This window comes from Sus scrofa, chromosome 2 (assembly GCF_054392235.1).
Source record: "Sus scrofa isolate SSC_HxYL_T2T_F1_AM1 chromosome 2, Sscrofa_HxYL_maternal_Yorkshire_Landrace_v2.0, whole genome shotgun sequence".
NCBI classification, from domain to species: Eukaryota; Metazoa; Chordata; class Mammalia; order Artiodactyla; family Suidae; genus Sus; species Sus scrofa.
This window is the reverse complement of record NC_139384.1, coordinates 65,557,947-65,702,125: the sequence shown is the minus strand read 5'-3', so window position 1 is coordinate 65,702,125 and position 144,179 is coordinate 65,557,947. Positions and strand designations below refer to the sequence as shown.

Sequence of the window (144,179 nt, the reverse complement as noted above, 5' to 3'; positions counted from 1 at the left end):
AAGTCAGAAAGAGAAAGACAAATACCATATGATATCACTTATACCTGGGATATAATATATGACACAAATGAACCTTTCCACAGAAAAGAAAATCATGGACTTGGAGAATAGACTTGTGGTTACTAAGGGGGAGGGGGTGGGTTGGGAGCTTTGAGTTAATAGATGCAGTCTATTGCCTTTGGAATGAATTAGCAATGAGATCCTCCTGTATTGTACTGGGAACTCTGTCTAGTCACTTATGATGGAACTGATAATATAAGAACATAGAATGTGTACATGTATGGGTAACTAGGTCACCATGCTGTACAGTAGAAAAAAAATTATATTGGGAAAATAACAATTACAAAAATAAAAAATAAAAAAGAAAGGAATTTATTGTTATTATGTTTATGTCAATACAAGAGATTTACTTTGCAATAATTGATGATTACAGGAATTCCCATCATGGTGCAAGCAAAAACGAATCCAACTACGAACCATAATGTTGGGGGTTTGATTCCTGGCTTTGCTCTGTTTGTTAAGGATCTGGAGTTACTGTGAGCTGTGGTGTAGGTCGCAGGCATGGCTTGGTCTGGCATTTCTGTGGCTGTGGTATAGGCTGGCAGCTGTATCTTGGCTTGTGAACTTCCATATGCTGTGGGTGAAGCTCTGAAAAGGAAAAAAATGGTAATTACAGAACAATGGAGGAAAAATTATCGAGGCTATGTCATAAACATTAATATATACTATGTTCAAAGTGTTCTCTAAGTGTGAAAAAATTATGAGCTACATGAATTCATTACTTAGGTACACACACATCAGACTAGCCATCAGGTTTTAAATGTGCCTTCTTGAAACATTGCATCACAAAATGCATTTGACTTGTCAAATAAGTCCAAACAATTCAAAAGATTGTATAGAAAGTCTAATTTTAACTTTTCTATTAGTAAGTTTGACTAATTTTCTAAAAGTAAATGGGCACTTAAGATGAATTTTTATACATACAGGCTAAATAACTAATTACTGGATAGTCTGATTTGCCCAATTTTATGAGTTGTTGGAATTGTTGTCAGAAATTTAGCCCCAGGGAAATCTAACCTATCCATGCTGACTGGTCTAATGTCTGGGAATAAAAAATAGCCCACATTCTGGGATTGCAAATGTTTGGTCCTCAAGTGAGTTTGATACCAGAGTTTAAATAATAAAAGGTACTAATATAAAAAACTGGTGGATAGTTTAATTATTCACATTGTTATTATGTACAAAAGAAATTCTCACAGTAAATCCTATAGCATTCAGATAATTGGGAAGAATCCTTGTGCAATCATCCAAGATGATAGTCTACCAGCATCAGAAGTTTATGAGTGAGTTAGTATTGGAACTGCTTTCATATAGAATGTCTTTGCTCATAGCTCTGGCTCATGCCTTTTACTTCTGTTTATAATTAATGTTTATCTTTGGAAATTCTTACATGATCCATATAACCATCTTTTTTCAGTTCAAATTTCTATTTTTGTCCCATCTTTATTTTATTCTCATCATTCCTTTATCTGGCTTTATCTACATGATAAATAATTGTAATGATTAACCATCAAAATAAACTACCCAGGTAGTACACTCTTATTCATTTTAATGTATGAATTTTTATATTTAAGTCTTGGTCAATCATCTCTGGAGTGATTGTTGATATGTTATGAGGAAGACCATTTAAACCGTTGTTTCTACAGATACTTATATAGTGGAAACATGAAATTATGTAATCAAAAGATCATTTATGCAATTTTAACAAATCATGGCAATTTAAATCGTTTCTTAATTCTTTATCCACCACAGATTATACAAATGCTAATTTCATTAATGTGTGTCATTTACAATTCCATCTCCATAACCCTGAATCTTTCCTCCACCTGGAAACTGGAAATTTTCATTTACTCAAACTCCTTCCCATTCTTCATATTGTAATTTAAAATTTTACTTAACCAACAACTCAGAAAGTTTTCCCTGGTGCCTAGATTTCTTTAATACCTATACCACACAATGATATCTGCTACATAGATAAATAAAGAGATAGATGTATCTTAGTCATTTCTGAATTTCAAACTTCACATATATTTCAAAAGTGTATATATAATAATTGATACATACTATAAATTGTAATTGTAAATAATTATATATGTATCTTCAAATTTCATTTTACGTAGTGTCCTTACTATATATAACATTTGGTATTAATAATCGGATACATTTTATGTAATACTTTATACATCTTTAAAATACATTATGGACACTTGAAAGGCAGAAATTATAATGTATTTATTTTTATAGTCCAATGATTTTTTTTTTTTTTTGCTTTTTTTAGGGCCAAACCCATAACATATGAGAATTCCCAGGCTAGGAGTAGAATCAGAGCTGCATCTACTGGCTGCAGCCACAGCCACAGCAACTTATGGTCCAAGCCACATATGTAACCTACACCACAGTTGACAGCAACACTGGATCCTTAACCCATTTAACGAGACCAGGTATTGAATCCCCATCCTCATGGATACTAGTCTGGTTTGTTGCCACTGAGCCACAACAGAAACTCCACCAATGATATTTTAAACATTCAATTTTTGTTAAATGAGGTAAAAAGAAAAAAGGTGCTATGTTCTTGCAGACATTTTTGTTGTTCATATTTGACCTCATGGATAACACTTTCTTCATAAAAAGACAGCATAAAAACAGATACTATAGATAAAATAAATAGGGAGGAATGGATTAGAAGTGAGAAGGATTATAAAAAAATCCAAAAATAATTCCTGGCAAAAAGAAAGTGCAAAGTAAGTAGCTGTGTAGAAAAGAGTCAATGAAAAATTCTATTCTTCATTCATAATTATAAATTTCTCTTTGTGGTGGAATACGTGTCTCTGTGTTTTTACTATCTTTTATATGTTGTCTTACCTGTTTATTGTATGTTCGTTAAAGAGAAATGGTAATATTATAGATTTATTTGTTAGATGTATTTATTACTTTATGTCCATTATCTAATTGAGCTTCTCATAATAAACAATGGGGGCAAGGAATATACTTATTTTTGCCTCATAGGTGAAGGAATTAACAGAAAGGTAATAAGGCCTGCTAAAAAAGAAAACTGCTGTAAGTATAGAACAACTGCTATCTCTATTACCAGTGTGTGCATTGGATTGTTTGCTGATTCTAATATGGTTTGCAAAGCTCACCAGCTTATTTCTTTGAATTCAACAAGCACTAAGATCAAAGTAGACATGATAAAATTCTACATTTAATATTTTGAGAAATAATGTATTTAAACATGATTTAATACATGTGTATGAAAGCCATGTGCTCTCTGCTAACATGCATGTAATGAAAAAGCCACCATTTTAGTTTTATGCAACCACAAGGACTCATCAAATTAACAAAGAACCTCCTTGTCAGGAATAAATTCATCTTATCCTTAAACCATAATTTACACCCATGCATTAATGCTCAATGACTAGAATAAAGGTAAACATATTTCACTGATAAGAAAACATTCAGTTTTAAATCCACACATCACTAGCAGAAATAATATTCTATTGTATTGAGATCTGAGTGATTGGCATCAGGTATCTATCAACTTATGGAAAGATGATGTGAAGGAGGGAGTGAGCCAGGCAGAGATCCATGGAGGAAGGAGTCAGCTCCAGCAGAGAGCACAATGGAGGCAACTGAAAGTGCAGAAGTGAAGTTTTCTGTTTTCTTGTGGCCACTCTTGGACATTCTGCTTGACTCTGAGGCTGTTATGTCAGAATGGGATCCCAAAGTCATTGTGTCCAAACTCCTTCTTTAGGCCAGTGAGGAAACAGTGAGCTTGATCCACAGAGTTTCACTAACTCTCAAGACAAACTTAAGACATAAATATACTTTCCTTAATTTAAATTTTTAAGACATTATGCTTAGAATTTAAGTAATTTAACTATTATTAGCTAAGCTTGAAATCAGGTCACCCTGAGGCCACCATTCTATGACATTCAAAACATATTCTTTCAATCCCTCTCGTTGACTGGATATTAGAGTAAATCAGGAAAAGATTACTCTTACTCTGGGCAAATGTTATAGAAAAGGTGACTCAATTCATGCTTGATGGCAGATAAAAGTTAATCTGAATTTAGCAGTCTTCTCTGTCTCTGAGAAACAGTGTTATTGCCAGGCAGATCAGATTGTCCTCCCTCCAGATCTTGTCTTTCTAGATGAGTAGTTTTTGGACATGACAGTCTTCCACAAAGATAACTTGTAATGTGCTTTTTTTCTTACTGACCATTATAGGTTGAGTTTTATCTTCTCTAAAATTCACATCTTGAAATCCAAGCCCAGTACCTCAAAATGTGACTTAGTTTAAAGATAAGGCTTTCAATGAGGTTTTTAAGTTAAAATGAGGTTTTTGTGCTGAGCTTCAATCTCATATGACTTCTGTTCTCATAAGAAGAGGAAATTTTAATGTAAAAACACCCAGAAGAAAGTCCATGGGAAGATATATATAGAGAGAAAACATTCATCTACAGAACAAGGAGAGAGACATCAAGGAAATTAACCCTGCCAATACTTTCATGTAGGACTTATGGCTTCCAGAACTGTGAAACACTACATTTCTCATGTTTAAGTTATCCATATATATTACTTTGTTATAACAGCCCCTCCAAAATTCACATATTTCTCCTTTATAGCTTTATCAAAATATTAGAACTATAAAACTCAAGTTAGTTCTTGCAATAATTTTGATAATATTTTATTTTTTTAAAAATACCAGTAGGTACTCATTCTAACTTTTGGAAACTATTGTTATCCCATTTCCATTCCCAAAGATAAACACAATGATATTTCATATATGAATTTCAGAGTTTCTAGACCATAAAAATCCTTTATAATAAGTGATAAATTAATTTTCATGTTTTAAAAATCTATTTATTTAGAATAACACAAAAGGTATAATATGAACAGTAAAAGTTGTAGAGGTAACAAATTCATCCAAAACAAATTTTAAGTCAGTATTTTACAAAATCAAATTTAAATAGGTCCCAAGTTGTTTTTATTGCACTATTGTTGGTTAAGACTGATTTCAGAATAACACCTTCCTTTCATTTGAATTATGTAGGTCAGCTGACTTGCTCATCCTGAAATCAGAGCCTTTTGCTCTACACTCACATTCCTGTTCTCAAAATGTTAGGTCCTGTGAGGGTTCTTTTTTTTTTTTTTTTTTTTTTTTTTTAAATTTTATTTTCCCACTGTACAGCAAGGGGGTCAGGTTATCCTTACATGTATACATTACAATTACAGTTTTTCCCCCACCCTTTCTTCTGTTGCAACATGAGTATCTAGACATAGTTCTCAATGCTATTCAGCGGGATCTCCTTGTAAATCTATTCTAGGTTGTGACTGATAACCCCAAGCTCCCAATCCCTCCCACTCCCTCCCCCTCCCATCAGGCAACCACAAGTCTCTTCTCCAAGTCCATGATTTTCTTTTCTGAGGAGATGTTCATTTGTGCTGGATATTAGATTCCAGTTATAAGTGATATCATATGGTATTTGTCTTTGTCTTTCTGGCTCATTTCACTCAGGATGAGATTCTCTAGTTCCATCCATGTTGCTGCAAATGGCATGATGTCATCCTTTTTTATGGCTGAGTAGTATTCCATTGTGTATATATACCACATCTTCCGAATCCAATCCTCTGTCGATGGACATTTGGATTGTTTCCATGTCCTGGCTATTGTGAATAGTGCTGCAATGAACATGCGGGTGCATGTGTCTCTTTTAAGTAGAGCTTTGTCCGGATAGATGCCCAAGAGTGGGATTGCAGGGTCATATGGAAGGTCTATGTATAGATTTCTAAGGTATCTCCAAACTGTTCTCCATAGTGGCTGTACCAGTTTACATTCCCACCAGCAGTGCAGGAGGGTTCCCTTTTCTCCACAGCCCCTCCAGCACTTGTTATTTGTGGACTTATTAATGATGGCCATTCTGACTGGTGTGAGGTGGTATCTCATGGTAGTTTTGATTTGCATTTCTCTTATAATCAGTGATGTGGAGCATTTTTTCATGTGTTTGTTGGCCATCTGTATATCTTCTTTGGAGAAATGTCTATTCAGGTCTTTTGCCCATTTTTCCATTGGTTGAGTGGCTTTTTTGCTGTTGAGTTGTATAAGTTGCTTATATATTCTAGAGATTAAGCCCTTGTCAGTTGCATCATTTGAAACTATTTTCTCCCATTCTGTAAGTTGTCTTTTTGTTTTCTTTTGGGTTTCCTTTGCTGTGCAAAAGCTTTTCAGTTTGATGAGGTCCCATGGGTTTATTTTTGCTCTAATTTCTATTGCTTTGGGAGACTGACCTGAGAAAATATTCATGATGTTGATGTCAGAGAGTGTTTTGCCTATGTTTTCTTCTAGGCGTTTGATGGTGTCCTGTCGTATATTTAAGTCTTTCAGCCATTTGGAGTTTATTTTTGTGCATGGTGTGAGGGTGTGTTAGACTTAATTGATATCTTCAGGACACTACATCCAAAAAAAGCAGAATACACATTCTTCTCAAATGCTCATGGAACATTCTCAAGAATCGACCACATATTGGGACACAAAGCGAATCTCAATAAATTTAGGAGCATAGAAATTATCTCAAGTATCTTCTCTGACCACAATGCCATGAAATTAGAAATCAACCATGGGAAAAGCAAAGAGAAAAAACCTACTCCATGGAGACTAAACAACATGCTACTAAAAAACCAATGGGTCAATGAGGAAATCAAGAAGGAAATTAAAAACTACCTTGAAACAAATGATAATGAAGACACAACCTCTCAAAATCTATGGGATGCTGCGAAAACAGTGCTCAGAGGGAAATTTATAGCAATCCAGGCCTTTCTCAAAAAAGAAGAAAGATCCCAAATTGACAACTTAACCCTCCACCTAAATGAATTAGAAAAAGAAGAACAAAAAAGTCCTAAAGTCAGCAGAAGGAAGGAAATTATAAAGATCAAAGAAGAAATCAATAAAATAGAGACTCAAAAAACAATAGAGAAAATTAATAAAACCAAGAGCTGGTTCTTTGAAAAGGTGAACAAAATTGATAAACCCCTGGCCAGACTCACTAAAAAGAGGAGAGAAAGAACCCAAATCACCAAAATTATAAATGAAAAAGGAGAAATCACAACGGATACAGCAGAAATACAAAAAACCATAAGAGAATACTATGAACAACTATATGGCAATAAGTTTGACAATCTGGAAGAAATGGACAATTTTCTAGAATCTTACAGCCTGCCAAAACTGAATCAAGCAGAAACAGACCAACTGAACAGACCGATCACTAGAAATGAAATTGAAGAGGTCATAAAATCACTCCCTACAAATAAAAGTCCAGGACCAGATGGCTTCACAGGTGAATTCTATCAAACATATAAAGAGGAATTGGTGCCCATCCTCCTTAAACTCTTTCAAAAGGTTGAAGAAGAAGGAATACATAAGACATTCTATGATGCCACCATCACCCTCATTCCAAAACCAGGCAGAGATACCACCAAAAAAGAAAACTATCGCCCAATATCATTGATGAATATAGATGCAAAAATTCTCAACAAAATCTTAGCCAACCGAATCCAACAACATATCAAAAAAATTATACACCATGACCAGGTTGGGTTCATCCCAGGTTCACAAGGATGGTTCAACATACGCAAATCAATCAACATCATACACCACATTAACAAAAAAAAAGTCAAAAATCATATGATCATCTCAATAGATGCAGAAAAAGCATTTGACAAAGTTCAACATCCATTCATGATCAAGACCCTCGCCAAAGTGGGTATAGAGGGAACATTCCTGAATATAATCAAAGCCATTTATGAGAAACCCACAGCAAATATAATCCTCAATGGGGAAAAACTGAAAGCCTTCTCACTCAAATCTGGAACAAGACAGGGATGCCCACTCTCACCACTGCTCTTCAACATCGTTTTGGAAGTCTTAGCCACAGCAATTAGACAAACAAAAGAAATCAAAGGCATCCATATAGGAAGAGAAGAGATCAAACTGTCACTGTATGCAGATGACATGATTCTATACCTAGAAAACCCTAAGGACTCAACCCCAAAACTCCTTGAACTGATTAATAAATTCATCAAAGTGGCAGGATATAAGATTAACATTCAGAAGTCAGTTGCATTTCTGTATACCAGCAATGAAACATTAGAAAAGGAATACAAAAATAAGATACCTTTTAAAATTGTACCACACAAAATCAAATACCTCGGAATACACCTGACCAAAGAGGTAAAGGACCTATATGCCGAGAACTATAAAACCTTAATCAAAGAAATCAAAGAAGATGTAAAGAAATGGAAAGATATTCCATGTTCCTGGATTGGAAAAATCAATATTGTGAAAATGGCCATCCTACCCAAAGCAATCTACAGATTCAATGCAATCCCTATCAAATTACCCATGACATTGTTCACAGAACTAGAACAAACAATCCAAACATTTATATGGAACAACAAAAGACCCAGAATCGCCAAAGCAATCCTGAGAAACAAAAACCAAGCAGGAGGCATAACTCTCCCAGACTTGAAGAAATACTACAAAGCCACAGTCATCAAAACAGTGTGGTACTGGTATCAAAACAGACAGACAGACCAATGGAACAGAATAGAGAATCCGGAAATTAACCCTGACACCTATGGTCAATTAATCTTTGACAAGGGAGGCAAGAACATCAAATGGGAAAAGGAAAGTCTATTCAGCAAGCATTGCTGGGAAACCTGGACAGCTGCATGCAAAGCAATGAAACCTGTGAGGGTTCTTATGGCTCTTTCAAGGTGCAGTGAGAGTGATGAACCAGCCACCACTCAAGTGCCACAGGTGGAGGCAATCTTTACTACTGGTGGTTGCTGAAACAGGACAGTCATGTGCCAGTATTTCAGGTCACTATCCACATGCTGTTCATGGAAAAAGACCCATAACTGTGGTTTTCAAGATCATAGTCTAGCAAGATTTCTACTGTAAGAGAAAACCCATGGACTGTGTATAGTCATGCATGAAGCAGGCATGACTAGGTCAAATTCAGTCTGCAGTTGTTATGTTTGGAAATTAGGAAAAGTTATGCTAAAATCACATATATTTTTACTAAAAAACATGTGATGATTTGACTTTAGAGTAACTGAAAACTCATAGAGAAACCCTTAGTAATCCCATTACTACCAGCTCTTGTAAGCATTTGTGTTATAGCCATTTCAGCTCCCCCCACCACATCTGACAATCTCTACCTAACGTAGTAAATGTAACACTTTTTAAGTGGATATTTAGTGAATGAATAAGTTGATTTTTTTATAGTTTTGAAAAAATAAACATTTTATTGAGGTATAATTGATTTATAATTTTGTGATAATTTCTGCTGTACAACAGTGTAACACACATCCATTCTTTTTCAGATTCTTTTCCCATATAGACCATCACAGACTATTGGGTTGAGTTCCCTATGCTATACGACAAGTCCCTGTTAGCCAATCATTATAATGATTTCATCTTTTGCATAATTAACGTCATTTCAAAGCTTGTTTTTTATCATGCATACATATAACCATAGTATCTTAAGAAATACATATCTGTTTCATTTATTTTTAATTTCTTATTGCTCAGACTTAGCAATGAAAGAGCAAGAGAGAAAAAATAAGAGTAAATGGAACTCATGAACCATGCTGAGAACAATTTATTTTTGACCACCTCCATGGACTAATTTGTGAGTGTGTGTTTTGTACTAAATATGACAAAGACCACATCCATCTTGAATATTATTTGATTCTTTCTTGCCATGACTTGGAAAGGAAATGACAAATGAGACCACTGTGACTGAATTTATTCTGAAGGGCTTCTCAGACATGCCTGAACTGAAGCTTATTAGCACCATATTTTTCCTTTTCATCTATCTCTTTGCCTTCCTGGGGAACATCTCCGTTATAGCAGCTGTGACCAGAGACAGCCACCTCCACATTCCCATGTACTTCTTCCTGAAGAATTTGTCCTTCTTGGATGTGTGCTACACCACAGTCATCATCCCTAAGGCAATGATCAATTCACTCAAGGGTTCCGAAGTCATTTCCTTTTGGGAATGTGTAGTTCAGCTCTTCTTATTTGTAATGATGTGTGCTGCTGAGTGCTTCTTGCTTACATCCATGGCATATGACCGCTGCTTAGCTATCCACAAGCCTCTCCTCTATGGGGTCATTATGAGCAGAAAGATGTGTATGGAGCTTGTTATTGTGGCCTGGTTTAGCGGGGCTCTCTATGCTATCTTTCACACCATCAACACTTTCTCCCTCTGGTACTGTGGGCCCAATGTGATTGACCACTTTTTCTGTGACAGCTCCCCAATCATGAGACTCTCCTGCAGTGATTCCCACACCAATGAGGAAGTTGGATTTGCAGTGGGTGGGTGTATTATTCTTGGTGCCTTTGCCCTCACCATAATCTCCTATGTTCTTATCATCTCTACCATCGCTCAGATCCACTGTGCTGGTGGCCGCTGGAATGCCTTCTCGACTTGCTCCTCTCATCTTACTGCTGTCATTCTGTTTTATGTCACTGGGAGCATAGCTTATCTAAGACCTACTTCTCATTACTCTCCCCTTCAAGGACGGCTAGTGTCTGTGTTTTACTCCATTCTAACACCCAGTCTTAATCCTGTTGTTTACTGTCTGAGAAACAAAGACATGCAGGTGGCTCTGAAAAAACTATTTGTCTCATCCAAATAGATTATCTCTCTTTTATTAAGCATATGTCTCTGAATATTAAGCTAGATGACATGGATATATTTCTAGAAACACATAACCTAGTAAAACTGATTAATTAAGAAATAGAAAATGTGAACATGTTACTAACAAGTAAGGAGATTAAAGTGGTAAAAAAATAAAAACACCACTTCCAACAAAGACAAGCCTTGTACCAGATGGAGTCACTGGTGAATTGTACCAAACATTTAAAGAAGAATGAATGCCAACACTTCTAAAACACTTCCAGAAAATTGACCAGGGGATACCTCCAAAATCATTTTATGAGGCCAGAATTATCCTGATACCAGAGCCAAAGACACTATGGGAAAATAAAACTACAGTAATAATTGTATGAACATAGTTGAAAAAATCCTCAACAAAATACTAGCAAACCTAACTCAGCAACACATTAAAAAGATCATACACTGTGACCAAGTGAGATTTTTCTTGGGATATCATTCAGCATATATGCAAATTAATAAATATATCACACTGCATTAACAGAAGTAAGGGTAAAAACTATATGATCACACAAACAGATATAGGAAAAGCATTTGACAAAATTCAACATGCTTTCATGATAAAAACTATCAATAAATTGGGTATAGAGGGAAAATACCTCAACATAGTAAAGAACATATAAGGCAAGCCCAAAGCTAATATAATATTCAATAATGAATACCTGAAACCTTTGTTTCTATGGTAAGGAGCTATGGTTAAATGTGCCCATCCATTTTCAACACTCTCAGTCTTATGAAAATTAGTGCTAGAATTATAGCCAGAGTAATTAGGAGAGAAAAATAAATATTTAGTGTATATTTCACTATAATAAAAAAAGTTCCATGGAGAAAAAAAGAATTACATCTTTGAATGGAATGGTAATAATGTTGGAATAATTATGATATCAGAATAATCAATAGTTTCTGCTTCTCAATAAATAATTTAAGCCATATAAGAATATGAAATGTTAATTATACATCCCCTTCTCCTCATCTGAAACTCTGTAAAAGAAGGAACTAAGCAAATGGGTGAATCAGGTTTAGATGAGAAATAGTTTTGAGAATTGTGGTATAACTTTGATTTATTTCACTGTAATGAAATAAACATTTGCAATCACTTCTTTCCATTTGGCTCTATGATGTGGCATTATAAAAAACTTTTATTTCTAACACTGGCACATGGTTGTAGATGTTGCTCCAACTTCTGAATGTAGGTATATGTCAAAAATACTTATTACCAATAATGAGATGGAAAGTTTATGTATTAACTAAAATAACAAAAGCAGTTCAGGAACATATAATAAACTTTAAAAATGTGAAATATTTGATCAAGAAAACTAATTCTGTAAAGCTAATGACTCGAATATGCACTTAACCATAATCAAATAATTTTTTGAAATAATGAGAATTAGAAACAACTTATATGCTCATCCATACAAGTTTAAACACATTATAGTTCATCTATATTGTGTAATACATCTGTATGAACTTAGGAGATTTTGAGACATTTTAAATTAAAAATGCAACCTGAAATGCATGCCCATCACACACTAAAAACGCCACATGCATGGACACATAGAGATATATATCATTGAATAAAAGGCCTTTCAAATGTTTAATCATTTATTTATGAAGAAGACAGGATAGTAATCAATAAGCAGATGGAAATTCTTTTGCATACTCCACATTATTTTTGCTGTACTTATTTTTTTTCAGTTTAATGTATTTATATGATTTCGGTGGAATTAACAAAAGTAGATTTCTGGATCATATGGTAGTTCTATATTTAGCTTTTTAAGGAACTCTCCAGAATGGTTGCACATACTCCTGGGCATATCTCCAGAGAAAACTTTAAGTGGAAAGATACATGCACTCCAATATTCATTGCAATAGTATTTACAATAGGCAAGACTTGGATATAACCTAAATATCTGTCAACAGATGAATCAATAAGGAATATGTGGTATGGAATATTACTCAGGCACAAAATATAACAAAATAATGCCTCTTGCAGCAATATGGATGGGTCCAGAGATTATCATATTGGGTGCAGTAAGTCAGAGAGAGAAAGCCAAATGTCATATGGATCACTAATATGTCAATCTAGTACAATACTATACAAAAGAACATACAAAACAGAGATAGACTCATGAAATAGAAACCAAACTAATGGCTACCAGAGGGGAAACAATGAGAGGAGGGATAAATTAGGGGTTTGTGATTAACATATATACACTGCTATATGCAAAATAAATAAGTAACAAGGACCTACTGTATAACACGGAAGTTAACTCAATACTGTGTGATAACTTATGCGGGAAAAGAATATGAAATGGAATGGATATAAGTATGTGTGTAACTGATTCACTTTTCTGTATACCTGAAACTAACACAACATTGTAAGTCAATTATACTGCAATAATTCTTTTAAAAAAGCATAGAGACTTCTAGGTCGTCAGAACTATGGTAATGTACATTTGGAAAGAAGAAAGGCTTATATAAATTGATATGAAATGAGGTTTTTCTCTTGTGGATAAGGTGTCTTCATATTATGTGTGGAAGTTGGCTATCTCTCTTTAGTATTTGCACTGATCAATTCAGGTTGAAGTGAACACTGAACATTTCCTTGAAGAAGACTTTGAGTTAAAAAGCCTGTATACTTTCTAAGAGTTGCCTATGGAAATTTGACTTTGCAGTGTCATATTCAAATATGTAATGATCAAATAAATTTCCCCACTTAAAGCAATACAGTTTAAATCTTCACAGCCTACTAGATACCTTATTTAACTGTTGCCAGGAAGAGTATCTAAACTTTTCCTCCCAACAGGTGCTTCATCTTATTTGAAAAATCCCATAGAAAGCACAGTGAGTAACATTATGGTAAGAATTCAGATGAGATTGCCATTTGCCTGGTGAAAAAAAGACTAGTAATAAACATGGGGAAGTTTTCTCCTATTGTAGGTGACAAAAGAAATAGAAAAAAATAGGTAAAACTTGGTTTTGTACAAATAAGGGGACCCAATTTTGAATACTCTAGATACTCAAATATAAAAAAAATTAATATGAGTTATAACTGTATATAAAACCAATCAGTTTACATCATGTTTTAGAATTCTGGCAAATCCATGTTTCATGATATTTTGTAATTATAAGTGTTTTATACAGTAATATTTATATGCTCAGAGAACATTTTTTAAATTGGTGATGAATACAACAGTAGATGTTTTAAATTTGGAATGATACATGGACCACGGTTTCCTTTGGTGCCTTGTATATTGTTATAATAATATGTAAATCTTTAGTAAGTATATTCCATAAAGGCTGATGCTCTGAAAGTATAATTTAGGTTTTCTAAAAGTTCTTGCCTTTTTGCCAAGGTGTAATTGCATGCTAAGTAATCTCATTACTGTTGATTCAATTCTTTTGAAAATATATTTATGAAGGAAATAAGAATAACATATATATATTTCATAAATGGATAAATGAGGATGATATACTTTTAATAAAATAAGAAATACAAAATTTAAGTTGTAGTATTATCATAAAATAAGGCCACATGAATGGTCTTATCCAGTTCATTCCGTACGAACAAAAGTGATGCAAATACTATTATTCCAGGGCCAGTGTTTCTAGTTATGATGGAAAAGAGATTTTTTTTTCATTTTTTTATTACTCAAATGAATTTATCACATCTGTAGTGGTATAATGATCATAACAATCTGATTTCACAGGAGTTCCAACCCACAGCCCAGGCACATCCCCCCACCCCACAAACTGTCTCCTCCAGACACCGTAAGTTTTTCAAAGTCTGTGAGTCAGCATTTATTCTGCAAAGAAGTTCCGTCTGTCCTTTTTTCAGATTCCACATGTCAGTGAAAGCATTTGATGTTGGTGTCTCGTTGTATGGCTGACTTCACTTAGCATGATAGTTTCTAGGTCCATCCATGTTGCAAGAAATGCTGGTATTTAGTTCTTTTTAATGGCTGAGTAATATTCCATTGTGTATATGTACCACATCTTCTTTAGTCACTCCTCTATTGATGGACATTTAGGTTGTTTCCATGTCTTGGCTATTGCAAATAGTGCTCCAATGAACATTGGAGTATATGTGACTTTGCAAGTCGTGGTTTTCTCTGGGTAGATGCACAGGAGTGGGATTGCTGGATCAAATGGTAGTTCTATGTTTAGTTTTCTGAGGAATCTCTATACTGCTTTCCACAGTGGTTTTACCAATTTACAATCCCACCGACACTGTACTAGGGTTCCTTTTTCTCCACACCCTCTCCAACACTTTTTGTTTGTAGACTTTTGGATGCTGGCCATTCTAGCTGGTGTAAGGTGGTACCTCATAGTGGTTTTGATTTGCATGTCTCTAATAATGAGTGATGTTGAACATCTTTTCATGTGTTTCTTGGCCATCTGTATGTCTTCTTTGGAGAACTGTCTGTTTAGATCTTCTGCTCATGTTTTGATGGGGTTGTTTGGTTTTTTGGTATGGAGCTGCAGAAGGTGTTTGTAAATTTGGAGATGAATCCCTTGTCAGTCGATTCACTTGCAAAGATTTTCCTCCCATTCTGTGGGTTGTCTTTTTGTGTTGTTTAGGGTTTCCTTTGCTGTGCAGAAACTTTTCAGTTTGATTAGGTCCGATTTGTTTATTTTTGTTTTTATTGTCAATACTCTGATAGGTGGATCTGAGAAGATGTTGCTGTCGTTTATGTCAGAGAGTGTTTGGCCTCTGTTTTCCTCTAGGAGTTTGATAGTGTCTGGTCTTCTATCTAGGTCTTTAATCCATTTTGAGCTTATTTTTATGTATGGTAGTAGGGAGTGTTCTAATTTCATTCTTTTCCATGGGGCTGTCCAGTTTTCCCAGAACCACTTATTGAACAAGCTGTTCTTTCTCCACTGTACATCCTTGCCTCCTTTGTCATAGATGAGTTGGCTGTAGTTGCATGGGTTTAATTCTGGGCTTCTATCCTGTTCCACGAATCTGTATTTCTGTCTTTGTGCCAGTACCGTATGGTTTTGACGATTGTTGCTTTGTAGTATAGTCTGACATCTGGGAGCCTGATTCCTCCAGCTCCATTTTTTTTTTCAGGATGTCTTTGGCTATTCTGGGTGTTTTGTGCTTCCAAACAAACTTTAAAATATTTTGTTTGAGTTCTGTGAAAAATGTCCTTGGTAATTTGATACGGATTGCATTGAATCTGTAGATTGCCTTGGGTAGTATAGTCATTTTGATAATATTAACTCTTCCAATCCATGAGCATGGTATATCTTTCCATCTATTTGTGTCATCTTTGATTTCTTTCATCAGTGTCTTGTAGTTTCCAGAGTACATGTCTTTTGTTTCTTAAGGTAGGTTTACTCCTAGGTATTTTATTCTTTTCGATGCAATAGTAAACGGGATAGCTTCCCTAATTTCCTTTTCTGCTTTTTTCATGGTTAGTATATAGAAATGCAGTCAATTTCTGTGTATTGATTTTGTATCCTGCAACTTTGCCGAATTCGTGGATAAGCTCTAACAGTTTTCTGGTAGAGTCTTTAGGATTCTCTAGGTATAGTATCATGTCATCTGCAAATAGAGATAGTTTTACTTCTTCCTTTCCAATTTGGATTCCTTTTATTTCTTTTACTTCTCTGATTGCTGTGGCTGGGACTTCCAGAACTATGTTGAAGAGTAGTGGTGAGAGTGGACATCCTTGTCTTGTTCCTGATCTCAGTGGTAATTCCTTCAGCTTTTCACCATTGAGAATGATGTTTGCTGTGGGTTTGTCATATATGGCCTTTATAATGTTGAGGTAGATTCCCGTTATGCCCACTTTCTGAAGGGTTTTGATCAGAAATGGGTGTTGGATTTTGTCAAAGTCTTTTTCCACGTCTATTGAGAGGATCATATGGTTTTTATTCTTCAGTTTGTTAATGTGGTGTATCACACTGACAGATTTGTGGATATTGAAGAACCCTTGCATCCATGGGATAAATCCCAGTTGATCATGATGCACAATCCTTTTAATGTATTGGTGGATGCGGTTTGCTAGTATTTTGCTGAGGATTTTTGCATTGATGTTCATCAGTGAAATTGGCCTGTAGTTTTCTTTTTTTGTGGAGTCTTTGTCTGGTTTTGGTACAAGGGTGATGGTGGCCTCATAGAATGAGTTTGGGAGTATCCCTTCCTCTGCAATTTTTTGAAATAGTTTCAGAAGAAGAGGTGTTAGCTCTCCTCTAAATGTTTGATAGAATTCCCCTGTGAAGCCATCTGGTCCTGGACTTTTGTTGGTTGGAAGTTTTTTAATCACAGTTTCAATTTCAGTTCTTGTGATGGGTCCATTCACCTTTTCTATTTCATCTTGGTTTAGTCTTGGAAGATTGTACTTTTCTAAGAATTTTTCCATTTCTTTTAGGTTTTCCATTTTATGGGCATATAGTTGCATATAGTAGTCCCTTATGATCCTTTGTATTTCTGTGATGTCTGTTGTTTCTTCTTTTTCATTTCTAATTTTATTGATTTGAGTCCCCTCTCTTTTTTGCTTGATATGTCTGGCTAGGGGTTTATCAATTTTGTTGATCTTTTCAAGGAACCAGCTTTTCGTTTCATTGATCTTTTCTATGGTTTTCTTTGTTTCTATTTCATTGATTTCTGCTCTGATCTTTATGATTTCTTTCCTTCTATGAACTTTAGGTCCTGTCTGTTCTTCTCTCTCCAGCTGCTTGAGATATAAAGTTAGCTTGTTCATTTGAGCTTTTCCTTGTTTCCTGAGGTGGGCTTGTATTGCTATAAACTTTCCTCTTAGAATGGCTTTTGCTGCATCCCATAGGTTTTGGAGTGTTGTATCTTCATTGTCATTTGCTGCTAGGCGTTTTTTAATTTCCTCTTTGATTTCTTCAGTGATCCCTTGGTTGTTTAGTAGCATATTTTTGAGTCTCCACGTGTTTGTGTTTTTTGCAGTTTTTTTCTTGGTGTTGATTTCCAGTTGTATAGCATTGTGGTCGCAAAAGATGCTTGATATGACCTCAATTTTCTTAAAGTTACTGAGGTTGGATTTGTAGCCCAGGATATGACCTATCTTAGAGAATGTTCCATGTGCACTTGTGACGAATGTTTATTCTGTTGCTTTTGGATGGAATGTCCTAAAAATATCTATTAACTCCATCTGGTTTAATGCTTTATTCAGGGCCTGTGTTTCCTTATTGATTTTCTGTTTGGTTGATCTGTCCATTGCTGTAAGTGGGGTGTTAACGTCCCCCACTATGATTTTGTCACTGTTGATTTGTCCTTTTAAGGTTGTTAGCAGTTGCCTTATATATTGTGTTGAAACTGTGTTGGTTGAGTAGATATTTAAAATTGTTATATCATCTTCTTGGATTGATCCTTTGATCATTAGGTAATGTCCTTCTTTGTCCCTGAAAATATTCTTCATTTTAAAGTCTATTGTGTCTGATATGAGTACTGCTACTCCAGCTTTCTTTTGATCCCCGTTTGCATGAAATATTTTTTTCCATCCTCTCACTTCAAATTTGTATGTGTCCCTAGAAGTGAAGTGGGTCTCTTGAAGACAGCATATATATGGGTCTTGTTTTTGTATCCATTCAGCCAGTCTATGTCTTTTGGTTTGGGCGTTTAGTCCATTCACCTTTAAGGTAATTATTGATATGTATGTTCTTATTGCCAAGTATTAATTTGGTTTTGTTTTTGCTGTTCTTTTTCCTTTCCTTCTTCTTTTGTTCTTTTAGCATTTGTTGTAAGGCTGGTTTAGTGTTGCTGAATTCTCTCAGCTCTTGTTTATCTGTGAAGGTTTTGATTTCTCCTTCAAATCTGAATGAGAGTCTTGCTGGGTAGAGTAATTTTGGTTGGAGGTTTTTTTCCTTTCATCATGTTGAGTATATCTTGCCACTCCCTTCTGGCCTGCAGAGTTTCTGTTGAAAAATCTGCTGATAATCTTATTGGGGTTCCCTTGTATGTTACTTGTTTCTTTTCCCTAGCTGCTTTCAAGGTTTTCTCTTTGTCTTTAATTTTGGTCAGTTTGATTAGTATGTGTCTTGGGGTGTTCCTCCTTGGGTTTATTTTGTATGGTACTCGTTGTGCTTCCTGTATTCGAGTGAGTGATTCCTTCTCCATATTAGGGAAATTTTTGGCTATTATCTCTTGGAATATTTTCTGTCTCCTCTCTCTCTTCTCCTTCTGGCACCCCTATAATATGGATGTTGGTGCATTTCACGTTGTCCCAGAGTTCTCTGAGGCCCTCTTCATTTGTTTTCAATCTTTTTTCTCTTTTCTGTTCTGCATCCGTAATTTCCACTAATCTGTCCTCTACCTCGCTTATTCGTTCTTCTGCCTCTTGTATTCTGCTGTTAGCTGCTTCCAGTGAATGTTTTATTTCCGTTATTGTATTTTGCATCTCTTCTTGTTTAAGTTTTATATCCTGTATCTCTTTGGTCAGTGTTTCCTGTAAGTTATCCATCTTTGCCTCCAGTGTATTCCCAATGTCTTGCATCATCTTCAGCATCCACAGTCCAAAGTCTTTTTCCTGGAGTCTGAGACTCTCCTCATGGCTTAGCTGTTTTTCTGGGGTTTTTCCTTTCTCCCTCATCTGAATTATAGTTCTCTCTCTTTTCATTTTGATAGGTTTTTGGTGGTGACCTTCTTACAGATAATAGAGTTGTAGCCTCTCTTACTTCTGATGTCTGCCCCACTGTGGCTGAAGTCAGTATGGGGCTTGGTGTAGGCTTCCTGATGGGAGGGGCTGATGCCTGCCCCCTGGTAGGAGGAGCCGATTTTAATCCCTCTGGTGGGTGGGGCTTAGTCTCTGGATGGGATTAGAGGCAGCTGTGTGCCTGAGGGGTCTTTAGGTAGCCTGTTTACTGAGGGGTGGGGCTGTGATCCCACCTGTGTTGTTGTTTTCTCTGGGGCTTCTCAGCAGCTGGCTGATGGTTGGGGTCAGATTTTCCCAAAATGGCCCCCTCCAGAGAAAGGCAGGCTGCTGAATATTCCCGAGAGCTTTGCCTTCAATGTCCTTCCCTCACAGCAAGCCACTTTCACCCCTGTTTTCCAAGAACTGCAGTCAGGTTTGACCCAGATTCCCTTGGAGACTTTGCTTTGCCCTGGGACCCAGTGCACGTGAAAGTCTGTGTGAGCCTTTTAAGAATGGGGTCTCCATTTCCCCCAGTCCCATGGAGCTCTTGTGCACAAGCCCCACTGGCCTTCAATGCCAGATGCTCCAGGGGCTCTTTCTCCCTATGCCAGATCCCCACACGTGAGAGTTTGATGTGTGGCTCAGAACTCTCACTCCTATAGGTGAGTCTATGTGAACAAGTTAGTTTCCAGTCTGTGGAGCTTCCCACCCAGGAGGTATGAGGTTGTTTATATCGCGAGATCACCCCTCCTACCTCTTGATGTGGCCTCCTCTTTTTCTTTTGGAGTAGCATATCTTTTTTAAGGTTTCCAGTCCATTTTGATGAAGCATGCTCAGTCTTTAGTTGTGAATTTTGTTGTTTTTAGGAGAGAAGTTGAGCTCCAGTCCTTCTATTCCACCATCTTAATCCTGTGGAAAAGAGATGTTTGGACAAAAAACTCACATATTCATAATTTTTAGCACCTGTTGTGTGTGTATCATTTAAGTAGCTCCCCCTGGAGTATTCCTAAATGGCTTCCTATTTTCTATACTATCTGTGGTATCTTTCAAAATTAATCAAATATAATGTAGTTCAATTTATCATTTTTAGCTTAAGAAATCTTTTCTAAACACAAGGACATGAAGATATTTTCCTATGTTATCTTCTAGATGGTATTGGTTTTTACAGTTCAGTATTCTTTCATTATTGGCTTCCTTTTGAGCATGGTAAAGGATAAAGCTAATAATTGCTCTTTATTAACATCAGATTGGTCTGTCATCCTTTCTCAGAAGCATGATATTTTGACCTTGTCTCTGTAGTACATTTGTCATACATTACTTGTCTTTCTTTGAGCATGTCAATTTTTGAACTCTGTTCAGTTGATCATATCTATCTATCCTTTATTCAACACTGTAATTGTCTATGTATATATAATTCTTGACACCTTGATTTATATAAATATCCCAGCTTTTTCTTTGATTGCAACATCAGTTTTTTTCTTGCATTCAGAACAATACCAAGTATTAATTCATATTTATGTATGAAGTTTTATGTTTGTTTTTATAGTTACACTGTACCACAATAAAGATGGTCCAAGCATTCCTATTTTGCTGGTTTTTTTTTAATAATTAGGAATAATTGTTGAATTTTATCAAATTATTTTTTGATTCTGTAAAGATTTTTATGCTCTTAAATGTTTGGTAGAATTAAAGCAATATAATATTTAGTTTTTTCTTAGTTGGAAAGCTCTCTTAAAAATAAATTATAGTAGATTTACGTTATTATATTAGATTCAGGTGTACTGCAAAGTGGTTCAGTCTTTTTATATATTATATTCCATTTAAAGTTATTATAAAATATTAGCTATTATGCCTTGTGCTGTGCAAAATATCTTTGCAACTTATCGTTTTCATATAGAGTACAGAGTAATTTGTATCTCTTAATTCCCAACCCCTATCTTGACCCTCTATCCACTGGTGACCACAGGTAACCCACAGGTAACCAGTTTATTCTCTATGTCTGTGAGTCAGCTTCTGTTTTCTATATACATTTATTTGTTTTATTTTTTAGATTCCACATATAAGTGAAAAAAAAAGTTATTTGTCATCCTCTGTCTGACTTGAACTAAGAATAATAACCTCCACGTCCACCCAGGTTGTTAAAAATGGCAAAATTGTATTCTTTTTTATGGCTGAATAAAATTTCCTTATATTTATATAGACATGTATATTATATGTATACATACATATATAGTATTCTGTGGGAGTTCCCATTGTGGTGCAGTGGAAGCAAATCCAACTAGGAACTGTGAGGTTGCAGGTTCAATTCCTGGCCTTGCTCAGTGAGTTAAGGATCTGGGATTGCAGTGAGCTGTAGTTTTGGTTGCAGACACAACTCGGATCTTGCATTGCTATGGCTGTGGTGAAGGCCAGCAGCTGTAGCTCTGACTCAACCCCTAGCCTGGGAACCTCCATATGCCATGGGTGAAGCCCTAAAATAAATGAATACATAAATAAATAAATAAATAAATATATATATATATGTATATATATATATATTCTGCATAAAATGTTGCTGACATGTGCAGTGCTCCAGAGACCCCTGACTCTTATGCTGATGTATAAAACCACAGCACCTGTCCACAGGTTTCTTTGTTCATGATCTCATAGTGCAGTGGATGACAGATAGCCACATAATGGTCATAGGATATTACCTGAGAATGGCCAGTCAGCAGAACAAAACACACACACACACAGAAACACTCACATGTGCACACAAAACACATGGAAAACACACTCAGGAAATGATATAGTGTTCCTTTTAATATTTTATATAGGATATTGTGTTCCTTTTTATAAGGGAATTGAGAACAAATTTAGCAACAATCACAGAAACATAGCAGAGATCTATGAATGACAAATTCTTCAGAAAGAAACACATGGGTATGTGAAATTGAGAATCACAAGTAATGAGGTGATGATGAGCCATTTCCTAACACTTTTTTTAAGTAAGCCATGGGGAACAGGAGACCATGTATGGTTTGTGTACTTGAGTCAGCATAAAATCCCAGAAGAAAGAACTTGTTCCTCTACAGTAAACTGTGTTCTGTATCAAATACATAGGAATAAAGAGAATTTGTTCCCACATGTGCTAATGGATATGTTTATTAGCTTATCTGTGGTTATTATTTCCAAGAGTGTGTGTTTATGTATATATGTATATGTATAACTATCAAGTTGTACTTTAAAAGAAATATTTATTGGAGTATTGTCGACTTATAATATTGTACTAGTTTCAGGAACACAGTGAAATGATTCAGTTATACATATACATATACATACACATATATTCATTCTTTTTCAGATTATTTTCCCATTTAGCTTGTTCCAGAATATTGAGTAGATTTCCCTGTGCTATATAGTAGGCCCTTATTGGTTATCTATTTAATATACAGAAGTATGTATATGTTAATCCCAAACTCCTAATTTATCCCTCCCCCAATGTTCTCCCTTCAGTTCTACCTTAACAAATCCTAAATTTGTTTTTGAAATTTCTGAGTCTATTTCTGTTTTACAGATAAGTTCATTTGTATCATTTTTATTAGATTGAACACATAAGCAATATGATGTGATATTTGTCTTTGAATTACTTCACTTGGTATGATAATACCTATGTCAATCCATTTTGCTGCAAATAGTATTTCATTCATTTTAATGGCTGAATAATACTCCATTGTATACATGTAGCACATAATTTTATCTTTTAAAAATTTTTATTATGATTGATTTACAATGTTCTGTAAATTTCTGCTGTACAGCAAAATGACCCAGTGATACATATATATATATATATATATATATATATATATATATATATACATTCTTTTTCTCACATAATCCTCCATCATGTTCCACTGCAAGTGATTAGATATATAGTTCCCTGTGCTATACAGCAGGATCTCATTGCCCATCCACTCCAAATGCAAAAGTTTTCAACTACTAACCCCAGATTTGCAATCCATCCCACTCCCTCACACTCCTCCCTGGAAAACATGAATCTGTTCTACATGTACATGATCTTTTCTATTTTGTATATAGATCATTTGTGCCATATTTTAGGCTATACAAATAAGTGATATCATATGGTGCCTATCTTTCTCTTTCTGACATACTTCACTCAGTGCCAGAGTAGTTCCAACTGTGTTGCTGCAAAAAGCATTATCTTGTCCTTTTTTATGGCTGAGTATTATTCCACTGTATACATGTACCACTTCTTCCTAACCCATTTATCCGTGGATGGGCATATGTGGTTTCCACGTCTTGCCTATTGTGAACAGTGCTGCTGTATACTTCCTCTTAGGTATTGAGGGATTTTTTTTTTGTATATTCTTAACACAAGCCCATTGTAAAAAGGTGCCATGCAAATCCTTTCTTCCAAAGTATCATGTACTTTGTCTTATTGTTTTTTCACAAACATCTATTTATCACTTATTTGTATTTGATTTACAGCAGTCAGTAATAAGTTCACAGAAAAATAGAGGGAGAATTATAAAGACTCCTCTTATACACCCTATCCCTATTATCAACATGCCTAAACTACCCCATTATCAACATCCTCAACCAGAGTAGTATATTCATTACTATGGATAAACCTATATTATAATAATCATAAGTATGTATTTTACTTCTGGTTCACTGCTGCTGTTGTATTGATCATCTCTGTATCATATAGAATAATTTCACCACCCTAAAAATCTGTTTATTCAGTCCTACCTATGTACCCTGCTCTGACAGCCCTGACATCCACTGATTTTTTGCTGTCTCTGCAGTTCTGCCTTTGGCAGAATCTCATATAATTGGAATCACATAGTTTGTAGCCTTTATAAATTGGCTTCTCTTGCCTACTGACTTGCCCTTAGGGCACTTCTTGATTTTCAAGTCTTGATAGTTCATTTCTTTTAGCACCAAGTAATAGTCCATTGTCTAGATATACCACAGTTCACCAACTAAAAGTTTAGAAAGGGTTAGTTGCTTCCAAGTCTTGGCATTTATGAATAAAGCCTCTGTGAACATTTGCTTGTAGGTATTGTGCAAATCCAATTTCAAATCCTCTTGGCAAAGACAAAAAAAAAAAATCATGGCTGCTGGATTGTATGTTTAGAGTGAATTTAGTGTTGTGTAAGAAGTCACAAGACTGTCTACCAAAGAGACTGTACCATTTTAAATTCTTAAGAGTAATGAATGAGCTCCACATCCTTGCCAACATTTGGTGTTAACAGCATTCTAACTTTTGTCATTCTACTAGGTTGGTATTAGTATCTCATTATTGTTAATTTATATTTCCATAACAATATATGATGTGGAATATCTTTTCATATGCTTATTTGTCATCTTTATACCTTATTTGGTATATTTTGTTAGATCTTTTGGATTTTTTAAGTGAATAGTTTGTTTGCTTATTGTTGAGTTTTAATATTAAAAAATATTTTTGGATAACATTCCCTTATCAGACATATCTTTTGTAAACATTTTCTCCAAGACCATGGCTTGTTTCTCCCCTTTTGACATTGTATTTTGCAGAGGAGAGGTTTTACATTTTAAAGTCCTGCTTGTTGGTTAATTATATGAATAATCATCACAGATTTTGTCATTAGTCTTTTTTTTTAATTTATTTCAAAAGTAGACATTTATTTTCCAAAATTTCTTCCATCTCCCCTCATTAGTGTTTTTAGGCAACAGATTTTTATTTTGATAAAGTCCAATTATCTCTTCCTTTTATAGAGTGTGCTTTTGGTGTCATGCCTAAGACCTCTAACCAGATTTTCTTTGTGCTTCTTTCTCCAAGTATTATAAATTTATGATTTCTTTTCACAGGTCATATTTTATAGAGTATGAGGATTAAGTCAAATTTCCTACCACATATAGATGTCTGAATGTACTAACACCAATTTCAAAATATCATCTTTCTTCACTTAATTGCTTTTATATGTATATTTGTTAAAAATCAATGGCCACATTAGTATGGGTCAATTTTTTTGACTTTTCTACTTTTGTTTATTGATCTATTTGTCTGTCCCTTAATTAACACCACAAAGTCTTAATGATTCTACTCTCACAGTCTGTCTTGAGATTGAATAAACTGATTCATCCAAATAGTTATTTTCAAAGTTGTTTGGTCTAATAGTTTCTTAGCATAGTCTACATAAATTTTACAATCAGCTTGTGTAGATCTATAAAAACCCAGTGGTATTTTGACTGGAATCTTGCTAAAGTTATAAATAAATATAGTAATGTTTGATAATTTTATTATGCTGTTTCTTATAATCTACAAACATGGAATACCATTTCACTTAACTTGTAATTTGATATCTTTCATCAATATTTTAAAGTTTGCATTGTACATATTGTGTACATACGCTATTTAGATATTTACATAATATTTAATTTATTTATGGTGTTAATTGTATTTGTTCTTTTCTGTGTTGTATTCCAAATTTTCAACACTATATGTGAGATATACAGTGCATTTTTACTTTCCTCATGCACCCTATGATCTTGCTTCACTGACTTATTAAATAAACAGAGAATGTTTTGTTTTAGCACATTTTTATACTGGACATTTGATATTTTAATTTTAGTATATACACTTGATTAAATTCTGATCATATTGATGTCAATATTTTTATATTAAAAATTATGTCTTCTGGAAATAGAAACATGTTAAGGACTATTTTTCATCTCTATGACTTTTATTACATTTCCTGTCTTATTGCAATGGTGAAATCTTTAGGATAATGTTGAATAGGACTGTGGGGATTGAGATAACTGCCTTTTTCCCTAAGATTATTTTAGCAAGAAATCATGCTTATCATGTATGACATTAACTCTAAGTTTTATATAGATGATATTTCTTAGCCGATAGAATCGATTGGCTAATATTTTGTTGAGCATATTCATCCCCAAGTTTATGAAAGTTTTGTTTGTTTATTTAATTTATGGTACACATTGGTGTTGGTTTGGGATTCAAAGTCAGGAACAGAGTGTCAAATAAATGTCACATTTTACATCTTTCTGACTTACTCTTCTGCCATCAGTACGAGAAAGCGCTCTGTTTTTAAGACTTCAAGTGATTCCATAGGACCCACATGGATAATCCAGGATAATCTTCTGCTTTTAAGGTCAACCTTGCCACATGAGATTACAAAATAATGAGAATGATTTCTTATCATATTCACAGGTTCCAAGGAGTAGGACATGTAAACCTGGAGCAGTGTTAGACATTTTCCAAACACAATTAGACATATTAATTTTTCAGAGAATACTTTGGGTCAATATTTTTCCATTTTAAGTAGAGTGTAGAATTTTATCACCATATAGATCCTTTTAACTCTCCCTCTTGATGTGTTTTTGTCTGTTATGTTTTGACATCTCCAAACATTATACAGCTCATGACACAAATTACACCTATCATAGTCTATCAACCAACATTTTTAAGGAATTCAAGCAAGAATAATTGATTAGCATTGTTTGACCCTTCATTCCTGCTGATTCCAAATTTCTATCTGGTCCCATTTCTCATCTGTCTAAAGAATATTTATTTAAATAAATTTTAACAAATTTGAAGGCAACAAATATTCTTAGTTTTCATTTAGCTGAGATTTTTTAATCGCATTTTTATCCTGAAGTATATTTTCATTAGGCAGAGAATTCTGGATTAGCTATTATTTTTTAGTACTAGAAACATTGTTCTAATTCCTTCTGTTCTCCATGGTTACAGATTAGAATGTGTACTCATTTGGCTTATTACTTACCTTATATAATATATCATTTTTCTGATTTCTATCAAGGTTTATCTTTGAGTTTAATTTTTATCAGGTTTGATTATATTGTGAGTATGCAAATACATGTCTGAATTTATTCTAATTAAGACTTCTTTAACTTCTGGAATCTATAAATTTGTGTTCTTTTCCAAATTTGGAATATTTTCATCTATAATTTCTCACAGTGTTTTTTTTAGCATGAACTCTTTATCATTTCCTTTTGGGACCCCAGTAAGAAGAATGACATATTTTTGTATTTTGTAAAGTTACCTGACGCTTTATCCTTTCAATCTGCAAACTTTGATGTCAATATTACTCAGCTTGAAAAATTTCTAACAAAGTATCACAATATTTTCTGATTCTTTCCTCTATGATCTTCACTCTGAGTTCATCTACTAGCATGGTGTCTGTTTTTTCCTCTAAAATTTCTGTTTTTGTTTTGTTTTGTTTATTATTTTTACAAACATTTGTATTTTTAAGTACACTTTGTATAATTTAAACATTTTTGTAGATAATTTTTAATCAAAATATTAGTTGATTAAATCAGAGATGTGTTAATTTCAAGAGTAGAGTAGTAATTAAGTTACACACACAAAAAATATTGAATATAGTTTCTTGTGCTATAGAGTAAGCCCTTGTTGAAGTAATGTATATCAATATATAAGTACACTACTATATAGATATCTATGTGTATGTGTTAATACCTAACTCCTAAATTATCCCTCCTTCCCCCACTGTTAACCTTGGTAGCCATAAGTTTATTTTCTATGTCTGTGTGTCTATTTCTGTTTTGAAAACAAATTCATTTTTATCGTTTTTAAGATTCCACATGTAAGTGATATTATATGATGTTTGTCTTTGTCTGTATCTCTTACTTCACTCAGTATAAAAATATCTAGGACCATTCATGTTGCTGCACATGGAATGGTTTCATTCTTATGGCTGAGTAATATTCCATGGTGTAAATATACTACATCCCAGAGTTTCCAATGGGGCTCAGAGGTAACAAATCTGAATAGTATCCATGAGGATGTGGGTTCAATCCCTGGCACTGCTCAGTGGGTTAAGGATCCAACACTGCTATGAGCTGTGGAATAGATCTCAGATGCAGCTCAGATCTGTCATTGCTGTGGCTGTGGCATATGCTGGCAGCTGTAGCTCTAATTCAACCCTTATCCGGGAACTCCCATATGCCATGGGTGTGGCCCTAAAAATAGATAAATAGATAAATAAAAAAATAAATAAATAAATAAATCATATCCTATTTATTCAATCCTTGGTTAATGGAGATTTACGTTGTTTCCATGTCTCAGCATTTGGAAATAGCGCTGCAATGAACATTGTGGTGGTTGTAATTTTTGAATTATGTTTTCTCCTGATATTTGCCCAGGAGTGGGATTACTGGATCATATGGTAGTTCTATTTTTAATTTTTTCTGTAACCTACATATTGTTCTCTGTAGTGGTTGTAACAATTCACATTGCCATCAACAGTGTATCAAGTTTGCCTTTTCCAACATCCTCTCCGATATTAATTATTATTATTATTATTTTAATTTTTGAACTTTATTTTATTTTTTTCCCACTGTACAGCAAGGGGTCAAGTTATACTTACATGTATACATTACAATTATATTTTTCCCCACCCTTTCTTCTGTTGCAACATGAGTATCTAGACAAAGTTCTCAATGCTACTCAGCAGGATCTCCTTGTAAATCTATTCTAAGTTGTGTCTGATAAGCCCAAGCTCCCGATCCCTCCCACTCCCTCCCCTTCCCATCAGGCAGCCACAAGTCTTTTCTCCAAGTCCATGAATTTCTTTTCTGAGGAGATGTTCATTTGTGCTGGATATTAGATTCCAGTTATAAGTGATATCATATGGTATTTGTCTTTGTCTTTCTGGCTCATTTCACTCAGGATGAGATTCTCTAGTTCCATCCATGTTGCTGCAAATGGCATTAGGTCATTCTTTTTTATGGCTGAGGAGTATTCCATTGTGTATATATATACCGCTTCTTCTGAATCCAGTCATCTGTTGATCGACATTTGGGTTGTTTCCATGTCCTGGCTATCGTGAATAGTGCTGCAATGAACATGCGGGTGCATGTGTCTCTTCTAAGTAGAGTTTTGTCTGGATAGTTGCCCAAGAGTGGGATTGTGGGGTCATATGGAAGTTCTATGTATAGATTTCTAAGGTATCTCCAAACTGTTCTCCATAGTGGCTGTACCAGTTTACATTCCCACCAGCAGTGCAGGAGGGTTCCCTTTTCTCCACAGCCCCTCCAGCACTTGTTATTTGTGGACTTATTAATGATGGCCATTCTGACTGGTGTGAGGTGGTATCTCATGGTTGTTTTGATTTGTATTTCTCTTATGATCAGTGATGTTGAGCATTTTTTCATGTGTTTGCTGGCCATCTGTATATCTTCCTTGGAGAACAGTCTATTCAGGTCTTTTGCCCATTTTTCCATTGGTTGAGTGGCTTTTTTGCTGTTGAGCTGTATAAATTGCTTGTATAGTCTAGAGATTAGGGCCTTGTCAGTTGCATCATTTGAAACTGTTTTCTCCCATTCTGTAAGTTGTCTTTTTGTTTTCTTTTGGGTTTCCTTTGCTGTGCAAAAGCTTTTCAGTTTGATTAGGCCCCATGGGTTTATTTTTGCTCTAATTTCTATTGCTTTGGGAGACTGATCTGAGAAAATATTCATGAGGTTGTTGCCAGAGAGTGTTTTGCCTATGTTCTCTTCTAGGAGTTTGATGGTGTCCTGTTGTATATTGAAGTCTTTCAGCCCTTTGGAGTTTATTTTTGTGCATGGTGTGAGGGTGTGTTCTAGTTTCATTGCTTTGCATGCAGCTGCCCAGGTTTCCCAGCAATGCTTGCTGAATAGACTGTCTTTTTCTGATTTTATGTTCTTGCCTCCCTTGTCAAAGATTAATTGACCATAAGTGTCAGGGTTTATTTCCGGGTTCTCTATTCTGTTCCATTGGTCTGTCTGTCTGTTTTGATACCAGTACCACACTGTTTTGATGACTGTGGCTTTGTAGTATTTGTAGTATTTCTTGAAGTCTGGGAGAGTTTTTCTTTCTCAGGATTGCTTTGGCAATTCTGGGTCTTTTGCTGTTCCATAGAAATGTTTGGATTGTCTGTTCTAGTTCTGTGAAAAATGTCCTGGGTAATTTGATAGGGATTGCATTGAATCTGTAGATTGCTTTGGGTAGGATGGCCATTTTTACAATGTTGTTGATTTTTCCAATCCAGGAACATGGAATATCTTTCCATTTCTTTACATCTTCTTTGATTTCTTTGATTAAAGTTTTATAGTTCTCGGCATAGAGGTCCTTGACCTCTTTGGTCAGGTGTATTCCGAGGTATTTGATTTTGTGAGGTGCAATTTTGAAAGGTATTGTATTTTTGTGTTCCTTTTCTAATATTTCATTGCTGGTATACAGAAATGTGACTGACTTCTGAATGTTAATCTTCTACCCTGCTGCTTTGGTGAATTTATTAATCAGTTCAAGGAGCTTTTGGGTTGAGTCCTTAGGGTTTTCTATGTATAGTATCATGTCATCTGCATACAGTGACATTTTTACCTCTGCTCTTCCTATTTGGACGCCTTTTATTGCTTTGGTTTGTCTAATTGCTGTGGCTGCCTTTTATTGCTTTGGTTTGTCTAATTGCTGTGGCTAGGACTTCCAAAACCATGTTGAAGATCAGTGGTGAGAATGGGCATCCCTGTCTTGTTCCAGATTTGAGTGAGAAGGCTTTCAGTTTTTCCCCATTGAGGATTATATTTGCTGTGGGTTTCTCATAAATGGCTTTGATGATGTTCAGGAATGTTCCCTCTATACCCACTTTGGCGAGGGTCTTGATCATGAATGGATGTTGAACTTTGTCCAATGCTTTTTCTGCGTCTATTGAGATGATCATATGATTTTCGACTTTTCTTTTGTTAATGTGGTGTATGATGCTGATTGATTTGCGTATGTTGAACCATCCTTGTGAACCTGGGATGAACCCAACCTGGTCATGGTGTATAATTTTTTTGATATGTTGTTGGATTCGGTTGGCTAAGATTTTGTTGAGAATTTTTGCATCTATATTCATCAGTGATTTTGGGCGATAATTTCCTTTTTTGGTGGTATCTCTGCCTGGTTTTGGAATGAGGGTGATGGTGGCATCATAGAATGTCTTTAGGTGTCTTCCTTCTTCTTCTTCAACCTTTTGAAAGAGTTTAAGGAGGATGGGCACCAGATCCTCTTTATAGGTTTGGTAGAGTTCGCCTGTGAAGCCATCTGGTCCTGGACTTTTATTTGTAGGGAGTGATTTTATGACCTCTTCAATTTCATTTCTAGCGATGGGTCTGTTCAGTTGGTCTGTTTCTTCTTGTTTCAGTTTTGGCAGGCTGAAAGATTCTAGAAAATTGTCCATTTCTTCCAGATTGTCAAACTTGTTGCCATATAGTTGTTCATAGTATTCTCTTATGGTTTTTTTTTATTTCTGCTGTATCCGTTGTGATTTCTCCTTTTTCATTTATACTTTTGGTGATTTGGGTTCTTTCTCGCCTCTTTTTAGTGAGTCTGGCCAGGGGTTTGTCAATTTTGTTTACCTTTTCAAAGAACCAGCTCTTGGTTTTATTCATTTTCTCTATTGTGTTCTGAATCTCTATTTTATTGATGTCTTCTTTGATCCTTTTAATTTCCTTCCTTCTGCTGACTTTAGGTCTTTTTTGTTCTTCTTTGTCTAGTTCATTTAGGTGGAGGGTTAAGTGGTCAATTTGGGATCTTTCTTCTTTTTTGAGAAAGGCCTGTGTCTCTATAAATTTCCCTCTGAGCACTGCTTTTGCAGCATCCCAGAGATTTTGAGAGGTTGTGTCTTAATTATCATTTGTTTCAAGGTAGTTTTTAATTTCCTTCTTGATTTCCTCATTGACCCATTGTTTTTTTTAGTAGCATGTTGTTTAGTGTCCATGTAGTAGGTTATTTCTCTTTCCTTTTCCCGTGGTTGATTTCTAATTTCATGGCATTGTGGCCAGAGAATGTACTTGAGATAATTTCTATGCTCCTAAATTTATTGAGGTTAGCTTTGTGTCCCAACATGTGGTCGATTCTTGAGAATGTTCCATGAGCATTTGAGAAGGATGTGTATTCTGATTTTTTTGGATGTAGGGTCCTGAAGATGTCAACTAAGTCTAACTTTTCTATTGTTTCCTTTAGGATCTCTGTTGCTTTATTGGTTTTCTGTCTGGAGGATCTGTCCATTGATGTGAGGGGGGTATTAAAGTCTCATACTATGTATTCCCATTGATTTCTCTCTTAATGTCTGTTAATATTTGTTGTATGTATCTAGGTGCTCCTATATTTGGGGCATATATGTTGACGATAATAACATCCTCTCCTTGGATGGATCCCTTAATCATTAAGTAGTGTCCTTCTTTGTCTTTCTTTGTGTCTTTTGTTTTAAAGTCTATTTTGTCTGACATGAGTGTTGCGACTCCTGCTTTTCTGTCATGTCTATTGGCGTGAAATATTTTTCCCCACCCTTTCACTTTCAATCTATATGTATCCTTTGTCCTAAGGTGAGTTTCTTGTAGGCAGCATATTGAAGGTTTTTGCCTTTTTATCCACTCAGCCACTCTGTGTCTTTTGATTGGGGCATTCAGTCCATTGACATTTAAGGTGATAATTGACAGATGATTATTTATTGCCATTTTGAATCTCGTGTTCCAGTTGATTTTATGGTTCTCCATTCTTCCTTTCTTTCTTTCTTTTTTTTTCTTTTGGTTGGATGGTCTCTCGTTATTATCTGTTTGAATGGTTTTTTTTGTTTGTTTTTTTTTTTCATTTTTTTGCAAATGCAATGTTTGGTTTTGGCTTGTGGTTGCCCTGTTTTTTAAGTATGCTAACCCCTTCCCATAATTGTGTGTTTTAGCCTGATGTTACTGTAGGTTCAAACACTTCATTACCATATTAAAATTAAGTAGAGAAACGTACAAACAAACAAAAAGGGTCTATGTATTTCCGAACATCCCTTGCCCACATTTTATGATTTTCATGATTCTTTTTTTTAATTTTATTTTGTTTGAAGCATGTTCATGAGTAAATCTGTATGCTGGCTTATTTGAGTGACTGCTCTCTGATTGCGGTTTCCTAAGTCCTAGTTCTTCCTCTTCTTCTTCTTCTTCTTCTGTTTCTTTTTTTTTTCTTTTTTCTTCCCTTTTCTTTCCTTTCTTTTTGGTTTAGAGAAGCCCTTTCAGTATTTCTTTTAGCCTGGGTTTTGTGTTGCTGTATTTTTTTAGTTTTTGTTTGTTGGAAAAAAATTTTATTTCCTCTTCTATTTTAAATGATATTCTTGCTGGATAGAGTATTCTAGGTTGCATATTTTTTCCTTTTAGCACTTTAAATATCTCTTGCCATTCCCTTCTGGCCTGTAGAGTTTCTGTAGAGAAATCAGCTGATAATCTCATGGGGGTTCCCTTGTAGGTAACATTCTGCTTTTCTCTTGCTGCCTTTAGGATCCTCTCTTTATCACTAACTCTTGCCATTTTTATTATGATATGTCTTGGTGTGGGTCTGTTTGGGTTCAATTTGTTTGGAGCCCTCTGTGCTTCCTGTATCTTGAACTCAGTGTCCTTTAGATTTGGGAAGTTTCCAGTGATAATTTCTTCAAATATATTTTCCATTCCCTTATCTTTTTCTACTCCTTCTGGAATTCCCATTATGTGTAGATTGGCCCACTTTATGTCATCCCACAGGTCTCCTATATTGCTTTCCTGTTTTTTGATTTGGTTTTCTGTCTGCTGACCTGATTGGGTGATTTCCATTATTCTGTTTTCCACATTATTGATTCGTTCCTCTGCATTATTCATTCTGGTTTTTACTGTCCTTAGTTCTGTTTGTATCTCTGCCAATGAATTTTCTAGTTTTTCTTGGCTCCTCCTTATATTTTCTAGTTCCTTTCTGAGGGTGTCTGCATTACTGTTCATATCTTCTCTTGAATTCCTTCAGGATTTTCACTATTTCTCTTTTGAACTCCAGGTCTGTCAGACTGCAGAGGTCTGTTTCATTGTTGACTGTTTTAGGTGAGTTCTCCTGTTGGTTTGACTGGGGGTCGTTTCTCAGCTTCTTCATCTTGCTTGTAGTTTTCTTTTTCCTGGTGGAGTTGTACTCTCCGTGACCAGGCAGTGTTTGCCTTGTCACTGCTGTGGAATATTTCCTGAGGGCTGGCGTTGTTGGTCAGTCTTTTTTGAGGCAGTGTGGCTTTTCTGGAGTGTTGGCAGAGCTAACAGTGTCTCTCTAAAGCAAAGGAGGACTTCCTGAAGGCAGACAGGACTGGGAGGGCCACACCACAATGGTAGCAGATTTCACTCAGTCAGGCAGAGCTTTCTCTGGTGTTTTTAGGCTGTGGGGTTCTTGCAGGGGGTTGGCGGTGTTGGGCAGCTGTTCCTCAGGAGTGCAGCATCCCCTGAGGGCTGGAGCAGCTATCTTGGTCACTGAGAACCCACGAGGCTCTTCCCTAGATCAGCCCAACTCAGAAGGACTGTCTGAAAATGTAGGCAGATCTTTTCACGGCCTGGCCAGTCTTGTTGTAGCTTTTCTGGTCTGCAGGGGGTCCTGCAGAGAGCTGGCCGTCATATGCAGCTGTTCTGCAAGATTGTGGTTCCCCCCGAGGGCTGGAGCATGTAGCTGGGCCACTGAAACCCCAAGAGGCTCTTCCCCATGGCAGCCCGACTCAGAAGGACTGTCCAAGAATTAGGCAGATATTTTCACGGCCCAGCCAGGCTTGTTGTAGCTCTTCTGGGCTGCAGTGGGTCCTTCCTGGAGCTGGCAGTCTTATGCAGCTGTTCCCTGAGAGTTCAGCTCCCTCTGAGGGCTTGGGCAGCTAACTCGCCACTGCAAGCCCACTAGGCTCCTTTCAAGGGCAGCCCGACTCAGAAAGACTGTCTGAGAATTAGGCAGATGTTTTTAAGGCCTGGCCAGGCCTGTTGTAGCTTTTCTGGGGTGCAGGTGGTCCTGCTCGGTGCTGTCAGTCCTGTGCCATTGTTCTGCAGAAGTGCGGATCCTCCCAAGAGCTGGAGCAGCTTGCCGGGCTGCTGCGAACCCAGGAGGCTCCTCCCCAGGGCAGCCCAACTCAGACAGACCTTCCAAGAATTTGGCAGATCTTTTCCTTGCCCAGCCAGGTTTGTTGTAGCTTTTCTGGGCTGCAGGGGGAACTGCCTGGAGCTGGCAGTCCTATGCAGCTGATCTGCAAGAGCTCAGCACCCTCTGAGGGCTTGGGCGTCTAGCTGGGCCACTGCAAACCCAAGAGGCTCCTCCCCAGGGCAGCCTGACTCAGAAACACTGTCCAAGAATTAGGCATATCTTTTCACAGCCCAGCCAGACTTGTTTTAGCTTTTCTGGGGTGTGGGGGGTCCTGCCGGTAGCTGTCAGTCCTGTTCTGTTGTTCTGCAGAAGTGCAGCTCCTTCCGAGAGCTGGAGTGGCTAGCTGTGCCACTGAGACCCAAGAGGCTCTTCCCCAGGGCAGGTCGACTTGGAAAGTCTGTCCGAGAATTAGGCAGATCTTTTCATGGCTTGGCCAGGCTTGTTCTAGCTTTTCTGTGCTGCAGGCCTTTTCTCGAGGGCTGGTGGTGTTTGGTGCTGCTCTGCGGGTGTGTAGCCCCTCCAAAGGGCAAGCAGGACAGGGCAGGGACAGCCTCTGCAGTGGTAGGCTTCAGGCAATTGTTGAGGCCAGCCCTCCCATATGGCAGGCAGCCACAGGTCCAGCGAGTGCATAGGGGGTGGCAGAGGTGGTGGGAGGGGATGCAATGGGAAGCACAGCTTTCTGCTAGCTAGCAGGCCAGTAAGCTTGCTGTGGCGTGGGGAGTATTCTATGGGGACCCACCCCTTCTTCTCTCCCCTCCCCAGCATGGGCACAGACCAGGCTCTTCTTCCAGGTTCCCTCTGATGTGACTTTCCACTTCCCCACCCCTAGAATATTGCTCCCTTCCTCTGCGACAGCTTTGTTTTCTAGTCTCCCTGGCAGTCTCTGCCCCATCAAACTTGACAGACCAGTTTCTAGACCTCCCAAGCAGTCTCTGCTCCACCCTTCCCCCCCAGCCATTTCTTGGGGACTAACCTCCTGAGCTGAGGTCTCGGTGCCCAGCCCCCACCCAGGTGTCTCAATTTTTGGTGACTGTGCCCATAGTTCAGATGATCTATTCGGTTCTTGATCTGCTTTTCAGAACTCCAACTTACTGCTACACTCTTCTCTGCATCTGGAGATTCCTCCGGTTCTGTTGATCTTTCCATCGAGTAGGTGACTTTCCAGGGTGCAGGATCCCTTTCTCCTCCACAGTTCCCTTTCAGGAGTGTCCGTCCAGCTCAGATTCACCTTCTCTCACTCTCCTCTTTTCTCTCATTTTACCTAGTAATGTCACGAAATTCTTGCCATTATTGGAGTTTAGGTTCTTCTGCCAGCGATTGGTTGCTATTCTGTGTGAGTCATTTATCCTGTAGATGTGTTTTTTTGTGTGTGTGTTTGTGGGAGAGGGTGAGCGTGTCCCCCTACTCTTCTGCCATTTTGTCTCCCCAATATTTATTATTGGTAGAAGTTTTGATGATGACCACTGTGACTGGTATGAGGTGATACCTCATTGATGTGTTTGTCTCTAATAATTGATGATGTTGAGCATCTTTTCATATTTTTGTGGTTTTTTTTTTCCATCTGTATCAATTGGAGAAATGTATTTTAGAACATCTGCCCATGTTTGTTTTTGTACTATTGAGTTGTATGAGTTGGTTGTAAATTTCTGAGTGTAATCCCTTGTCAGTTACATCATTTGCATAGATTTTTCTCCCATGTTGTAGGTTGTCTTTTACCTATTTTTAAATCAATGTTATGATTCAATCATTTTTATACTTCTTTCCCTTATTTTATTGATTGTTTTATGTTATTTTTACTTAATGTTTTCATTATACTCTTCCTCATCTTCAAATTTAGCTACCACTTATTCTCTATTTCACTCTTTCTCTCCCTTTTCCTATTACACTTTTAATTCTCAGTTCTGCCTGTCCCTATAAGGAGTGCATCTCTGATTTAGATATCTAATTTATCTCATTATGCTATCAGCATCTTAGCCTTTACATGGACAAAACTGACAGCATCATTATTTAATTTACACCACACCTTACACAGAAACCCATACACACACCTTCTAATCAGCTACCTTGTGTTGTTTTAATCAATTTTCTCCCACTATGCAAAATAAAAATCATGACACCAGACTGCTTTGCATTGAAGCCCAGCACTTCCATTCAATTTGCACTGAGAGCTATAATTTCTGACTGGATGAAATCATCATTCCATTCACTTTTCTTGTCACATTAGAGTTAGGAATATTTTCTCAGCTTTGCTGTTTTAAGTCAGAAATCATGTATAATTTTCCCTACTTTTTACATCTTTACATCTTGATTACTTTCAAAATTTACCTTCCAGTCTTGTGATCACTAACAACATATCCCCACTCTGCATTTCTTACTCTCTCATCACTCTCTGCCATTTGGTTATCTTCTTCCTCCAATCTACATTCTGTCTTTCTTTTATCACTAAGTGATGGAATAACATCATTGTGAGGTATTCTGATGTTATTCAAAAACACCCTGTCACTTCCTCCTCTGGATTGCCATAGATTTCTTAATCATTTTCAGAATTTTACCAAATGAAAGCTTGATAATATGTATTCTGCCATGTGAGATAGAGTATAAACACCTTGAGAGGCCATGCTTTGGGATTAATTACATTTTCAGTAAAAGTTAAGCAGTGACCTAATATACCTCTTCCACAACATACAGGGTTGTTCCTAGGTGTGGAAAGTGAACCAACTTAATTTTAGAAAGAGTGGGAAAATCCTTGTATATGTGAAAAAAATGAAGTAATAGCATTAACATTATAAATTTTAGATTTGTCTTACTTTTTACTTCTCATTTTATTCTCTATCTCCAAGTTTGAATGCGGTTTGAAACAATCAATCCTCATCATATTAAGACAGAATACATGAGATATGTTAATGCAACTGCATTGTAAAATTGAATAAAATATTATTTTGACCAATTGTTAATTTTATATACCAGATATGAAAATATTTATTTTATATTTCAGCATTTATTTGAATGTAGCATTCTTAAAGATATTGGAGTCATATCTGTGTTAGAAAACTACCTTGGAATCTATGGAGTTCCTGTCATGGCACAGTAGAAATGAATCTAACCAGGAACCCTGAGATTGTTGGTTCAAGCCCTGGCCTCACTCAGTGGGTTAAAAATCTGGAATTGTCATGAGTTGTGGTGTAGGCCACAGGTGTGGCTTGAATCTGTCATTGCTGTGGCTGTGGCATAGGCTGGCAGTTTCAGCTCCAATTAACCTCTTAGCCTCTAATTCCCCATAAGATTGTTAGCTGATTTTTTCATCAGAAACACTGCACACCAGAAGAGAGTGGAACTATGTATTTAAAGTGATAATAAGGAAAAACTCTAATGAATAAACTCTACCAAATAAGGCTCTCATTCAGGTTGGGGGGAGAAATCAAAAGCTATACACTCATGTAAGAGCTGCACCAAACCAGCTTTACAAAAAATGCTAAAGGATTTGCTCTAGATGATAAAAAAAAGCTACAACTAGAAATAATAAGTTCATGAATGGGAATGCTCACCAATAAAAGCAAACACACAGGAAAAGTAGGAAATCATCCACACACAATTTTGATTAAAAAATCACCAAAACATGAGAAGAGAATACAAATTCAGGATATAGAAAATTAACTTGAAATTAAGAAGTTCAGCAACTCAAGACAATCTTTTATATAGCTAGCTAGCTAGGTAGATATAGATACAGATATATAGATTGCTATATCAAAACTTCATGAGAAAAGACAGTCTTTTCAATAAGCGGTATTGGAAAAACAGGACAGTTACATGTAAAAAATGAAATTAGAACATTCTATAACATTGTACACAAGAATAAACTCAAAATATCTTAAAGACATAAACATAATGTAGACACTATAAAATTCTTAGAGGAAAACATAGGGATAATACTCAGACAGAAATCCCAATAATATCTTTTCAGATTCACCTCCTAGAGTAATGAAAGAGTAAGAAAACAAAAATAAGCATATGGGACCTAAATAAACTTAAAAATTTTCTTAACAGCAAAAGAGCCAAGAACCCAATAGAAAAATGGGCAAAAGACCAGAATAGACATTTCTCCAAAGAAGATACACAGATGGCCAACAAGCACATGAAAAAATGCTCAACATCTCTGATTATTAGAGAAATGCAAATCAAAACTACCATGAGATACCACCTCACACCTGTCAGAATGGCCATCATTAATAACTCCACAAATAACAAATGCTGGAGGGGGTGTGGAGAAAGGGGAACCCTCCTGTACTGTTGGTGGGAAAGTAAGCTGGTACAACCACTATGGAGAACAGTATGGAGGTACCTCAAAAATCTATACATAGCACTACCATGTGACCCTGCAACCCTACTCTTGGGCATATATCTGGACAAAACTTTCCTTTAAAAAGACACATGAGGAGTTCCCGTTGTGGCGCAGTGGTTGGCGAATCCGACTAGGAACCATGAGGTTGCGGGTTTGGTCCCTGCCCTTGCTCAGTGGGTTAATGATCCAGCGTTGCCGTGAGCTGTGGTGTAGTTTGCAGACGCGGCTCGGATCCCGCATTGCTGTGGCTCTGGCGTAGGCCAGTGGCTGCAGCTCTGATTCGACCCCTAGCCTGGGAACCTCCATACGCCGCAGGAGCGGCCCAAAGAAATAGCAAAAAGACAAAAAAAATAAAAAAAATAAATAAAAAGACACATGAACCTGCATGTCCATTGCAGCTCTATTCACAATAGCCAAGACAGGGAAACAAAGCAAATGTCCATTGACAGATGATTGGATTAGGAAGGAGTGGTGTATATACGCAATGGAATACTACTCAGCCATAAAAAGAATGAAATAAAAGAATTTGCAGCAACATGGATGGAACTAGAGACTCTCATCCTGAGTGAAGTAAGTCAGAAAGAGAAAGACAAATACCATATGATATCACTTATATCTGGAATCTAATATAGGGCACAAATGAAACTTTCCGCAGAAAAGAAAATCATGGACTTCAAGAATAGACCTGTGGTTGCCAAGAAGCAGTGGGAGGGAGTGGGATGGATTGGGAGCTTGTGGTTAATAGTTGCAAATTATTGCTTTTAGAATTGATTAACAATGAGATCCTGCTGTGTAACACTGGGAACTATGTCTAGTCACTTATGATGGAGCATGAGAGTATGAGAAAATAGTATGTATACATGTATGTGTAACTGGGTCACCATGCTGTACAGAAGAAAAAAAATTGTTTTGGGGAAATAGAAATTAAAAAAATTTCTTCACAGCAAAGGATACCACTGGCAAAATGAAAATGCAACCTAGAAAATGGAAGAAAATCTTTACAAACGAAGCAACTGGCAAGGGATTAATCTCCAACACATACAAAAACATTCAACTCACTTAAAATAATTTAATCAAAAATTGGGCAGAATATGTAGACATTTCTCCCAAGAAGTTATTCAGATGGCCAAAAAAAACCCCCAAAATGTTCAACATCATTAATTTAGAGACATGTAAATCAAAACTTCAGGCGGTATCAGCTCACACCAATCGGAAAGGTCATCATCAAAAAACTACCAACAGGGGTTCCCTTATGGCTCAGAGGGTTAAGCACCAAGTGTTTTTCACTGCTGTGGCTCTGGTTACAGATGTGGCACAAATTTGATTCCTGGCCTAGGAACTTCCTTGCCACAGGCACAGCCAAAAAGAAAGAAAAGTCTACAAACAATAAATTCTGGTGAGGGAATGGGGAAAATGAGACCTTCCTATCTGCTGGTGGGAATGAAAATTAGTACAACCACTATGGATAACAGTATGGAGGTTTCTGCAAAAACTAAAAATACAACTACCATGGGATCCAGCAATCCCACTCCTGGTAATATATTGGGAGGAATCCATAATTCGAAAATATACATGCACTCCACTGATCAGAGAATTACTATTTATTTATTTATGTATTTTTTTGGTCTTTTTAGGGCCACAGCCATGGCATATAGAGGTTTCCAGGCTAGGGGTCTAATTGGAGTTGTAGCCACCAGCCTATGCCAGAGCCACATCAATACCAGATACGAGCCATGTCTGTGACCTACACCACAGCTCACAGCAATGCTCAATCCTTACTTAACCCACTGAGTGAGGCCAGGGATCATACCCACAACCTCATGGTTCCTAGTCAGATTCGTTTCTTCTGCATCATGATGGGAACTCCAGAATTACTATTGATAATAGCAAAGACATGGAAGCAAACTAAATGCCCACTGACAGATGAGTGGATAAATCAGATATGGCACATATTTACTTTGGATTATTACTCAGACATAAAAAAGAATGAAATTATGGCATTTGCAACAATATAGATGGTTCCAGAGATAATAATACTAAGTAAAGTAAGTTAGGCAATTAATATCATATGATATTATGTATATGTGAAATTAAAAAAAACGGTGCAAAAGAGAAATAGACTCACAGGCACAGAAAACAAACTTACAGTTATCAAAGGGATAAGGAAGTGAGGGAGGGACAAATTAGATTTTGGAAATAGCATATACAACTACTATACATGAAATTGATAACTGATAAGGACCTACTGTATAGCGCAGGGAAATGTATTCAATATTTTGTAATAACCTATAAGGGAAAAGAAACTGAAAAAAAAAGAAATGTGTATGTATACCTGAATCATTTTGCTATAATCCTGAAACTAATATAATGTTGTAATGAATTATTCTTAAAAGAAAAAAATAATTTTGAAAAATAAAAACAAATTCTGAGAAAATCATTTGGCTAATATATGGATATGGATATGTCCATAGATCTAAGTTAATTTAATTGTATATACATGCAATTGTTAACAGTTCTCTGCCTACCCTTGAAATATCAAATTTTGGATGACAAACTTAAATTTTCTAGTTTGTAAAGATAGAGATATACACATATAGATAAATATAACTAATGTTATATACATATATGGGTGTGTAAAAATTTCTATGTATCAGTTTGTATTTCATAAATTCCTACATGAATTGAAAATTATCCTATGAATTATTTACATGGATTCATCCTAAACTGAGCATTGAGTAATTTGCTTTTAAAATTACACTTGCAGTAAATATGTTCTATGACATAAGACCCTTCTGACTGCTCCTTTCACCTCTGTGTTTCTCAGGCTGTAGATCATGGGGTTTAACATTGGGGTAACAATTCCATATAACATGGAGATAAGTCTGTCTATTCCTGGGGAGTGTTGACTGGAATATGGTCGTACATAAGTAAATATCATTGTGCCACCAAACAAACAGATCACTAGAAGATGGGAAGCATATGTGGAAAAGGCTTTACACTTCCCTTTCATTGACTGGATCTTCAGGACGGTAGATATGATGTAGAAATAAGAGATAAAGGTGACCAGGAAGGCACTGATTCCCAAGATACCTGCTTCCACCAAAATAAGCATTTCTGCCACATAGGTGGATGAGCAGGAGAGGGCCACCACTGGTGGGATGTCACAATAGTACTGGTTAACTAGATTGTACTTACAGAAAGAAAGGCAGAACGTGGACACAGTATGAAGGAGGGAATTGAGAAACCCTGCTGTCCAGGTCCCAACAGTGAGCTGAACACAGCAGACCTTGGTAATAATTAGGGTGCAACGAAGAGGGAAACAGATGGCCACATAACGGTCATAAGCCATGACAGAAAGAAGGAAGACCTCAGTCCCCACCAGGGCCACCAGAAAATAAAGCTGTAGAGCACACCCAACGAAGGAAATACTGGGTTCTCAGTCAAGAGGTTCTCCAGCATTTTAGGGACAGTGGTTGAAGGGCAGAATATGTCTAAGAGGGCCAGATTTGCCAAGAAGTAATACATGGGTGTGTGCAGTTTTTTCTCAGTCCCAATGGCCAAGAGAATGGCCCCATTTCCCACCAAGGTGACTTGATAGATGATGGGGATGTACTATGTTTAGGATTGAAATTAAACAATTTATAACCATTATAAAGAACTATTCTAAAATATTTTAAATTTCTCATTTTATCTCACTATCTCACTATCTAGCATCTAGTTTTAACTTTTGGGTTTTTTTTTTTTTAATGCTGCACTTGTGGCATATGAAATTTCCCAGGCTGGCGGTCAAATCAGAACTTCAGCAGCCAGCATATACCACAGCCACAGCAAGGTGGGATCTGAGCCATGCCTACACACCACAGCTCACAGCTACGCTGGTTTCTTAACCCCTTGAGTGAGGCCAGGAATTGAACCCATGTGCTCATGTATGCTAGTTGGGTTCATTACTGCTGAGCCACAATGGGAACTACCTAACATGTTTTTTAATGTGTGCCTTTTCTCACCATGTTAATATCTTTACAAAATCCAGTTATTTATATTAGCTTAAAAGTCTAGACTTTAACAATTTTCTAACCTTTTTCAGTTTCAGAGGACTCACTGTAAATACAAACATTGACTAAGAAGAAAATAAAGTGACCCATCCCCCAAAACTCAGCTACTCAGTTCTATACAAGGCGCATATTGCAATTTATTCTAGGCTTTATATTATGCCCACTTTTCCCTTAGAGAGAATAAAAACAATAATAAAGACAATGGTGAGTACATACTTCTTAATAATCTAAATTACTGGAGCTCCAGTAATAATAATAAATAAATTATAACCTACCTATTTATTATATAAATAATAAATATTATTTATATAAATAATAAATTATAACCTACCTAACAATGGACATCTATTAACAATAACAGACACATTAATAATAATAGGCACTTAATGCATTGTTAACAAATTTAATGTAAGTTAAAAAAGCTAACATATAGAAAAATGAACAGTTTGTTTTTTTGTAACTGTCTAGAGTACAATTAAACAAAATATTTTTCAGGAATATATTGCCAGATAAAAGTGAGGAAAAAGTGAGGATAAGTTGATGTTAATGATATTTTCCTGCAACCAGGGTAATTATTTTAAAAAAATAAATAATGATTTCATGTAAAAATAATTTATATCTATAAATTTCAAAAATATGCATGTTTAGTGAATCCAGTTGTAGTGTACGTAGATGTTCATTATACATTTTCAATTTTTCTATAACTTTATAAATGTTCAAAATGAAGTGTCATGGAAAAATCAGACATGAACATAAAAAATGACAAGTGGAAACATCAGTGTTGCAATCTACTACCATGCTCCCAGGCCTATTAAACCATTCCATTATTGTGAAAGTAACAAATACTTTTAACTCCATGCTGTGTTTTCTTTTGGAAAGATTCTATTCCCATTTACTCAGAGTAATTTAGCTATTTGGGCTTCTCTGTTTGCCTTTTTCATTTTTAAAAACTTGTTTAGTGGAAATTTGGAAGATTTGGAATTTCTTTTTAGATCTTTGCATGGTTTATGTTCTACTTTACAAGACAGATTTTAACCTCAACTGCTTCATATGATACCTCAGCCTTTTAGGCTTCGGTCAATACAGATGGATACTCTGTTAAGAAATAATGTGGAAATGCCTATAAATTTCTTCCAAACCCTTTCAAATCCTCTTTTTCTTCCCTCTGCTAGAAGTTGGATGATTATGTTTGTGTTGGAAATCATGATACCCTTGAATCAGAGAGTACCCTTCAAGAATACTCTTTAAGAAAAATTAGGGTTTTTTATTATTATTTTTTTCCATGCTAAAGAAATATGGAAGTGAAATGCCACCTCTAACCATCATCAGGAACCTGGGCTCCATTAAGTTTCCCTTCAGCATTCCAACTCTATGGCTCTAATTCTCAGGAATCAAAGTCATCATGATAGCTCCACCCACTTTAGCTTCAAACACCCGTGCGCTTTGTCTGCTGCATCTCCGATTATTCCATTAGGGTCCTAATAGTTGAAAAGAAGGAAGTAAATATAAGCTGAGTTGAGCCCTTGGAAGAAACTTTCCTGAAAGCAGTTCTACTAAATTCCAGTAACTCTGTATTTGAAAGGGTTAAATTATCTGACCACTTTCAGATGCCAGGAAGTCCTGGATACATTGTTATTATTTGAGGCAGCTCTTAGAAAAGCAATAAGAAATATCAAGTATTGCCTATATTTTAAATTCTTATTTCCTTCAATTATATATATTCTGATATGTAATATATATACTTGCATAGTATTTTGATATACATATCTTTAAACTGCATATGTTCTTACCCAGGCTGAAGTATTTGACAATTATCAGGTTTATGTTACATTCCAAACTCCTCTAATTCAGAATTTTCTTTTGTTACCTTGGTAAACTATGAGGTGGACACTAATATTTTTTCTCTTTTTTAAGATGGGAGTGGGGCTAGAGACATAGAACTCTCCATCTAAAAGTTATCAGCAAGCATGTCTTTCAGACTAATGGTTATAATTTCCAGACTCTCTTTTAGCTAGAAGGAACAATCTAATGAAGTCCAAGTTAATGAGCAATTAGTAAATTTTATGTATGTATGGTCCATGTCATAATTTTTAAAAGTTGGTAATTGACCTCTATACTCCTATTCTTAATACCCTTAATATTTCCATATTATCAAATTAATTGCATTTATATTATGACAATTTAAATTTTAACATTCATACATAGTCCCTTTAATTATTAATTCATATTTTGACATATAGTCATGTTCCTCTGGATTTCTCTCCCCAGGCAGGGTGCATAAGTGTTATAATTCCTGCTAGTTATTATTATGTCCATTATTATCATTATTAAAATTCATATTGGAGTAAAAACCCATTAAGATCATATATATATAACAAGGACTTTCTCATTTTTTTTTTGTCTTTTTGCCTCTTCCAGGGCCACTTCCTGTGGCATATGGAGGTTCCCACACTAGGGGTCAAATCGGAGCTGTAGTCTCCTGCCTACACCTCAGCCACAACAACACCAGATCTGAGCCGTGTCTGCAACCTACACCACAGCTCACGGCAACGCCAGATCCTTAACCCACTGAGCAAGGCCAGGGATCGAACCTGCAACCTCATGATTCCTAGTCGGATTCATTAACCACTGCGCCATGATGGGAACTCTTCATTATTTTTAATTAATCATTTTATACTAATATTGCATAAAATTGACACCTCTTTTGGTATACAGTTTTAGGAATTTTATCTCATGTGTAAATTCCTGTATCTACCATTAAAATCAGAATACTCAACAATTCCTCCCCCCAACCCTCTGATATCCCTTCATAGTTACACCCTCATTCAATCCCTAACCCCTAGCAATTATTTGTCTCTTCATCTCCGCAGTTTTGCCATTTGGGAAATGTCATACACCAAGAATCTACCATATGCAACCTTCTGAGACTGCTTCTTTTACTCAACATAGTCCTGAGATTCATCCAAGTTGTTTCACATATTCTAAAGTTCATCTATTGCTAAGTAGTATTTCTTTTTATGGCTGTATCACAGATTGTTTATCTAATCCTCACTTAAGGACATGTAAACATTTGAATTTTCTTCCCAGTTTGGGTGATTATGTTTAGAGTGGCTGTAAATATTCATAAATAAATTTTGCTATAAATGGAAGATTTCATTTTTCTCAAATACCTAGGAGTGCGATTTCTTGGTCATGTGATTAATATATGTTTAACTATATGATAAACTGAATTTTTCATAATAGCCATACCACTGTACATGGCCACTAGCAATATGTGAAACTTCCATTTATCATACACCCTCACTATAATTGGCATTGTTGAAAGATCTTATTTTAATAATAGCCTCTCATATTACCTTAAATTTGTATTTTCAGAGTGGCTATTGGTATTGAATATGTTTATGTGTTTGTTTATCGTTTGCTTCTCCTATTAGTGAAGCATCCATTTTTAATTGTTTATTTCCTTTAGTAGTGAGTGATTTTTATATGTTATCAACATAAGAGCCTTGCTAAACTGTGTGTTGGGAGGTGGGATCAAGATGGTGGAGGAGAAAGACATGGCACTCACCTTCTCCCACAAACACATCAAAAAAACCCAAAAAACAAAAACAAAAAAACTTAATGTAGAATGATTCACATAGAACAACTACTGAATGCTGGCAGAACCTCCAAAAGGGGCCAAACACTCTCCATATACCTGAGTATAACAAAAGAAAAAAAGAGAGAGAGAAAAGAGAAAAACAAAAAGGAAACTGGATGGGACCAGCACTCCTGAGATGGACATGTGAAAGAGGAAAGGAATCTGCACCCTGGAAGGCCACCCAACTGACAGAGAGATCAGCAGGAAATGGAGAGGCAACCTCAAAGCCTCAGACGAAGGCTGGACTGAGGAGGGCAAAGCAGAGAGAGCCTCAGAGATCATAGGTACCACTGCCACCAGACACAACACCATGAGAGGCTGAGACAGGGGCTAGGCACTGAGACTCAAGCTCCAGAGGTCAATTCCAGGGAAAGGACCATGGTTTGCTATGTGGAGACAGCTTGAGGGGGATAGGGAGTAGTGCATCACAGGCTAAGGAGCTGAACACCATAGCTGAGGGAATCTAGGAGGAGGCCTGTGTCTGCAGGATAATAAGGCAATGTTTTGGGGGAGGGTGAGAGGAGGAGAGGCAGGACTGCCATAGGAATATCTTTCTCTGAATAGGTGTGGGTTCTCAGACAGTGGGGTGCCTCTTGTGTAGGCTATGGGTGGCAGGGGAAAACCACCACAGCCATCTCAGACTCCAGAATTAAGAGAGTCCCCCCCACCACTATCAGTCTGTGAAGAGACACCAACTGTGGCCCCAGTCAACTCAGGGGTCATGGCAGAGAAGGGTTCTTCAACTGAGCACCACCCATTGTTGCTGTCACTCACCTGGAAACCCACACACTACTGCTGCCACTTCCAAATGTTCTGTGTGCTGCCTACACTGGCCTGAGGGTCACTGTCACTTCCTACAACCAGGAACAGCCTGCACAATCCCCAAGTAGATCCTCACCAATATCAAAGGCCCAGAAACCAGACACTGGCAACTAGCCCTGACCATTGCCTCCATCTCCCTGGAATAAGACACAGGTTGTACACCCACAGATCCCCTATCAAGGGGATAACAGCCTGCACACAATGAGGAAAGTGCAGCAAACATCCAAACTAAAAACAGCCCTCATGCATGCACGCGCGCACACACACACACACACACACACACACACACACACACACACACAGTCCTCACAAACTACCCAGGGGCACGCTTGCATTTAAACAACCCTCCTGGACTATAGCAGTGGTTTCCCCTAAACTCACAGAATAAGAATAAGAAAAACAAAGAAGCTCAGGAACAATTCCCAGTTAAAAGAGCAGGAGAATTCCCATGAAGGAGAAAAGCATTGAACAGACCTCTGAAGTCTAACAGACATTGAGTTAAAAAAAGGAGATTTTAAAAATACTGAAGGAATTAAGAGTGAATATGAAGGAATTAAGAGCACGTATGAATAATAATGCAGATTATTTTAGAAAGGAGAGACAGAGAAAACACAGAAGGCCTCAAACAAGTTGAACGCACGGAAGACATATTATAATAAAATGGAAAACATTAAAGATAAAGAGAGGATTCTAAAGGCAGAGGATTCTAAAGGCAGCAAGAGAAAAACAAAGTTAATTATAAGGGAACCCTCATAAAGCTATCAGCTGATTTCACTACAGAAACACTATAGGCCAGAAGAGATTGGAAAGATAAAACTAAAATGCTAATAGGGGAAATTTGCAGCCTAGAGTACACTACCCAACAAGAATATTATGTAAAATATGAGCAGAAATAAATAATTTTTCCAACAAACAAAAACCAAAAGAATATAGCAATACTAAACCCATTCTAGAAGAAATACTGAAAGATATCCTCTAAATAGGAAATGAGTAAGAATATATAGGATGGAAGGCATCACAAATGGGAGGTAATCACTTAAATAAGCCATTATACAGCCCTAAAAGAAAAAAAAACTATTCATAAAAGAGATGATAAACAAAAGGAAGAGCAAAATGTTAAACATGAACATGTAAGAAAGGACATCAAAAATCGTAAAATGTGGAGGAGGAAAGTAAGAAAATCTAGACTCTTTTATTTTAGAATGTTTTGGAGCCTATATGATTATCGGGCTAAAGCAAGCAGATATAGGAAAGGTTCAACATACTTGAAAAAGAGGGCAACCACAAATCAAAACCAAACAATATATTAACAACAACAACAAAAAAAGAGGACACTGGCATGAAATAAAAGGAAATCAATCCCCAAACATAAAGGAACCAAGGAGAAACATACAATCAACATGAAAACAAGGTTTAAAATGGCAATGAATACATGTTCATCAATAATTACCTTAAATGTTAATGGACTGAATACTTCAATTAAAAGACATAGAGTGGCAGACTGGATTAAAAAAAAAGAGCCTACAATAGCCTACATAATACTGCCTCCAAGAGACTCATCTTAGGACACATATAAGTTAAAAGTGAGGGTATGGAAAATGATATTTCTTGTGAATGGAAAAGACAGGAGAACATGAGTTGCAATACTCATATCAGACAAAATAGACTTTAAATAAAGGCTATAAACAAAGACAAAGAAGGACACTATTTAATGATGAAAGGATTAATTCAAGAAGAGAATATTACACTCAACAATATATATGCCCTTAACATAGGAACACCAAAATACATGCAACAAGTACTAGAAGACACAAAAGGAGATTGTTGGCTAGATGATAAGAGTAGACTTTAACACCCCATTTACATCAATGGACAGATTCTCTAGACAGAAATAAATAAGGCAAGAGAGACTCTAAAAGACAAAATAGAATAGTTATACCTAAATACTATTTTATAGGACATTACACCCCCCCAAAAAAAAACAGAAAATACAATTCTTTTCAAGTACATACACATGGAACATTCTCAAGGATTGACCACATACTGGGGCACAAAACTAACCTCAACAAATTTAAGAATATAGAAACTATTTCAAGCATCCTCTCTCAGCACAATAGCATAAAACTAGAAGTTAATGACAGAAAAATAAATTAAAAAAACTGACTATATGGAGACTAAACTACATGATACTAAAAAAACAATGGGTCAATTAGTAAATAAAAAACACCTCAAGACAGGGAGTTCCCATTTTGGCTCAGCCGTAAAGCACCTGACTAGTATTCATGATAACTCAGGTTCAATCCTGCCCCTGCCCCCAGTGGATTAAGGATCAAGCATTGCCCTGAGCTGGGGTATAGCTCACAGATGTTACTTGGACCTGGCATTGCTGCAGCTTGGATTCTACCCCTAGCCTGGGAACTTCCATAGGCTGCAGTTTTGGCCCTAGAAAGCAAATACAAAACAAAACAAAACAAAACAAAACAAAAACACTTCAAGACAAATGATAATGAAAACACAACCATTCAAAACCAATGGGATGCCACAAAAGCAGTTATTAGAGAGAAGTTCATAGTGACAGAGGACTTCCTCAAAAAATAAGAAAAATCTGAAATCAACTACAGAACTTATCACTTAAAATAATTAATAAAAGAAGAACAAACAAAATCTAAAGTCATTGGAAGGAGGGTAATCATAAAGATTAAAGAGGAAATTGATAAATTGGAGATTCAAAAAACAAGAGAAAATTCAAAAATAAATAAAACCAAGAACTAGTTCTTGGAAAGGGTGAACAAAATTGACAAACCTCTGGACATACTCACCAAGAAGAAGAGAGAAAGAACCCAAAAAAGTAAGAAATGAAAAAGGAGAAGTTTCACTGGGTACTGCAGAAATACATAAAAAATGATATTAATAATAAGAAATAAGAAAATACTATGAACAATTATACGCCAACAATTTTTACAACCTAGAAGAAACTGACAATTTTCTAGAGACAGCCCACGAAAACTGAATTAAGAAGCAACAGATCACTTGAACAGACCAGTCACGAGAAATAAAATTGTAAATGTAATAAAAACACTCCCTACAAACAAAAGGCCAAGACCAGATAACTTCACAGGTGAATTATATCAAACATACAAAGAACTTATACACATCCCTCTTAAAAACTTTTACAAATTTTGAAGAATGAACACTCCCAAGGACATTCTACGAAGCCACCATAACCCTAATAACAAAACCATAGATACAACCAAAAAAGAAAATGATAGGCCAATATCCTTGATAAAAATAGACGCAAAAATTTTCTACAAAATTTAGCCAACCAAATCCAACAACACATAAAAAAGATCATACACAACGACGAAGAGAAATTCACTGCAGGTTCGCAACAATGGTTTAACATATGTAACTCAATCAATCAACGTCATACACCACATTAACAAAAGAAAAGTCAAAAAACACACAAGCATCTCAATAAATGCAGAAAAGGCATTTGACAAAATTCAACTTCCACTTCCCTCTATACCTTCCAAAAGGGTATAGAGGGAAGATAACATAATCAAGCCATTTATGACAAACCTACAGCCACTATAATGCTTAATGGAGAGAAGATGAAAGCCTTCCCACTTCTATGTAGGTGGCATAATACTATATATAGAAAACTCTAAGGACTCCACACAAAAACTACTCAACGTGATCAATGAATTGAGCAAAGTAGCAGGATGCAAGACTAACATTCAGAAATCAGTTGCATTTCTGTAAACTAACAGTAAAATACTAGAAAAGGAATGTAAGAAAAAATACATTTTAAAATTGAAACCAAAATTTACATTCCTAGGAACAAACCTGACCAAGGAGGTGAAAGACTATCTACTGAGAACTATAAAATATTAATCAAGGAACTTGAAGAGGATTCACAAAAATAGAATGATATTCCATGCCCCTGGATTAGATTAAATAATATTTTTTAAATGGCCATACTACACAAAGCAATCTACAGATTTAATGTGATCACTATCAAATTACCCATGACACTTTTAAAAGAAGTGGAACTAACAATGCAAAAATGTATATGGAAACATAAAAAGTCCCAGAATTGCCAAAGGAATCCTGAGGGAAAAAAAAGCAGGAGGCATAACTCTCCCTGACTTCGGACAATATCATAAAGCTAGAGTAATCAAGACAGGGTAACTGGTACCAAAATAGACAGACAGACCAATGGAACAGAATAGAGAATGCATAAATAAACTCCAGACACCTATGTTTGACAAAGGAGGCAGGAATATAAAATAAGAAAAAGTCTTCTCAGCACGTGGTTCTGGCAAAACTAGGCAGCTTCATGTAAATCAATGAAACTAGAACACAGCCTAACACCATGCACAAAAATAAACTCTAAACGTAAGAGAAGTCACCATAAAACTCATAGAAGAGAAAATAGGCAAAACTTTCTCTAACATCAACTTTACAAATTTTTTTTAGGTCAGTCACCCACGGAAACAGAAATAAAAACAAAAATAAACCAATGGGACCTAATCAAAGTTGCAAGCTTTTGTACAGCAAAGGAAGCCATAAAGAAAAGACAACCCACGGAATGGGAGAAAGTGGTTTCAAATGATGCAACCAACAAGGACTTAATCTCCAAAATATACAAATGTTTCATACAACTCAACAACAAAAGCAGCAAGAAACAACTCAGTTGAAAAATGGGCAAAAGACCTGAATAGACATTTTTCCAAAGGAGATATACAGATGGACAACAGACAAATGAAAAAAAAAATGCTCAACATCACTAATTATTAGAGAAAAGAAAATCAAAATTCACACCAGTCAGAATGTCCATCATTAATAATTCTACAGATAACAAATGCTTGAGAGGGTGTTGAGAAAAGGGAATACTTCTAAATTTGTGGTGGGAATGCCAATTGGTATGACCGCTATGTAAAACAGTATGGAGGTACCTCAGGAAATTAAATATAGAACTACTATATGATCAAGCAATAAAATCCTTGGGCATATATCCAGACAAAGCATTCATTGGAAAAGATAACAATGAACCCCTAGGTTCATTGCAGCACTATTCACAATAGCCAAGTCATGGAAACCACCTAAATGTCTATCAAAAGATAAATGGATTAAGATGTGGTGTATATACACGAGGGAATACTACTCAGCCATAAAAAAGAAACAAAATAATATAATTTGCAACAATCTGAATGGAACTAGTGACTCAGTGAAGTAAGTCAGAAGAAGAAAGACAAATACCATATGATATCACTTACTATCTAGAATCTAATATAAGGCACAAATGAACCTATTTACAGAAGAGAAACAAACTCATGGACGTGGAGAACAGACTTATGGTTGCCAAGAAGGATGGTATGGACTGGGAGTTTGGGGTTAGTAGAAGCAAACTATTGCTTTTGGAATGGATAAGCAATGAGATTCTGCTGCATAGCCCAGGGAACTCTATCTGATCACTTGTGATGGACACGATGGAAGATAATGTGAAAAAAAATGTATATATATGTATTAATGGGTCACTTTGCTGTACAGCATAAATTGACAGAACTTTGTAAATCAACCAAAATAATTTTTAAATGTTAAAAATAATCTTAATTTCCTTATCAGTAAATTATCCTGGGTAATTATCACAGTTTGTGTTTTTAGTGTTCTTAAATAATCAATTTCAAATTTTGATAAAGTTCATAGTTTTATTTATTTATTTATTTATTTTTCCCTTTTTTCTGGCTGTGCTTTTGGTGTCTTTTCTAAGTACACTAATTTCAAATTATTGAAATTTTCCCTATGCTTTTTTCTAAAAGTATTACAAATTTACAAAAGTATTATGAAATACCTTTTCTATGCAGTTTAATGGTTAAGTCAAATATTATTTCTCATACAGGGATTCCTGAATTGTCTAATACAAATTTCAAAATACTATCCTTCAACATTTAGTTGCTTTCATATATATCTGTCAAAAATCAAACGGCCACACATGTTTGAGTCTAGTTTTAGACTCTACATTTACCCACTGACCTATTCATCCATTCCTTTATAAATGCCACAAAGTCCTGATTATTGTACTCTTATAATTTTGTGAGATTAGATAGCCTAATCACCTATTTTTTTTTCTCAAAATTACTATATCTATAATAATTTCTTCTCCTAGTCTGTATAATTTTAGAATTAACTTATATATATCTATAAAACTTCAGTGGTATTTTCACTGAAACTCTGCTAAACATATAGATAAATGTGATAAGAATTGAAAAACTTTATTATGTTCTTTCTTGTAGTCTATAAACATGGAATACTTATTAAATTAGTCATTTTATGTTTCATTAAGATATAGTATATTTATATTTATTAAATATATAATATTATATTAAATATAAATATACTATTAAACATACTTTCATGGTATATTTTTGTTTTGATTCTGTAATCTTTCACCTTGCTGAACTGACTTATTAATTACAAGGGGTTTTGTTTTGATGTAGTTTTTGTGTAGTTTTTTAAAAAATCATTTTATAATGAAAATCATGCTTTCTGTGATGAGAACATTTTAAGTTCTTTATTTGTATTTTTATTGATTTTATTACATGTCTGGTCTTATTACAATGTCTGAGGCTTTAGTACAATGTTAAACAGGAGTAGTGGGAATTAAGACTAGTATCTATGAGGATGCAGGTTTGAGCCCTGGCCTTGCTCATTTGTTTAAGGATCTGGTGGTTGCTGTGGCCTGGGAACTTCCATATGCCACAGGTGTGGCCCTAAAAAAAACAAAAAAAGGAAAAAAAAAGTGGGGGCACATGCTTTGTTATCTATTCTAAAGAGAATGTATTGAATTTTCCATTAAGAAATAAGATAATAACTTAAAATTCTTGTGAATGATATTTATCAGCTCGTATATTTGATTTTCTAATATTTTATTGAGGATATTGAGGATATTTTATCTCTTTGTTCATGAAAGCCATTGTCTGTTAGTTTACTTTTATTGTACTTTGTGGGGTACAAATACAGGATGTCAAACCAATCTCACATTTCACATCTTTCTGACTTACTCTTCTGCCACTAGTATAAGAAATTCTGTTTTTAAGGCCACATATTATTCCAGTACACCCACACAGATAATCCAGAATAATCATTCTATCTTAAGGTCAATTGTTCCATACAGTATTACAAAATAATGGAATTAATGTTACATCATATTCACAGGTTCCAGATAGTAGGAGACACAAACTTGGGGAAACATTGTTAGACTTTTTTCTCAACACAACTAGATATGCTAACTCTTTAAAAAAAATTATTGGAATATAGTTGACTCACTAAATTGGCTTAATCTCAGATGTACAGCAAAGTAAATCAGTATACATATACATTTACCCATTCCTTTTCAGGTTCTTTTCCAAAACAAGCTACCACACAATACTGAGTCATTCTCCCTTTGCCATGTAATATATCCCCATTATTAAAAAAGATACAAGTATCCCAATGTTCACTACAGCACTGTTTCAATAGCCAAGATGTTGAAGAAACCTAAATGTCCATCAACAGAGGAATGTATTAAGATGGTGTGGTACATATACATATATAATGGAATGCTACTCAGCCATAAAGAAAAGAATGAAATTATGCCTTTTGCAGCAACATGGGTATAACCAGAGATTCTCGTACTAAGTAAAGTAAGTCAGAAAGAGAACGACATAGAATGTATGGTATCATTAATGTGTGGAATCTAATAGAAATTATACAATAGAACTTGCAAAACAGAAGCAGACTCAAAGATTTCAAAACCTACTTTTACCAAAGGGGAAATGTGGGGAAGTGTAGATAAATTACAAGCTTGGGATTGCTATACACACATTAACATTTCACAGTCTGCTTAGAGTCAATATTTTTCCATTTTAAGTAGAATGTAGAATTGTATCACCACATACGTCCTTTTACCTTCCTCCCCTTATGTGTATTTGTCTGTATATTTTGACATCTCCAACCACTTTATACTTAAAGGGACAAATTATACTTACTGTATTTTACCATCAAGTATATTTCAAACCATTCAAACAATAATCATTTATTTAGCTTTTCAGTTACACTTCGCTCTTCCTGGTATTTAAAATTTCTTTCTTTCACATCGGACTGCAAAACTTTTTTCTAAGGGAATTGCTTTTAACAAGCCTGAAGGCAATTAATAGTCTTAGTTTTCCCCTATCTTGGATTTTCTTTCATCTCCTGAAGGATATTTTAATTTGGTAAATATTTCGGGGTTAACTAATTTTTTTCAGCGTTACAAATATTTTGTACTACTTCCTTCTGTGTTACATGGTTATAGATGAGAATCCATAATCATTTGAATCATTGTTTTCCCCTATGAAATATTCATATTAATTTTCTCTGACTTCTTTCAAGTTTTTTGTTTGACTTTTTTATTGCTTTGATTATTATGTGATTAGGCAAATATATGTTTGGGTTTATTCTAGTTAAACCTTCTTTAATTTCTGGAATCTATAAATTTATGTTGTTTTCCAAATTTGGGATGTTTTCAGCTTTAATTTCATCTAATGCTTTTTCTGCTTTACTCTTTGTCATCTTCTTTTCAGATCCTAGTGATAAAAATGCCAGATATTTTCTTTGTTGTATGCCCTAAAGTTTCCTGAGATTCTGTGCTTTTACATTTTATATCAATATTGATCACTTTAAAAATTACTATTAAACTCTTACAGTTTTCTGATTCTTTCCTCTGTGATCTTGTTTGAGATCATCTAATTAACATAGTATTTCATTTTTATAGTTTAAAATTTCTATATATTGTCTTTTTAAAATGTGTGTATTTATTTATGCATTCTAAATCTGTTAAATATTAATTATGTATGTCAACTGAAAAAAAATCATGTCCTAAAAGTTGAGAATTATGTTTGATTCTGTGGATTTTCTGAGGCATTCAATGTTAGATGCTTAACCCACTGAGCAAAGCCAAGGACTGAACCCAAATCCTCATGGATACTAATTGGGTTCTTAACCTGCTGAGCCACAATGGGAACATCTCATATTATCTGCTATCATATTCTATCACTAGTGATTGGATATATTTACCTGTGCTACACATCAGGACCTCATTGCTTACCAATTCTGAATGTAATAGTTTGCATGTACTCCCAACCTACAAATCTACACCACTCTGTCCACCTCCCCTTTGGAAACCACAAGTCTGTTTTCCATGTCAGTGAGTCTGTTTTTGTTCTGTGGATAGATACATCTGTGCCATATTTTAGATTTCACATACAAGTGATATAATATGGCATTTGCCCTTCTCTTTCTGACTTATTTCACTTAGAATGAGAATCTCTAGCTACATCTGTGTTGCTGCTAAGGCATTATTTTGTTCTTCTATATGGCTGAGTAATATTCGATCATGCATATGTACCACATCTTCTTCATTCATCTACTGATGGACATTTAGATCATTCCAATATCTTGAATGTGAATAGTGCTGCAATAAACATAAGGGTGCATGTATCTTTTTGAATGAAAGTTTGTCTGGAAATGTGCTCTAGAGAAGAACTGCTGGATCATATGGTAGTACTATATTTAGTTTTCTGAGGTACTACCATACTGTTTTCCATAGTGGTTGTACCAATTTAAATTCCCAACAATAGAGTAGGAGGGTTGCCTTTTCTCCACACCCTCTCCAATGTTTGTTATTTGTAGACTTACTAATAGCCATTCTACTGGTGAGAGGTGGTACCTCATTGTAGTTTTGATTGGCATTTCTGTAATAATTAGCAATGTTGAGCATTTTTTCATGTGCATCTTGGCCATATATGTCCTTTTCAAAAAAATGTCTAGTTAGGTATTCTGCACATTTTTCAATTGGGTTTTTTGGTTTTTTTTTTGTTGTTGTTGTTCTTGAATTGCATGAGTTGTTTGTATATTTTGGAGATTAAGTCCTTGTTGGTTGCATTGTTTCCAACTATTTTCTCCCATTCCACAGGCTGTCATTTCATTTAGGTTTCCTTTACTGTGCGAAAGCTTTGATTAGGTTTGTTTAGGTCCCATTGGTTTATTTTTATTTCTATTTCCTTGGGAGAATGACCTAATAAAATATTTGTATGGTTGATGTCAGAGAATGTTTTGCATATTTTATGTTCTGGGACATTTACGGTTTCCTATGTTTAAGTCTGTAAGTCATTTCCATTTATTTTTTTCATGGTGTTAGGGTGTGTTCCAGTTTCACTGATTTACATGCAACTCTCCAGTTTTGCCAGCACCACTCACAGAAGAGACTGTTTTTTCCCATTTTATATTCTTGACTCCTATATTGAAAATTAATGGAGTGTGGGTGTCTGGGTATGTTTCTGGGCACTCTGTTCTACTTCCATTGGACTTTATGAATATTTTTCTACCAGCATCACACTGTCTTGATTACTGCAGCTTTATAATACTGTCTGATGTCTGGGAGAGTTTCTGTCCCAGATCCTGCTTTTTTATATTTTTTTCCTCAGGATTGCTCTGGCAATTCTGGAATTTAGCACTATATAAAATTTTGGATTATTTGTCCTAGTTCTGTGGAAAATGTCATGGGTGACTTGATTGGGATCACATTAAATCTGTAGATTGTTTTGGGGACTATGGAAATTTTAATTATATTAATTCTTCCTATCCAGGAACATGGGATATCTTTCTATTTCTTTGAATCCTCTTTAATTTCCTTGACTAATGTTTGATAGTTCTCAGGATATAATCTTTCACCTCCTTGGTCAGATTTATTCCTAGGAATTTTTTTTTTGGGTGCAATTTTAAAAGGTGTTTTATTTTTATATTCATTTTCTATTATTTAATTGTTAGTATAGAGAAATGTCACTTTGTGACATTTTTGTGTTATATGAGCATTTTTAATTTTTTATTATGATTGATTTACAAAGTTCTGTTGATTTCTGCTATACAGCAAAGTGACCCAGTCTTAATATATACATACATTCTTTTTCTCACATAATCCTCCATCATTTTCTGTCACAAGTGATTAGATATATAGTTCACTGTGCTGAAGACCAGGATCTCATTTCCTGTCCATTGCAAATGAAAAAGTTTTCATCAACTAACCCCAAACTCCCAGTCCATCCCACTCCTTCCTCCACCCCCTGACAAATACGAGTCTGTACTACATGTCCATGATCTTTACTGTTTTGTAGGTAGACCATTTGTGCCATATTTTACACCCAACATGTAAGTGATATTATATACTGTTTGTCTTTCTCTTTCTGACTTACTTTACTCAGTATAAGAGTATCTAGTTCCATTCATTTTGTTGCAATGACATTATTTTGTCCTTTTTTTATAGCTGAGTGGTTCTCCATTGTATATATATATGTACCACTTCTTCCTAACCCTTTCATTGGTCTATGGGCATTTATGTTGTTTTCATGTCTCAGCTATTGTGAACAGTGCTGCAATGAACATATAAGTTCGTGTATCTTTTTCAATGAAAGATTTTTCTGGATACATGCCCAGGAATGGGATTCCTGTATCAAAGGGTAATTCTGTATTTAGTTTTCTGAGTGATTTCCATACTGTTTTCCACAATGGTTGTACCAATTTACATTCCCACCAACAGTGTAGGAGGGTTAACTTTTCTCCACATCCTCTCCAGTATTTGTTATTTGTTGACTTGTTAATGACAACCACTCTAACTGGTGTGAGGTGGTACCTCATTATAGTTTCAATTTCCATTTCTCTATTAATTAGTGATGTTGAACATTTTTCTCATGTGCCTGCTGTCCATTTCTATGTCTTCTTTGGTTAAATGTCTATACAGGTCATCTGCCCATTTTTCAATTGGTTTGCTTTCTTGTGGTTGTTGTGTTGTATGAGTTATTTGTGTATTTTGGAGACTAAACCTTTGGCGGTTGAGTCATTTGCAAAAATTTTCTTCCATTCTGTGGGTTGTGTTTTTGTTTTTTAATGTTTTCCTGTGCTGTGCAGAAGCTTTTGAATTAGGTCCCATTGGTTTATTTAAGTGCTTTTTTGTCTTTAAGAGGTAGATCAAACATGATGCTGCTGTGATTTATGTCAAAGAGAATTCTTCCTCTGTTTTCCTCTATGAGTTTTAGAGTGTCTTGCCTTACATTTAGGTCTTTAATCCATTTTGAGTTTATTTTTGCATATGGTGTTAGTTAGACAATGTTCTAATTTCATTCTCTTGTAGTCAGTTGTCCAGTTTTCCCAGCACCTTTTATTTAAGAGGCTATCATTCCTCCACTGTATTTCATGATTCCTTTGTCATAGATTAATTAACCATTGTTGTTTGGCTATATTTCTGAACTGTCTGTCCTGTTCCATTGATCTATATTTCTGTTTTCTGTGCCAGTACCATACCATTTTGATGACTGTACCTTTGTAGTAGGGTCTGAAGTCAGGGAGTCTGATTCCTCCGGTTCCGTTTTTTTATTTTCCACATTGCTTTGGCTATTCGAGGTCTTTTGTCTCCATACATATTTTAAAATATTTTATTCTAGTTCTGCGAAGAATGTCATAGATGTTTTGAGAGGGATTGCACTGAATCTGTAGATTGCTTTAGAAGGTATTGTCATTTTGATTATATTGATTCTTCCAATCTAAGAGCATGGTATATTTTTCTATTTGTGTCTTCTTTGATTTCTTTCATCAACATCTTATACTTTTCAGTGTACAAGTCTTTTGTTTATTCCTAGGTATTTTATTCTTTTTGATGCAATATAAATGGGATGGTTTCCCTAATTTTTCTTTCTGCTCTTTCATTGTTAGATATAGAAATGTGATCAATTTCTGTGTATTAATTTTGTATCCTGCAACTTTACCAAATTCATTGATGAGCTGTAATAGTTTTCTGGTAATGTCTTTAGGATTTTCTAGGTATAGAATCATATCATCTGCAAACAGTGACAGTTTTACTTCTTCTTCTCCATGTTGGATTCCTTTTATTTCTTTTTTTTCTGATTGCCATGGCTAAGACTTCCAAGACTATGTTGAAAAGCCTTAGTGAAAGATGAGGACATCCTAGTCTTCTCCCTGATCTTAGTGGAAATGCTTTCAGTTTTTCACCATTGGGAATGATGTTAGCTGTAGTTTTGTCATAAGTGGCTTTTTTATATTAAGTTCCTCTTTATGTCCATTCTCTGGAGAGTTTTTAATCAGGAATGGGTGTTGAATTTTGTCAAAAGATTTTCCGCATCTATTGAGAGCATCATATGGTTTTTACTTTTCAGTTTTTTGATGTGGTGTATCGCATTGATAGTTTTGTGGATATTGAAGAATCCTTGCATCCCTGGGATAAATCCTACTTGAACATGGTGTAGGATTTTTGTAATGTACATTTGTACCAATATTGCTAACTTTTGTTGAGGATTTTTGCATCTATGTTCTTCAGAGATATTGGCCTCTAATTTTTTTTCTTTTTGGTATCTTTGTCTGGTTTTAGTATCAGGTTACTTTGAATGAGCTTTGGAGTGTTCTTTCCTCTGCAATTTTCTGGAAACGTCTCAGGAGAAGAGGTGTTGGCTCTTCTCTGAATGTTTGGTAGAACTCAGCTGCAAAGCCATCAGGTAATGGAGTTTTGATTTTTGGAAGTTTTTAAGTCGCATTTTAAATGATTTTTATTTTTTCCACATTCTCAGTGACAGACTTGTGATATGTCTATTCATAATTTGTTTCTTCCTGGTTCATTCTTTGTACATTGTACATTTGTAAGGATCTGTTCTAGGTTGTTCATTTTATTGGCATACATATTATGCCATTGCATTGGCTCAGAGTCATCTGTCGTGATCCTTGTATGTTTCAGATTTTATTGGGAAGGATTTTGTCTTATCTCCACTAGGTATTTTACTGGCTGTGTGTTTGTCATAAATTGCTCTTATTATGTTAAGGTATGTTCCCTCTATATTCACTTTGGTAAGAGTTTATCATTAATGGATGATGAATTTTGTCAAATTAAAATTAAATTGCCTTTTATGAATCTATGGAAATGATTTTTTTTTTATTTTCTTTTGTTGATGTGATGTATGGCATTGACTTACTTTTGTATGATGAACCATCCTTGTGAACCTGGATGAATATCATTTGGTGGTTGTATATGATATTATTTATATGATCATGGTTTCAGTTGGGTAAACTTCGTTGAAAAATTTTGCATCTATATTCATCAAAGATATTGGCCTATCATTTTCTTTTTGGTAGTATCTTTGGTTTTAGTACTAGTGTGATGGTGGCTTCATAGAATGTCTTTTGGGGTGATCCTTCTTCAATCTTTTAGAAAAGCTTAAGAATTATGGGTATAAGTTCTTCTTAGTATGTTTGATAAAATTCAACTGTGAAGAAATGTGGTCATGGACTTTTGTTTATATGGAGTATTTTTATTATATTTTCAATTTTATTTCTCATGATCAGTCTGTTCAGTTGATCTATTTCTTCTTGATTCAGTTTTGGTGGGCTGTATGTCTCTAGAAAGATGCACATTTCATCTATGTTTTCAAACTCATTGGCATATAATTGTTCATTATATTTTCTTATGTTTTTAATTACTGCAGCATTCCTTGAGATTTTTAAGAATGATTTTTATTTTTCCATAATAGCTGGTTTAGAGTGTTCTGTCAATTTCCTACCACAGAGCATGGTGACCCGGTTATAATACATGTAAAGATTCATCACAAGTCATCAGACATAGTTCCTAGTGCTATACAGCAGGGTCTCATTGCCTATCCATTCCAAAGGCAATAGTCTGCATCTATTAACACCAGAATCCCAGACCATCCCACTCCCTCCCCTTCCCCTTGGCAACCACAAGTCTGTTCTCCAAGTCCATGATTTTCTTTTCTGTGGAAAGGTTCATTTGTGTAGTATATTAGATTACAGATATAAATGATATCATATGATATTTGTCTTTCTCTTTCTGACTTACTTCACTGAGGATGAGAGTCTTTAGTTCCATCTGTGTTGCTGAAAATGGCATTATTTTGTTATTTTTATGGCTGAGCAATATTTAATTGTGTATATATACCACATCTTCCTAATCCAATCATCTGTCTATGGACATTTGGGCTGTTTCCATGTCTTGGCTATTGTGAATAATGCTGCAATGAACATGCGGGTGCATGTGTGTTTTTCAAGGAATGTTTTGTCTGGGTTTATGCCCAAGCATGGGATTGCTGGGTCATATGGTAGTTCTATGTATAGATTTTTGAGGTGCCTCCATACTGTTCGCCATAGTGGTTGTACCAGCTTACATTCCCACCAGCAGTACAGGAGGGTGCCTTGTTCTCCACACACTCTCCAGTATTTGTTACTTGTGGACTTATTAATGATGGCCATTCTGACTGGTGTGAGGTGGTATCTCATGGTAGTTTTGATTTGCATTTCTCTAATAATCAGGGATGTTCAGCATTTTTTCTTGTGCATCTGTATATCTTCTTTGGAGAAATGTCTATTTAAGTCTTTTGCTCATTTTTCCATTGGGTTGTTGGCTTTTTTGTTGTTGAGTTGTATAAATTGCTTGTATATTTTAGAGATTAAGCCTTCATCAGCTGCATCATTTGAAACTATTTTCTCCCATTCTGTAAGTTGTCTTTTTGGTTTCTTTTTGGTTTCCTTTGCTGTGCAAAAGCTTGTCAGTTTGATTACATCCCATTGGTTTATTTTTTCTTATATTTCTGTTGCTTTCAGAGACTGACCTGAGAAAAAATTTTTAAGGTTGATGTCAGAGAATGTTTTCCTTATATTCTCTTCCAAGAATTTGATGGTGTCTTGTCTTATATAATCAACAACTTATCCCAAATGGCTTAGAAAAATAGAACAAACAAAACATAAAGTCAGCAGAAAGAAAGAAATCATAAAGCTCAGAGAGGAAATCAATAAAATAGTGATTCAAAAAACAACAGAAATAGTCAATAAAACCAAGAGCTGTTTCTTTGAAAAGGTAAACAAAATTGACCAACATCTGACTAGACTCACCAAGAATAGGAAAGAAAAAACCCAAATAATCAAAATAAGAAATGAAAAAGGAAAAGACAGAATAGATATCACAGAAATACAAAAACCACGAGAGAATACTATGAGCAATTGTATGACAATAAATTTGACAACCTAGAAGAAATGAACAACTTTCTTGAGATTTACAACCTGCCAAAACTGAATCAAGAAGAAATATATCATATGAATAGATCACTAGAAATAGATCACTAGAAACAAAATTGAATACATCATAAAATTAAATTGAATACTACCTACAAATAAAAGTCAGATGGCTTCACAGGCGAATTCTACTAAACATACAAACAGAACTTATACCCATCCTCTTTAAACTTTTTCAAAAGTTTGAAGAAGAAGGAACACTCCCAAAGACTTTCCATGATGCCACCATCACCCTAATTCCAACAACAAAGATACCACCAAAAAAGGAAACTATAGGCTGATATCTTTGATGAATACAAAAATTCTCAACAAAATTTTAGCTAATCAAATCCAGCAATATATTACAAATATCATACACCATGACCAAGTGGGATTCATCCCAGGTGCACAAGGATGGTTCAGCATATGAAAATCAATCAATGTCATACACATTAACAAAAGAAAAGTAAAAAACCACATGATCATCTAAATATATGCAGAAAAAGCATTTGACAAAGTCCAATATCTATTCATGATCAAAACTCTTACCATTGAGATTTCTTCTTTTCCATTCCTTATTTTGTTTATTTAGATTCCCTCTCTTCTTGGTGAGTCTGGCAAAATGTTTGTCAATTTTGTTTACCCTTTCAAAGAACCAACTCTTTTTTTTTAATCTATTGGAGTTTTTGAATCTCTGTTTTATTGATTTCCTTTTGACCTTTGTGATTTCGTTCCTTTTGTTGACTTAAGGTTTGTTATATTCTTATTTTTAAAATTGGTATGTTAAGTTTTTGACCTGAGATTTTTTTTCTTTTCTGAGAAAGACCAATATTGCTATGAATGCTCATCTAAGATTTTATTTTGAAGCACCCCAGAGATTTTGAATGTTTGCTTTATCATTGTCTTTTGTCTTTAGGTATTTTTAAATTTCTTTTTTGATTTCCTCATTTACCATTGGTGTTTTTAGTAACAGGTTTTTTGGTCTCCATGTAGTCAGCATTTTTTTCTCATTTATTTTACTGTGATTGATTTTCTAGTTTCATGCCATTGTGGTCGGAGAAGAGGTTTGAAATAATTTCTATAACCTTTAATTTTTTGAGATAGTCTTGTACCCCAGTATGTTGTCAGTCCTAAAGAATGTTGCATGTGCACTTGAAAAATTGCATATTCTGGTTTTTTTGGGGTGGGTAATGTCCTGAAAATATCAATTAACTCTATCTGTTTTATTGTGTCATTTAGGATATATGTCACCTTTTTAAATTTTTTGTCTGGAAAATCTGTCTGTTGTGAGAGGGGTGTTAGAATCTCCTACTATTAGTATATTCTCATCAGTTTCTCTTTCTATGCCTGTTAGTATTTGTTCTATGCATTTGGTATTCCTATATTAGGGACATATATACTGAGAGGTGTAATACCCTCTTCTTGAATTGATCCTTTTATCATCAAATAGTGTCCTTTTCTTTACTTATCAACTTCATTTTAAAGTTGATTTTGTCCGATATGAGTATTGCACTCCTGCTTTCCTATCTTTTCCATTAACATGTGATATCTTTTCCCATCCCCTCACTTTCAATTTAGGTGTGTCCTTTGCCCTAAAGTGAGTCTCTTGTATACAGCATGGTATAGGCTCCTTTTTTTTTTAATCCAGTCTAAAACTTTGTATCCTTTGATTGGAGCATTCAGTACATTTACATTTAAGGTAATTATTGATAAATATGTATTTATTCCCATTTTAAACATTGATTTCCAGTTGATTCTGTTTCTCCTTTGTTCATTTATTTTTTGTTTGGGTGATTTACTTTTATTTTATGCTGTGTCTTATTTTTATTTTTTTGTGATTGTATTGTGCGGTTTTGATTTGTGGTTGCCCTATTTTTCAAGTAAGTTAACCCTTTCATATAACTGCTTGCTTTAGCCTGATAATCACATAGGCTCAATTACACTTGTTAAAAATTAATCTTGATTTTTTTAATATACTTCCTTGCATTTTAAAATTTTGATGTTTTTTACATCTTCATGTTTATCTTTTTGCTTTTCCTTTTGTTAATTATCACTTTTTCTAAGTTTTTTTTCTTTTAGACCTTATATTGTCTTATTTAAATTATTGTATTCCAGTTTTAATTTCATCCATCCTATATTACTTCTTTCCTATTTAGAGGAGACCTTTCAGTATTTCTTTTAGAATGGTTTTAGTACTGCTGTATTCTTTCAGTTTTGTTGTTGTTGTTTTTGGAGAATTTCTTTACTTCTCCTTCTATTTTAAATGATAATCTTGCTTGGTAGAGTATTCCATGATGCAAGTTTTCCCTTTTAGAAATTTGAATGTATCTTGCCACTCTCTTCTGGCCTGTAGTGTGTCTGTAGAGAAATCAGCTGATAGCCTTATGGGGGTTCCCTTATAATTAATTCTTGTTTTTCTCTTACTGCCTTTAGAATCTTCTTTGTGTCTTTAAAGTTTGCCATTTTTATTGTAATATGTCTTGCTGTGGGCCTTTTGGGTTCAACATTTTTGGGGCCCTCTGTGCTTCCCATATCTTGATATCTGTTTACTTTAATTTTGGAAATTTTTCAGCCTATATTTCGTAAAATATTTTTCAAACTCCTTCTCTTTTTTCTTTTCTTTCTGCTTTGCCATATTCAGTCCAGCTATTCCATTTTTCTCTGAGATTTTGAGATGTCCCCCCCATTCACCCTGATCTCCCCATCATTTAGGTTGTCTCCCAAAGTGCAAATTCCTTTCCTCTTTCAAACCTCCCTCTTAGGAGTGTTTGTCTTATCCTGATATCTTTTTTTCAATCTTCTCTCTACCTCTTTTTTCTTCCTTTTGTTCTACCCAGTTTTGTGCAGGGTTTCTTGCCTTTTTTGGAGGTCTAAAGTTTTCTCCCAGCATCCAATAGATAATCTGTGCAAATCATCCCACATGTAAATGGTTTTTTTGGATGTGTTTGTGGAAGAAAGTGAGTGTAAAGTCTTACTCCTCTGGGATCTTTGTCCTGCTCCCACCCTACAGCTTTTCAATTTACAATGGAATTAGAATAGCAAATATGGAGCATAGAAAATCCATATTAAAAAAATCAGCAAAAAAAGTGATACAGGTCTCTGTGCTAACCATCACTATTGCCTTGATTTCCCTCCTCAAATTAATCTGAGATTTTCTTACAACCATAAGAAGAAATACCTGGGCATAGTTCAAAGAATATACAAAGAATATATATTTGGTGCAAGCTCAGAATAGTAAGGCAAGGCACACAACTAATATTGGTGCATGAGAAAGAGAAAATCAGCCGTGACTGTGACAAGACAGCTAGGTCCTGGCAATAAGTAAACTGGCTGTGGGACAATTTTTCAGAATATTAATAATTATTAGGAGACTTTCCATTGTGGCTCAGTGGTTAAGGAAATCAACTAGTACCCATGAGGATGTGGGTTCAATCCCTGGCCTCACTCAGTAGGTTAAGGATCCAGAATTGCCATGAGCTGTGGTGCAGGTTGTAGACATGCCTCAGATCCCTTGTTGTTGTGGCTATGGCATCAGGTTGTAGGCCCGCAGCTGTAGCTCTGATTCAACCTGTAGCCTAAGAACTTCCATATGCTGTGGGCTTCCATTAAATGCAAAAGAAAAGAAAAGAAAAGAAAAAAATACATATGCACAGAGCTATGAAACAACAGGCATATGTATACTTTGATCTTTTATGTTGTGTTTATATTGTTAACACATAGTATAAAGAGCAATTGTGAAAAAACAAACACTTACGATTTCTAAATTTTTACTGAGACTATTGTGTTGGCCTGGGTTGACCAATCATAATTAGAGCTGTGTGTTTCCCCATAATGAACACCCAGAAAACAGCATCAAGTATTTTTATGTTTGCCACTTATGTAATTTGCAAGAAATATTTTCTTTTTTCTAAACATGTGATTGTACAGTGTTGATAGTGTGCATAATCAATGTTTTCTGATCATATTCTCATACCATCAAGGAGAGAATTTAATGGGAATTTGTTCAGTGGGGTTACTTATTGTTTTATATACAGAATATTCCCAATGTTTTTGTTTTTTGTTTTTTTCCATGTGCAAAGAAAACTGTTTGATATAGAATTGTCATGGAATAATCAAATTATTTTCAATATCTAACATTATTGAAGATGACAGAAAAAACAATTCTAGGGAAATAAAAATATCAGATATGGAGAGAAAAGTTGGAAATTTGTGCCTTTCTAGGATGAGTTTCAGACCTCATCAATATGTCTGTGGCTATGAATCAGTGGTTAGTGGATAAATATGCTGAGGTGCTGCTGGATGTTGATGGGCAAGAAATTGTGTGCTGAAATGATATCAGGACTTGCTGTAAGATGCTAGTGAAGTATGCTAGGGTACTCACCTGGGTAGCTCATAAAACATACTTGAAGTCACTCACTGCTAAAATGTATTTTTGTTAACTGTCAAAGCATTGGAGCAAGAGATAAACTACTTGAAGCAGTTTCTTGTGTCATTACTGACTGCCAGTGAATTATCAACCTTCTTATCTAAAATCAGTTTCTTTCCTTGTGTACTAGCTCTCACTTCCTATTCCAGCTGCTGTAATGTTAATATAGCAATTCTTATGTCTCCTTAAGTCCTTTTTGCATTACTGTTTTTTTCTATAGATTTATTCCTATTCTCTTACAAATACAGTATTTACTGTGATTTAGCAACATTCTATTTACCTGAAATGCTCCTGAAACTATGAAGTAAACTTTTCGTTTCAATTCACAATAATATCCTGCCATTACCTCTTGAATCAGCTCTGATTGGGCATTGCCCCCAAAAACTCGTGTCAAGGTATTTAAGGATTTTCAAATTGTTAAATATATCAGTCAATTCGAAGTCCACATATTAATGGATAAATCCACATCAAAGTATAATAGTTTTGCTCTTTCTCCTTGAAATAGATTCTAAATTTGCTTTAAGAACTACACATTCCTAATTTATTAGACCATAAAACCATGAAAATTGCCTGAGCTTGAATGCTTGAAACTCAGGAATAAATAGATGAATGACCTGACCAAAATTATGCAAAATTTGAAAAAAAGATAAGCATTGGGCCAATGAGCACATGAAAAGATGCTCAATAACACTAATTATTAGAGAAATACAAATCAAAACTACCATGAAGTATCATATCACACTGGTCAGAATGCCCATCATCAAAATGTTTACAAACAATATATGCTGGAGAGGGTGTAGAGAGCAAGCAATCCTGCTACACTACTGGTGGGAATGTAAATTGGTACAACCACTATGGAGAATGGTATGGAGATTTCTTTTAAAAACTGAAAACAGAACTACCATATGATCCAGCAATCCTGTTCTTGAGAATATATCTGGAGAAATACATAATTTGAAAAGACACATGCACACCAATATTTGTTGAAGCACTATTTACAATAGACAAAACAGGGAAGCAACCTAAATGTTCATGAACAGAGGAATGGAAAAAGAAAATATGGTACAGAGAGAGATGTCTAAGATGGTGGAGTAGCAGGAAGTACGGCCAATCTACTCCCACAAATGCATTGAAATTATGACTATATGTAGAACTATTCACACAGAAAATTTTCCAAAAACTATCAAAAGACATAAAGATTATGATAGAACAAGAAAAATATTACAAAACCAAATAGGACATAAGAAAAAAGAAGAATAAGAGAAAAAGAAGTGAAAGGAAAAGTGATGAGTCCTGTTCTCCCAGGAGAGAGCTGGAAAGAGGAATATCTCCTCCACCCCAGGAAGATCCCCCAGCAGTGACAATAACAGCCAAAAATGGAGGAGGAACTCTACACAAATGGCCTGTAGCAGTTAAGAAGGAGACAGTCCTACACAAATGGTCAGTGCTATGGGCAAAAGACAACTGTAGACAGGTGCCAGCAGGTATTGGGAATAAAATTTGGCCTAAGAGATCAGACCCAAAGAGGGAGATCAGGTTTTTTTGGCTATGTGCAAAAAAACTGAGGGTGGCCTTGTGGAAACAGGCTGCAGGGACTAGAGTATAGGGCATCCCCAGTGGAGGGCCTCTAAGCAGAGGCAAACAAGTTGGGCTTACAGACTAGACACCACTGTTTCAGGGTGAAGGGGTGGGATCCACCACTACAGTCTTGTTCCCCTAAGACCACTTTCTCAAGGGGAAAGACACTGCCTGCATCATCTCTAGAACCACTTTGCTATAGGGGCTGCCTAGTAATGACTGGGAAGCAGCCCCACCCTTAGGGCTACAGACTTCTTAGAGCAGGTGGAGTAACTGCCTGGGGGAATAACACAAGTTTCCAGTTCCTCCTGGTGGGAAACCCACGCTAGTGGAGCCGAACCTATACCAGAACAGCTCCTTGGGGGGGGGGGGTTCATCCCCTGAGGGATCAAGGAAAACATAGGTAGTTTTCACCCGCCCAGATAATCTGCAGAGGACCTGACCAGCAAGGCAGCACCAGAAAAGCTGCTGGTGGCAGCTTGAGCAGGTAAAACAGGGAGTCTTCCCAGAGAAGCTGCACCCATTCTCACAAAAAGGTCACTAGTGCCCATTCCCTGCCACTCAGGGACAACACCGGCAACTTGGCTTTGCCCAGAGAATCTATAGTGGCTCACATCAGCAAAGCAGCACCAAAAACAACTTCTGGCAGCAGTGCCCACATCCTGAAAAAGCAGTGACCTGCCTGAGCAGGGAAAACACAGGCTAACACGGGCATCTCAGCCCTGCCCAGGGAATCTGCAGAGGCTCATGCCAGTGTGGTCATGTTCATTCCCATGAGAGACTGCCATTGCCCACTCCCTGTTGATCAGGGATAACACAGGTGCCTTAGCTCTGCCCAAAGAATCTGCAGAAGCTTGGACCAGCAAGGCAGCTCCAATTCCCATGAAAGGACAGGGGGTGCATGCTCTCTAACAGAGCTGTGGGCTGCCCAACTAGCAAAAAGCACAAGATACAGGACCCCTGCAAGTGGCCTGTGAAGGCTCATGCCAGTGGCACTCGTTTCATACCATGGGAGCCCGGGAAAGCCCATTAACACACATTCCAATCTGCAGGGCTTCAGAGAGCACTCCTACCAACAGCAAGGCAGGGGGAGAGACCACCAGAAATACATATTCTGCTGCTACAGAGAGAGCCTGTGGACAACAAGTAGAGAGAAGCCCCCCACCCCAAGGCTTTAGAGAGAGATCCTTAGAGTGACCAAGCAAGGAGTGTGCTGGCAGTACAATTGAACTTGCTCTTATATTCCTAGAGCCTACACAGCAGTAAGGTATACATGAACCCCAGGGAAATCCAGGACCAGGAACCTGCTTCAACATATACTTATCAACTGTCAACGAGAAGATAAATAGAAAGATAGACACTATGAGAGGTCAAAGTAGCAGCTATCAAACAAAGGAACAAGAAAAAACCCCAAAAAACCCCACAAAATAATGATAGGTGCTTTACCTGAAAAAGAATTCAGAGTGATGATAGTAAAGATAATCCAAGATCATGGAAAAAAACGGCAACACAGATAGAGAACTTAAAAGAAATGTTTTTAAAATAACTAGAGAATATCATTGTTAATCCATTCCAAAAGAAATAATTTGCATCATTTAACCCCAAGCTTGCAATCCATCCCACTCCCTCCCCCTCCCCCCAGGCAACCACAAGTTGATTCTCCAAGTCCATGATTTTCTTTTCCGTGGAAAGATTCATTTGTGCCCTATATTAGATTCCAGATATGTGATATCATATGGTATTTGTCTTTCTCTTTCTGACTTACTTCACTAAGTAAAAGGTTCTCTAGTTCCATCCATGTTCCTGGAAATGGCATTATTTCCTTCTTTTTATGACTGAGTAGTATTCCATTGTGTATGTATACCACATCTTCCTAATCCAATCATCTGTCGATGGACATTTTGGTTGTTTCCCTGTCTTGGCTATTGAGAATAGAGCTGCAATGAACATGTGGATGCTGATGCCTTTTTCAAGGAAAGTTTTGTCCAGATATATGCCCAAGAGTGGGACTGCTTGGTCACATGGTAGTTCTATCTATAGATTTTTGAGGTACTTCCATCATGTTCTCCATAGTGGTTGTACCAGCTTACATTCCCACCAACAGTGCAGGAGGGTTCCCTTTTCTCCACAGCCCCTCCAGCATTTGTTATTTGTGGAGTTATTAATGATGGCCATTCTGACAGGTGTGAGGTGGTATCTCATGGTAGTTTTGATTGATTGATATTGAGCATTTTTTCATGTGCTTGTTGTCCATATGTACCTCTTCCTTGGAAAAATGTCTATTCTGGTCTTTTGCCCATTTTTCTATTGGGTTGTTGACTTTTTTGCTGTTGAGTTGCATAAGTTGCTTGTATATTCTAGAGATTAAGCCTTCATCAGTTGCATCTTGAAACTATTTTCTCCCATTCTGTAAGTTGTCTTTTTGTTTTCTTTTTGGTTTCCTTTGCTGTGCAAAAGCTTTTCATTTTGATTAGGTCCCATGGGTTTATTTTTGCTTTTCTTTCTGTTGCTTTGGGAGAATGACTGAGAAAACATTTGTAAGGTTGTTGTCACAGAATGTTTTGATAATGGGAGAAAAAAAAATTTATACATGTATGTGTAACTGGGTCCCCATGCTGTACAGTGGAAAAAATTATATTGGCAGAAATAACAGTAAAAAAATAAAAATAAAGAAATAAATAAAATTACTCTCAAAAACAACAAGAACAAAAAAGGCTAGATTATTTTACCAATTGTGTCATCAATGAATATATGGACAAAAAAATAAAATAAATGAAAGTAAATTAAAAAAAGAGCTAGAGGATTTGAGTAGCATAATGAATAGTGCAATAGCTGAAATAAAAAATAATCTAGAAGGAACCAATGGCAGGTTAAAGGAGGCATAAGAACGAATAAGTGAGGTGGAAGACAGAGTGGTGGAAATCACTGCTACAGAAAAGTATAATGAAAAAAGAGTGAAAAAAAACCCAGGAGATTCTAAGAGACATCTGGGACATTAAACATACCAACATTTGAATCATAAGGGTTCCCAAAGGGGAGGAGAGGGAAAAATGGCCAGAGAAAATATTTGAAGAGATAATATCTGAAAAATTCCCAAATTTGGCAAAGGAAATGCTCACTCAAGTTGAAGAAGCACAGAGAATTTCATGCAAAATAAACCCCAGAAGAAATTCAGCAGGACACATACTAATCAAACTGACAAAAATTAAATTCAAAGAAAAAAATATTAAGAGCCACAAGGGAGAAACAACAAATCATATATAAGGGAATTCCCATAAGGATAACAGCTGATCTCTCACAGAAACTCTATAAGGCAGAAGGGAGTGGCAAAATATACTTGAGGTGATGAAGAGGAGGAATCCAGAACCAAGAATATTCTACCCAGCAAAGTGCACACACACACGCACACACACACATTCTAATCAGCTACACTATATTTTAAAAATAAACTTTTTGAGTTCCCATTTTATCAGCAGTTAATGAATCTGACTAGCATCTATGAGGATGCAGGTTCAATCCCTGGCCTTGCTAAATGCATTAAAGATCCAGCATTGCCATGAGCTGTGGTATAAGTGGCAGATGCAGCTCATATTCTGTGTTACCATGGCTGTGGTGTAGGTCAGCAGCTGTAGCTCTGATTTGGGTATTATTTATTTAATTTGTTTATTATTATTTATTATTATTATTTATTATTTATTATTTATTATTTATTTATTATTATTTATTATTATTATTATTATTATTATTATTTATTTAAATTTAAATTAATTTATTTAATTTAATTTAATCAATTTGGGTATTATTTATTTAATTTCTGCCTGCTCATGCTATCCTGGAGGTGTGTGAATCCAAGGCACCCTTGAAAAAAAACACATGAGCCCCAGACCCTGTCCTCACTCTCTGGGGAATGGGGGACATACGGCTGCCATTTCTGGATCCATGAGAGGGTATTGGGCCCTGCTCCTACTGTTGCAGAAGTGCTCTAGCACCAGCTTCCTCTGCCAAACCCACAAGAGATCCTGAGTTCTGTCCCCAGTGTCCCATGAGTGTGTGGGTTCAAGCCACCCCTTTAGGGTATGGGAACAAGCACCAAGACTGTCCCCAATGTCCTCAGAGGGCTCAAGGTGTGCCACACCTGCAGACTCTACATCAAGAAGATAACAGCCAGCACACACTGAGTAAATAGGCAACATGCATCCAAACTAAAATCAACTCCTCGATTGGGAACAAGATGAGTAGAAAGACTTGAGCTCACCTCCTTTCAGGAAAACCCCAAGATCACAACTACCTACTAAACAATCATCAACATAAAAGACTAGAAATACCAAAAAATATATTTTTCATTCAAGGACAAAGAAGAGACCACAACAAAATTGTTAGAAGGCCACTTTTGTGACATAATCACCTATCCACAAGTTGAGTGAAATATAAACTAGAAAATAATTATATAGTAGAAGTTCTCTCACAATATTGAGAGTTCTGAGCCTCACATTAGCTCCCAAGTCTGAGGATCTGACATTAGGAAGAGCAAATCCCAGAGCCTTTGGCTTTGAGGGCCAACTGGCCTTGAGTGCAGGAGTTAATGGAGCTGGGAAACAGAGACTCCATTCTCAGAGAATTCACACAGGATTTCATATACACTGGGACTCAGTACAAAGCAATAACTCCATAAGAGCTTAGGCTAGACTTACCTATGGATCTTGGGGTCTCTAGGGAGGTAGGGGTCAGCTGAGGCTCATGTCAGGGAGGACACTGGTGGCAGATGCCCCAGGGAATATTGTCCAGCATGAGCTCTGCCAGAAGGTGCCATTTTGGCATCAGACCTGACACTACCCAACAACCTATAGGTCCCAGTGCTGCAACAATTCAGGAAAAACATCCAGCAGGATAGAGACACAGCCACACCCATCAGCAGACTGTCTGTCTAAAGCTGTACTGAGTTCACTGCCACTTATAAACACACCTCTTGACACATCCCTGCCCACAAAAGAGACAAAACAAAGCTACTTCTACCAGTGGGCAGGCAACAGTTCCTCCCACCAGGAAGACTCCACAAGCCCCTGGACCAACCTCACCCAACAGAGGGCAGACATCAGAAGCAAGAGGAACTACTATGTTATGCCCTGTGAAAAGAAGATTAAAAATGCAGAGAGCTTGACAAAATGAGATGGCAGATAAATATGATCCAAATTAAGAACAAGATAAAACCTCATCTCAGTAGATGCAGGAAATCTCTTGACAAATTTCAACAGTTGTTTATAAAAACTCTCCAGGAAGTGGGCATAGAGGGAATTTATCTGAACATAGTAAAGAGCATATGTTATAAACCCAAAGCCAACATAATTCTCAAGGGCAAAGACCTGAAAGTATTTCCTATAAGATCAGGAGCAAGACAAGGATGTCCACTCTCACCAATTTTATTCAATGTGGTTTTGGAAGTCCTAGCTATTAAAATCAGAGATGATAAAGAAAGAAAATAAATATAAATTGGAAAAGAAAAGTAAAACTGTCACTCTTTACAAATATCATGGCACTATAGAAAGTCCTAAACACGTAAGAGTCCTAAAGATATGACTAGCTCTGTTAGAGTTCATCAATGAATTTTGTATGTTGCAGAATAAAAAATTAAAAATTGCTATCATTTATATATGCTAGCAATGAAGGATCAGAAAGAGAAAGTAAGGAAATCCTTATTTATCATTGCATCAAAACAAATAAAATACCTAGGAATAAATGTACCTGAGGAGATAAAAGATCTGTATTCTAAAAACTGTAAGTGCTGATGAAAGAAATTATAAATGACACAAACATATAGAAAGATATACTGTGCTCTTGGATTGGAAGAATCCACATTTTCAAAGTGCCTGTATTATCTAAGGAAATCTACACATTCAATGAAATCCCTATCAAATTTCCAATGGCATTTCTCACAGAAGTAAAACAAATAATTTTTTTAATTTTATGGAAACACAATAGACTCTTAAGCCAAAGTAGTCATGTTTGGGGGTGGATGGATGGGGCTAGAGGGATCAGTCTCCCTGACTACAGACTATGATACAAACCTTTATCATCAAAGTAATAAAATATGTTGGCAAAACTGAAATATAGACATTGGAAAAGGATAGAAAGCCCATAAACAAACCCACACTCCCATGGTAAATTAATCTATGACAAAGGAGGCAAGAATATACAATGGAAAAAAAGGCAGTCTCTTCAATAAGTGATGCTGGACAGTTAAATGTAAAAGAATGTAATTAGAACACTCTCCATCACCATGCACAAAAATAAACTCAAAATGGATTAAATACCTAAAAGTAAGATATATTATAAAACTCAGAGGAAAACATGGGCGGAACGCTCTTTGATATAAATCACAGCGATATCTTTTCAGACCCACCTTCTACAGTAATGTAAATAAAAACAAAAATAAACAAATGGTACCTAATTAAACTGAAAAGTTTTACACAGCAATTAAATCCAATAACAAAATGAAAAGTCTACCCAGAGTAGGAGAAAATATCTACAAATGAAGCAATTGACAATGGATTAATCTCCAAGATATTCAAATAACCCACAAAGCTAGGGAAAAAAAGAAAAGAAAAGATAAAAGCAAGCCAAACAAAAATGGGCAGAAGATCTAAGTAGACATTTATCCAAAGAATATATTCAGATGGCCAAAAACACATGAAAATATGCTCAACCTATATTTATTATTATTAAACATATATTTCCAATATTATTTCAACATATTTCATTGAATTATTAGAGAAATTCAAATCAAAACTAGTATGAGGTATCATCTCACACCAATCCGAATGGCCATCATTAAAAAGTCTACAAACAATAAATGCTGGAGAGGGTGTGGGGGAAAGGAAACTTTCTACATTGATGGTGGGAATGTAGTTGGGCATGCTTCGTACAAACACTATGGAGAACAAAATGGAAGTTCCTGAAAACACTAAAAATACAACTACCACACGATCTAATAATCCCACTCCTGGGTGTCTATCCAGATAAAAATTCAAAAAGATATGTGCACCCCAATGTTCATTGCAATATTTACAATAGCCAAAATATGGAAGCAAACTAAATGTCCACTGACAGAGAAATGGACAAAGGAGATGTTGCATATATATATATATATATATATATATATATATATATATATACATATATGCAATGGAATATTACTCAGCCATGAAAAGAATGAAATAATGCCCAATGCAGCATCATGGATGGAGGTAGAAATAATCTTACTAAGTTAAGTTAGTCACACAGTGAGAGACAAATATATGATATTACTTATATGTAGAATCCTAAAAAATAATACAAATGAGTTTATTTACAAAACAGAATCACAGACTTCAAAAACAAATTTACGGTTACCAATGGGGAGAGGTGGGAGGGAGGGATGGATTGGGTGTTTGGGATTGGCTTATACACACTGACATATATGGAAGTTTTGGCCAAATGAGAGCTGCTGTATAGCACAGAAAACTCTGATATTCTATCATAAACTATACTGGAAAAGAATCTAAAAAAACAATAGATAGGTTTATATGTTAAACAGATTCACTTTGCTGTACACCTGAAACTAACACAGCATTTTAAATCAATCACAACCCCAATTTTTTTAAATGAAAAAAGATAAAACTATAGCCATTAAATATACAATAAATGTGCTGAAATTCTATGTAAAAATTCCAATGCATCTTTTCACAGACGCAGAATAAATAATCCTAAAATTGGTGCTGAGTAAGAAAAGACTCTGAATATCAAAAGCAATCTTAAGAAAGAACAAAGCATAAGACATCACATTTCCTGAATTCAAGGAATACTGTAAAGTTATAGTAATCAAAATAGCAGGGCTGTGGCATAAAAATAGACACATTGACCAAAAAAAAAAAAAAAAAAAGAAAGAAAGAAAGAAATCCTAGAATAAACTCTCATATATAATCAACTAATGTTTAGAAGAGAGACGTGAGTACTCATTGAGGTAAGGATAGTAAGAAATGGTGTTGAAAAATTGGATAACTACATGTAGGAGAATAAAATTGGACCAGTATTGTATAACACTCGCTAATATAAATAATAAAATAATTAAATTCTTAAACATAAGACCTGAGAACTTAAAACTCCTAGAAGGAAAAATAGGAAAAAAAAAACTTCTTTGTGTTGATCTGATCATAAAAATATGAGTTACAACACTGTAAGTACAAGCATCACAAAAAAACAAAAACACAGACTGACTTAAATTGAAAGATTTCTTGGTACAATAAAGGAAGCAATCTACAAATGAGAAGGATACCTACAGAATGAGAGAAAATATTTGCAATGTGTATATCTGATAAAGGGCTAATATCAAAAATGTATAAATAATTGATATAATTTGATGGCACTATAACCAAATAATCTAATATTTTTAAAGGGACAGAGTAACTAAATACACTTTCTCCCCAAAGATGTTATATTAATGACAACAGGTACATTAGAAGATGATCAGCATCAATATCATTAAATAAATGCAGTGCAAAACCATATGCAACATGCAATTGACAGAGTGGCTCATTGAAAAGACAAGTGGTAAAAATATTTGGCAAGCATGTGGAGAAAAAGGAACCCTGTGCACTGTTGGTGAGAATGTCGGTTGGTTAGAAACAGTGTGGAAAGAAATACGGAGGTTTCTTAAAAGTCACAATTAGAGGAGAAGGCAAGATGGTGGAAGAGTAGGGGGACACGCTTGCCCTCTCCCACAAACACAACAAAAAAACACATCTACAGATAAATGACTCACACAGCACAGCAACCAATTGCTGGCAGAAGAACCTAAGCTCCAATAATGGCAAGAATTTCATGACATTACTAGGTAAAACAAGAGAAAAGAGGAGAGTGAGAGAAGGGGAATCTGAGCTGGAAAGATGCTCCTGAAAGGCAACTGTGGAGGAGAAAGGGATCCTGCACCCTGGAAAGTCACCTAGATCAACAGAAAGATCAACCGAACTGGAGGAATCACCAGATGCAGAGAAGAGTGTAGCAGTAAGTCGGAGTTCTGAAAAGCAGAGCAAGAACTGAACAGATCATCTGAACTACGAGCGCAGTCACCAAAAATTGAGACACCTGGGTGGGGGCTGGGCACCGAGAACTTGGCTCCACAGGTTAGTCCCTGGGAAAGGGCTGGAGGGGGTGGGGTGGAGGGGAGACTGCTTGGAGGTCTAGAAACTGGTCTGTCAAGTTTGACAGGACAGAGACTGCCTGGGAGACTAGAAAGCAGAGCATCACAGGGGGAAGGAGCAATATGCTAAGGGTGGGGAAGTGGAAAGTCACATCAGAGGGAACCTGGGAGAAGCGCCAGGTCTGTGTTGGGGAGGGGAGAGAAGAAAGGGTGGGCCCCCATAGAATTCTCCCCACACCAAACAAGCTTACCAGTATGTTAGCTATCAGAAAGTTGTGCTTCCCAGTGAATTCCCCCCCTCCCCACCACCCAGTTCGTATACATCCGACCTGGGGCTGCCTGCCATCCAGGAGGGCTGGCCTCAACAATTGCCTGAAGCCTACCACCACAGGGGCTGCCACTGCCCTGGCCTGCTTGCCCTTTGGAGGGGCTACACCCCTGTGAAGCAGCACCAAACACCTCGAGCCCCTGGGAAAAGACCTGCAGCCCAGAAAAGCTAGAACAAGCTTGGCCAGGCCATGAAAAGATCTACCTAATTCTTGGAAAGTACTTCTGAGTTGGGCTGCCCTCAAAAGAGCCTCTTGGATTTGCAGCAGCACAGCTAGCTGCTACATCCCTCGGGAGGTGCCGCACTCCCACAGATCAGCTCCCCAGGACTTCCAGCACCCTGCAGGAAGCCCTGCACCCCATAAAATGTAGAACAAGCTTGGCCGGGTCGTGAAAAGATCTGCCTAATTCTCAGACAGTCCTTCCGAGTCAGGCTGCTCTGGGGAAGAGCCTCTTGGGTTCACAACGACCCAGCTAGCCACTCCAGCACTCAGAGGGTGCTGCACTCCCATGGAATAGCTGCTCAGCACCCCCAGCCCACTGAAGGAGCCCCTGCAGCCCATAAAAAAGCTAGAAAAAGCTTGGCCGGGCTGTGAAAAGATCTGCCTAGATTCTCAGACAGTCCTTCTGAGTCAGGCTGCCTGAGGAAGAGCCTCTTAGGATCTTAGGGACCCATATAGCTGCTCCAACCCTGGGGGTGGTGCTGCACTCCTGTGGAACATCTGCCCTACACCACCAGCCCCCTAGAAGAGCCCCACAGCCCAAAAATATCAGAGCAAACTCTGCCTGGCCAAGTGAAATCTGCTATCATCATGGTGTGGATCTCCCAGTCCTGTCTGCCCTCAGGAAGTCCTCCTTTGCTTCAGAGAGACCCTGTTAGCTCTGCCAACACTCCAGAAAAGCCACACTGCTCAAAAAAGGCTGACCAACAACACCAGCCCTCAGAAAATATTCCATAGCAGTGCCAAGGCAAACCCTACCCAGCCACGGGGAGTACAACTCCACCAAGAAAAAGAAAACAACAAGCAAGATGAAAAAGCTGAGAAACCACCCCCAGTTGAACCAACAGGAGAAATCACCTAAAGCAGTCAACAATGAAACAGACCTCTGCAGTCTGACAGACCTGGAGTTCAAAAGAGAAATAGTGAAAATCCTGAAGGAATTAAGAGAAGATATGAACAGTAATGCAGACACCCTCAGAAAGGAACTAGAAAATATAAGGAGGAGCCAAGAAAAACTAGAATATTCCTTTGCAGAGATACAAAGGAATGAACTAAGGGCAGTAATAACCAGAATGAATAATGCAGAAGAACGAATCAGTGATATGGAAGATAGAATAATGGAAATCACCCAATCAGGTCAGCAGACAGAAAACCAAATCAAAAAGCAGGAAAGAAATATAAGAGACCTATGGGATAATACAAAGCAGGCCAATCTACACGTAATAGGAATTCCAGAAGGAGTAGAAAAAGATAAGGGAATGGAAAATATATTTGAAGAAATTATCACTGGAAACTTCCCAAATCTAAAGGATACTGAGTTCAAGATACAGGAATCATAGAGAGCCCCAAACAAGCTGAACCAAAATAGACCCACACCAAGACACATTATAATAAAAATGGCAAGAGTTAGTGATAAAGAGAGGATCCTAAAGGCAGCAAGAGAAAAGCAGAATGTTACCTACAAGGGAACCCCCATAAGATTATCAGCTGATTTCTCTACAGAAACTCTACAGTCCAGGAGGGAATGGCAAGAGATATTTAAAGTGCTAAAAGGAAAAAACATGCAACCTAGAATACTCTATCCACCATGAATATCATTTAAAATAGAAGGGGAAATAATTTTTGTTTTCAACAACCAAAAGTTAAGAGAATACAGCAATACAAACCGAGACTAAAAGAAATACTGAAAGGGCTTCTCTAAACCAAAAACAAAGGAAGGAAAGAAAGGGAGGAAAAAGGAAAAAAAAAAAAGGAAGAAGAAGAGGAAGAACTAGGACTGAGGAAACCGCAATCAGAGAGCAGTCACTCAAATAAGCCAGCATACAGATTTAATCATGAATATGCTTCAAACAAAATAAAATTAAAAAGAAAAAAAAGAGTCATCAAAATCATAAAATGTGGGCAAGGGAAGAAAGGAAACAAATAGAGCCATTGTTTGTTTGTTTCTCTTTTTAATTTTAGTATAGTAATAATGGGTTTGAACCTACAGGACCATCAGGCTAAAACACACAATTATAGGAAGGGGTTAGCATACTTAAAAAACATGGCAACCACAAGCCAAAACCAAACATTGCATTTGCAAAAAATGAAAAAAAAACCACTCAAACAGATAAGAACCGGAGATCATCCAACCAAAAAAAAAAAAAAAAAAAAAAAGAAAGGAAGAATGGAGAACCATAGAATCAACTGGAACACGAGGATCTAAATGGCAATAAATAATCATCTATCCATTATCACTTTGAATGTCAATGGACTGAATGCTCCAATCAAAAGACACATAGTGGCTGAGTGGATAAAAAGGCAAAAACCTTCAATATGCTGCCTATAGGAAACTGACCTCAGGACAAAGGATACATATAGATTGAAAATGAAGGGGTGGGGAAAAATATTTCACGCCAATAGACATGACAGGAAAGCAGGAGTTGCAACACTCATATCAGACAAAATAGACTTTAAAACAAAAGACATAAAGACAAAGAAGGACACTATTTAATGATTAAGAGATCCATCCAAGGAGAGGATATTACTATCATCAATATATATGCCCCAAATACAGGAGCACCCAGATATATACAACAAATATTAACAGACATAAAGGGAGAAATCAATGGGAATACAATCATAGTAGGAGACCTTAATACCCCCCTCACATCAATGGACAGAAACTCTAGACAGAAAACCAATAAAGCAACAGAGATCCTAAAGGAAACCATAGAAAAGTTAGACTTAGTTGATATCTTCAGGACACTACATCCAAAAAGATAAGAATACACATTCTTCTCAAATGCTCATGGAACATTCTCAAGAATCGACCACATATTGGGACACAAAGCTAACCTCAACAAATTTAGGAGCATAGAAATTATCTCAAGTAACTTCTCTGACCACAATGCCATGAAATTAGAAATCAAACATGGGAAAAGCTAAGAGAAAAAAACCTACTACATGGACACTAAACAACATGCTACTAAAAAAACCAATGGGTCAATGAGGAAATCAAGAAGGAAATTAAAAAATACCTTGACACAAATGATAATGAGGACACAACCTCTCCAAATCTATGGGATGCCACAAAAGCAGTGCTCAGAGGGAAATTTATAGCGATACAGGCCTTTCTCAAAAAAGAAGAAAGATCCCAAATTGACCACTTAACTCTCCACCTAAACGAACTAGACAAAGAAGAACAAAAAAGACCTAAAGTCAGCAGAAGGAAGGAAATTAAAAAGATCAAAGAAGACATCAATAAAATAGAGATTCAAAACACAATAGGGAAAATGAATAAAACCAAGAGCTGGTTCTTTGAAAAGGTAAACAAAATTGACAAACCCCTGGCCAGACTCCTAAAAAGAGGAGAGAAAGAACCCAAATAACCAAAATTATAAATGAAAAAGGAGAAATCACAACGGATACAGCAGAAATACAAAAAAACCATAAGAGAATACTATGAACAACTATATGGCAACAAGTTTGACAATCTGGAAGAAATGGACAATTTTCTAGAATCTTACAGCCTGCCAAAACTGAATCAAGTAGAAACGGACCAACTGAACAGACCCATCACTAGAAATGAAATTGAAGAGGTCATAAAAACACTCCCTACAAAATAAAGTCCAGGACCAGATGGCTTCACAGGCGAATTCTATCAAACATATAAAGAGGAATTGGTGCCCATCCTCCTTAAACTCTTTCAAAAAGTTGAAGAAGGAATACTGCCAAAGACATTCTATGATGCCACATGACCCTAATTCCAAAACCAGACAGAGGTACCACCAAAAAAGAAAACTATCGCCCAATATCATTGATGAATATGGATGAAAAATTCTCAACAAAATCTTAGCCAACTGAATCCAACAACATATCAAAAATATCATACACCATGACCAGGTAGAGTTCATCCCAGGTTCACAGCAATCATTTGACATACACGAATCTCAATCTATGTCATAGACAACATTAACAAAAGAAAAGTCGAAAATCATATGGTCATCTCAATAGATGCAGAAAAAGCATTTGACAAAGTCCAACATCCATTCATGATCAAGACCCTTGCCAAAGTGAGTATAGAGGAAACATCCCTGAACATCATCAAAGCCATTTATGACAAACCCACAGCAAATACAATCCTCAATGGGGAAAAACTGAAAGCCTTCTCACTCAAATCTGGAACAAGACAGGGATGCCCATTCTCACCACTGATCTTCAACATGGTTTTGGAAGTCCTAGCCACAGCAATTAGACAAACCAAAGCAATAAAAGATATCCAAATAGGAAGTGAAGAGATAACACTGTAACTGTATGCAGATGACATGATACTATACATAGAAAACCCTAAGGACTCAACCCCAAAACTCCTTGAACTGATTAATAAGTTCACCAAAGCATCAGGATAGAAGATTAACATTCAGAAGTCAGTCGCAATACTATATACTGGCAATGAAATATTAGAAAAGGAATACGAAAACACGATACCTTTCAAAATTGCACCTCACAAAATCAAATACCTCGGAATACACCTGACCAAAGAGGTCAAGGACCTCTATGCCGAGAACTATAAAACTTTAATCAAAGAAATCAAAGAAGATGTAAAGAAATGGAAAGATATTCCATGTTCCTGGATTGGAAAAATCAACAACATTGTAAAAATGGCCATCCTACCCAAAGCAATCTACAGATTCAATGCAATCCCTATCAAATTACCCAGGACATTTTTCACAGAACTAGAACAGACAATCCAAACATTTCTATGGAACAGCAAAAGACCCAGAATTGCCAAAGCAATCCTGAGAAAGAAAAACTCTCCCAGACTTCAAGAAATACTACAAATACTACAAAGCCACAGTCATCAAAACAGTGTGGTACTGGTATCAAAACAGACAGACAGACCAATGGAACAGAATAGAGAACCCGGAAATAAACCCTGACACTTATGGTCAATTAATCTTTGACAAGGGAGGCAGGAACATAAAATCAGAAAAAGACAGTCTATTCAGCAAGCATTGCTGGGAAACCTGGACAGCTGTATGCAAAGCAATGAAACTAGAACACACCCTCACACCATGTACAAAAATAAACTCAAAATGGCTGAAAGACTTCAATATACAACAGGACACCATCAAACTCCTAGAAGAGAACATAGGCAAAACACTCTCTGACATCAACATCATGAATATTTTCTCAGGTCAGTCTCCCAAAGCAATAGAAATTAGAGCAAAAATAAACCCATGGGACCTCATCAAACTGAAAAGCTTTTGCACAGCAAAGGAAACCCAAAAGAAAACAAAAAGACAACTTACAGAATGGGAGAAAACAGTTTCAAATGATGCAACTGACAAGGCCCTAATCTCTAGACTATACAAGCAACTTATACAGCTCAACAGCAAAAAAGCCACTCAACCAATGGAAAAATGGGCAAAAGACCTGAATAGACTGTTCTCCAAGGAAGATATACAGATGGCCAGCAAACACATGAAAAAATGCCCAACATCGCTGATTATAAGAGAAATGCAAATCAAATCAACCATGAGATACCACCTCGCACCAGTCAGAATGACCATCATTAATAAGTCCACAAATAACAAGTGCTGGAAGGGTTGTGGAAAAAAGGGAACCCTCCTGCACTGTTGGTGGGAATGTAAACTGGTACAGCCAATATGGAGAACAGGTTGGAGATACCTTAGAAATCTATACATAGAACTTCCATATGACCCTGCAATCCCACTCTTGGGCATCTATCCGGACAAAACTCTACTTAAAGGAGACACATGCACCCGCCTGTTCATTTCAGCACTATTCACAATAGCCAGGACATGGAAACAACCCAAATGTCCATCAACAGATGACTGGATTCAGAAGATTTGGTATATACACACAATGGGATACTACTCAGCCATAAAAAAATGACCTAATGCCATTTGCAGCAACATGGATGCAACTAGAGAATCTCATCCTGAGTGAAATGAGCCAGAAAGACAAAGACAAATACCATATGATATCACTTATACCTGGAATCTAATATCTAACACAAATGAACATCTCCACAGAATAGAAAATCATGGACTTGGAAAATAGACTTGTGGCTGCCTGATGGGAGGGGGAGGGAGTGGGAGGGATCAGGAGCTTGGGGTTATCAGACACAACTTAGAATAGATTTATAAGGAGATCCTGCTGAGCAGCATTGAGAACTATGTCTAGATACTCTTATTGCAACAGAACAATGGGTGGGGAAAAATGTATACATGTAAGCATAAGTTGATCCCCTTGCTGTACAGTGGGAAAAAATTAACTAAAAAGAAAAAAGAAAAGAAAATTGACAGAACACTGTAAACCAGATGTAATAAGAAAATAAATAAAATCATTATATATATGTTATATATATATATATAATATAAATATATATATGTAAAGAAATAGTCATTCTTCAGGAAGGGGAAAGTTAGGAAAGATTTTCATATTTAGGAGTATATATTTGAGTTGTTGTGACTTTCATTATTGTATATCATATAATTGGTATTTATTCATTGAAGAATTTGAAGAAGCTTTTCAAGAAGAAAACGAGAACATAATTCTTTTCAAGAGAGACTGAGAATGCAGGAAAATGTTAACAAAATATTTGTGAACATTTGTATAACTCTGATTTATATATAGATCAGAATAGACTAGGTGACTGCAAAAATTCTTCTGAAGATCCTGGGTCACTTGAAAAAATATAGAATCATCCTCTAAACAGTTTCAGTGCTGCACCACAGGAGTGCAAATTGTGCTTGACTTCCAAATGAGAAATTCAGGCCATATGTCCTAAGGAAGTGTGGAGCAATAGTGATGAGTCTGAGGGGGAATGTAGTTCATATAGATTTCTTGAACATGAAAGTTTTGATTTGCAGTTGAGATGCTTTTCATATAAAACTCAGTGTGACCAAAATAAATAATAAACTAGAAAGTGCAAACAAATAGAATTGGGGTACCAGAAGGGAAAGCTCTCACACCTGGTGATAATAGCTGAGACCAACAGTAAGAATAGACTCTTCCAAGAACCTGGCAAGGGCTCAGCTAATGACAAGTCATGGGCTGTGTTTCCATAGCCCTCCCGACTTCCTTCCCCTCTTATAAGAGCCTTTTCTTTCCCTTGTCATGTGGCTTGCCATGGTGACATGGTTTCAAAACCAAGTTTCAATTCTCTGCTGATCCTGAATAAATCTTTTTCTTTCAGGAAAAAAAAAATAAAAGTCACAGTTAGATCTCATATATGATCCAGCAGTCCCACTTCTGGGTTTATAGACAAAGGAAAAGGAAAACAGAATCTTATAGAATAAGATTCTTTGTAGTTTTACCCACAGTATTCACAATGGCCAAGAAGTGAAAATAACCATAGTGTCTGTCAGTGGAGGAACAGATGAAGAAAGAAGGTGTGAGATTGAAATTGTATGTATTTATATGCAAATTTTATCTATGCTTTTAAACTGCTGATAAAATCTCAGCTACATCCCATGAAAAGTTGCTCAGAAGGATGTCAAATGATGGCCAAGTTTTCTCAGATGACTGTGAATTTTAGAGAGGAGAGCAGAGGAAAATAAAATAGACATATCCATTCTTTGCTTTTTTCAAGGGCAACAAATCCTGATGTATATTCAAGTGAACAGATATGTTCTTATTAAAGTTTTACCATCCATAAATTTGAGGAGTCCTATAGCTTCAAGGTAAAGGAGAGACTGTCAGCCATTCATTTCATCCAATTTAAATATTTCATGACGTTACTATCTTTGATATTACATACTTCACACAGAATATTACAGGGTGGACGGAAAAACAAATTCTATGATTTTGCTTGTACTTTGAGGACGTTTTTCCTACACCTAAAGAAGAAACTAAAATTACAATAATTTCATGTTAAAACAAATAAGCATAGAAAATTCTAGAAACTTTTTTCCTTTTTAAGATATTTCCCAAAACTTTTTCTATTGTTGATCAAGACCTGACTTGGGGAGAATTTGGTGGGAAACCTGTGGTTTTTGATAGGACATAGATTCCAGGGTAGGTTTCTTTTTATTATTATTATTTTTTATTTATTTCTTTATTTTTTTAGTCTTTTTATGGCCATACCTGCAGCATATGGAGGTTCCCAGGCTAGGGTTTGAATTGGAGCTGTAGCTGCCAGCCTATGCCACAACCACAGCAATACCAGATCCAAGCTGTATCTGCAGCCTGTACCACAGATCATAGCAATGCTAGATCCTTAACCCACTGAGCGAGGCCAGGGCTTGAACCAACAATCTCAGGGCTCCTGGTTAGATTCATTTCTACTGTGCCATGACAGGAACTCCATAGATTCCAGGGTAGTTTTCTAACACAGATATGACTCCAATATCTTTAAGAATGCTACATTCAAATAAATGCTGAAATATAAAATAAATATTTTCATATCTGGTATATAAAATTAACTATTGGCCAAACAATATTTTATTCAATTTTATAATGCTGTTGCATTAACATATCTCATGTATTCTGTCTTTATATGATGAGGACAGGATTGTTTCAAACCACATACAAACTTGGAGATAGAGAATAAAATGAGAAATAAAAAGTAAGATGAATCTAAAATTTATAATAGTGATGCTATTACCTCATTTCTTTTTCACATATACAAGGATTTCCCCACTCTTTCTAAAATTAAGTTGGTGACCCTGGTAGTGAGTTCACTCACCACACCTAAGAATAGCCCATATTGTGGAAGTAGTATATTAGATCACTGCTAAACTTTTACTGAAAATGTAATTAATCCAAAAGCATGGCCTCTCAAGGTGTTTATACTCTAGCTCACATGGCAGAATATATATTATCAAGCTATCATTTGGTAAAATTCTGAAAATGATTAAGAAAACTATGGCAGTCCAGAGGAGGAAGAGACAGGGTGTTTTTGAATAACATCAGAATACCTCACTATGATGTTATTCCAACACTTAGTGATTTTAGAAAGACAGAATGTAGACTGGAGGAAGAAGACAACTGTATGGCAGAGTGATGAGAGAGTAAGAAATGCAGAGTGGGGATATATTGTTAGTGATCACCAGATTGGAGGGTAAATTTTGAAAGTAATCTGGATGTCAAGAGTGGGGGAAATTATACATGAATTCTGACTTAAAGCAGTACGAGATATTCCTATCTGTACATGTGACAAGAAAAGTGAATGGAATGATGATGATGATGATGATGATGATGATGATGTGTCATCCACAGTCAGAAATTATAGATCTCGGTGCAAATTTAATGGAAGTGCTGGACTTCAATGCAAAGCAGTCTGGTGTCATGATTTTTAGTTTGCATAGTGGGAGAAAACTGATTAAAACAACATAAGGTAGATCAATATGGCAGAGAATAAGAGATCATGCTCACTTTCCCCCACAAACACATCAAAAAACCATATCCACATGTGAAACGACTCACACAGATCATCAACTGAATGCTGGCAGAAGAATTTAAACCTCCAAAAAAGGCACGAAAACCTTGACATAACTAGGTAGAACAAATTAAAAAGAGAGAGAGAGAAAAGGAATCAGAATAAGACTAGCATTTCTGAGAGGGAGCTGTGAAGGAGAAAAGGAACCCACATCCTGGGAAGCCACCTAACTGACAGGAAGATCAGCCAAGTTGGAGGGACCTCAAAGTCGCTTAGAAAAGTGCAGCAGCTGGACTGAGAATAGCAAAGCAGAGTGAGAGCTGCACAAATAATATGAACCACTAGCCTGGACAGCACAACCTGAGACACTTGGGTGGGGGCTGAGCATTGAGACTTAGGCTCTGGAGGTCAGTCCAGTGTAATGACCAGGGATGGCACTGTGGGGACAGCCTGAGAGCTAAGAAGCAATGTGCCATGGGTGGGGGAGTGGTACACCACAGGCTGAGTAGGGGAATGCCAGGGATAGGCAGAGGGAACCCGGGAGAAGATCCGGGCCCACAGGAGAGTCAAGGCACCATTGTTGGGGAGGACAAGTGAGGAAGGGTGGACCACCATAGGAAATTCCCTGCACCTGAGTATGTTCATGCCTGCAGGCTCTCAGAAGGTGGGGATGCTCTGGGGCAAGCTACAGGTGGTAGAGAAGCCTCTTGATCATTAAGGGGAGATGGGGTGCTTCTCATGCAGGCTACTGTGGCCATCACCTCTTGTGTGGGTTAAGGGCATTGGGGGATAAGTGTGATATGGTGCTTCTTGCACAATCTACAGGTGGCAGGGACAGACAGCAGTGGTTGTCTCAGAGTCCAGGGGGAGGTGTGGCTTTCCACCAGTAGGGGCCTGTGAGTGCGCCACACCTGTGACTCTGGTCACCTCAGGGGTTGTCAAAAAAGAAAAAAAGAGAGCACTGCAACCAAGAACCATATGCTGTTGCTCTCACTCCACTTGGAACACACTCACCCTGCAGCTGCCACTGCTAATTGTTCTGGGCAGCACTCAGACACTTGGTCACTGTCCCTTCCCATAATCCTACAATTAGGAGCAACTGGTGCAGCACCTTCTGTGTGGGCTAAGTGGGACAGGTGCTTCTTGCATGGTCAGCAGTTGGCAGGGGCAAACCATGGCAGTTATCCCTGATTCCAGAGGTGGGCATGGTGCACCGCCACTATGGATACCTGAACAAAAATCACTTGCAGCACCAACCACCTCAGCGGGCACCAGAGAGAAGGACATTGCAACCGAACAATACCTGTTGTTGCTCTAGCACCCCTGGGAGCACACCTGTCCTGCTGCCACTGCCAAGCACTCTGGGCACTGCCCAGACCCTTGATCACTGTCTCTTCCTAGGAACCTGCAACTAGGAGCAGCTTGTTCAGCACCTCCTGTGGAGCTAAGCAGGATGAGGTGTTTCTGGCATGGTCAACAGGAGGCAGGGGTAAACCAATGCAGTTTTCTCTGGCTCCAGAGGTAGGAGTGGCTCACCATCACTAGAGTTCCATGCACAGATATCACCTGCAGACCCATTCAGCTCCAGGTCACCACAGAGGAGGGCGTTGTGACTGAATCACCTGTTGGTTTTCTCCTATCCCTGGGAACACACCCACTCTGCTGCTGCCACTGCCAAATGTACCAGGCAGTACCCACTTGCCTGATTTCTGTCACTTCCCAGGATCCTGCAACTAGGAGCAGCCTGTATAGCACCTCCTATGTGGGCTAAGTGAGGTGGGATGTTTCATGGATGGTCTATATGTGTGTGGGGTGGGGCAAATCACCACAGTTATCATTGACTCTAGAGGTGGTCATGGCCTGTTCCCACTAGGAGTCCCCAGAGAGGCACCACCTGGGTTCCAATCACCTCAGAGGAGGACACTGCAATCAAATACAAGCTGTTATTGCTCTCCCTCCCACCTGAGAACTCATGCACCCTGCTACTGCTACTGCCAAATGCTCTGGTCACATTGTAGATCTGCCTAGAGCTAATTACCACTTCCCAGGTCCCTGAAACTAGGAGTAGCCTGTGCCACCTTTCTGAAGATCCTTGCTGCTGTTGAAAGCCCAAAAAACAGACACTGACTGTGGGCCCTACCCATTGCCTCCTTCTCCCTGAAAACACACTGAACATCCTGGGGATAACAGCCTACTCTCACTGAAGAAAGAGACACCAAATATTCAAACTCCCACACAAAAAGTAAATAGTAACACCCAAAAAATATAAAGGGGTATATTTGCATTGAAGTAGCCTCACAAGACTACAGTTTGGCTTCCCCAAACTCACAGAAAAATAAAAACACAAGCAAGATGAAGAAGCTCAGAAATGATTCCCAGTTAAAGCAACAGGAGAATTCACCTAAAGCAGTCAACAGTGAAACAGACCTCTGCAGCCTGACAGAATTGGAGTCAAAAGGGAGATAGTGAAAATACTGAAGGAATTAAGAGAGTATATGGACAGTAACGCAGATTCCTTTAGAAAGGAACTAGAAGATATAAGGAGGAGCCAAGAAAAACTAGAAAATTCATTTGCAGACATACAAACTGAGCTAAAGGCAATAAAGACCAGAATGAATGATGCAGAGGAACAAATGTGTGACATGGAAGACAGAATAATGGAAATCACCCAATCAGGACAGAAGACAGAAAACCAAATTAAAAAAAAAGAAAGCAATATAAGAGACCTATGGGATCATATAATGCAGGCCAATCTATGTATAATAGGAATTCCAGAAAGAGGAGAAAAAGCAAAAGGGGACTGAAAATATATTTGAAGAAATTATGACTAAAACTTTCCAAATATAAAGGATACTGACATCAAGATACAGGAAGCACAGAGGGCTCCAAACAAGTTGAACCCAAACAGGCCCACACCAAGTCATATTATTATAAAAATGGCAAAATTAAAGATAAAGAGAGTATTCTAAAGGCAGCCAGAGAAAAAGCCAAGCATTAATTATAAGGGAACCCCCATAATGCTTTCAGCTGATTTCTCTACAGAAACACTACAGGCCAGAAGGGAGTGGCAAGATACCTTTAAAATGCTGAAAGGAAAAAAAAATGCAACCTAGAATACTGTATCCAGAAAGAATATAATTTATAATAGAAGGGGAAATAAGGAATTTATCCAACAAACAAAAGCTAAAAGAGTACAGCAATACAAAGCCTTTGTAAAAGAAATACTTAAAGGGCTTCTCTAATTTAAAAGAAGAAGAAGAAGAAGAATTAGGATGGAGGAAACCACAATTGGAAAGCAGTCACTTAAATAAGCCAGCATACAGTTCTAAACATGAAGATATTAAAAAAATCAAAATCATACAATGTGGGGAAGGAAAGAGAGAAAATAGAGATTATTTTTTTATTTTAATGATGTGTTTCAGCCTATATGACTATTGGGCTAAAACAAGCATATATAGCAAGAGGTTAACATCCTTAAAAACAGGGCAACCACAAATCAAAATAGAACATTACATTCACAAAAACTGAAAAAAAAAGTACTCAAGCCCCAAACCCAAAAAAGAAAAGAAGAAAAGAGAAACATATATTCAACTGGAAAACAACGTTTAAAATGTTAATCAATACATATCTATCAATAATCACCTTAATGGCCATGGTGGACTGAATGCTCCAATCAAAAAACAGAGTGGCAGATTTGATAAAAAAGCAAAAACCTTCAACCTGCTGCCTACAAGAGACTTAGGGCAAAAGACACATATAGATTGAAAGTGGGGGTATTGGAAAAGAAAGTTCATGCCAATGGACAAGATAAGAAAGCCAGAGTTGCAATCCTCATATCAAACAAAACAGACTTTAAAATGAAGGCCATAAAGAAAGACAAAGAGGAACACTATTTAATGATTAAAAGACCCATTCAAGAAGAGGATATTCAATCATCAGTATATATGCCCTAATATAGGAAAACCCAGATACTTCCAACACATACTAACAGACATAAAGGGAGAAATTGATGGGAATACAATCATAGTAGAAGATTTTTAACACCCCAGTCACATCAATGGACAGATCCTCTAGACAGAAAATCAATAAGGCAACAGAGATCCTAAAGGATAATAGAAATGTTAGATGTAATACACATTTTCAGGACATTACATCCAAAAAAATCAGAATATACTTTCTTTTCAAGTGCACTTGGAATATCTCAAGATTTGATCACATTTGAGGCACAAAGCTAGCCTCAACAAATTTAAGAGTATAGAAGTTATTTCAAGTATCTTCTCTGACCACAATGGCATGAACCTAGAAATTAATCACAGGAAAAGATGTGAGAAAAATATGACTACATGGAGATGAAGCAACATTCTACTAAAAAACCCATAGGTCAATGAGGAAATCAAGAAGGAAATTAAAAATTACCTTGAGAAAATAATAATGAAGACAAACACCTCAAAATCTATGGGAAGCCACAAAAGCAGAACACAGAGGAAAATTCATACCAATACAGGCCTTCCTCAGAAAAGAAGAAAAATCTCAAATTGACAGCTTAACTCACCACCTAAATGAATTAGAAAAAAAAGCCTAAAGTCAGCAGAGGGAAGGAAATCATAAAGATCAGAGAGGAAATGAATAAAATAGATATTTAAAAAACTATAGAAAAAAAATCAATAAAACCAACAGTTGGTTCTTTGAAAAGTTAAACAAAATTGAAAAACCTCTGGCTATACTCACAAAGAAGAGGAAATAAGAAACCCAAATAAACCAAATAAGAAATGAAAAAGGAGAAGTCACAACAGACACTACTGAAATACAAAGACCATGAGATAATACTAAAAAAACTGTGTGCTAACAAATTTGAAAACTTAGAAGAAATGGACCACTTTCTAGAGACCTACAGCCTGCCAAAACTGAATCAAGAAGAAATAGATCAAGTGAACAGATGGATCACAAAAATGAAATTGAATATGTCATAAATGAACTCCATATGAATAAAAGTGCAGGGCCAGATTGTTTCACAGGTGAATTCTAACAAACATACAAAGAGAAACTTAAGCCCATACTCCTTAAACTTTTTCAAAAGATTGAAGAAGGAACACTCCAAAAGCCATTCTATGATGCCATCATCAACCTAATTCCAAAACCAGACAAAGAAACCACCAAAAAAAGAAAACTATAGGACAATATCTTTGATGAATAAAAACACAGAAAATCTCAATAAAATTTTAGCCAACCAAATCCAAAAACATGTCAAAAAGTTCATACACCATGACAAGGTGGGATTCACCCCAGGTGCTCAAGGATGGTTCAACATATGCAAATTAATCAACATCATACATCACATTAACAAAAGGGAAGTCAAAAACCATATGATCATCTCAATAGATGCAGAAAAAGCATTTGACAATGTACAATATCCAATCATGATAAAAACTCTTACAAAAGTGGGTATAGAGGGACATACATTAACATAATCAAAGCCATTTGTGATGAACCCACAGGAAATATAATACTTAGTGGAGAAAAGCTGAAAGCCTTCCCACTAAAATCTGGAACAAGACTAGGATGCCCAATCTCACCACTGTTATTCAAAAGAGTACTGAAAGTCCTAGCCACAGCAATCAGACAAACAAAAGAAATAAAAGGCATCCAAATAGGAAGAGAAGAGGTAAAACTGTCACTCTATGCAGATGACATGATACTATATATTGAAAACCCTAAGGGCACAACCCCAAAACTACTTGAACTGATCAACAAATTCAGCAAAGTAAGAGGATATAAGATTAACATTCAGAAATCAGTCGCATTTCTGTATGCTAAAAAAGAAATATTAGAAAAGAAATACAGAAACACAATAGCTTTTAAAATACCACAAAAAGTCAAATAACTGGGAATACACCTGACCAAGGGGGTGAAAGACTTATATGCTGAGAAGTATAAAACGTTAATCAAGGAAATTAAAGAAGAGGTAAAGAAACGGAAAAATATTCCATGCCCTGGGCTGGACCATTAACATTGTAAAGATGGACATACTACCCAAAGCAATCTACAGATTCAATGCAATCCCTATCCAATTACCCATGAAATTTTTCACAGAACTAGAATAAACAATCCAAAAATTTATATGGAACCACAAAAGAGCCAGAATTGTCAAAGCAATTCTGAGGAACAAAAACAAAGCAGGAGGAATAACTCTCCCAGGCTTCAGGCACTATTACAAAGGCACAGTCTTCAAGACAGTGTTGTACTGGTACCAAAACAGACATACAGACCAATGGTACAAAATAGAGAACCCCAAAATAAAACCAGACCTATGGTCAATTAATCTTTGACAAAGGAGGCAAGAACATAAAATGGCAAAAAGACAGTCTTTTCAGAAATTCTTGCTGGCAAACCTGGACAGCTGCATGCAAATCAAAGAAACTAGAACACACCCTCACACCATGCACCAAAATAAACTCCAAATGGCTGAAAGACTTAAATATAAGACAAGACATCATCAAACTCCTGGAAGAGAACATAGGCAAAATATTCTATGACATCAACCTGTTTTCTCAGGTCAGTCTCCAAAAGCAACAGAAATAAAAGCAAAAATAAACCAAAATGACCTAATCAAATTGACAAGTTTTTGTACAGTCAAAGAAACCAAAAGGAAAACAAAATGACAGCTTACAGAATGGGAGAAAATAGTTTCAAATGATGCAACTGACTAGGGCTTCATCTCTAAAATATACAAGCAACTTATACAATTCCACAGCAAAAAAATCCACATCCTAATGGAAAAATTGGCAAAAGACCTGAATAGACATTTCTCTGAGGAAGAGATACAAATGACCAATAAGCACATGAAAAAATGCTCAACATTATTGATTATTAGAGAAATGGAAATCAAAACTACCATGAGATACCACCTCACAACTGTCAGAATGGCCATCATTAATAAGTCCACAAATAACAAGTGCTGGATGGGCTGTGGAGAAAAGGGAACCCTCCTGCACTGCTGGTGGGAATGTAAACTGGTACAGCCACTATGGAGAACAGTTTGGAGATACCTTAGAAATCTATACATAGAACTTCCATATGATGCCGCAATCCCACTCTTGGGCATATATCTGGACAAAAATTTCCTTAGAAAAGACACATGCCCTTGCATGTTCATTGCAGCTCTATTCTCAATAGCCAAGACGGGGAAACAAAGCAAATGTCCATTGACAGATGATTGGATTAGGAAGATGTGGTATATATACACAATGGAATACTACTCAGACATAAAAAGAATGAAATAATGCCATTTGCAGCAACATGGATGGAACTAGAGACTCTCATCCTGAGTGAAGTAAGTCAGAAAGAGAAAGACAAATACCATATGACATCACTTATATCTGGAATCTAATATGTGGAACTAATGAACCTTCCCACAGAAAATAAAATCATGGACTTAAAGAATAGACTTGTGGTTGCCAAGGAGGAGGGGGAGAGAATGGGATGGACTGGGAGTATGGTGTTAACAGATGCAGACTATTGCATTTGGAATGGATTAGCAGTGAGATCCTGCTGTGTAGCACCAGGAACTATGTCTAGTCACTTTTGATGGAGCTTGAATATGTGAGAGAAAAAGAACGTACACATGTATGTGTAACTGGGTCACCATGCTGTACAATGGAAAATAGACAGAATGCTGTAATCCAAATATAATGGAAAAAAATAAAACTCATTATGTAAAAAAAAATCATAAGGTACCTAATTAGAAGTTCTGTGTATGGGTCTGTCTATGAGATGTGGTGTAAATTAAATCATGATACTGTCAGTTATGCCCATGTAAAGGCTAAGATGCTGATAATATATTGAGCCATTTAGATATCTAAATCAGAGATTCACTCCTTGTAGGGACACGCAGAACTGAGAATGGAAAGTGTCATAGGAAAAGGGGAGACAGAGTGAAATAGAGAATAAGTGGAGGAAGAATATAAGAAAACATTAGGTAGAAATAACATAAAACAATCAGTAAAAAAAGAGAGCATTATTGGGATGATTGATCTGTAACTTTGATTTGGAAATAGATAAAAGGCAACCTACTACATGGGAGAAAGGTCTATGCAAATGATGTAACTGACAAGGGATTAAACACACATTTACAACCAACTCATATGGCTCAATGGTACAAAAACAAACATAGGCAGAAGTTCTAAAATACATTTCTCCAATGGAGACAGATAAATGCCCAAAAACACACAAAAATATGAAAAGATGCTCAACATCACTAATTATTAGAGACATATACATCAAAACATCAATGAGGTATCACCTCATACCAGTCACAACAGTCATCATCAAAACTTCTATAAATAATAAATGTTGGAGAGGGTTTGGGAAAAGGCAAACTTGATACACTGTTGATGGGCATGTAAATTGGTACAACCACTTTTGAGAACAATATGGAGTTTCCAGAAAAAATGAAAAATAGAACTATTATATGATCCAGTAGTCCCATTCCTGGGCAGCTATGGGGAGAAACCATAATTCAAATATTACATCCACCCCAATGTTCATCGCAGCACCATTTCCAAAAGCTGAGTTTGGAAGCAACCTAAATGTCCAGTAACAGAGGAGTGAATAAATAGGATGTGGTTTATTTATTTATTTATCTTTTTATCTATTTTTAGGGCCACACCCATAGCATATGGGAGTTCCCAGGCTAAGGGTTCAAATTAGAGCTACAGCTGCCAGCCTATGCCACAGTCACAGCAATGCCAGATCTTGAGCTGCATCTGAGACCTATACCACAGCTCATGGCAGCACTGTATCCTTAACCCACTGAGCAGTGCCAGGGATTGAACCCGAACCCTCATAGTCAGGTTTGTTACCTCTGAGACACATGGGAAATTCTGGGATGTTGTATATTTATACAGTTGAATATTACTCAGCTGTAAGAATGAAACCATTCCATGTGCAGCAACATGGATGGTCCTAGAGATTATCACACTAAGTGAAATAAGCAATACAGAGAAAAACAAACATCATACGATATCACTTACATGTGGAATCTTAAAAAATGAACTTATTTTCAAAACTGAAATAAACACACAGACATAGAAAACAAACTTATGGTTACCAAAGTTTAAAGTTTTGGATGGAAGATTAATTTAGGAGTTTGGGATTAACACATACACACACATATCTACATAGCAGTGTGTTTATATATAGATATTTAGCAGTGTGTATATCTCTTTTATATATATCCCAACTAGGACTTACTCTATAGAACAAAGAACTATATTCAATATTTTGTGTGTAACTTAATTACTGCTGTACCCTTGAAACACACAACATTGCAAATACTCTTTTTTCATTGATAATGATCTACAAAAAAGTTTAAAATATACATAGAGTACTTAAAAATACCAAAACTTGTAAGAATGAAAAACAAAACAAAAACAAACAGAAATTTTAGAGGAAAAAACAGACACCATGCTAGTAGATAAACTCAAATGAGTGAAGATCATAGAAGAAAGAACCAGAAAATATTGTGATACTTTGTTAGAAATTTTTCAAGCTGAGTAATATTGACATCAAAGTTTGCAGATTGAAAAGATCAAGTGTCAGGTAACTTTATGAAAAACTGGAAATAAAAAAAATCTGTTATTCTTCTTACTGTGGTCCCAAAAGGAAATGATAAAGAATTCATACTTAAAAAAGCATTGGGAGAAATTATAGATGAAAACATTCCAAATTTGGAAAAGAACACAAATTTATAGATTCCAGAAGTTAAAGAAGTCTTAATGAGAATAAATTCAGACATGTATTTGCATACTCACAATATAATCAAACCTGATAAAAATTAAACTCAAAGATAAACCTTGATAGAAATCAGAAAAATGATATATTATATAAGGTAAGTAATAAGCCAAATGAGTACACATTCTAATCTGTAACCATGGAGAACAGAAGGAATTAGAACAATGTTTCTAGTACTAAAAAATAATAGCTAATCCAGAATTCTCTACCTAATGAAAATATACTTCAGGAATAAAAATGCGATAAAAAATCTCAGCTAAATGAAAACTAAGAATATTTGTTGCCTTCAAATTTGTTAAAATTTATTTAAATAAATATTCTTTAGATAGATGAGAAATGGGATCAGATAGAAATTTGGAATCAGCAGGAATGAAGGGTCAAACAATGCTAATCAATTATTCTTGCTTGAATTCCTTAAAATATGTTGGTTGTTAGACTATGATAGGTGTAATTTGTGTCATGAGGTGTGTAATGTTTGGAGATGTCAAAACATACAGACCAAAACACATCAAGATGAGAGGTAAAAGGATGTATATGGTGATAAAATTCTACACTCTACTTAAAATGGAAAAATATTGACCCAAAGTATTCTCTGAAAAATTAATATGTCTAATTGTGTTTGGAAAATGTCTAACACTGCTCCAGGTTTACATGTCCTACTCCTTGGAACCTGTGAATATGATAAGAAATCATTCTCATTATTTTGTAATCTCATGTGGCAAGGTTGACCTTAAAAGCAGAAGATTATCCTGGATTATCCATGTGGATCCTATGGAATCACTTGAAGTCTTAAAAACAGAGCACTTTCTCGTACTGATGGCAGAAGAGTAAGTCGGAAAGATGTGAAATGTGACATTTATTTGACACTCTGTTCCTGACTTTGAATCCCAAACCAACACCAATGTGTACCATAAATTAAATAAACAAACAAACAAAACTTTCATAAACTTGGGGATGAATATGCTCAACAAAATATTAGCCAATCGATTCTATCGGCTAAGAAATATCATCTATATAAAACTCAATGTCATACTTAATGATAAGCATGATTTCTTGCTAAAATAATCTTAGGGAAAAAGGCAATTATCTCAATCCCCACAGTCCTATTCAACATTATCCTAAAGAGTTCACCATTGCAATAAGACAGGAAATGTAATAAAAGTCATAGAGATAAAAAATAGACCTTAACATGTTTCTATTTCCCGAAGACATGATTTTAATATAAAAATATTAACATCAATATGATCAAAGTGTATGTATAGTAAAATCAAAATATCAAATGTCCAGTATAAAAATGCGCTAAAACAAAACACCCTCTGTTTATTTAATAAATCAGTGCAGCAAGATCTTAGGATACATGAGGAAAATAAAAATATACTGTATTTCTCTCATATAGAGTTAAAATTTTGGAATACAACATATAAAAGAACAATGAATACAATTAACATAAACAAAATATTATGTAAATATCTAAGTAGAGTATGTACAGAATATGTACAATGCAAACTTTAAAATATTGATGAAAGATATCAAATTACAAGTTAAGTGAAATGGTATTCCATGTTTTTAGAAAAGTCCAAAAAATTGACCCATACTAATGTGGCGATTTATTTTTAACAAATATACATATAAAAGCAATTAAATGGAGAAGGATGATATTTTGAAATTGGTGTTAGTATATTCAGACATCTATATGTGATAGGAAATTTGACTTAATCCTCATATTCTATAAAATATGACCTGTTAAAAGAAATCATAAATTTATAAAACTTGGAGAAAGAAGCACAAAGAAAATCTGGTTAGAAGTCTTAGGCATAACACCAAAAGCACACTCTATAAAAGGAAAAGATAATTGGACTTTATCAAAATAAAAATCTGTTACCTAAAATCACCAATGAGTGGAGACAGGAAGAAATTTTGGAAAATAAATGCCTACTTTTGAAATAAATTAAAAAAATAAAAAGACTAATGACAAAATCTGTGATAATTATTCATATAATTAACCAATAAGCAAGACTTCTTTAAAGTGTAAAACTTCTCGCAAAATGCAGTGTCAAAAAAAGGAGAGAAAAGCCACGGTCTTGGAGAAAATATGATATGTCTGATAAGAGACTGCTATATGAATTTTTTTTAATCTTAAAACTCAAGAATAAGTAAAAACTATTCACTTAAAAACATGCCAAAGTTCTGACAGAATATACCAAATATGATATACAGATGACAAGCAAATGAAAAGATACACCACATCATATGTTATGGAAATACAAATTAACAATAATGAGAAACTAATACCTACCCAGAAGAATGACAAAAGCCAGAATGCTGATAATACCAAGGATGTGGAGCTCATTCATTACTCTTAAGAATTTAAAATGCTGTCTGTGCCAGTGATTCATATGATCTGTGTGTCTCTCACTCTGTGCATCTTTTCAGTTCTCAGACCTGCTGCTGCTTTTCTAGGTGTCCTGGAGAGCCCTTTGACTAGGTTGATCTTTCTGTCAGTTAGGTGGCTTCCCAGGGTGTAGGTTCCCTTTCTTCTTCACAGCTCCCTCTCAGGAATGCTAGTCCCATCCTGTCCTGATTCCCCTTTTCTCTCTTACCTCTTTTCTGTTGTTTTACCCAGTTATGTCAAGAGATTCTTGCCATCTTTGGAGGATAATGGGAGAAAAAAGAATGTATACATGTATATGTAACTGGTAGCTGGGTAACTGAACACTGGAAAAAAATTGTGTTGGGGAAATAACAATTACAAAAAGGATTTGAAATGGTATAGTCTCTTTGGTAGGCAGTCCTGTGGCATCTTACAAAAAAACTAAATTCACTGTAACCATACAATACAGCTGCCATGATTTTTTTGTCTTTACCAAGAGGATTTGAAATTGGGTCTGCACAATACCTATATATCAATGTTCCTAGCAGTGTTATTCATAAATGCCAAGACTTGGAAGCAACCAACGCTTTCTAAACTTTAAGTTGGAAACAACCAACACTTTCCAAACTGTGGTATATCCAGACAATGGACTATTTACTCAGTGCTAAAAGAAATGAACTATCAAGACTTGAAAATCAAGAAGGGCCCTAAGCCTTGGCAATGTATACATCTAAGGATAACCTGACCCCCTTGCTGTACAGTGGGAAAATAAAAAAAAAAATTAAAAATAAATAAATAAATAAATAAAAGAAGGGCCCTAAGGGCAAGTCAGTAGGTAAGAGAAGCCAATTTGTAAAGGCTACAAACTATATGATTCCAACTATATGAGATTTTGCAAAAGGCAAAACTGTGGAGACAGAGAAAAAATCAGTGGCTGGATCAAATCTTAATTCTATTTTTAATTTTCTGAGGAATCGCCATACTATTTTCCACAGTGGTTGCACCAATTTACAATCCCACCAACAGTGTAATAGGTTTCCTTTTTCTCCACAACCTCTCCAGCACTTATTGTTTGTAGACTTTTTGATGATGGCCATTCTGGCCAGTGTAAGGTGGTACCTCTTAGTGGTTTTGATTTGAATTTCTCTAATAATTAATGATGTTGAATATCTTTTCATGGTTTTTTGCAAACCATATGTCTTCTTTGGAGAATTGTCTGTTTAGATCTTCTGCTCATTTTTTTGATATGGTTGTTTATTTTTTTGGTATTGAACTGTAGGAGAAGTTTATAAATTTTGGAGATTAGTCCTTTGTCACTTGATTCATTTGAAAATATTTCTCCCATTCTGCGGGTTGTCTTTTTGTTTTGTTTAGGGTTTCCTTTGCTGTACAGAAATTTTTAAGTTTAATTAAGGCCCATATTTTTAGTTTTGTTTTTGATACAGCAATCCCATTCCTGGGCATCTATCCAGAGAAAACCATGACTCGAAAAGCCACATGCATTCCAAAGTTCACTGTAGCACTATATACAATAGCCAAGACATGGAAACAGTCTAAATGCCCATTGACAGAGGAGTGGATCAAGAAGATGTGGTACATATACACAATGGAATATTACTCAGCCATTAAAAGGAAAGAAATAATGGCATTTGCAGCAACATGGATGGACCTAGAAATTAGCATCTTAAGTGAAGACAATCAGACAATGAAACATCAACATCAAATGCTATCACTTACATGTGGAATTTAAAAAAAAATAACACAAGGAACTTCTTTGCAGAACAGATACTGATTCACAGACTTTGAAAAACTCGTGGTTTCCAAATGAGAAGGGTTGAGGGGTGGGGGATACAATGTGCATTTGGGATGGAAATGCTGTAAAATTTGGTCGTGATGATTGTTGTACACCTATAGTTGTAATAAAATTCATTAAGTAATTTAAAAAATCAGTGGCTCTTGGGGCTGCTGGAGCAGAGTGGATAGGACTCAATAAACAGATTTCAGGGTAATGAAATTATTCTCTATGATACTGTGGTGATTAATACAATAGCAGCAGTGAATAAGAAGTAAAATATATGATTATTATTATAATATGTCAATATAGGTTTATCCATAGTAACAAATATATTATTCTGGTTGAGGATGTTGATAATGGGGAAGTGTGGGCATGTTGATAATGGGGATAGGGTGTATAAGGGGAGTCTTTATACTTCTCCCTCTATTTTTCTGTGAACTTATTTATTAGTGACTACACTAAAACAAGTAATAAATGTTTGTGGAAAAACAATAAGACAAAGTACACAATATTTTGGAAGAAGGTATTTGAACAGCACCTTTTGACAATGGACTTGTGTTAAGAATATTCAAAAAAAAATCAAAAACTACAATGAGATACCACCTCACACCAGTCAGAATGGCCATCATTAATAAGTCTGCAAACAACAAATGCTAGAGGGGCTGTGGAGAAAAGGGAACCCTCCTGCACTGTTGGTGGGAAAGTAAGCTGGTACAATCACTATGGAGAACAGCATGGAGGTACCTTAGAAAACTATACATAGAGATATCCTGTGACCCAGCAATCCCACTCTTGGGCATATATCCAAACAAAACTTGCTTTGAAAAACACACATGCACCCGCATGTTCACTGTAGCACTATTCACAATAGCCCAGACATGGAAACAACCTAAATGTCCATCGACAGATGATTGTATTAGGAAGAAGTGGTATATATACACAGTGGAATACTACTCAGCCATAAAAAAGAATGACATAATGCCATTTGCAGCAATATGGATGGAACTAGAGACTCTCATATTAAGTGAAGTGAGTCAGAAAGAAAAAGACAATTACTATATGATATCACTTATATCTGGAATCTAATATATGGCACAAACGAACCTTTCCACAAAAAAAATCATGGTCTTGGAGAATAGACTTGTGGTTTTCAAGGCAGAGGGGGAGGGAATGGGATGGATTGGGAACTTTGGATTAATAGATGCAGACTACTACTTTTGGAATGGATAAGCAATGAGATCCTGCTGTGTAGCACTGAGAACTATACTGAGTCACTTATGATGGAGCATGAATATGTGAGAAAAAAGAATGCATACATGTATGTGTAATTGGGTAACAGTGCTGTACAGCATAAAATTGACAGAACACTGTAAACCAGCTATAATGGAAAAAATAAAAATCATTATATATAAAAAATTAAAAAATAAAAATAAAATAAAATCACTTAATACCTAAGAGGAAGAAAGTAAACAAAAATTAAAATTGGACCCTTCAGAGTTCCTGCTGTGGTGCAATGGATTAAAGATCTGGCATTGTCTCTGCAACAGCATGGGTTTGATCCCAGTCCTGGCCCAGAACATGGGTTAAGGATTTAATATTTCTGCAGCTGTGGCAGAACTTTCATATGTTGTGGGTGTCAACCAAAAAGAAAAAAAAATAGTTTACTGAAAGGATAAACAAATGATAAATACATACATGAAAACTTTTAATATCCATAGCAACATTGGGAATGCAAATTTAAAGTAACATGAGGAAGCATTATTAATATAAAATATATCAACAATGCCAAATTATAGTGAGGATGTACAGCTGAAAATCTCGCACATTGCTGGTGACTATAATGTACAATTGTATGGCCACTAAGAAAAATTCAGTTTATCATAGAGTTAAACATATAATAATCATATGACCAAGAAATTACACTACTATACATTTGAGAGAAATGAAAACTTACATTTAAAGCAGAATGCACATGTGAGTACTTATAGCCACTCTGTGAACACCAAAATCAGGAAACAATCCAAATGAGGATTGGATACCCAACCTGTTTAATACCTATAAAATGAAATACAGCTCAGCAATAAAAATGAACTGTAAATATGTGAAACAACTTGGATGAATCTCAGAAGGATTATGTTGAGTGAAAGAAGCAGTCTCAAAATGTTACATAATCTAGATTCTTTGTATATGACATTCTCCAAATAGCAAGACTATAGTAATGAACAGACTATTCATTGTCAGAGTTTAGATACTGAGTCAGAGTAACCACAAAGGAAAATCATAGGGTTTGGGGTGTGGAAAAATAGGTATCTATTTGATTGTAGTGGTAGTTACAAAGAACAAATACAAGTGCTTGAAAGAACTGTATACTAAAAAAAGAAAGCTAATATTATTGTAATATTAACTAAAAATACGTAATGGAAAAATAAAGAGGAAAAATCCATGTTATATTTATCAAAGTTTTTAAGTATAGTTGCTTTAATAGTAATTTTTAAAATGATAAAAACCTACAAATAATAATTATAGGAATTATAACTAATGCACTCTGCCTGTAGAGAGAAACCCAGAGAAGCAGGTCCATATACCAATATATAAATTAATAATTAAAGTTAAGGAAATATATATGAACATTACATTTTAATTTTTTATTTCAAAACTATTAAAGCTATCAATTTGAAATTATAGAAATATTAAGGGTATTAAGAATAGGAGTGTAGAACAAATTTCTTACCTTTTTTAGAATTATAAGTTGGACAATACGCACATCAAATGACTGTTCCATTTAGCTAAAAGAGAGGCTGAATATCATAACCATTAATCTGGAAGACATGCTTACTAATAACTTTTAAATTGGAAATTCTCTCACTCCAGCCCTACTCCCATCTTAAAAATGAGAAAAAAATATTAATGGACAACCCGTAGTTTATCAAAGTAACAAATGAAAATTCTGAGCCAGACAAGGTTGGAATGTTATATAAGCCTGAGAGCAAACACTTAAGCCTGAATATCAATAAACAGTTTAAAAATATGCACATAAAACTAGTATGTTATTATATAGACATGTATTTAAGCAGAATAAGAATTTAGAATATATGTGGTCCTTAAAATCTATGATTGTTTTCCTAAGAGCTGCCTCAAATGAAAACAATGTAACCAGGACTCTTGCATTTGAAGTGGTCAGAAAACTGAACCCTTTCAAATAGAGTTAGTAGAATTTGGTAGAACTGCTTTTAGGAAAGGTTCTTCTACAGGGCTCAACTAAGTGTACATTCCTTTCTTTCTTTTCAAGTGTTGGGACCCTAAAGAATGATTGGAAATGCTGTAGTCAGAGTGTAGGGATGTTTGTAACTTCAGTGGGTGTAGTGCTTGGATCATTGGAGCTGCCATGCTGACTTTGGTTCCTGAGAATTAGAGCCATAGGGTTAGAGTGCTGAAGGCAAACGTAAAGGAGCCTAGGTTCCTAGTGAAGGTTAGGGATGTCATTTCTCTTCCATATTTCTTTAGCTTGGAAAAATAATGAACACTGTAATTTTTATTTAACAATATTCTTGAGGGATATTCTCTGATTCAAGGGTATCATGATTTCCAGCACATACATAATCATCAAACTTCCAGCAGAGGAAAAAAAAAGATGATTTGGGAAGAAATGTATAGGCATTTCCACATTATTTCTAAAGAGAGCATCCATCGCTATTGAACAAAGTCCTAAAAGTTGAGAGTAACGTGAAACCATGGTGGTTAAAATCTATTTCATAAAGTACAAGAGAAATCATGTAAAGTTCTAAAAAGAGATTACAAATCTTTCAAATTTTCAGTAAACAAGTATTGAAAAATGAAAAAGGCAAACAGAGGAGAAGCCCATGTAGACAAATTACTCTGGATACACTGGAATGTAATGTTTCCAAAAGAAAATTGGAGTGTAGGGTTAAATACAGATGCTCTTTTCAATAGCAGAATGGTTGGGTAGGTATGTGGGCACCAGAGTGGATTGAAGAATTGATTTTTGCCTCTGTAATTTTTAAAGTTCATGATTAATTTTTCTTCAACATTAATATTTTCAAAATAATGAACATTTACAAAGCTATAAAAAAATGCAAGTGGCAAAATAAACCCTCATTTAAATTCACTAAATATACACATATTGTTTTATCTACACATATGTATTTGAAATTTATATATCTAAGTTAGTTTTACATAAACTGTTTTTCTCCTAGAAAATTTATTTTCAGTTACAGGTTGAAATTTAATTCAAGTATGCATCATTGTAGCAATCAACTTTTCATGATGGTAGACAATTTAAAACATGTGTTTAATGCATGCAGATAGTGTTAAATTTTATTATCTATTTTAAAATATGCAGATTACAGAAAGTGGATGATGTTACCACATGTTGCTAAATGATTAGTCTGCTTACAGAAAAAATATCAATAATATTAATTTATCCTACCTTTTGTCTGGCAATTCAATTCTGGGAAAATATTTCATTTATTTGCACTCTAGAAAATTAAAGAAAATTTAACCCCTCTATATTTTAGTTTTATTTTCAATTTACATTAAATTGTTTACCAATAGAGTAAGTGCCCATTATTACTAATAACTGTCCATTGTTAGGTAGGTAGTAATTTAGACTATGTAGAAGAAAAGGATATACTCTCTACAGTCCTTATTATTGTGTTTATTCCCCCTAAGGGAAAAGGGGGCATAATATAAACCATGGAATAAATTGCAATGCACACCTTATAAAGGAATGAGAATTTTGCTTTTAGTTTACTGAACCTTTTTTGGGAGGAGAAGGAACTAGACATCTTACTTTACTTTTAGTGAATATTCATATTTTTGCAATGAGCCCTCTGAAACTGAAAAGGCTAGAATACTGTGCAGTATATTCTAGACATTTAAATCTAAGATAACTTGATATTTGTAAAGATATATAATATGATGAGAAAAGGTACACATATAAGAAATTAGTTAAAGCTGAATACTAATTGTGTAAGATAAACTGAAAATTTTCAAATATTATAGAATGGTTGTCTATGTAAATGTTTTCAATTGTCTAATATCAATCCTAAAAGTTGTGTATAACCACACAATTGTGTTGCCAAAACCTCTGTATGTGAAATGTTCCTGTATCTAATCAAATTTTCTGATATGAGTGTATGCTCTCCAGAAAATGGGGTCTATGAGACCCTCAAGTAACAAAGATGTCACAAAGCAAGTGGAGATATTAAACTTAAAAAGGATTTTTAAAATTTCTTTATTTTATTGGCTATCACTTCAAAAGTTAAAAATGAACACTATAGAACCTCTTTAGCAATATAGTTTTAACCAAAAATCCCAATTTTTAAAGAAAATTTAAATGTAATTTTTGATATTGATGTATTAAATTATAAATTTTGAATTATCATAAAATCTAATATTTTCCAGTGATTATTATTGCTTAACCACTTTTCTTTTTCTCTAATAGTGGAAGCTTGAAGAGACTCTTTGCTGAAGAAAAAATCTTCATATATGGTGCACTTGGGTTTTGCCATATGCAAAAGTATATGTCATATGTGAAAATAAGAAAGTTTGTTTTCTTTGTAATTTCCAAGAGAAGGCTAATATGAAACCACGCATCCCAAGGTTTAATTGTCATTATATTTTTGGCTGCTTATGACAAAAAAACTGATTTCAGTTAGAATTCTTCATACACTCATATGCTTATATTTATACCAATTAATTACAAAAAGCAAGTGAGAGGTTTTATTTCATAAGAATTTCTTTGATTCTTTAATATATGTGTTAGCAACCTCTTGGTTTAACAAAAACGTTATAGCATTTCTTTCTCAGAATGTATCATTTACAATCAAAGGTATTCTTAGTCTCTAATTTAATGGGAAATAACTTGTTTGAATTATGTTTGATTAAAAAGGAGGAGTTTGTTAATATGAGTAAAATGTCCAACCCCAGATGAGCAAATTCTGCACTTTACATTCTAAGACTGTTGAGTTTCTTTTAATAAATTTAATTGATAAATTACAAAATTTAAGGAAAGTCTATTACTTTTTAAAATATGCATGTTGATTATGTAACCTGATGTAGAACTAACTAATGTGTTTTTCAGGTTGTTTTTGTTTTTATAATCTTTGCTAAAAAAATCAATGAGTCAAAGTAATAGGTATGGAAATAAGGAAAATGAGTGTCTAATGAGTGTTTAACATATAACCTAATATTTACTGTCTCAAGATATTAATTTTTCTTCAAAGTGTTTTTTTTTATTAATAGGGTTGTACCCACAGCATACAGAATTTCCCAGGCTAGTGGTCAAATTGGAACTACAGCTGCCAGCCTACGCCTGAGCCACATCTGCTACCTATACCACAGCTCACAGCAATGCGGGATCCCCCATCAAATAAGTGAGGCAAGGGATTGAACCCACATTCTTAGGGATACTGGTTGGATTTGTTTCTGCTGTGCCACAATGGGAACTCCTTAAAATATTTTTAAATGTCATAAATTTACTATATTATTTTCAAAGTATTAATTTATAAAGATGTAGATTCAGTGAAATTGCACAGCTCAGTTGAATCTTGTAAATGTGAGAATTTGAGAACTGGCAAGAAAGATGTTTGATCTTTTGAACTCACTCTTCTAACATATTCTATTTATTGAGCTATGATATTTACACATTTAGAAAATATCAGAGTATTTTCTTTCCTACATTTCGTGATATGAATATTATTTATAAAAGAATTTCTTGTTCTTTTCCTCCCAAGCATGGTACAAATCTGGTGCTGCTTGTGGAAAGAGTAAAAACTTCCAAAGTATCTCAGAGATCATTATTTATATATTTCATGGGGAAAAGGTGGCAGAAAGTAATTTCATTTCCTGTGTTTAAAGGTATCATTGTGTATGTATTGTATTATTTGTACCAATGTATTTTTTCTCAGGAAAGAAATCATTAACTGCCACTAGGCAGATAAAACTCAATGAAAGTGAGTTTTGCCTTTTATTTTCTAATCCTCTTTTTGTATATCAGAAGTGATATTTTTAAAAAGTTAATTTTCCGGAGTTCCCGTCGTGGCGCAGTGGTTAATGAATCCGACTAGGAACCATGAGGTTGCGGGTTCGGTGCCTGCCCTTGCTCAGTGGGTTAACGATCCTGCGTTGCCGTGAGCTGTGGTATAGGTTGCAGACGTGGCTCGGATCCCGCGTTGCTGTGGCTCTGGCGTAGGCCAGTGGCTACAGCTCCGATTCGACCCCTAGCCTGGGAACCTCCATATGCCGCGGGAGCGGCCCAAAGAAATAGCAAAAAGACAAAAAAAAAAAAAAAAAGTTAATTTTCCGAGGGACAAAAAATCCACAGATCTATTGATTTGTAGAACCTCAATTAAATTCATTTTTGTAAATATTTTAACACAATAATTATGTCAATAATTACATGACAGCAAATGAAACTAGAAAACTGAACAAGAGATAGTATCCCCAATATGTTCAAGCATACACAATTTTTGAAAACCTGTATTTCTTTAAATATTCTCACACATATTGTAAAACTTAAAATTTTAATAGGAAAAAGAAACTGAATATTAATAAATACATTTGCTTCTTGCTTGGGTCACTTTCAGACAATATCAACCAAACTTAATTTATATTTTATAGGCTAATTTAATTTTATTAAAGTATATTCTAAAAGAATTTTATTAATGTATGTTCTAGAAAGAAAATACCTATTTGTTGATGTTTAAAATAGTATGATTTTTGAAGTTAGGAAAGCATTTCCATATTTATTTTTACTCATAGAAATACTTTATCTGAGTAGGTAAAACAACAATCATTCTTTTACTCAGCAGTCATTGAGATAAATATTCTCATAAAATGATTGCAGGTTTACAGCAGGTACTAAAATTTATATAACAACAAATAATACACTATTGCTACTTTCATGATAGTTTTGAGGTAGTACATAAAACTGTACACATGAAGATTATACAAGGCAAAATAAGATAAATATCCAAGAGGTGTGATAAATCTCAGCTGTCACTGAATTGTGAAATCACAAGCACTCCTAAAGGGTTCAGAGTAGCAAATTTCAAAAAATGTTGTTTATTTCTTGACATCTTCCTCTTGATAAGGAACTGAGGAAGAATTTTTCAGGAATCAGGGACACAGATGATTTTTTTAAAGTAGTTAAACAATTGAAATCTCTAATTAAAATATAATTGTAATATAATTTATCACCAACCACAGACCAACTATTTTGCAAGACTTTCTCATTGTTAGCCTCTTGGCTTTTGACTCTAACCCATGTTTGTTCGTTATATTTCCTTCAGAAAGACCCTTGTGGACACAGGATATGGACATCTGCAATGAAACCACAGTGACTCAGTTTATCCTCATAGGGCTCTCTGACCTCCCTGCGGTGCGCTACCCTCTCTTCGTGGTCTTTGCCATCATCTATCAAGTCACCTTGGTGGGAAACGGGGCCATTCTCTTGGCCATTGGGACTGAGAAAAAACTGCACACACCCATGTATTACTTCTTGGCAAATCTGGCCCTCTTAGACATATTCTGCCCTTCAACCACTGTCCCTAAAATGCTGGAGAACCTCTTGACTGAGAACCACAGTATTTCCTTTGTTGGGTGTGCTCTACAGCTTTATTTTCTGGTGGCCCTGGTGGGGACTGAGGTCTTCCTTCTTTCTGTCATGGCTTATGACCGTTATGTGGCCATCTGTTTCCCTCTTCGTTACACCCTAATTATTACCAAGGTCCGCTGTGTTCAGCTCACTGTTGGGACCTGGACAGCAGGGTTTCTCAATTCCCTCCTTCATACTGTGTCCACGTTCCGCCTTTCTTTCTGTAAGTACAATCTAGTTAACCAGTACTATTGTGACATCCCACCAGTGGTGGCCCTCTCCTGCTCATCCACCTATGTGGCAGAAATGCTTATTTTGGTGGAAGCAGGTATCTTGGGAATCAGTGCCTTCCTGGTCACCTTTATCTCTTATTTCTACATCATATCTACCGTCCTGAAGATCCAGTCAGTGGAAGGGAAGCGAAAAGCCTTTTCCACATGTGCTTCCCACCTTCTAGTGGTCTGTTTGTTTGGTGGCACAACGGTATTTACTTATGTACGCCCGTATTCCAGTCAACACTCCCCAGGAATAGACAGACTTATCTCCATGTTATATGGAATTGTTACCCCAATGTTAAACCCCATGATCTACAGCCTGAGAAACACAGAGGTGAAAGGAGCAGTCAGAAGGGTCTTATGTCATAGAGGATTTTTACACTAAGTATAATATTAAATATCATGTGACATGACTTATATGTGTAATCTAGTGAAAATGATAAAAAGGCCATATTTTAAAAAAAACAAAACAAACAATGATTTCAAATTAAATCTTATGGTCACCATAGGTGATACAAATTGGGGGAGGGTTGAATTGGGAGGGTAGAAATAATATATTCAAACTACTGTATAAAATAGATGAACAAGAGCTTATAGTATGGCACAGGAAAATCTACTTAATAGTTTGTAATAACCTCTATGGGAAAAAAAGAATTGTTGCATTTATATGTATTACTGATTCACCTTGCTGTACTCCTGAAACTAATATAAAATTTTTAATCAACTATATTCCAATGAAATTAAATTTAAAAAAGTGAATGATTCAAAGTTTACTTATAATAAATTCATAATTTGTAAAATATTTTTCTTCTGCTGTATATAGAATACATAGTTACCTTTACAGACACAAATGTCTATAATTAGTTTTCTATAGAATTATATCTATATATCCACCTGAACCTTGTCATCCAATATGTGACATTTTTTAATGTAAGCACAGAAATGTTAATAATTTCACTAGTGTATCAGTTTTAAAGTGAACCTGTATAAAGTTAACTTGGACTTCAAGTCATATTTGTATCCATATGATAAAAAGACCATATTTTAAAAAAACCATATTATCTGTATGTTTTCATCTGCTTATAAATAAATATCTATAGATCATCCTTATGCTCCTTTCCCTTATTTGATTGACTGAATATGGCATTTCTCCTTAATGTTTTTCTTTCAATTTCTTCAGTTTTATCTTCCACCTCCTCTATATTTCTATTTCTCTCTCTTTTTGATGTCCCTATCCATTCTCAGTTCTGTATGTGTCTACAATACAGGTACTTAGTTTTGTCTCTGATTTAGTTATCTAATTCAGCTCACTGTACTACTCTCCTCTTAGCCTCAACATGGTGAAAACTGAAAGTATCATCACTTAATACACATACATACATTTTTATGTGCTACCTTGTATCTTTTAATCAATTTTCCTAGCTACTCAAAGTTTGTGAAAGAGACCAGTCTCAGCACTTTGATCAACTTTGCATAGAGAAGTCTAGTTTCTGACTGTGGAGGATACACCATTTTTACTACCTTTCCTCTTCTTGTCACATGTAGAGATAGGATTATTTTCTTTGCCCTACTGCTTTAAGTCAGAAAGCATGTATAATTTTTCTCATAAGTTCTGCCCACTCTGGACATCCCGATTACTTTCAAAATAGACTCTCCAATGATCACTATCAACATATCCCCACTCTCTGCATTTCTCATTCTCTCTTCATTGTCTGGCCTTCACTATATTTTGTTGTCCTTCTATCTGCATTTTGTCTTTCCATTACCACTAAATGATAGAATAATATCACTAGTGAGGTATTATGTTATTCAAAAACAGCCTGTCACTTCCTCCTGTGCATTGTCATGGATTTCTTAGTGATTTTCAAAATTTTACCAAATGGTAGCCTGATCATATGTACTTGTGCCACATGAGTTAGAGGACATGCTTTGGGATTAATTACATTTTCAGTAAAAATTGAGCATTGACCTAATATACCTCTTCCACAACATAGAGGGATGTTCATGGAGGTGTGGTGAGTAAACCCGCTACCATAGTCACCAACCTAATATTAGAAAGAGTGGGAAAATCCTTGCATACATGGAAAAATAAATGAAGTAATAACACTACTAGACTCATAAATTTGTTATTTGTTGTATTTTATTCCTTATTTTATGCTCTATTTCCAAGTTTGCATGTGGTGTGAAAGAATCAAGTCCTCATCATATAAAAAATGCTTGGGATTTCTTTATGTAACAGCATAGAAAATTGAATAAAATATTAAGAGCTCAACCATTTGCTCATTTTACATACCAGATATCCAAACATTTATTTTATGTTTCACTTCTTGTCTGAATGCAATATTCTTAAAGACATTGGGGTTATATCTTTATTAGTAAACAAATCTGGAATCTAATTCTGTCCTATTGGAAACAATAGTTGCCTCACCTCATAATCCACAACTCTGGCCTTGGCCAATAAAGGAAAATTTTATTTGTAACTAAAAGGAAGTTCTAGAATTCCCTATGCTTTTTTGTTTTGATATAAGATAATTATAATTTTACTTATTAATTGAAGAAAAGAAATGTACAAGCAAAACCAAAGACTTTGTCTCTGTATCCTCTCTTTAATATTTTGAGTGAAATATTAGTGTAGTACCCAAGAATATAAAATCATGAAATATTGGAGTTCCTGTCATGGCGCAGTGGTTAACAAATCCGACTAGGAACCATGAGGTTGCGGGTTTGATTCCTGCCCTTGCTCAGTGGGTTAAGGATCCGGCGTTGCCCTGAGCTGTGGTATAGGTCGCAGATGCGGCTTGGATCCTGTGTTGCTGTGGCTCTGGTGTAGACTGGCAGCTACAGCTCCGATTAGACCCCTAGCCTGGGAACCTCCATATGCTGTGGGAGCGGCCCAAGAAATGGCAAAAAGACAAAAAATAAATAAATAAATAAATAAAAAATAAAATCATGAAATATTTGGATGAAATTGCTGAATGATATATTTTCTCCTATTGTGGATTTAGGACTTCAAATTTAGAGCTGGCAATACTTTGATGAAGGCATTTTTTCTCTTGCACTCTTATCAGGGCTTGTTCTTCTTGAAAAAGTAAGAGATCAATATGTCTTTATTTTATTTTTCTCTTCTTTCCTTTCTAAAAATTACTGTCATCAGACACAACCTGGCCAAATCATTTGACAGTCATCTGTCCTGCTTCTCATGGGATGTAGCTGAGATTTTAATAGTAGTGTAAATGCGTAGAGAAAATGTGAATATAATTTTATACATATAAAATTTCAATCTCATCTTTTTCATTTACAGACACTTTAGTTCATTCCATATCTTGGCTCATAAAAAATGCTGCAATAAACAATGAACATGGGAGTGCAGATATTCTATGAGATTCTGTGTTCATATCCTTTGTATATACACTCAGATATGGAAGGCTGGATCTTATGGTAATTCTATTTTTAATGTCTAAGGAATGTCCATACTCTTTTACATAGTGTCACTAACTAGTTTATAGTCTCAGCAATAGTGCACAGTGTTCCTTTTTCTCTAAACTTTTGCCAACACTGGTTGTCTTTTGTCTTTTTGATGAGCTTTTCTCTGATAGTGAGTTGCATGTGGTTTTGCTTTGTATTTATTTGATGTTTAGTGATGCTCAACATCTTGTAATGTACCTGTCATTATTAGCAGTATATCATCTTTGTGGGAAAAAAAAGCATACTAATTTCTTTAGGCATTTAAAAATACTAGGTTGGTTTTATGGCTATTGAAATATTTGAGTTCTTTATGTTTTAGATGTTAGCCCTTTATCAGGCATATAATTTGCAAATATTTTATCCCATTCTGTAGGTTGCCTTGTCATTTTGTAGAGTGTTTCTTTTGCTGTACAAAGGAAACTTTCAGTTTGATGCTGTCTGCTTTTTTATTTTTACTTGTGTTGCTTATATTATACTGTCCATATCTTAGAATTTGCTGCAAAAACCAGTGTAAAGATAGTTCCCTCCCCCTTATTTTTCCTTCTAGGAGTTTTAAGTTCTCAAGTCTTAAAATTAAATATTTAAGTAATTTCAAATTGATTTAAGAGAATGTTATAAGTTTCTTGTCCAATTTCATTCTTCTGCGTGTGATTTTACATTTTCAATACCATTTCTTGAGGTTACTGTTCTTTCCTCTTTGAGTACTCTTGGTTCCCTCATAAATATTAGTTGACCATGTATATGATTGTTTATTCTGGGCTCTCAATTATATTTGTTTGTTTGTTTGTGGTCAATGTGTCTTTTTTAATGCCACTACCCTATTTTGTATACTATAACCTTACAGTATAGTTTGCAAACAGAAAGTGTGATGCTCCCTGTTTTGATCTTCTTTCTCAGGATTGCTTTTGATGTTAGGGTTCCTTTGTGGCTCGGTAGAAATTTTAGAATTATTTATTCTATTTCTATAAATAGTATCATTGGCTATCTGATAGGGGTCGCATTGTATGTAAAGATGAATTGGGCTTATATGGACATTTTAACAATATTAATTCTTCTAATTCATGAATGTAATGTAATATGTCTTTCCATTTTTTTGTATTTCAGTGCTTTCATCAAATATCTTGTAGTTTTCATTGCAGATGTCTTTTACCTCTGATTAAATTTATTCTTTAGTATGTTATTAATTTTGATGCTTTTTATGTATTATTATTATTATTATTAAAGTATAGTTGATTTACAATGTTTTGTCAAGTTCTGTTGTACAACAATGACCCAGTCACACACATTTTCATGTGCTGTACAGTAGTATCTCACTGCCCATCCATTCCAAATATAACAGTTTTCATCCAAAAAAACCCCCAAATTCCCATCTATCCCACTCTGTTTTGAATGGACTAATTATTTAAAGATTTTTTGTTAGTTTACAGAAATATATTATTTTCTTTATATTGACTTTGTTTCTCACAATTTTACTGAATTTATTGCTTAGTTTTAGAAATTTATTGGGATTTCATTAGGATTTTTTTTTAGGTATTAGATTATATCACCTGCCAGGAAATGCAATTTTTAAAAATTTCCTATTTGGGTGTCTGTTATTCTTTTTCTCACCTTCTGGTTCTAGCCAAGACTACCACCATTATGCTGAATAGAGGTGAAGATAGTGGGCACATTTACCTTGTTCCTGCTCTTAGAGAAAAGTTTTCAAATTTTACTCATTTGTATGATGTTGGCTGTGGGTTTGAAATTTAAGAGCTTTATTGGGTATATTACTTTTCTTCTGGGTAAATAAAAATGTGGAAATTTATTTTATTTTAGTTTATTTAAAAAAAATCCTGGTCCTCTACTTACTTAATTTTTTCCTTACATTAAAAAAAATTAAAGTATAGTTGATTTATAATGTTACTTCAATTTCTGTTTTATAGCAAAGTGGCCCAATCACATGCAGTTGCCTGTGTTGTACTGTAGGGCCCTATATTCCCTCCATTCAGAATATAGCAGTTTGCATCCAAAAGCCCTGAACTGCCTGTCCATCCCACTCTCTCCCCACTCCCTCCCTGGGTGTCCAAAGGTCTGCTCTCCTTGGCTGTGATCTGTTTCTGTTTTGTAGATAGGATCATCTGTGCCATATTTTAGATTCTACAAATAAGTGATATTCTATGGTATTTTTCTTTTTCTTATTGGCTTACTTCACTTAGTATGAGAATTTCTAGTTTCATCCATGTTGCTGAAAATGGCATTAGTTTATCTTTTTATGACGGAGTACTATTCAACTGTATATGGTACCACATCTTCTTAATCCATTCATCTGTTGATGGACATTTAGGTTGTTTTCATGTCTTGGCTATTATGAATAGCACTGTGCATGTATCTTTTTCAATGAGTTTTATTCTGATACATGCCCAGGAGTGGGACTGATGGATCATATGGTAGTTCTATATTTAGTTTTCTGAGATACCGCCATATTATTTTCAATAGTGGTTGAATCAATTTACATTCCCACCAACAGTGGAGGAGGGTACATTGTTCTCCACACTCTCTCCAGCATTTGTTATTTGTTGATGTGTTAAAATGATCACTCTGACTGGTGTGAGGTGGTACCTCTTTGTAGTTTTCATTTGCATTTCTCTAATGATTAGTGATGCTGAGCATTTTTTCATGTTCCTGTTGGCCATTTGTAAGTTTTCTTTGGTGAAATATCTATTTAGATCTTCTACCAATTTTTCAGTTGGATTTTTTGTTTGTTTTTGAATTATATGAGTTTATATATTTTGGAAATTAGGCCCTTATCTGTTGCATCATTTGAAATATTTTCTTCCATTCTGTAGGTTTCCTTTTCATTTTTTAATGTCTTCCTTTACTGTGAAAAAGTTTTGTGTTTCATTAGGTTCCATTGGTTTATTTCTGTCTTTATTGTCGTTATTCTAGGGGTTGTTTCAAAGAAGATGTTGTGTGATTTATGTCAAAGAGTATTCTGCCTATGTCTTCCTCTAGGAATTTTATAGTATCTGGCCTTGTATTTAGATCTTTAATACATTTTGAGTATATTTTTTGTATCAAGTTAGTGTTATGCTTTCATTCTTCTAATGTAGGCTTCCAGTTTTCCCAGCATGATTTATTGAAGAGACTATCTTGTTTTCCACTGTTTCTGCCTCCTTTGTCATAGATTAGTAGACCATAGGTGCTTGGGTTTATTTCTGGGCCTTCTATCCTGTTCCATTGATTTACATTTCTGTTTTTGTGCCAGTGCCATGCTGTTTTGATAACTGTAGCCTCATAGTATTGTCTTAAGTCAGGAAGCTTGATTCCTCCATTTTCATTTCTCTTTTTCAACATTGCTTTGGCTATCCAGGGTCTCTTATGATACCAAGCTATACAAGGATACCACAAAAATGAAAATTACATGCCAATATCACTGATGAACATAGAATCAAACATCCTCAACAGGATACTAGAAAAGCAAATCCAAATATATATTAAGAGAATTATACACCATGATCAAGTGGGATTTATCCCAGGGATGCAAGGATTATTCAATATCCACAAATGAATGTGATATACCACATCAACAAAATGAAAAATAAAAGCCATTATGAATACCTAAATAAGATGCAGAAAAGGCTTTTGATAAAATTCAACACATTTTCAGATAAAATTTCTCCATAGACTAGGCATAGAACATAATAAAAACCATATATGAACAACATAATAAAAACCATATATGAACAACCCACAACAAACTTCAACATAATAAAATCATAATATGAACAACCTCCTCAACATAATAAAAATCATATATGAACAGCCTACAACAAACTTCATTCTCAATGGTGAAAAATTGAAAAAATTTATGCTAAATCAGAAATAAGACTAGGATGTTCATTTTCACCACTACTATTCAAAAGAGTTTTGAAAGTCTTAGCCACAGCAATTAGAGAAAGAAAATAAATAAAGGGAATCTAAATTGGAAACAAAGATGTAAAACTCTCACTGTTTGCAGATGATATGATACTATACTGAGAAAAATCCTAAAGACAACACCAGAGAACTCTTATAACTCATCACTGAGTTTGGCAAATTTGTTGTTTACAAACTTATATAAGAAATCAATTGTATTTCCCTATACCAACAATGAAATATCAGAAATAAATATCAGGGAAACCATCCCATTTACCATCACATTAAAAAGAACAAAATACTCAGGAATAAACCTACCTAAAAAGACAGAGACTTATACCCTGAAAACCATAAGATGCTGATGAAAGGTATCAAAGACAACACAAACAGATGGAAAGATACACCATTCTTGGTTGGGAAGAATCAATATTTTCAAAATGAATATACTACCCAAGGCAATCTACACATTCAATGCAGTGCCCATAAAATTACCAAGGACATTCTTCACAGAATTAGAACAGTACATTTTAAAATTTGTAAGGAAGCCCAAGAGTATATTACTTTTATATCCATTTTTTGAGTGTATCTAACATGAAAAATGTATCTTGTCAAATATGTTTTTTCACCTACTGAGATTATATGATTTTATATTTCATTCTATTAGTGTGGCATAACATATTTATTGATTTGTATATTTTGAAGCATCATTGAATCCCAAGTATACATCCCACTGATCATCATGAATGGACTTTTTTATGTGCTGTTTAATTCAATATGCTAATTTTGTGAGCAGAATTTTAAAATCTACATTCATCTCAGATATTAACCTATATATTTTTTCTTATAGGACCCTTTTCTTTCTTTAGTTATAGGGTTATGTAAGCCTCTTAAAACTAGTTTGGCAGTTTTTTGTTCCTTTTTAATTTTTTTAGAAGAGTTTAGAAGGGATAAACATTAATGCTTTTAAATGTTTGGTAGAATTCACCCTTGAAATCATCTGGTTCTGGGATTTTTCTGAACTGGGATATTTTTATTTAAGATTAAAATATAACTAGAGATGCTGAGCAGCTTTATTTGTGCTTGTTGGCCATCTGGGTCTTCTTTGGAGAAATGTCTATTTAGGTCTTCTGCACATTTTTTTGGTTGGGTTGTTTGTTTTATTTTTGTTGAGTTCTATGTGTTGTTTGTATATTTTGTAGATTAGGCCTTTGACATTTTCATCATTTGCAAAGTTTGTATCCATTCTGTGACACTTGTCTTTTCATTTTTTGAATGATTTTCCTTTACCGTTCAAAAGCTTTTAAGTTTAATTAAGTCCCATTACTATATTTTTGGTTTTATTGACTTTATTTTAGGAAATGGATAAAACAATATGTTACTGTGATCTATGTCAAAGATTATTCTGCCTCAGTTCTCCTTCAAAGTTTGTGGGGATGTAAATTGGTAAACCACTATGGAAAACAGTTGTCAGTGGGTAGGGGAGAGAGAGTGGATGGGGAGTTTGGGGTTGGTAGATGCAAACTGTAACTTTTGTAATGGATAGACAATGGCATACCACGGTACAGCACAGGGAACTGTATGTGATTGGGTCACTTTGTTGTACAACAAAAATTGCAGAAACATTATAAATCAATTGTACTTTAATTTAAAATAAAATAAAACCAACCAAAATAAATCTAAAGATATTATGTAGAAGGAAATAATGAAAATAACTGCAGAAATAAATTTTTAAAGGCTTAAAATATAAATAAAATGAATAATTATTTTAAGAGTTGATGTTTTTTGGAATTTCCCTGATGTCTCAGTGGGTTAAGAATGTGGTATTGTGGTATTTTTCATTGTTGTGGCTCAGGTTGCTGCTGTGGAGTTGGTTTCATCCCTGGCCTGGGAACTTTTTTAAGCCATAAGCATAGTCTTTCGCCCCCCCCAAAATAGTTGGTATTTTTACCAAACTAACAAAATTGGAAAACTTATAAGTAATTTAAAACAAAAAGAGGAAAGACTCAAATACCAGAAATGAAAGATTATTCTTCCATAGAGAAGTTGTAATCATCTGGATATGAGAGCAAAACATCTACAGCATTCCCTGGAGGCAAAGCTTAATCCAGAGAAAGTCTCTCACTCTCTCCAATTCTATGAAAGCTGAGAGAGGTGAGGAAGCTGTAGAAGAAAAATTTGAAGCTAGCAAAGGTTGGTTCATGAGGTTTAAGGAAAAAAAGTATTTTTGATAACATAAAAGTTATAGCCTCAGGACCCAGTTCTTCCCAGCCCAACAGTATCAAATGTCTCAATTCAAGCAATTAACTAGGGAGGGTTTTCCTGGTGGGCTCGACCCACCAGGAGAGAGGATTCCTTAAAACTTCCAGATGATTCATCCATTCCTTCAGATTCCCATGCCTGCCAGAGGGCTCAGGACCAGGTCCTGCAGACCAGTCCACAGAAACTAGAACAGGGACCCTTTGGGTCCTGCCAGTCAGAGACCGTGGGACTTAATTTTGCCTAATGATGGGCAGGCTTCAGCCTCAGAATCCTTGGTCCTGACCACCAGCAAACCTACTCTAGCCTTGGGACCAGATTCACTCACCACTGGGCAGACACCTACTTCTGGACAACCACAGTCTCTAGATTATAGACAAAGACCCCCACCAGTAGTATAGAACCTGACCTGGGACCAAATGGGCCATGGTCCCACACACTATCAAGCAAGTACAGGCATCAAGAGACCTCAGACCACACATCCAGCAGGGTAAAGGAACTGTCCCCATTCACCAGGACTCTGACTCCAGCTCTGGAGCCTCTGAACCCTGAAGCCAGACCCTAGGACCTCATTCTGCCTGCTGGTGAACTGGCAGGAACATCAAGACCTGGCTTCTCCCATTTCTTGGTGGGCATCAGCCCTTGGATATCCTGTACCCCTTTTCTGCCTACTAGTGAGTCTACACTAGTCCCAGAGTCCCTGGGATTCTGCAGCCAACCTTCTCACGACCCTGAGAGCTTTGGTACATGGCAGCATTTGTACAAGGCAGAGAGTGGCAACCAAGTGAACCAGGGGCAACTAAACCTACCAGACCACCCACAGTAGTCAGGCTACCACAGAAAAAGGACACACAGCTATCATCTCTAGAACATATGCTCTGGTGAACTACTAAGAGTATGGTGTTGGGATGCAAAGGATGTCTCCTATAAAAAGCTTCTTATTTAAGTTCAGGATACAATCAATCAGATGTATAGAAATAAAAACAGAAAATTAGGCAAAACTCATATTCTGAATGAAGGAACAAAATAAAACCCCAGACGAACAAAATGAATACAGATAGACAATGTACCCAGGAACACTATAAGGGTAATGATCATAAAGATGATCAAAGACCTTGAGAGGAGAATAAATGCAAAGAATAAGTTAAGAGTTTATATAACTTTTTAGATTCCACATAAAGTGATGTCATATGTTATTTATTTTCTCTGACAGAGCTCATTTAGTGGTAATCTCTAGTTCTATCCATGTTGCTCCAAATTGCAATATTTCATTTGTTATGGCTGAGTAGTATTTCATTGTAAATTAGTGTATATATAGAAAGATAGATATATATGTGTATTATATACATCTATTTCATCTATATCTATATATCTATATCTATACCAATTTTCTTTATCCATTTATCCGTTAATGGATACTTAAGTTGCTTCCATGTCTTAGATATTATAAATAGTACTGCTATAAGCTTTGAAGTGCATATATCTTTTTGAATTAGAGTATTTGTCTATTCTTTTTTTTTCTATAAAATTATTTTTAGTCATGGCTGTACGTTTTTTTTCCATGGCTTATCTTCCTCTACTTTATTTATTTATTTTTTATTTTTTATTTTCCCACTGTACAGCAAGGGGATCAAGTTATCCTTACATGTATACATTACAATTACATTTTTTCCCCACCCTTTGTTCTGTTGCAACATGACTATCTAGACAAAGTTCTCAATGCTACTCAGCAGGATCTCCTTGTAAATCTATTCTAAATTGTGTCTGATAAGCCCAAGCTCCCGATCCCTCCCACTCCCTCCCCCTCCCATTATACACTCAGGAGTGAGATTACTGGATCATATGAACATCCATTCTGTTTTCTATATTGACTGCATCTGTTTGCATTCCCACTAAAAGTGTAGGAGGATATTCTTTTCTCCACCAGGACTTCTTATTAGTAGATTTTTTGATAATGACCATTCTGACTGATGTGAGGAATTACCTCATTGCAGTTTTGATTTACATTTGTATAAAATTAATGATGTTGAGCATCTTTTCAGGTACCTACTGACCATCTACATGTCTTCTTTGGAGAGATATCTATTTGGGTTTTCTGCCCATTTTTATAGGGTTGCTTGAGTTCTATCTGCTGTTTGTATATTTTGGAAATTAAGCCCTTGTCTCTTGCATAATTGCAAATGTTTTCTCTCAGTATGTAAGTGTCTTTTCCTTTTGTTTATGGTATATTTTGGTGTTCAAAAGCTTGCAAATTTGACTAGGTCCAATTGGTTTGTTTTTTATTTTATTTATTTTTCCTTGGGAAACTGACCTAAGAAAATATTACTGTGATTTATGTCAGAGAGTGTTTTGCCAATGTTCTCTTATAGGAGTTTTATGGTGTCATGTCTTATATTTACGTCTTTAAGCCATTTTGAGTTTATTTTTTATTTGCAGTGAGGTAGTGGTCTAACTTCATTGAAATATATGTGGTTGTCCAGCTTTCCAAGAACCATTTGTTGAAGAGAATGTCTTTAGTCCATTGTATATTCCTGACTAGTTTGATAAAGATTAATTGACTATAGGCATGTAAATTTATTTCTGGGTTTTCTTCTATTCCATTGATACATATGTCTGTTTTTGTGCAAAACACAGTTTTGATATAGTAGCTTTGTAGTATTTCCTGAAGTTTGAGAGGGTTATACCTCCAGCTTTGCTTTGGCCATTTGGGATATTTCATGATTATATCTAAATATTTGGATTGTTTGCTCTAGTTCTGTTAAAAATGTCATGGGTAATTTGATAGGTGTTGCACTAAATATATAGACCACTTTGAGTAGTATGGTAATTTTATCTTTCCTAATTCCTCTAATTCAGGAGTGTAGGTATATTTTCATTTCTCTGAATCATCTTCACTTTCCTTTATCAATGTTTTATACTTCTCAGCATTATAAGTCTTTTACTTCCTTGGTCAGGTTTATTCCTAAGTATTTAATTTTGGGGGTTGTGATTTTAAAAGGTATTATTTTTTACATTACTTTTCTTATATTTCATTTTTAGTAAATATAAATGTAACTGATTTCTGAATGTTAATCTTGTATTGTGCTGCTTTGCTGAATGTTAGTATCAAGTTGAGTAGTTTTCGTGTGGAGTCCTTAGGATTTTTTTATATATAGTAACATGTCATCTGCATATAGAGATAATTTTACCTCTTCTTTTACAATCTGAATACATTTTATTACTTTTGTTTTTGTGATTGCTGTGGCTAAGATTTCCAATAATATGTTGGATAAGAGTGGTGAAAGTGGACATCCCTGTCTTGTTCCATATTTTCATGGGAAGACTTTCAGCTTTTCTCTGCTGAGTATTATAGTGACTGTGGGTTTATCATAGATGGCTTTTATATGTTGAGGTATGTTCCCTCTATACCCACTTTGATAAGAGTATTTATCATGAGTGATTGTTGAGTTTTGTTAAATTTTTTTTCTGCATCTATTGAAATGATCCTGTGGGTTTTTTACTTTTCTTTTGTTACTATGGTGCATTGCATTGATTGATTTGTGTATATTGAACCATCCTAGTGAGCTTGGGATGAATTCCACTTGGTTGTGGGGTATGATCTTTTTTATGTGTTGTTGGGTTCACTTGGCCAAAATTTTGTTGAGAATTTTTGCATCTATATTCATCAAAGATATTGGCCTATCATTTTCTTTTTCTGCTTGTATCTCTCTGGTATTGATTTTAGGGTGACTGTGGCTTCATAGAATGTCTTTTGGAATGTTCCTCTTCTTCAGTCTTTTGAAATAATTTAAGTAGGATGGGTACAAATTATTCTTTGTGTGTTTGATAGAATTCCCCAGAAGCCATCAGGCCCTGGACTTTTGTTCATAGGGCTAACTCATTTGTTTATATGTCACTAAATTATATTTTAATTTTATTTTTATTAAAGTATAGTTGATTTACATGTAGTGTAAATTTCTGCTGCACAGCATAGTGACCCAGCTACATATATATTTATGCATATATTATATACATATGTAATATTCTTTTTCTCATACTATTTTCCATCAGGTTCTATCCCAAGAGATTCTACAGAGTTCCCTGAGCTGTACAGTATCACCTTGTTTCTTACCCATTCTAAATGTAATAGTTTGCATTTACCAAACCTAAACTCCCCATCCATCCCACTCCCTCTCCACTCCCTCCTGGGAACCACAATTCTGCTCTCCTTGGCTGTGATCTGTTTCTGTTTTCTAGATAGGATCATCTGCGTCATATTTTGGATTCTACAAATAAGTGATATCCTATGGTATTTTTATTTTTCTTTCTGGCTTACTTCATTTAGTATGAGAATCTCTAGTTCTACCCATGTTGCTCAAATGACATTATTTTATCTTTTTTATGGCTGAGTACTATTCAATTGTATATATGTACCACATCTTCTTAATCCATTCATCAGTCAGTGGACATTTAGGTTGTTTCCATGTCATGGCTATTGTGAATAGTGCTGCAATGAACATATGGGTGTGTGTATCTTTTTCAGTGAAAGTTTTGTCTGGATATATGCCCAAGAATGGGATTGCTGAATCACATGGCAGTTCTATATTTAGTTTTCTTAGGTACCTCCATAATATTTTCCGTAGTGGTTTAACCAATTTACATTCCCACCAACAGTGAATGTGGGTACCTTTTTTTCCACACCCTGTCCAACATATTTGTTATTTTTAGACTTGTTAATTATGGTCATTCTGACCAGTGTGAGGTCCTCATTGTTGGCTTGATTTTCATTTCTCTAATAATTGGTGATGTTGAGCATTATTTAATGTGCCTACATGCCATCTATAAATATTTGTTGGAGAAAAGTCTATTTAGGTCTTCTGCCCATTTTTTTTTAATTGGGTTGTTTATTTTTGTTGTTGTTGTGTTGTATGAGTTGTTTGTATTTGTTGTCAAAAAGACTATACTACCAAAGTTAATCTACAGATTTAATTCAGTCCCTATCAAATTACCAATGACATTCTTTTGTCTTCATGTATGCATTTAGTACTGTAAATATCCATCTTATAACTGCATCCTGAATGTTTTTGTATGTTGGGTTTCCATTTTTATTTATTATTTTAAGAAATAATTTTAAATTACTTATTTTTCATTGATTGAGTACAGTGTTTAATTTCCATGTGTTTATGCCTTTTCTGGTTCTTATCCCATTTAATGATTGCTGTAGTTATACCATTATGGTCAGAAATGATGTTTGATATGACTTCGATATTCTTATATTTGTTAAGATTTGTTTTGTTGTCTAACATATGATCTATGTTGCAGAATAGTCTTTGCACACTTGAAAAGACTGTGTATTCTGCTTTACTGAATAGAATTCTCTGTAAATGTCTGTTTGGTTAATTTGGTTGAACACAGTTCAAATCTAATTTTTCTTTACTGATTTTCTGTTTTAATGTTTCCTATATTGTTGAATGTGAGGCATTGAAGTTTCCTACTATTCTGTTGTCTAATTTTCCCTTCAGTTATGTATACATGTAAATATATACATATATTTATGAATGAAAATATATAGGCTCTCTCCATATATAGTCTTTTCAGCTTAGGATACATAAATATTTACAATTATATCTTTTGGATCACACTCTTTATCATTATGTAATGAAGATTTTTATTCATGGGATAATTTTTTTAAATGTTTTAATTGTCATTTCCCCAATACAATTATTTTTTATACTGGTACATCATGGTGACCCAGTTACATATGCATGTACACATTCTTTTTTCTCTCCTTATCATGCTCCATCATAAGTGACTAGACATAGTTCTCAGAGCTACACATCAGGATCTCATTGCTAATCCATTCCAAAAGCAATAGTTTTTATCCATTAACTCCAAGCTTCCAATCCATCCCACTCCCTCCCCCTCCCCCTTGGCAGCCACGTGGGACAATTTTTGATTTGCAGTTTATTATGTTTGACAAAAGTATAGTTATTTCTGCTCTCTTTTTTCCCAACTTACATTGAATATTTTTCCATCCACTCAGTTTCAGTCTATATGTATTCTTAAGCCTAATATGAGTCTCTTTTAGGCAGCATGTAAGTGAGACTTGTTTCTGCATCCATTGAGTTTTTCTATGTGTTTTGATTACAAAATTTATTTGACTTCTATTTAAAATGAGTTTTGATAAATTTGTCTTTACAGTTGTCATTTTGTTAATTGTTTCTTGGATGTTCTATTACTGTCTGATCATATTTTCCCCCTCTTTTCTCTCTTCCTTTATGACTTGATGATATTCTATTTTGATTGCTTTCTCTTTATCATTTATTCATTTTTATTTATCTTTTATCATAACTACTGTAATTATTTACTTTTTAGTTAACATGAAAATTAAACACTAAATGTTTTAATAGTTTATTTTAATCCAAAGATAATTCTAATTTGATTTTATATAAATATGCTAGCCTATTTCTTCTTCAGACACAGTTTATATTTTTGTCTTCAAATTTTGCCTTTTTATATTGTGTAACCAGTAACAATTAGTTTAGATAATGTTAATACCTTTGTGTCTTAGTCTTTTTTATCATTTATTTATATATACATATTTTCTACTGTATACTAGATTCATAAGTGTTTTTTTCAACCACTTGTACAATATTGGAGTACTCTAAAATTTACTATATATCATATTTTCTGGTGTATTTTCTATTTTCATAAATTCTATGTTTCCTTCTGCCATTTTTTTTATTCTTGAAGAAATCCTAGTGTAGTTTCTTTTAAATTTGATCTATCAGTGATTAACTCTTGCAGATTTTGTTTGGATGGAAATATATTTGCCTTTCTTCCATTCTGATCTGAATACAATATTCCCCCTGTTATAATATGCAAATTTTTTATTAAAATATGCTGATTAGTTGAATGTTGATATTCCACAATATCTTAAGCTGTATTCATTCCTTTTTATTATTCCAAAAATGTAGTTCCTCTGATTGGGTGATTTACACTGACCTATCTCTATTATGATTTACTTTCCTCTGACCTTGATTTATTTTGCTGTTAGAGTTCTATATTTCATTTTTGGTTCAGTTTTCTTTATCTCTCAGCTCTATGATTTTATGTGTTACATTTAAATAATTTTTTAAGTATTCATTTAAATTTTCACTTTGTGCATTTATTTTCAAATCTTGGTGAACATTTTTATGACCATTATTTTGAAATTTCTATTTGACAAATCATTCATGTTTTTTTCATTCTGGTTGGTTTCTGGTGAGTTATTTTGTTTTCTTTAATATTTATTCCATCATTTCTTTATTTTTCTTTACTTTCTGTGTGGATTTCTGTGCATTATTGAAAAGACCACTTTTCTCTGTCCTGACAGACCAATTTTATTTAAGAGATAAACTTTACCAATCAACTGCCCTGAGAGTCTGGGTGCCTATCAAAACTTTGTACTTGTGAAACCCAAAATGGTTCTTCTTAGTGACTCTATGGTGATTTGCATGTGCCAAGGTATGTCAGTGCTCTGAAGCATCAGGAATTACTTATAAGAATTTCTCTGATTCTCTAGTATGTGTACTATAAGTTTCTTCAGTTAATAATGATGCTTATAAATCTCTTCATCAGCAATATATTGTTAACAGAAATATCATCTTCATTTTATAATTAGGTGGCAAATAACTAAGCTTTAATTATGTTTTATTTATCTATTTTTAATTTATAGTTGCACCTGTGGATGTGAATGTTCCCATGCTAGTGGTCAAATGGGAGCTGTAGCTGAGGGCCTGCACTACAGCCACAGCAACAACGGATCCAAGTTGAATCTATGACTTACACTTGAAGCAATTCTGGATCCTTAACCAACTGAGCAGGGCCAGGGATCAAACCTCATTCTCATGGAGACTGTTGAGATTCTTATATAAACATTGCATGGGAAAAGGATGGCAGAAAATAATTTAATTTCTCATTTGTATAAATGATTGGGTATTATTTATATATATGTATATATATATACATAGTTTATCTGAACAAAGAAATAACTAACAATTTCTCTAAGTCAAAATAAATGTGGGGAGGAAATCATTGAAATTATTTTTGCATTTTATATTTTAATCATCCTTCTTTGATTCTAAAATAAAATGTGATAATAAAACATTTTCAAAGTGACAGAAAAATTTATAAATGTGTTGATTTGTAGACCTTAAAGTTTTTTATAAATAATCTTAAAATTATGATTACATACACTATTGAAATACACATAAATTCAATTAGAAATTTAGTTGAGTTAGAATGGCCAATATGTTCAAACATATATAATTTTTGAAGCTCTTTATTTCCTTAAGTTTTCTTATACTTGTGGTAAAACAATTAACTTCTAAGGGTAAAAATTAAATGTTGATAAATATATTTGTTTCTTGCTTAGGTTACATTCAGGCATTATCAATCTTGTTTTATTAATATTTTGTAGGCTAGTTTAATTTTATTAAAATGTACTTTTGTAGAAAATAAATGTTTGTGTTCATATATAAATAATTATAATTTTAAAGCTATAAAGTGATTCTCCTATTTATTTCTTTCCTTTAGAGAAAACTTTGTTGATGCAAGTAATATACCATTCACTCTTTTTTCTCAACAATTATTTAGATAAATACTGTTATACTATATGTCTGCTAGTTTCTAACAGTGATCAAAATTATAAACAAGGAATAATCTTATACAATGTCCACCTTAAAAGTACTTAGAATTGAGATAGTGCATAAAATTGTACACATTGAGATACTACAAGCAAAAATAGGTAAATACTCAAGCAAGTGTTAGAAATATACCATCAGATTTCACTGAATTGTGAAATTGCATAATCTGCTGAAGGGTGGGTTCACAATGGATTTACTGAGAAGGTGAATTTTTAATCATCTCCTTCGTTTTGATAAAGAGCTAGGGTGAATCTTTTGAGAAATATGAACATATAGGATATTTCATGATTAAAACATTCTAAAATTGAAATGTCTAATTCAAGTAGAACTAATATAATTCATTGTCACCTACACATGATTTTTCCAAGAATTTCTTAATGCTAGGCTCACTGCCTTTTTACTCTACTCTGTGTTTTTTTATTTCATCCCCTTGAGAAGGATGTTTGTGGATGGAGAAGATGGGTATCTATAGTCAAACCACAGTGTCTAGGTTATCCTCATAGGGCTCTCTGACTTCCCTGAAGTGTGATATCCTCTCTTTGTGCTCTTTGCCACCATCTTTCAGGTCACCTTGATGAGGGCATTCTCTCTTGACCTTTGGAATTGAGAAAAAATTGTGCATATCAGTATTACTTTTTGGCAAATCTGTTTCTCTTAGATATATTCTGTCCATCAATTATCATTCTCAAGATGCTGAGAACCTCTTGACTGAGAAGCACAGCATTTCTTTTACTGGATGTGTTTTGCAGCTTTCCTTTCTGGTGGCCCTGGTGGAAGCTGAAGTCTCCCTTCTCACTGCCATTGACTTATTTCTGATATGTGGCCATCTGTTTCCCCCTTTGTTACACTCTCATCATTGCCAAGATTTACTGTGTCCAGCTAATGGCTGGGACCTTGGCAACAGAATTTCTTAATTCCTTCCTTCCTACAGTGTCTATGTCTGCCAGTCTTTCAGTAAGTCCTCATGAGTTGCTGCTTTTGAGGAAACTAAGAGATGTATATATTTTTATTTCATTCCTCTCTCTGTCATGGTCATCTAAGAGATGAGCTACTTCTCATGGGCTGTAGCAGAGACTTTTGCAGTGATGCGAATATTTACTCAAGCATTAAAAAGGCAGCTCTCCCATCCAAGTACTAACTGGGCCCAACCCTGCTTAGCTTCTGAGATCAGATGAGATCAGGCAAGTTCACTGTGATATGGCCATTCAGGATGGATCAGCAATGGGATCCTGCTGTGTAGCACTGGAAACTCTGTCTAGTCACTTATGATGGAACACATAATATGAGAAAAAAGAACGTATACATGTATGTGTAACTGGCTTGCCATGCTGCACAGTAGAAAAATTATATATTTAAATAAATGATAAAAAAGGCAGTTCTTTAAATTTCAAGACTGACTGGAGGGATGGATGAATTTGTTAGTTTGGGCTAATGAATGTGTGTGTAAATGAGGTGCCATTTTAGATTAATGACTCTATAGTTAGACTGATAGAAATCATGCATAAAATGGAGATGATCAGGAAGAAGGAAGGAAATGTCAGATAGGAATAAAAGCTTCTGACAGGAAGGACTGGAGGGCTCAAAAAAAAAACCCTCTAATTCAGAAGAAGGCATGATTTCAGTTGGCTGCAGTGGTTACTTGGCTGAGCTCTGACACTGTGTTTCCAGAGCAGGGGTATACTATTGCTAAGGTATCTTATAGTCAGGCATATTTTTACCTTGATGCTGGGTTTAATATAGTCTGTGCAACAATCCTGTCACATCTGCCTGCCCCAGGGATTTGCTCTAGATTGAGGAGATGGAGGTTGACCAGGATGTTACAGTGCCAGGGTTACTGCTTCAGTCTTTCCTTATACTATAATGAGGAAAGACATAACAATTGGCCATAAAAATGTATCAATACTTGAATGCCATGTGAGAGCATCCTACTGTGAATTACCTAAGGACAAAGAAAAGTTGTTCTTTTGATGAATATGTATATATATATATATACACATACACATACACATATATTGTGTTAATTTTATTCTACCTCTTAGCTGTTGGTCCCATAACATGAACCAAATAGAAACTGTCACATTATAGACCCCTCCAAGAATACATGGCATAGGGCAACAAGAAATATGTCAGCAATGTTTACTGGTGGTGTGTTGTTAGACAAGATCAAATTTTTCACCCTCCAGGACATAATTAGATCTGCATGTTGGGCAGGTCATACAGATATCATATCCAGACTAATGCTGTTTCCCTAAATTCCTTGGTAAATCAGGTCACAGACTGAGTGACAAGTGAAAAATTTAGAGACAAGAGACTACAGAAGACAAGAACCTTATACAAAAAGTCTGGATCCTAAATAACGGTTGTAATTAATACATAAATTATGCTTTTATTTTTTAGGGCTTTATCTGTAGCATATAAAATTCCCAAGCTAGGGGTCAAATCATAGCTGCAGCTGCAGCCTATGCCACAGCCACAGCAACTCCAGATCCCTAGTCTGCAACTTACACTGCAGCTCACAACAACACCAGATCCTTAACACACTGAGTGAGTCCAGGGTTCAAACCCACATCCTCATGGATACTAGTCAGGTTCTTGTCCACAGAGCTATAATGGGAACTCCCATCATGCTTTTATGTAATGTGCTCAAGTGGCTGGGATTTTACTTGACTTTGGATTTCTTTGGGTGAAATACCAAGTCGTATTTGCTAACAAGAATGAATTTCCTTCTCACGATCTTTTGCAAATTTTTCTTAGTAAACTCAACAGAGTGTCCTTAATGTTTGGCTGGTGACTCTGAGGCAGCTACCTGATTTCCTCTTCTTAGTACTTGGCCATCCTTCAAAAGACAAGCAAGATGTTTCCCCTCACCCCACCATTTGCTCCCAAGCAGCCTGAACAAACAGATTTGGAAGTAGTAATAGGTTTTTCCCCATCTCCTATTATTAGTTTTTAAAATTTTATATTTAGAGTATATTTGATTTATAGTGTTGTGTCAATTTATGCTGTGCAGCATACAGACCCAGTCATCATTTTTCTCATACTATACTCCATCATGTTCTATCCCAAGAGTATATAGAACATAGTTCCTTGTGCTTTAGTATAGGACCTAATTGCTTATCCATTCTAAATGTAACAGTTCACATCTACCAAGCCAAAGCTCTCCTCAGTTATTTGTTTTAATCCATGTTATTTTTAAAAAAATTCTGCCCAAATCTATCCTATATCAATGTATGGCAATTATGCTTCAGGCCGTACATGTCAAAACTGTGGATCGTCCTTGACTTCTCTGTTTCATATCTCACATATTTAGCACATCCTTAAACAACTCCTATCAACACTCTTTACAAAATAGAACCAGGAACTGCCTGATCTACCTCAGGGATTATCATCTCTTGCCTTCATTTTTGAAAAAGCTTTCTAACTTTGCCCATTACCTCCTCTCTTGCCCAGTCTCAGCACTTTGGCCATGGAGATCTTGGCATGCCACACTGATGCTTAGGTCAGAAATTTTCAACATTCAAAGTAAAAGCCAATGTGTTTATTATGACTTAAAAACTCCTTGGACTTCTTAACCTCTCTTCATCACCTCAGACCATCTTGTTTATATATATTTGTTCCTCTCTTGGCCTATACCACCATTAATATACTTTACATTTTATTTATATTTTATAATGATTTTTAGTTTCTCCCAGTATGGCTGGTTTAGTGTTCTGCCAATTTTCCACTGTACAGCAAGTTGACCTAGTCACACATTCATATATATGTTCTTTTTTTCTCACATTATCATGGTCCATCATAAGTGACTAGATATATATCCAAGTTCTATACAGCAGGATCTCATTACTTATCAACTCCAAAGGCAATAGTTTTCATACGTTAACCCCCAAATCCCAATCCACCCCACTTCCTCCCCCCTCCTCCCCCTTGGCAACCACATGCTGTTCTCCAAATCCATGAGTTTCTTTCTATGGAAAAGTACATTTGTGGCATGCATTAGATTCCATATAAGTGATATCATATGGTATTTGTCTTTCTCTTTCTGTCTTACTTCACTCAGGATGAGAGTCACTAGTTCCAACCATGTTGCTGCAAATGGCATTATTTTGTTATTTTTATGGCTGACTAGTATTCCATTGTGTATATATACCACATCTTAATCCATTCATCTGTCGATGGACATTTAGGTTATTTCTATGTCTTGACTATTGTGAATAGTGCTGCAATGAACATGTGGGTGCATGTCTCTTTTTTAAGGAGATTTTTGTCTGGGTATATGCCCAAGAGTGGGATTACTGGGTCATAAGGTAGTTTTATATTAAGTTTTCTAAGGTACCTCCATACTGTTTTCCAGAGTAGTTGCACCAATATACATTCCCACCAACAGTGCAGGAGGGTTTTTTTTTTTTTCTCCACACCATCTCCAGCATTTGATAGTTGTGGACTTATTAATGATGGCCATTCTGACTGGTGTGATGTGGTACCTCATAGTTGTTTTGATTTGCATTTCTCTAATAATCAGGGATGTTGAGCATTTTTTCATGTGCTTATTGGCCATCTATATATCTTCTTAGAGAAATGTCTATTCAGGTCCTTCTTTTCCCAATTTTTCAATTGGGTTGTTGCCTTTTTTCTGTTGAGTTCATAAGCTGTTTGTATATTTTAGAGATTCAGCCCTTGTCATTTGCATCATTTGACACTATTTTCTCCCATTCTGTAAGTTGTCTTTTTGTTTTCTTTTTGGTTTCCGTAGCTGTGCAAAATCTTGTCAGTTTGGTTAGGTCCCATTGGTTTAATTTTGGTTTTATTTCTGTTGCTTTGGGAGAATGGCTTGATAAAACACTTGTAAGGTTGATGTCAGAGAATGTTTAGCCTATGTTCTATTCTAGGAGTTTGATGGTGTCTTTTCTCATGTTTAAGTCTTCAAGCCATTTTGAATTTATTATTGTGCATGGTGTGAGGGTGTGTTCCAGTTTCATTGATTTACATGTGGCTGTCCAGTTTTCCCAGCAATACTTGCTGAAAAGACTGTCTTTTTGCAATTTTATGTTCTTGACTCCTTTGTCAAAATTAATTGACCATAGGTGTCTGAGTTTATTTCTGCATTCTGTATTCTGTTCCGTTGGTCTGTATGTTTGTTTTGGTAGCAGTACCAGAGTTTTTTGATTACTGTGGCTTTATAATATTGCTTGAGGTCTGGGAGAATCATGCCTCCTGTTTGGTTTTTGTTCCTCAGAATTGCTTTGGAAATTCTGGGTCTTTTGTGATTCCATATAAATTTTTGGGTGGTTTGTACTAGTTCTGTGAAAAATGTTATGGGTAATTTGATAGGATTTCATTGAATCTGTAAATTGCCTTGGATAGTATGGCCATTTTTACAATATTAGTTTTTCCAACCCATTACTTTGAATACTCTTTAATCTACTTGATTAATATTTTATATTTCTCAGCATAATTTTTTCACTTCCTTCATCAGGTGTTTTCCCATAAATTTGATTTTTTGGGGGGGTGCAATTTTAAAAGGTATTGTACTTTTGTATTCCTGTTCTAATAGTTCTTCGTTAGCATATGGAACTTTGATTTCTGAATGTTAATCTTATATCCTGCTACTATGCTGAATTTGTTGATCAGTTCAAGTAGTTTTTGGGCTGAGACCTTGGGGTTTTCTATATATAGAATCATATCATCTGCATACAGTAACATTTTTATCTCTTCTTTTCCTATTTGTATGCCTTTTATTTCTTTTGTTTGATTTCTGTGTATAGGCCTTCAATACCATGTGAATAACAGTGGTGAGAGTGGGCATCCTTGTCTTATTCCAGATTTTAGTGGGAAGGCTTTCACTTTTTCTCTATTGAGTATTATATTTGCTGTGGGTTTGTCATGAATGGCATTTATAATGTTAAGGTATGTTCCCTCTATACCCACTTTGGTACGAGTTTTTATCATGAATTGGTGTTGGACTTTGTCAAATGCTTTTTCTGCATGTATTGAGATGATCACGTGGTTTTTGACTTTCCTTTTGTTAATGTGGTGTGTGACTCTGATGGATTTTCATATATTGAACCATCCTTGTGAAATTGGAATTAATCCCACTTGGTCATGGTGCATGATTTTTTTATACGTTGTTGGATTTAGCTGTCTAAAATTATGTTGAGATATTTTGCATCTATATTCATCAAAGATATTGCCTGTAGTTTTCTTTTTTTTGTGGTATCTTGGTCTGGATTTGGAACTAGAGTGATGGTGGCATCAAATAATATCTTTGGGAGTGTTCCTTCCTCTTCAACCTTTTGGAAAAGTTTGAGGAGGATGGGTATAATTTCCTCTTTGTATGTTTGGTAGGATTCTCCTGTGAAGCCATTTGGTCCTGGGCTTTTATTTGTAGGGAGTGTTTTTATGATATATTCATTTTCATGTCCTAATGATTGGTCTGTTCAATTGATCTATTTATTCTTGATTCAGTTTTGGCAGAGACCTAACAATTGTCCATTTCTTCTAGGTTGTCAAATTTGCTGGCATACAATTGTTGATAGTATTCTTTTATGCTTTTTTATATATTTCTGCAGTATCTGTTGTGATTTCTCCTTTTTCATTTCTTATTTTTGTTCCTTCTCTCTTCTTGGTGAATCTGGCCAGAGGTTTGTCAATTTTACTTAGCTTTTCAAAGAACCAACTCTTTGTTTTATTGATTTTTTTTCTATTGTTTTTTGAATCTCTAATTTATTTATTTCCTCTTTGAGCTTTATGATCTCCTTCCTTCTGCTGACTTTAGGTTATGTTTGTTTTTCTAATTCATTTAGGTGTTAGGTTAAGTTGTTGATTTGAGATTTTTCTTCTTTTTTGAGGAAGGCCTGTATTGCTATGAATTTCCTTCTGAGAACTGCTTTTGTGGTATCCCATATATTTTGAATGGTTGTGTCTTCATAATCATTTGTCTTGAGGTATTTTTAAATTTCTTTCTTGATTTTCTCATTGAGCCATTGGTTTTTTTAGTAGCATGTTGTTTAGTCTCCATGTAGTTGGTTTTTTTCTCATTTCTTTTCCTGTGGTTGATTTCTAGTTTCATGCCATTGTGGTCAGAGAAGTTACCTGAAATAATTTCTACACTCTTAAATTTGTGGAGTTTAGTTTTGTGCCCCAGTGTGTGATCAATCCTTGAGAATGTTCCAAGCACACTTGCGAAGAATATGTATTCTTATTTTTTTGGATGTAACGTCTGGAAAATGTTGATTATGTCTAAGTTTTCTGTTGTGTGCTTTACGATGTCTGTTGCTTTATTGATTTTCTTTCTAGAGGATCTATCCATTGATGTGTGTGGGATGATAAAGTTTCCTACTATTATTGTATTCCCATCAATTTCTCCTTTTTATATCTGTAGTATTTGTGTGCTTCTATATTAGGGGCATATATACTGATGATTTAAACACCCTCTTCTTAAATGTATCTTTTTACCATTAAATAGTGTCATTCTTAGTCTTCTTTATGGCCTTCTTTTTAAAGTCTATTTTGTCTGATATGAGTATTGCAATTCCTGCTTTCCTGTCTAGTACTTTGGCGTGAAATATCTTTTCCCATCCCCTCACTTTCAATCTGTATGTGTTCTTTACCCTAAAGTGAGTCTCTCATAGATAGCAGATTGAAGGCTTTTGCTTTTTTATGCAATTTACCACTCTTTGTCCTTTGATTGGAGTATTCAGTCCAATGACAATTAAGGTAATTATTAATAGATATGTATTTATTCTGATTTTTAATCTTGTTTTTAAGTTGACTCTATGTTTCTCCTTTCTTCCTTTCTTTTTTTAGTTGGATAATGTCCATTTATTTTATACTTGAGTTCTTTATTTTTAGTTTTTGTGAATGTAATATTCAGTTTTGATTTGTGGTTTCCATGCTTTTTTAATATGTTAATTCCTTCCTGTATCTGCTTGCTTTAGCCTGATAGGCATATAAGCTCAAACACATTATAAAAATTTAAAAAGTATCTATATTTTCTTACATTCTTTCCCCACATTCTATGATTTTAAAGTATTTTTTTAACATCTCCATCTTTGTCCTTTTCCTGTTCCTTTTGTTTATCATTGCTTTTATAGTAGCATTTTTTTCCTGTTTTACATCTGTATGCTGTCTTATTTAAGTGATTGCTTTCCAGTTGTGGTTTCCTCCATCCTGTTTCTTCTTACTTCTTTTTGTTTAATTAGAGAAGCCCTTTCAGTATTTCTTTTAGAATGAGTATAGTATTGCTGTAATATTTTAGCTTTTGTTTGTTGGAGAAATTATTTTCCCTTCTATTTCAAATGATAATCCTGTTGGATAGAGTATTCTAGATTGCAATTTTTTTTCCTTTGAGAATTTTAAATATATCTTGCCACTCACTTCTGTCCTACAGTGTTTCTTCAGAGAAATTCACTGATAGCCTTATGGGGGTTCCCTTGTAGTTAACATTTTGCTTTTCTCTTGCTGACTTTAGAATCCTCTCTTTACTATGTCACCATTCTGTACAGTAGAAAACTGATAGAACACTGTAAACCAGCTATAATGAAAAAATAAAAAAATCATAATAAATAAATAAATGTCCGACTTTTTTAAAGTACCTTCTCTTTAACTTTTGCCATTTTTATTATGATATGTCTTGCTAAGGAACTATTTGGGTTCAACTTGCTTGGGGCCCTCTGTGATTCCTGTATCTTGATATCATTTAGATATGGAAAGTTTTCATCCATAATTTCTTCAAATATATTTTCAATCCCCTTTTCTTTTTCTTCTCCTTCTGGAATTTCTATTGTGTGTAGATTGATTTATATTATCTGATAGATCTCATATTGCTCTCAAGTTTTTTTCATTTGATTTTTTTTTGTCTGATGTCCTGATTGGGTGATTTCCATTATTCTAGCTTACAAGTCACTAATTCATTCCTCTGCATTATTCATTTTTCTCTTTAGTGACTTAAGCTCAGTTTGCATCTCTGCAAAAAAATTTCTAATTTTTCTTGGTTGCTTCTTATATTTTCTAGTTCCTTTATAAAGTAATCTGCATTACTTTTCATATCCACCATTAATTCCTTGATATTCAACCTTAATTTGTACAGTGTTTTCACTATCTCCCTTTTGAACTCAACATCTGTCAGACTGCATAGGTCTGTTTCAATGTTTGCTGTGTCATGTGAATTCTGTTCCATTAATTGGGAGTGGTTTCTGAGCTCTTTCATCTTGCTTATGTTTTTCTTTTTATGTAAGTTTAGGGAAGCCAAACTGTAGTCTTGGCTTATATGTATATACATATATGCAACAGCACCCCTTTGTATTTTGTGGAGTGTTACTATTTATTTTTGGAGTGGAATTTTGAATATTTGCTGTCTCTTACTTTGGTGTTAGCAGGCTGTTATCCCCAGGATGCTGAGTGTGTTTCCAGGGTGAAAGAGGCAATTTTTATGGCTAGTAGTCAGTGCCTGGTTGGTAGACTCTTGACAGTAGCAAGGACCTGCAGGAAGGTAGTGCAGTCTACTCCTAGTTGCAGGGCACTGGGAAGTGGTAATGAGACTTAGAAAGATTTATAAGGTGCCCAGAGAATTTGGCAGTGGAAGCAAAGTGTGTGTGAGTTCTCATGGGAGTGAGACCAACAACAGGTAGTATTCAATTTCAATGTCCTCCTCTGAGGTGATTGGAACTGCAAGTGGTGTCTGTTCAGGGGCCCCTAGTGGTAATTGGCCATGTACACCTCTGGAGTCAGTGATAACTGTGGTGGTTTGCCCCCACTACCTGCAGACCATGCAAGACAAACACCATCTCACTTAGTCCACACAGGAGGTGCTGCACAGGCTGCTCCTAGTTGCAGGATCCTGGAAAGTGACAGACATCAAATGTGTGTGAATTGCTCACTTGGCCATGGTAGCAACAGAGCCATGTGCTCCCAGGGGTGTGAATGCAGCAACAAGTGGTGTTCAGTCACAATCCCCTCCTCTGTGGTTCCCTTGAGATGATTGGATCCACAAGTGGTGTCTGTTCACAGACCCCTAGTGGTGGTGGGCTATGCTCACCTCTGGAATCAGAGATAACTGTGGTAGTTTGCCCCCCCCCCCCATAGACCATGCAAGAAGCACCTCATCCCACTTAACCCCCACAGGAGGTGTTACACCAGCTGCTCCTAGTTGTAGGTTCCTGGGAGGGGACAGTGATCAAGCATCTGGGCACTTCCCAGAGCATTTGGCAGTGGCAGCTGCAGGGTGTGTGTGTTCCCAGGGGAGTGAGAGTATAATGTGGTGCTTGGTTGCGGTGCCCTCCCTTTTTTGCTGACCCCTGTGGTGACTGAGGCCACAGGTGGAACCCACTCACAAGCCCCCATTGTGGCAGGCCACACCTCCCTCTGGCCTCCAAGACAACTGCCACAATATATCCCTGCTTCCTGTAGCCCACTTAAGGCACCACATTGCACTTAGACCTCGGCTGCCCTAAGCTCATGAAAGAGGTTCATGGCCACCTGTAGCCTGTCCAAGAAGTGCCCAGTCTCCAGTGGTCTGAGAAAGTTGCTTCTTGCCACGGGTAGCCTGCACCAGAGGCGCCCTGCCTTCTGAGAGCAACTTTCACATGCACAGGGAGATTCCTATGGCAATCCACCCCTCCTTCTTTCACCCTCCCCAGCAATGGCCCCTTGCTTATTTTGTGGGCCTGGGCCTTCTCCTGGGTTCCCTCTGCCATGGTATTCTACTCCCTAGCCTGAAGCACACCACTCTCCCACCCATGGCACAGTGCTCCTCAGCCTCTTAGGCTGTCCCACACAGGCAGCTCTAGTCCTCTCTACAGGACTGACCTCCAGAGCTTAAGTCTCAGCACCCAACCACTGCCAAAGCAGCTCATGTTCTGGGGTCCAGGTCAGTGGTGCAGATGATCTGTGTTGCTCCCACTCTAATTTTCCCTCCTTAGTCCAGCTGATGTGCTTTTCTTGGTGACTTTGAGGTCCCTCTGTCTCAGCTGATCTCTCTGTAGGTTAACCGTCTTCCAAGGATGTGGGTTCCTTTTCTCTTTCACAGCTCTCTCTCAGGAATGCTAGTCTAATCCTGATTCCTTTTCTCTCTCTCTCTCTCTCTCTTTCTCTCTCTCTCTCATTTCATTTTTTTTTTGTCCCTGAGATGGCCTCCAGAGATATTAATCCATCGGGCCACTTCTGCCATGGACATTGTTGTTTTCCCTGTGGGAAGGAAGAAGTTAAAACAGTCTATCTATTCTTCCTTGCTAGGAAAACATGCTCAGGGGAAATACAGAAGCCAGGTGATCTAATATAAGCACCTTGTAATCGGGCTTATAATTAACCTTCAGGTGAAAAGACATTACATTTGCTGGAAAGAGGGGCTTAACTTTCAGAATGCTTTTAGTATGTTTTCCCTGGTTAAAGGTCATCAGTGATAAATGAACCTGCACATGCCATATAAATGTTACATAATTCATGAACATATCTGGGTACAAAATAGATATAGTAAAACTGAAAATAGATATAGTAAAACTGTTGTGTGTAGTAGCCCACATGTTACTTGAAAAATTCACCTGCTTAACCTGCACCCCTCAAATGCTGATATGCTCAAAATTATTACAAACCTTACATTTGGTTAAGATCTCTTATTTGGGAGAGTCTGATTTCAAAATCTGATTATTTTTTCTTAGTTTATGCCAAATTTGGGCAGTGAAGATCTCCAATCTTAAACCGTCCTCCAAAAATGAGGTGGTTATTTTTGTTAAGTCTCCTGTGATCAACAAGTGTCTCTTAGGTGACTGAGTTAGAGTCTTGTTGAATATGAGCACCTTGATATATAAATAGCATAGATGATGTAGTTCACTCTGATTATCGTACACATCATATATCACAAAGGGCACCCTCAGAGCCAAACCTGGTGAAGTCAGGTGATCAGGCTAAGCTTTGCTCTCTGGTCTCCTTTGGAAAAAATACTCAGGCTAGTGGCAAAAATAATCTGTGTTTAAGTGGAAGGAATTGCTAGGTGAAGAGAAGGGTGGTTGAGGTTTACAAAGCTTTTTCTATCACTGTGTACTTTACCCTAAAAAGCCCAGTATTGTTCCAAAGGCATCAGTGAAAATCCACAATATTTGCATTTAAAATCCACTTGGTATATACAATCATTGAAGTACCACCTGGGTCATCCTGATCTCCTACCATTTTAATGTAAATAAAGAGGTGAGTTACTTAGTTTGCACCATCTACCAAGTCTCAGAAGAAATAATAATAGTGAGTTTTGATAGAGTCTACTACACATTATTGTCATAGTTGGAGAAGAAATAAAGAAAAATTAGGATTATTGTCTTGATTTAGGGAGTTGCCTGGTGGGTTAGAAGTTAAGGTTCTGGCATTCTCACTGCTATTGTGTGGGTTTTACCCCTGGCCCATAAACTTCTGTGTGCCATGGGTGTGGCCAAAAAAAAAAGACTTTGTCTTGATTTTGAAAATGATAAAATAATATATATGGTTGGAAGAAAATAATCATAGGTATAATGTTTTAACTGTAAAGTACCAACCAATAATATAAGCATAAAAACTGTAACTTCAAAGACAGCAAAGAAAATAGTAGAGTTTGCTGGGAGTTTGAGGTTAGTAGAAGCAAACAATTATTTTTAGAATGAATGATCAATGAGGTCCTACTCTATAGCACAGAGAACTATATCCAATCTCTTGTGATAGAACATTATGGAAGATAATATGAGAAAAAGAATGTATATACACACACACACACATATATATATATACACATATATGCATATACATATGGCTGAGTCACTTTGCTGAACAGCAGAAATTGGCACACCATGGTAAATCAAATATATTTTAATAACAAAAATTAAAAATACAGTAGGGAGAGAGACAAGACGGCAGAAGAGTAGGGGGACATGCTCGCCCTCTCCCACAAACACAACAACAAAAAAACATATCTAGAGGGTAAATGAGTCACACAGAATAGCAACCAATCACTGGCAGAAGAACCTAAACTCCAATAATGGCAAGAATTTCGTGACTTTACTAGGTAAAACAAGAGAAAAGAGGAGAGTGAGAGAAGGTGAATCCGAGCTGGACAGGCACTCCGGAAAGGGAACTGCAGAGGAGAAAGGGATCCTGCACCATGGAAAGCCACCTACATGAGGGAAAGATCAAATGAACCGGAGGAATCTCCAGATGCAGAGAAGAGTGTAGCAGTAAGTCAGAGTTCTAAAAAGCATATCAAGAACCGAACAGATCATCTTAACTATGGGCACAGTCACCAAAAATTGAGACGCCTGGGTGGGGGCTGGGCACCAAGGCCATGGCTCCACAGGTTAGTCCCCGAAAATGGGCTGCGGGGGCGGGGTGGAGCAGAGACTGCTTGGGAGGTCTAGAAACTGGTCTGTCAAGTTTGATGGGGCAGAGACTGCCTGGGAGACTAGAAAGCAAAGCTGTCGCAGGGAGAGGGAGCAATACTCGGGGATGGGGAAGTGGAAAGCCACATCAGAGGGAACCTGGGAGAAGAGCCTGGTCTACACCTGTGTTGGGGAGGGGAGAGAAGAAGGGGTGGGTCCCCATAGAATACTCCCCACACCACAGCAAGCTTACCAGCCTGCTAGGTATCA

General features: G+C 35.7%; 2 protein-coding genes and 1 pseudogene across 2 annotated transcripts; 2 read left to right on the top strand and 1 right to left on the bottom strand.

Moving 5' to 3' along the window:
• Positions 1-9,840: 9,840 nt before the first annotated feature.
• Positions 9,841-10,764, top strand: LOC100516783 (olfactory receptor 5AR1-like). Its single transcript, XM_003123564.1, has one exon. The coding sequence runs from the start codon at positions 9,841-9,843 to the stop codon at positions 10,762-10,764; it is 924 nt and encodes a 307-aa protein (XP_003123612.1).
• A 31,672-nt stretch (positions 10,765-42,436) lies between these two features.
• LOC110259609 (olfactory receptor 5V1-like) lies at positions 42,437-106,190 on the bottom strand (annotated as a pseudogene).
• Positions 106,191-111,743: 5,553 nt separating this feature from the next.
• Positions 111,744-112,685, top strand: LOC110259608 (olfactory receptor 5V1-like). The gene has a single exon (XM_021085084.1). The coding sequence runs from the start codon at positions 111,744-111,746 to the stop codon at positions 112,683-112,685; it is 942 nt and encodes a 313-aa protein (XP_020940743.1).
• The last annotated feature ends 31,494 nt before the right edge of the window (positions 112,686-144,179 follow it).

Coding starts and splice junctions, on each gene's coding strand:
- LOC100516783 (XM_003123564.1), top strand. CDS start 9,841: ATGACAAATGAGACCACTGTGACTGAATTTATTCTGAAGGGCTTCTCA.
- LOC110259608 (XM_021085084.1), top strand. CDS start 111,744: ATGGACATCTGCAATGAAACCACAGTGACTCAGTTTATCCTCATAGGG.